The sequence below is a fragment of the Thamnophis elegans genome, chromosome Z, assembly GCF_009769535.1.
Source record: "Thamnophis elegans isolate rThaEle1 chromosome Z, rThaEle1.pri, whole genome shotgun sequence".
In the NCBI taxonomy this organism is placed as follows: Eukaryota; Metazoa; Chordata; class Lepidosauria; order Squamata; family Colubridae; genus Thamnophis; species Thamnophis elegans.
Genome location: NC_045558.1, coordinates 35,567,460 through 35,696,319, shown reverse-complemented (window position 1 = coordinate 35,696,319; position 128,860 = coordinate 35,567,460). Strand labels below are relative to the sequence as shown.

The following is a 128,860-nucleotide window of genomic DNA, read 5'->3' as shown; positions in this document are numbered from 1 at the left end:
GCTGCTGGAGCGGAGGAGGAGTTGGAATGGTTGAGGCTTGAGTGGCAGGTAACCCTCCAGCAACCGTCATCTGCGCGAGGTAGCGTTCTATTTCGTTGGAGGATGAATCTGCCAACTCCGCAGCGCGAGCCTCGTCTATGGCATAAGCTAATGTGACCTTAGGCTTGCCCAAAAGTCTACGCCTGAGAAAAATATCCTTTAGGCCACAGACGAATTGCTCTGCGAGATTTGCCTCAAGATCTGGGAACTCACACTGCGCTGCAGCAACTCTCAAGGCTTGCAAAAATTGATTTACCGTTTCTGCAGGCTTTTGGACTCGCCTGCGGTAAGCGAAGCATCTGGCTATTTGAGATGGAGTAGGTGCGTAGTATGCCTGCAATCCGTCTGTTAGTTCTTGCCAGGTGAGGTCGTACACCGCTCTAGGGGCGGCAAAGGACCTTGCGGTGGCAAACATTTCTGGGCCACAAGCCGTAAGGAAGAACCCACATTTCCTCGCTTGAGACTGACCTTGACGGTTGTTAGCGATTAAAAAGCATTCAAACCGTTCAAGAAATGCCTCCCAGGTTTCACCTCCAACCCCAAAAGGGGCAAACATTGGCATTCCGGCCATAGCAGTTGGTTGGAGAAGTGGCAGTTGGTTCCTTTTTCTTCTGGTTACAGGTCCCCAGTCCTCGTCGCCAGTATTATATCTTCAGGAATGAGACAGAGGCTCGTGTCCGGTAACTCTGTAACCAATTTATTTTAACACAACTTGTAACAGTAACAGGTAACAACCAGGCAGGGTGCTGGTTTAACAATGCAGCAACAGAAGGATGATCTGTGTAGAGAGAGAGGCAGAGAAGCAGCTCCAGCTGGACTGGAGTGTTCGTCTGCTCTGGTGCTGAACAACTGACAGTTTGAACGAGTCTGCCTTTTATAGTTCCTCAGACTCGCCCGGCAACTGACAGGCGCGTCTGATTGGCTAAGACGCGCCTGGCTGCTGCCGAGCTGTCATTCGTAACAGCGAGGACTAACTTTTACTGTACAACAATCTGTTTGGTGTTCCTTCTCAACTTGTTATTCAAGATTTTGATGTATATTATCAAAGCCTCTACTTTTTTCCTCTGTGTGAGTCTTTACCTTTTATGTGCTTAATTAGTACCATTTGTTTTCATAGTGATTCACAATTGTTTGCATTGCTGACTCAGTGCATTGAGAAGTGAAGGCCAAATCAGTGAAGGAATCATTGTTCCTGATACAGAAATGTTCAGATGTAAGATATATGGCTATTTATTTTAAAAAATTGAAGAATGTAAGGTATTTTTCCTCATTAGGTGAAAGTTTTCCAGACTACTAACTCAAAACAAATGAGAGTTGATGCAAAACCTTCTCCTGGGAAAATATTTTCATAGAATATGAGTATTTTCTGCAAAAGGAATAAAACAGAAATTTCAGACTGGCACAAAGAGAGGTCAACCTAATCCTTTTCTGTTAAAGTATTTTTTTGGTCAAAAGAACCATCTTGGAATTTGTTCATGGAGTACAAATGTCATTCATATATAATTTTTCTATTACACTGCATTGGAGACTGAACTGTCTGCATGGGGTGGATTGAAATAATCAAAATGGCAACTTCAACTGAGAGATGAAGCTCCACCTGTTTTGTATGTGCATTGGCATTGCATGCATCTACAAAAGGTAAATCCTGCAATCATAGCTGCCACCTTGACTTTTCAAATTGGGCAAAAATTATTTGCAGAGGAATATTATTGGCAGAATGCCTAGGGAAAACATGAAATCATCTTTCATTGATGTGCTAATGGATGGAGAGGTAACAATAAGACAAAACATAAAGATAAAATAGAATTACAGAAATAGATTCTACGTTGTTAGCATAGCTTAAATCAGTGGTAGTCAACCTGGTCCCTACCGCCCACTAGTGGGCATTCCAGCTTTCATGGTGGGCAGTAGGGGTTTGCTATAACTCTGCTAAATTTTATAAAGCAAAGTTACTTCCCTACTTTATAAATCACCATTAATATGGAACCAGTGGGCAGTTAGAAAATTTTACTACTAACAGAGATCCAAAAGTGGGCGGTAGGTATAAAAAGGTTGACTACCCCTGGCTTAAATTCTGGTAGGAAAGTTGTCTCATGGATTTAATACAATACAGCTCATTCACTGTTTTATTAATGCTATCTTCATTTGACATTCATAATGAAAGAGGTGGGTTGCTCCAGGTTTGGCCTGGATTGAATGAACTGGTGGTAGCTGCAGCGGAAGGCTCTGCCCAGCTGCTTGGACGTTTCTTCACATATGCAGTAGCATCGTGCACACGCTCAAGCGCGCCCAAACCAGTAGTAAAAAAAATTGGCAACCCACCACTGAAGAAAGTGTTTTGGCATGATATACTTAAGGTGCTATAGTAAATCAGGTTCAAGTATATACATCAATATTCACTAAGAAAATATGGGCCAGCCAGTTCTTCTCAGTCCAATCTACCTCTCAGGACTGTTGTTTTTGGGCGGGAAATGGAGGAAGAAGTCATATACATTGTCAGGATAAAAAAGAAAATTAATCTAACAAATAAATGTAAATAAAACAAAAGTATGACTCATATACGTTTGATATTTATAATCTAGTAGCCCCAAATCAACTTGGTGAACAGTTTTAGACGAATTGATTTAGCATTAATTTTGCATCCAATGCCACATTACATCCTCAGGGACCATACATAAAATGAGCATCTATTGTTAAGACTGAATTCCAAAATTCTGCAGATTGATGAGCAAAAAAATATGTTTGAATCTACATAGCCAAGCCACAGAGTGAATCTAGGAACAATTTCTGTAGTTGGCATTTGTGTGTGATACACTTGACTTGTTGATTTAGTTGTGAGGCCTAACATTACAACATTGAACTTCTATGGGGATGCATTGGATCTTGTGTTCCACTGTAGCATTTTGTGGCACCCAGCATTTGAAGTTTCATTTATCTTGATCAATGCAATAACTAAAGCTATTCACCAGTGTGTACAGATATTTTCAAAGGTCACTTGCCCTGAAGAACCAGACAAAAGCCAAGTTACTTTGCATGGAACAACAAGCATCTGTCAATTAGGAAAAAAAAAACCCACACATAAAATTACTTCTCTGTGGCTGCCAAAAATGGTTGCATAGACCTTCCTGTTCTTATTATTTAGGTTTTTTTTCCTTCAAAGGATTGAGAAGTTAAAGCTAAATTGCTACATTGGCTTTCTTACTGCAATGATAGCATAAAAAAAAGACTCATCCCATGGAGCTTGATGATTTTTATCTTAGCACATTATGTGGTATAAAATACATTGGAGCTGCAAGTTCCAATTCTACTTTGAATATGAATGAAATCAACTTGATTTTCTTCTGCATCTTTATAAAAGAATAGAAAAGAATATTGTCAAAATGATTACATTTCCATTTTTTCTCCTGTAAGTCAGTGAATGGAGAATAATTTTAAGAACGCTTATTGAAAAGCAGAATGAAAAATAATCACTTATTAAGATAATGATTTGAAAAGCATGAATAATGAATTTAACTTGTCTGAACTTGTCAGATGCAGATCAGTTATCAAGTAAACTAGAATTTGCAATTTTAAGAATTTTTCCAGTTGCCTTTTATCAGTTCAGAAAAACAGCTGTGTTAAGCAACACTTTAATCTTCTGAGAAAAATATGTTATCCTGCAGACATCATGGAGATCCTCAGAGACAGATCTCAAAGTAAGTCAAAGTTGTAAGAGACAATGTCCTATTCTCTGAAGTTGCACAATAATAAACATTGCAAAATGGTAACAAAATGAGTGAATGTTAATTATTAAAAAATAATTAGACATAAATTACATCACACCGAAGCCATCGTCTATACCATACCAGGCTGAAAAGCAATTCCCAAAGGAGAATACAATACTGGATCGACTTACTATATCAGCAGATTAGTGTAGAATGTAATGTAGAAAATCTTGTTCCATAAGAAGTCAGACGATAGTTGGATACATTTTCAAAGCTATTCTAAGACTCTTACAATTCTAAAACAGGGACTTTAGTATAACTAATAGTACTCTACTTGTCATAGCAAACCAACAGCCTTCCTTCCCAAATTTGTTGATTGCACTGTGTAGCACTTTGTCCCCCCAAAAAAGAGAAAATATAATTTTAATTACTTTCATGAATAATAATAGATCATGGTTCATCCTGGACTTGCAGGAAGCTATTCAAGAGCAATGGAGCCACTCAGAAAGTCAACCTCCTAGCTTGTACATGAGTGATCAATTAATATATGAATCTAGGAAGACCCCAAGATCAAGTATCATTTCTGAAAGTTGAAGGAGTATCAGAAGTTTTCTGGGCAAACAATTGCATCTTGTTAGATTCCTTTTAAGCTTGCAACATCCCATTGGGATCCTCTTCAGGACAGGCTTTTCACTGTATGTTCTGCTCCTGCCTGGTTAGATGTTTGCAACATTGGCATATAGAAATCAAAACCTTTATTATGGCTTTTAGACCAGATAATATCACCATACATACAATACTTCACCCAAGCAGAGAGTTTCTCTCTTGATAGTTTCAGATAAATTTCTAAATAAAAAGGAGAACGGATCCAATTCCTAAGACATCCACATGTCCTAAAGAGCTCAATCTTTCTTCAACCTTACCTTAATGTGTAAGGAATAGAGTCACTGCAAAACAAAATACCACAGTCAGAGGCAGTGGTGGGTTTCAAAAATTGTTTGAACCTACTCTGTGGGTGTGGCCTCCTTTGTGGGAGTGGCTTGCCACCCATGTGACCGGATGAGAGTGGCTTGCCGCCCATGTGACCGGATATGAAATTATGAATTAGTACTTAGGTCAGTCCAAGTAGCTATTCAGAAAACCAGGGGTGTTCAAACTTGACAGCTTTAAGACTTGTGGACTTCAACTCCCAGAATTCCTCCTCCAGTCACATTGGCTCAGGAACTCTGGCATTGAAACATGCAAATCTTAAAGCTGTCAAGTTACAAGATCCTTGCACCCCTAACCCTTTAGCAGTGGTGGGTTTCAAAAAAATCTTGGAACCTCTTCTGTAGGTGTGGCCTGATTTCCGGGTCCACTGGTGGGACCTCTTCTAACCGGTTCGGTAGATTTGACGAACCCGTTCTACCGAATAGGTGCGAACTGGTAGGAACCCACCCCTGGTCAGAGGTATGAAATGCTATTGAATGATCTAGCAACACAAGGATGGATATATTCTGTCTATCCAAGATAAGTCTGAGATCATCTTCGCTGACCATGAAAAACTATTTAATACCACCAACAATGTTGTACCCTTCAAAAAGACCTCGACTGTGTGTCAGAATGGTCAAACAATTGGCAACTTCAATCTCAACGAACAAATGCTCTGTCTAACACATTGGCAAAAAAATTCAGAACCCAAAATACAAGCTGGGTGGACATGACCTTGTAGACGATCCTCACTCTGTCAAGGACCTTGGAGTACTCATATCTAATGATCTAAGTGCCAGAGCCCACTATAATAAAATTGCCAAAAAGGCATTAAAAGTTGGTAACCTAATATTGCGTAGCTTTTTCTCTGGTAATATTGTACAACACATACAACATTTGCATGATCAGTTCTTGAATGCAGCTCATCTGTCTGGAAGCCACACTGCATATTGGACATTAATACAATTGAGCGAGTCCAGAGATACTTCACGAGAAGAGTCCCCCATTCACAACAGAATACCTTATGCCACCAGACTTGAAATTTTGGACTTAGACAACGCAGAACTACACTGCCTTCGGTCTGACCTAAGCACAGTACGTAAAATTATCTGCTATAATGTCCTACCTGTCAATGACTATTTCAGCTTCAAACACAACAATATGGAAGCATACGATAGATACAAACGTAAGGTAAACCGCTCCAAACAGAACTGCAGAAAATACACCTTCAGCAACAGAGTGGTCAATGCCTGGAATGCACTACCTGACTCTGTGTTTTTTTTTTCCCAAGCCCCAAAACTTTAACCTTAGGCTGTCTACTGTCAACTTCACCCCATTCCTAAGAAGTCTGTAAGGGGCATGCATAAGCGCACCAACATGCCTACTATCCCTGTCCTAATTCTTCTTTTTATTCATATCCATTTCATGTATTCAAAATCATGTTTATACTTATATATGTTAAATGATAGATGTTTGATGAAATAAATAATAATAATAAAATAAATAGACTTTTAAAAAGTGTCTATGGTGATTTTCAGTCTTCTATATTATGGTTTCTTGGGATTTTTTTTCCTTTGAAAATGCTTTGCTTCTCATCCAAGAAACTTCTGCAGTTCTGGCTGAATGGTGAAGAATGCCCACCATTTTTAATATTTTTTTAATTTAATTGGCACTTTTCTATGGCCTACTTTTCTAATAGTTTCTATAATTGTCACACTCAGTTCTAAAGAAACAAATCAGGCCTTTCCCCCTTGTCTTTACAATGGGAGGAAAAACAATATTAGGAGGAAACCAAATAAATCAGGACTTTTGTTAGTGTTTTCTCCCTTTTTCCCCAGGCTTAATGAAAAGCCATTTGGCCACCTGCTTAAGTCCCTGGAATGAATGTAACAATTTCCCTCCTACTAGAAAGCCAGTCCTCCCATAAATCCTGTAGCCTAACTTCCATCCAGTTCCCTTTTTTCCTCAACCTCTCTATTTTATTCTTCCTCCATTCATCTTATCTATGGATGATTCAGTCCTGCCTGTCCTCTATCCCTGCCCCTGCCCCAGATGAAGCTGCTAAATCATAAAGGCTGTGCAATTGGAAATAGAAACTTGCCTCTTTAACAGAGGCATTTCCTCTGCCCTTCTCTATACAGGGTAACCTTGTATGCAATGCTTAAGATTCTATATAGCAATTCTTTAAATGCTGCTTTTGATTTCTTGATTTCTTTTTAATATTGCACTTTTTAAGTTGCACTAGTAAAATCATGAGATTCATTTTTGTAGAAAGGAACTTTTAACTGGCCAGTCCCTATTTTCCCAATCCAAAGCATAATGCCAGTCTGCTATTTAATGTTGTAGTAGCAATGCAGAAAACCAAATGACATGTTTTGATTTCTCAATGTTAAGAAAAGTCTAGAAATTTAGAGTTCATTCTGAGCTAGCTTAGTTCTCCCCAGCTCTTGTTTAATGAATAAGGAGTGGGTGGGGATTTTCACATAGCTTCAAAGCTTTTCTCACTGTGTGAGTCTCAGACTTCAGATTCCCATCTCCTTGTGCCACCCAGTCAAGGTCAGGCTTTGCAGGCCCCTGATCATAACAGGGTTGTGAAGCCATCGTGCCAAGTTTTGATGAAAAATCTTGAGGCTGTTGTATTTTGTTTGGCACTTCTACACAGAACCCAGCACTGGGTATTGTGGAAGCTAGATATATTAAGAGTATCTCTGCGGTCATTATTAAGGGGCTCCTATAACTTGTAAGCTATTATTATCTTGCCTGCTATGTATGCTTTTTATGTTCAGTTTTTACATCTGTTTGGTAATAATAAAATGTAAAATATTTACTACAATGTTCATTATCTCTGGATCCAAAAGAGCCTGTTGCCTAAGCACTGATCACTTCCCTCCTGATGCTTAGCAAAACAAATGTATACAAGGGTAAAAGGAAAATGTATGGGAAAAGGTTTAACAAAGAGGAATAAACTTGTGGACTTTGAATTTGAGGCAGAGATTTATGAAATGCAATTCTGAAGCAATTTGGCTACTAAAGAGAACAATTTTCAAAGTACTTAAACTACTGGTTCATTCAGTCTTCCTTAATAAAGGAACCTCTAAATGCTGAAACCCAGAATTATCAGCTAGTGAGCAAGATATTCTGGAATATTTGAGAAAGACAATGAAAATGTCTAGGGGCACTTCAGCAAATTTATTATGGCAGAAATTTTTATGAACTAAATCCTAAGGCAAGGCCCCCAAATGTTTCTGAACCAGTGTTTATATTGCAAAATGGTTTTCATGGAATAAAACCTAGGTATAAAGGCCTAGGTACCAAAAGAAACTGTGAAGTAGTTTTTCATTTCTCTTTTAATATATCCGTACATTACATGTCAGTCAGTTCCTTCTGTTTCTTTCAGAAAGGTAAAGAACTAGACTGCAGCCATTCACCATTCTTACTTTTCAATAATCCCTCCACAGTCTGTGTAGTATCCAGAGTCTGTCTTGGAAATTAAATTCATGCTCTTCTTCTGTTTTTGGAGTTTGATGGGTGAAATTATCACCAGAGACACTGATAACGGTTGTCATCATTTGGGAATCCTGATGTTCAGTTCACTATTACCCTGAAGTAGGTTTCTACATATCTATTATGTAGTAAACAGTACTCCTGTTCTATAAATTTTCTTAATATTGGAGGTCTTTCCATGGCAAAAACTATCATTAGGTCCTTGGCTAAACACAACCTCTTGCAGAAGCCATATACAAGAATTTCCATTTGTCCTTTTCCCTCCCACAAGGCATTCATACTCAGAATTATTTAGCTGTTGTATATAAGAACATGATTGAGAGACTAGGGAGACCCACATTTTAGCAGGTCAAATGCAGCCTGGCAGGTATAAAGATATGGATTCAGATGCAAATAAGGAAAAGCTGAGTGCAAAGCAAAAGAGGCAAGGACTGAATTGCTGTTGACACTATAGAGCCTGACACACAGACACACACACACCACCCCCAGTGTCTGCTTCTCAATGAGAATAAAGGCAGCTGGAACAGTGATGCATCCTTGCACATTATTCATCTCCATCACCTGTCTCCATTGTCCCAAAGCAAAACACAATCAGTGCTGCTCAGGCACTCCTGCTGGAGGCAATATCAAGGAGTACAGCAATACATTTCAGACCCATTTTGCATTTGTTACAATAAATGAAAGGCCAGCTATTATTTTAATCACAGGGTTGTAAGCATATAAATTCTGCTGCAATGTCACACTGCATGTTCCTAACAGCCTCTCAGCCTCTCACACAATCCCATATTCTTCCTTCTTGTGACAATCCTGATACCTTGAATAACAAATTCAGATCAGCAGGGACATAGTGATTAGAGTATCACTGGAAAGAACCTGAGTTAAATCCCTATTCAAGGTTGAAGTTGATTTAGTCAATCAGCCATTACCTGACTTAATATATCTTGTACTAGAATACTGATTAATTTAAATGTAAATGAAATTAAAGCACCATACACTACTTATTGGCATGGTGTTCAGAGGCCAAGAACAACTTTTGGCTTGCACAATTTTTATTATCTTATACTAAAAGGAAGGAATACAAGTAGTCGACTGTCACCATTCATTTAGTTGCCATTTGAAGCTACAACAGCACTGAAAAAAGTGACTTATGACTGTTTTGCACACTGATTATCATTGCAGCAGCCCCATGGTCATGTGAACAAAATTTATATATTTGGCAATTGTTTCATATTTATGATCAATGCAGTGTCCCAGGGTCATGTGATTACCTTTTGTGATCTTCTAACAAGCAAAGTCAATGAGAAAGCCAGACTCACTTAACAACCCTGTTATTAGCTTAACAACTGCAGTGATTCATTTAACAACTGTGGCAAGAAAGATTGTAAAATGGGACAAAACTTACTTAACAATTGTTCTGCTTAGCAACAATTTTTTTTGGCTCTGTAAATCAAGGACTATCTGTACCAAGGTGGAAGAGGATGTTCCCAACGTTTTTGAAACTGATCAAAATCTATCCTTTGTCTCCTCCTTTACAGTTTTAAGCAACCTGATCCAACTCGTTATGTTTCAAATGGGTGTTCTTTCATTTTCCATCATTTCCCATCAAACAATGTTTTCAGTAGCTGAAATAATAGGAACTAAAATTCAGCATAGTTTTGGGGTTGTATGGGAAGGGCCATGGCATTGTTTGTTGGGATGATTGTTTTCAACCTGACAATTTGTATTAAAGCACAACTTATACAATTCAATAGATAAAAAAAGTTGTAATAGCAATAAACTACCAGTATTGCCTGACCTCTTACAATGGATAAACCAGTGGTAGTCAACCTTTTTCTACCTACTGCCCACTAATGGATCTTTCTTGATGGAAAAATTTCCTTACCGCCCACCAGTTTTTGCGCAAGTGCGGAACATGAGCATATTTCTTTTTTTCAGACATGGGTTCTAAATTTGTTTCACAATTTAACAACTACTTTTACTCTTACGTTTTGATCTGCACTCCACACAGTGCTTTTTTCCCTCCTCTTTTCCCTTTTATTACAAACACCAAAAACAATGCTGTATTAGGTGCCAATTTTTATTAAGTGTCACCATCAAAACAAAATTCCTTTTCCTTCTTCTTTACTTTTCTTATAGTATTTCACTATATCAAGGATCTCTTTTTCCCTTTTTTATTTTCTCCTTCTTCTTCCTTTACTTATTTCTTTCTTTTATTTTATAAGATAACAAAACTTAATTTATGAGCCAGACTAAACACTGCTTACTCTCCTCCTTTATTTTATCCCTTTTCTCTATTTTTCTTCCCTTTTTTGTTAATTTTTTTTATCTTTTCCTTTTTATCTCCTTTTTTAAATCTGCCTTAGGGCAATGTACAAGGGTAAGGCTGAGCTAGTTAGCCCACTTATTATTATTAGCGAACAACAATTCTCTCCTGCCTATAACTTTTCTTTTTCCTATTTTGCAACTGCTCTGCTCCGCTTTATTTTATAAGATAACAAAACTTATCTGCCTGTCCCTGCTATCAGTTTCCACTCCTCCTCTTCCCACGTGTTTGCTTGTATGTGTGCACGCGCACGATGGTTTATTGATGTGTGCGCTCGCGCCTGTCCACTCGCTCAAAAAGAGGTTTTTTAACTGCCCACCTGGAATCCTGAAACGCCCACTAGTGGACGGTAGGAACCAGGTTGATGACTTATGGGATAAACTGTCCACTGCTGCTTAAGAATTGATTTAATAATTAAGGCTTTTTTTGATGAAATGTTGAAAAGATCAAAGCTTCTCTCTAAAAATTTGCTTTATTAAATTGCTGCTTATCAGAAGCTAATTGGTGTCTATGAGAATTGTGGCTCCAAGAGTCAACTCTAGCAGACAAGCCATTTGAAAATGCAATTTCTTTTTCCCAGAGGAGACACAACTAGGAACAAGAAAATGAGACAACTGCAAGGTAATAATTTTGCTTTAAAAAAAAGATTGTCCTAGGTAGAATTAATCACCAACCAGATAAATGATAGTGTGGTCACATGTATAGTAGAGCAAGCAAACATGATTTTCAAGAAAGAGTAAGGAGCTGCATATAAAGAATATTCATGTGTCTACATTCAGAAGAGCTATCTTGAATATCCAATTTGTTGACTGCTTATCCTCATACAGGCAGAATTACATTTCAGATTATGATCCTAATTTACAGGTTAGAGAGGAATCACACTTAATTCCTCATATAAACTGGCTATAAGAAATTGGACATATTAATATTCTGGGGTGAAAAGCAATTCTAAACCAAGCAAGTTCAGAAACTAACAAAGAACAATTAACCAATGAAATGGTTTGTCTTCAGAAGTTGTAGCAGAGGTGGGTTGCTCCCGCTTCGATTGGGCGAACCAGTAGTAGCGGTGGCGGGAAGCTCTGCCCACCCATCCAGACGCTTCTGCATGTGAGCACAAATGCATGCACGACGAACTAGTAGTAAAAAAATTAGAAACCCACCACTGAGTGTTCCATCACCGGACGTTTTTAAAAAGAGTATAAATAGCCGCTTATATGAAATAATATAAAGTCTTTTGCTGGACTAGAGCAGTGATGGCAAACTGTTTAGAGACAGAATACTCAAAATGCAACCCCAAAACCACTTATTTATCGCAAAGTGCCAACACGGCAATTTGACCTAAATAATGAGGTTTTACTACCTAAAATAATGATAAACAATTCAAAGTTCAGCTAATTCTTCTGAGAAAAACATGATAAATGCACTTTTATGCCCCTTCATTTTTTTCTGCTTTTGAAATGTTATGTTTGGCAACAAAAGAAAAACATTTGTAATATCATTTCTCTCTTTCCCTCCCTCTCTCTCTTTCTCCTCTCTCTCTATTTCCCTCCCTTTCTTTCTCACTTAATCTCTCTGTCTATTTCTTTCTCCCCACTCTTTCTTTCTCACTCTCTCTGTCTGCCTCTCTCTCTGTTTCTCTCTATGAGTTTCTCTCTCTCTCTCTCTCTCTTTCTCCCTCTATCTTTCTCTCCCCTCTTTCCCTTTCTCTCTCTCTCTTTCCCTAATTCTCTCTCTCTCTGTGTCTCTTTCCCCCCTTTTTCTCTCTGTCTTTCTTTCCCTCCCTCCCTCTCTCTGTATCTCTCTCTCCCCTCTCTCTCTCTCTTTGCCTGTTTCTATTTCTCTCTGTGTGTTTCTATCTCTGTTTCTCCTCCCCACCCCCACTTGAGGTGATTGGAAGGAACCCCAGAATTGGTGCTGGATGGTGGGAATTTTACTTCCAGAGGCTGATGACCCTAGGAGAAGCACACTGAAGACCAGCTAGCCGGAGGGGAGGTGGGACATCCCAATAAAGGCAGGTCTGCAGGAAAAATAAATGCAGGAGTCAAGAATGAACAGGGCCACACTATGACTCTGCATCGTAATGGGCTCCAAGAGGAGGACGGGACCCCCATCTTCCCCATTGTGAAGCACACTAAATTTCACTGGAGACAGGAACTGGAGGCCATGGAGGCAGGAACACCAATTGCACCACCATGAAGGCAGAAGCTGTTTTGCACATTTTTTTTAGTCCTGCAAATGACAGCAAGAAACACAATGGAGAAACATGATGAGGTTGGGGTGATGACAGGTTTGCCCACAGAGAGGGCGAACCACCCTGGCACACATGTCAAAGCTCGCCACCAGGGGACTAAAGGATCTTTAAGGTCCTTTCCAACACAGTTATTCTGCCTTATAACTTGAACTGGGTCCTACTATTATATTCAAGATCTTTTGCTTCCCATAGCAGGGGAGGACAATGTATGAAAGAAAAAAAATATTATTCTTTCTATTCTGGTTACCTTAATTTCCTTTTGCATCATAATTTTTTCTAATATATATATTATAAACCTACAAACATTGTTAAGACAAAACATTATATTTACTATAGATAAAATAATAACAATTCGTGTTCAACTAAGAAATTGAAGGCACATTATGTACAAGTTACTGTACTGTACATGGAGATAAAAAAATTGGAAAGAGTGAAAATGAAATGGTCTGTATATTCCTTGCCAAATCTGAAGAATACCAGGAGAGGTTATTAGTACTTCTTCCAAGAATCTGATGGAAATGTTGAGTGTAATCTACAGATTAGGGGAAAAGAGAGAAATTGTGAAACAAAAGTGGTATGATGTCTAAGGCAAAAGCTCAAAAAACAATTTTAAGTTTTGATCACTTAAATATATTTTTGTATTATTTTTTTCTCTTTTACACCAAAGCTTGATAATAATATATTGATTTAGTTAAGGACCAAATGGCTATAATGGTGGCTGCTTTTTTCTTCCTGAAAAAGTTGATGTTTTATCAAAGGACTATACATTTTAAAAACCAAGAGCAGGTACTAGAACAGGCCCGAGTAAGGGGAAATATTCTAAGTCATCCAGAAACACAGAACACAGGAAGATTGCAGTTTATTTATTTGTGACCCGTTAAACCACAAATCTTTTTTGTTTACCTTGAGAACATATGTCTTAGCTGTTTTTAAGTTGAAAATAAGTTGAAAATAAGATGAAACTTTGCACAACTTTTTGAATTTATTTTTATTTGAATTGAGTTGTTCTTAAGATCATTTTTGTGCTACTGAATGACTTGTAATCAATTGTAAAGCAAAACAATGGAGACTTTGGCTTATGAAATTGATGATATTATGTAATATGCATGTACATGCTTTAATATCACCTGTAATGCATTTCAGAAAACATGACACCTGGAGAAACTATAGCATGTTAATTTCCATCAGAATCTTTCATTTCCATCAAAATGTCAGTTTATATAAACAACAAAATATAGGTCCATCTTGTGTCAGGCCTAAATACCCTCCCCCCACAAATAAATAGCCCACATGGGTTCCCTGATATCCGAACACCAGTCAAGAAAAAGAGCTTCAGAAAAAACTGTTTCACAGCCATATTTCCAGAGCTATGTAAGAGCTTTTCTTCCAAAGATAAAAGATAATATGATGTACCTTATATTCTAAGTCACCTGAACAAGCTTTTGCATCTTGTTGCTACATATGAAACAGCAAAGCATTCTCCTTGCTTCTTAAGGACAGTGAACTAATAGGAAGTTTAGAGACCAGGCTGTAAAATTCTCATAACTTTGCCTTTCATTATTCTCATCTTCCACCAGCAATGCTGGGTTGCATGGTCCATCTTATTCTGCAAAGTTAAAAAAATGGCTTTCTATATGGAGATTTTGGTTTCTGTACTGGGGATTTTGTATGTGTATTCTATAATTTATCACTGAGCTCTAACCTTTCTATATAATAAGTAAAGCTCAATATATGAATCTTTCTTAGCTTTGTTCTAATGTCATTATGCTTACATTTCTAATTCTAGTCAAGTTGCTTACTAATTCTCTTTAGATTAAAGTCTTGGAATTCCTGTAATTGGATAACCATAGGACTATATATACTCATCATGGGAGGAATTTAATAGGAATTATAAATATAGCAATAGTTATGCAAGCTTCACATCTAATGTGGGCAGGTGTTAGCATTTCAGAGATTAACATATGTCAATAAACTCATGTAGCTTTGAATTCCTTGCAAGATCTTTGAGCAGTTATTCATCCCTAGAATTCAGTTTATTTTCTATAAATTGTAATTGCAATTCATATTTCCCAACTATTCCTCTATGCATTGTTTGTCCAAAATAGCAAAACAAAAAAGGACTCATGGGAACTTTTTTTTACTTCAGATATTACTAAGTACAGCAGATGAATAACCTATGAAATATAAGCTTCATGCATTTCCTCAATCTCAACTTTTGTGACCCCCTGTGCATCTTGAAAATCTCTGGAATGACCAAATGACCAAAACAGTTAAACTATTGAAATGTGGAACAGAGTGAAAGTCAAAGAGGTGAAATATATTCTTATGCCCTTTCAGTGGCCTAAAAGTACTGATTACATTTTTTTCCCTTAGCCATCTCTACAAATATAGCCAGTTTTGTTCACGAGAGGCTATAAAGGCAAAATAGGAGATCTTAAGTATCTAGAAGGCTTTAGGCTTTTATTGAATCCAGTCCAATTCTCATCTGGACTCTTATTAAAATCATTGCAGAAAATGAACATATTTAATGTTTTTAAACAATTTTTAACTGTTCAATCCTGTGATATTTGGAATCCTACAATCCTTCAAAGCTAGAAATATTTATTTTTCATGCAATGAAAAATAATCAGCTATCCTGATGAATAACTTTCCCCAAGCTCAGATCCATGGGGAAGCCTAAAATGTTGGTTTCTTTGACTCCAGTAATTCTACACATTCAGAAGAGGAGAAACCAACATTGGAATACAAAAGACCAGAGGACCTGTCTTCAGAAGCAGGGCAAAAGATGCACTCTTATTTCTAATTCTATGGCTACTTCGTACAAATAACATGTACAGTAGCTCAACGGTATCTGGTCTTTTGAAAGACTAGTGAGAGACACAGTGGTGAAATCCACATTTTTACCTACCTGTTCGGTGGGCGTGCTTGGTGGGCATGGTATGGCTTGGTGAACTTGCTTTGGTGGGCATGGCAGGGGAAAGATACTACAAAATCTCCATTCCAACCCCACTTGGAGGCCAGTCAGAGGTGGCATTTTCTGGTTCTCCGAACTACTCAACATTTCTGCTACCAGTTCTCCAGAACCTGCTGGATTTCACCCCTGGAGAGACATATTTAATTGTCAGCATATAAGAAATGACACTTAAAATAGGAGGGTTCTAGTTTAGTACCTTTAAAAAAAGTTCAATGAATTCCTTCTTAAATTCTGGGGTAAAAATCAGCCAAGAACAGAACAGACAAATACAAATGATGTTGGATATGAATAAGGGAAAAAAGTATAAATGTAATTAATAAATAGCTTACTACAGTAGGTCTCTGTATCTGGAAATGTTTACAGTTGAAATAGCAGTATATGTTTTTTAGAACTGAAGGAAATATTAAAATTACAGAACTTCATTAGGCATGGATGTTGCATCAAAAATAATATTTTGTAATGATCTACAGCACAAGCCAAAGCATGACTTCTCAGATGCAAATCTTCCTGGCTGACTCCCAGCATGTGCAAAAGCTTTCTGTCATCCTCACTGTAGCAAGGAGAGGGAGTAAGATTGAACTGAAGATAATGTTTGACAAAATGCAAGCACAATGAATTCCCTGTTTCCCCCTCTCCACTCTCCCCCACAATTGCTACAGATATTTAAATAAACAAAAAATAGAACAATCATAGATCCCCACTTATGGATTTACTGAAACCTATACAATGAATTCAGTATTAATGACTGTGGAGCAATTTCATAATTTGCTAATTTCCATGTAAGAGAAATGGAATCTTGAAATATTAAACAGGCAGAAGAGGAATGATTACTATGTAAGAGTAAGTAAATAGTTCTTTGTGATATTAGTAGAGTATACTTTATTAAAATATTTTCTATAAACAAAATTGAAATTGAAATAGATGAACTAATTATATAAACATGATATATAAACAAATGATCTTTAAAAAATTGATTCCTGAAGTTTTATAGTTTTGTTTACTGTTTTTTCAAGGAGAGAATTTTTGAGGAGAGATATATTAAAGCTGCTATAAAACTGAGATCTTTTAAAAATAAAACTTAAAATACGTTCCTGCAGATCTAATGGAAGATAGGTATATAACCTTTAAGATGGCAAATATACATGCCCTTGAACTGAATGCCTAGCTAATCAACCAAAAGACCTTGCTTCCTGAGGCAGGGAGCTGCATTGTTTAGAAGCAGCCCTTTATCTGGTCCTCAGCTCTCTTGCCTCCACAATGACTGGGTCTTTTATTGTTCAAAGCCAGTTTTGTCTTATACAAGGTTTGAGCTATTTTGGTTGTTTGGAAGAGTTACCATTCAATAGATACAGAAGATTAACTAGAAAATTCCTCAGCCTCACAGCAGCACAGCCTTTGTTTTTTCACTCTTTCAACAGATTGAGCCAATCTCCCCCCCCCTCCCAACACAGCAGGCTCCTAGCCAGGCTGACCACATGCTTCAGCCACCTTTATCTTGGATAAAAAATAATGGGGGGAAAGAAGTCAAGATTGCCTTTTCTCAGATTTCTCTGTTGCAATTTTCTCTTGAGCAAGAAGGTTTAACAAGAACTCCCTTTTATGGAGCAAGGATCACCTAGACATCAGAAGCAAAATAAAAACACTTTCCCAACATCATAGGTCCCTATGACAGTGGACTGGATATTGTGGGAAGAAATGTTCATCTAGGTTCAGTTCCAAGTAGGAAGAAAGACACTGGAAACATGGAGACTGCTTAGAAATATGGTTTTTAATAGTGGACAGGGCCACATGGTTTGAGGTCATGGGGGGAAAGGGAAGAGATGCGGAGAGTGTTTTATGCCCTCTCTGGCCTTTTGAATTTGAGCTTGTATTCTGATTATTTGTCAGACTCCCAAGGGACCCTGCAGGGACAACTCTGTAGGCTGTCCTGAGTCCTAGACTTGGGTGAGCCCTGCTAGTTGATGTAATCTTCCCAGGTGCCATGTGGTGAGATAGGTAGAGGGCTAATCTGATCATGTCCCAAGGGCCAAATCTTAATCCCATCACTCTGGAGCTGATGGGGGGGGGGGGTAGAAAGCTGCAGGGAGCTGCTTTGCCTTTAAAACACATTTTTCCTTTTTCATCTAGGGAAACATAATATTCTTCCTTTTTAATATTTCCTAGAATATTTCATTATTCTAGGAGAGGGGTGGGTGCTAACTTCCTACAGTATTTTCAGCCATTTTAGAGGTATTCCACTAGGTTGCTCAAACACCCCAGTTTTAGGATTTAACTGTAAAGCAAAGCAAACATTTTATTTCCAAAATATTTTAGTAGCCCTAACTGAAGACATTCTCAACCAGTGGTCTTAGGATCTATACTACACTGTAGTCAGTAAAATACAGTACTTAAACTCCCAGAATTATTAGCAATGTCATACTGTCAAGCAATGCCATACTGTCAAGGGAATTCAGGACTCAAATTACAGTGCACACATCTGAAGGCTATCCAAATTGCAAAAAATAGTTTTACTTCTGGAAAAATTCATTTGGAACATTTTCGATATCCTTTTACTCTGGTTCAAGCCTCCAACAAGCCTCCAATAGCCACCTGGCTATTACCCGGGGGAGGGCCTTCTCTGTGGCAGCTCTGGCCCTCTGGAATGAACTCCCCGCAGGGATTCGGACTCTCATCTCTCTCCAGGCCTTCCGAAAAGCCGTCAAAACCTGGCTTTGCCGGCAGGCCTGGGGGTGATGAGTTCCCTCCCCTCTCGACATGTACGGTTGTGCGACTGTTGTCTACTTTTATTATCTGTATTTTGTCTTTTATGTTCCCCTTTTTTTTCCCCTTGAATTGTTCGCTGCCCTGAGTCCTCCCGGAGAAGGGCGGCATACAAATAATAAAATACAAATACAAATACAAATACAAAAATAGTAATTGTCTTGTAAACTGACAATCTTAATATTTTTCCAATGAAATTATTTCATTATTATTTCATGACTAAGGAACAGACTTGTTTGGAAAGCTTTCTCTTTGGGGGAGTGGGGTTTAAAAGCATTTTGGATTAGGCTTTTTAGTTTCAGTAATAATGCCATTTGTTGGGAATCGTTTTCTATGTGCTGATTGACTTCATCTCTATGTGCACAAATGTACATTTTTCTTGCAACTGATATCAGCATAGACAAGACTTGAGTCAGACTGGTCATTTAAAACCTTTACCCCATGGATTTTGTATGACCTTAAAACTGCTCTGGTTAATGCTGCTTCTTGTCCAGATTCTTGCTGAGTCACAGTTCAGTTTTAGTTTCAAGACAGGGATATATTTCAAATCCTGTCACACAGTTCCTAGTCAGAGATGTACTATGAATGATTAGATGGTGCAGACTGAAATTGTGGACAGATGTAGCTCCTTCCAAAGAGACACAATTTCTCCAGCTCAGATAAGTTGTCCTAGTTCTGGTCCTTTGATGCTGGAAGCTGCATACTAGAATCTTTTATCTGTCTTTTGGCAAATAAACTGCTCAAATCAATCTGCAGTTAAATAAACAAAGATCACTAGTGATGGTTCTCAGGCAAAGTTTTGTTGGAAAGGGCTCAAGGTCCAATTATATATTATGACCCTCTGTGCAGGTTTGCCACGTACTGAACTTTAGTGTTTCTTTATTTGCACATCAGCAAAGAAATACTGTGGGAGGTAAACCTTGTACTATTGACATGATCAGCCCACCCACCTACTTCCTAAATAGAAAACCTCTATCAGATCTGAATGGAAAAAAAAATCTCCATTGAATTCAAAATCTGCTATAATGACATCCATTAAATTGAAGTTTTACCACCAGTAGGAATTATTTCTTGAAAAACCAGCAAGAACTTCAACAATAGTGACATTTACAGAAACCCTATGCTTAATTCTAAATGGAATTGTCAGGAGGAAGTATATCTCAGTACCGCATTTGGAATTAATTGTATATGTATGTTTTTGCTTATATTGGTTTAATCTTCTTTCCTCCACTGATGGAAATATATTTTTTACGATTCATTCATTCCATAGGATTTTGAAATTATATGTTCAGTATTGCACTAGGAGCTTTATGAGCAACCTGTAGAGTTTTTATCTAGATGCACTTAATGAAGTAGCCTGTCCCATTTCCAAGCGGACAGCTTTTGCTCCCAGACAGGCCCTCAGATTCATTCCCACACGTACCATGCTATTAATTTCAACATTAGATCATTACTGAGCACGCCATTCAATGAAAATATGTACATTGAGACTCTGAGAGCTTCTAACTCCCCCATCATATTCAGGATGGTGTCAGCATTCCGAATATAATCCAAAACTAAATCAGGATCCAAGGCAGAACTTTCCTCAAACTTCCAATTTATTAAGAGAGACATGTTGGCACATCTATGGAAACCCGAATCTGAAAGCTTCCGGGGTTTCCCACCCAGTTGGAAGTTCATGATCTTGCCCCCACACCCACAAGTCCATCACATGGTTCAATCCTCCACTGCCAAGCTGGCATTTCCACCCATCCACTTCCGGTCAGGTGCAGAGGTGCAGAGACAAAGAATGACCTTGGCCTTCTAGGAAGGAATGTTTTATTTTGACAACAACTTTCTACTCCCTACTATTCCCCCTCCCAATTCCCCACTAATGAAACAGCATAGAAAAATAAGAGAGTGTGGCAGGCCAAAGATCCTAAAAGGAATATGACTGGAGGCCTGACAGGTGGGCTTCAAAAATTTCAGAAACAGATTCTTTGCCCTGTTGCTGGGTGGGCATGGCCATGGTGGGCGTGGCCTACTCAGCCTCCTGTACGATGGCGGGGGAGACATTTTCGCATTTCCCAGACTCTGGAAGCTTTCCTTGAGTTTCTGGGAGGGTGAAAACTGCCCTCCAGAGGCGGAAGTTACAGGAGGCCTGTTTTTTCCCCTCCCTGAGCCTCCGTACAGGCCATGCACTTACCTCGCATCCAAAATCGGCCACATGGAGACTCCTGGGAGGGGCAGGGCATCCAGGGATGGGATTTGGAGGTTCTCTGAACAGGCCATAACATTAGTTACTGGTTGTCCTGAACCCAGGTGAACCTATAGCAGCCTACCCCGATCATATAATCAGGCTTATATTCTGACCCAGCTCTACTTATTATGAACTTCACTCGTCATAAGTTGCAAACTAGCACCCACCAGCAATAAAAATGCCTGAACTTATGCCTTGTTTGTGTGAGAAATTGCTGTTAGATTTCACAAGACTTTTAGATAGATATGAGTAGAGTTATACAAAATTCCCAATAAGATACTTTTCATTATTTTAAAAAATGATTACTTTTTGTAATTTAGAATAATGAAAAATATAACAGGAACAGGAAATGTTATATTGGATTAAAATGCCAGTATTATTACATTTTCCTTTTAGCTACCCTTTCTAACATTAAGTAGCCATTAATGACATGAAGCCTTACATTACCTAATTGGTTGATGATCAAACTGGAAACATACACAGAACATTGCATTCTAGGAAGCAGAAAGTCTTTTTTTTAAGTGTATTTCAAATGGGAACGTTTCCAAGACAAATGATTAGGTCATCATCACAGGAGGCCTGTTAGCTGTTGTGCAGGAAACCCAACCTAGCTAAGAAAATAAAAAGTTTCCTTTCCAATGAAACCATGGAATGATTGTTAAATAGTATAACATAACAATAAAAGAATCTTGTCTCAATTCCTGCTTTTTCAGGTTGGGAAAAAAAGGGCAGGCACTCATTTGAATGGCTTGTCAATTATGTCCAGAAAAGGACCTACTTGACGCTATTTGCTTGAGCTTCACAGGACTGTGTCTTAAGCTGAGCTGCAGCAGCAAAAAAAGCAGAGAGGATGAGAAAGAACATAATCTCAGTGGTGCACTAATGTGGAGTTTTCAAATTTTGAATCAGGGGAAAATAGAATCATTGTTGCCCCAAGAGTGATGAACTGGCAACTAGTGGCCTTCACAGCTTTAATGATCAACCATTTAAAGATAGCAGTTAGTGGACTTCCCTGGCTCGGTTCCTTCTTCTCCTACATCATTTACTTATAAGAGAGTGAGGAGAAGGACAAACCAGCCCCAATTAATGTGTTATATGCTTGATGTCAAACCTCTTTAACAACAAAAAGATGAATGAGTCTCCCTGAAGTGAGACGAGGAGAATTTATTAGAATAAAAGGTTAGAGTGACAATAAAAGCATTCTGGTGGGTATTTTTATTTCCAGACATCAAATCAGTAGTTAGATCTTTCCAAACACTTGCAGCCACATTTCCCCCCCTTGCACTCTATTAGAAACAAAGGAGAGGATGCTCTCGTCTTTTGAAGAAACCTCAATCCTGCACCCACTCATTTAATTAATTAATTTTTAGATGCTCATTTCAACAAGTGACATGGGTAGCATACATAAAATTGTTTTGAAATGACTGCTGACTTTCTTATCACAATGAGAACCAATCACCATAATCAACATGAGTGCCAGAATGAATACCTTTCAAGAAACCCAAGTGACAAGTTGCCACCCCAGTGCTTCTCTGCATTGCGCAGTTACTCTGCTCTTCCTGAACACTGTTCTACCATTCTTCAAGAAGAGTGTGAATTAATCCAGTGCCAAAAAAATAGCCGATAAATTGATGAAATACAGAAAGGTGCTGATGAGGTGGGATGGAGTTCCCTGGTACATCAGACAATCTCCCCAACCCCCATTTCTTTTCATGTACCTCTAGCCCATCAACCACTTCCCCAGGCTACTTTGGAGGGCAGGTTTGGTGCTCTTCCAGAAGACTGGTAAACACACATTCAGCTGCAGCACATTGATAGCTCACACCAGGGGTGGGTTTCAACCGGTTCACGGCGGTCCCCGTGATCCGGTTGGTCGCCAAACCCGGAAGTAAGTAACTTCCGGGAACGGCGAAGGACCCCCCCGCGCGTGCCCGCACCCGCTCCTTACCCAGTTTTGCCGAATTCTGCGCTTCCACGCATGCGCAGGACGCATACAGCGCCTGCGCGATCCTCCAGGAGCAGCTGGAGCATCGCGCAGATGCTAGTACACATGCACGCGGTGCGCGCGTGCACGCACGCGCCACGCGCATGCGTGAGGACGCCGCCGGCCTCGTTCCAACCGAACCGGTTGGAACGGGGCAAGAAACCCACCCCTGGCTCACACTTAAGTAATTGTCACTAGGACCCCTAGGTCCCTCGTACTGCTTACTTACTGCTGTACTACTATACTACTTCCAGTTACTTCTGTTTAGCCATATACTTGTACTTTTGGTTTCTCTTGCCTAAGTGCCTAAAGTGTAAACCTTACTTTTCTCACCACCGATTTGCATTTTGTTGAATGTGCACAGTGTTTCAGTCGGTCAAAATCCTTCTGGAGCTTGGGCCTATCTTCTAAAGGCTTCTTAGGGCTATTCTCCCTAACTTAGTGTTGTCTGCAAATTTGATGAATTTCCTTTTCAACCCTCATCTAAATTGTTTATGAAGATGTTGGAGAACCTTGGAATTACCCAGTGCATATTTCCCTCCATGTAGATATACTTCTATTGAGATCTATATGTTGAATGTGGTTGGTAAAGCAGTTATGAAACCATGGGTAATGATGCTGTCTATCCTGCATTTTTGTGTCTTACCAAAAAGTAGGCTGTAGTCTACTTTGTCAAAGATCTTACATAATCCCAAATATACTATGTCCAGAGCAATTTGATGATGCATTAATTTAGTCATTTTGTCCAATAATTGAATAACATTTGTCTGGCATGATCTGTTTTTGAAAAAAAAACCATGGTGGTTCCTAGTAATAGCTTCACTTATTTCTAAGGGTATGGAGATCTATTGCTTGATTAACTTTTCCAGAGTCTTCCCAGGTATTGATGTCAGGCTGATTGATCTTAGTTTCCTTTTATTTTTTTTCCTTTTGGGGGAGCCACATCAGTTCTTTTCCACACCTCTTGTATTTCTTCAGTGTGCCAAGATCTGTGAAATATATGGCTTAATATTCCAGCTTCTCTTCTATGGTGTTTTGCTTACAAGGCAAAATATGAGTTTGAGGCCATACTTGTACAAAGCTTGATGTAAAGAGCCAAAGTACAGTACACATAAGTAGATACAAACTGTTCTATTTATCTTCCATCAGGGTGCGGTTTGCTGAGCTGTAAAAGAGCTGCTCAAAGAGACTTCACTTCCACCAGGAAAACCTTTGCACGCAACTTGCTATATCAAATGTGATGGGGAAGGAAATGTGGTTTTAAACACCATCAAGCTGGAAAACTAGGTAATTGATTAAACACTTGAAAAATGTCCATTTTAAATATATGAATAGGAAACAAAGAATTGCCAAAAAAAGAGATTATTTCAGACTATTGATATCCTCTGACTGATTTTGTCAGTAGTCCATCATTCACATAAAATAGCAATGGCTATTTGAAAGAAAAAAGGCTGATAGCAGAGTTAGAATATGCCAGTGATCAATGTCCCAGCTTAGAATTCAGTTTGCTATTCCACATATCATTTTTATTACCAATGCTTTATATATACTCTAAAAATTTACAAATCAACCTGGAAATTTATGCTGATTAGCATTTCATTCTTACACACACATACAAGTCAGTCAGTCTCTCTCTCTCTCTCTCTCTCTCTCTCTCTCTCTCTCTCTCTCTCTCTCTCTCTCTCCCTCCCTCCCTCCCTCCCCCATCTATCTATTTATCTATCTATAATCCCTAGCCAGTGTCAGAATAAGAGTGAAAATTTAATTTAAACACTAGTAAGAATGGGCTGAGGGCTAATTGAAGGCAACATAGTGACTACATAGGAGAAAAAAGGTTGCCATAATATATTTGTGCTGTAATTGGGTATAAGTGGAAAAGTCTTATGACAGATGTAGTTATATCATTTGCTGCTTCCCAAGTGCTTCTGCAGGACACAGAATACTGGTTTAGGTTGGCATTTGTTCTGATTTATCAGAGTTCTTCTTATACAACGCATTTTTCCCTCCCATAATAGGTTTGGATAATCTCCTCTCCACTACCATTCTCCAGCTTAGACTATGCTCAGCTTCTCCTCTTTATCTAGAAGTATCCCTGTGTCCTACATTTTAATGCTAATTCAGGGTAAATTCAATAATGGAAATGATGTATTGCTTCTTTGGGTTGTATTGAGTTCCTATGCTGAGACACCATCCTATTTACCTGATGATATTCAAATGCCACCTGTTCCTGGTTCCAACATAGAATATTGTAACATATTGTACAATTCACTTTAATAATTAAAAACAATTTAACCCAGTTCTAAGTCCCAATAAAAAGATGTTTGCAAGAGCTGAAAAAGTTCCAAGATAATAATAGAGGAAGTTAAATTTAAGGAAACACAACAAGCAACACAAAGAGAGAGCAATCTTGTTGTGTTTTTACATAGACTTCAAATGAGCCTGTGCTTTAAAAAGTAACATCCCTTCTAACCTAATGAATTCTAGGCTTATATTCTTAGGTGGTCATAAAATATGTACATAATGCATGTATATGTATGGTAATATATAATATGCAAAATTGGACTTAAGTTTGTGAACCATTTGAATTTTCAGTATTGCGTAAATATGACCTAAAGAGGAATCAGTTCTCCACATAAATGCTAACATTAGTTAAACAGAATTGAATTTAAAAAATACCATCTTATTTATTGAGGAAAAGGATCCATTTCATTGGATATTTTAGAAGGAAAGCATACATTATTTTAATCTATTGATCTATTTAATTTTCAAAAAAAGGGACAACCCAGAATGTCTCTATCCTATCCTATTCATTCATTTTCTTCTTTTTATTTTTTATTGGTTTTAAAATAATTACAGAAAAAAGGAATAAAACACATACATAATTATGATGCATACATTGTCAAAGAAAAAATGCATAATTTTTTAAAAGTTGAAAGTAAAAAACAGAAAAAAAGAAAAATAATAAAAAGTAAATATTTATTCTATAAATATTTATTTAATACAAATATTATGTCTGTTTTCTCCTTTCATCTTTCCATTGTGTAAGTTTCATTCAAGACTATATATTGTCCCTGAATAGGCTATAGACTGAAACCAATCAAAAAGCAAAATAAAGAAATAAAGAACAAATCAAAAATGTCCCACCTGTACAACTTTCCTCAAAATCACATGGAATTTGCTATATCCATTGAAATCAATTGATCTCACCTTAACTCTAGATTAAATTGGAATATGATATAAGGGGAAAGTAGATTGCATACAAATGGAACAGTTTTATGTTATATACTGCAATAAAATTCTTTCAGATGTATTTGTTGTATTAATTACTGTTATTATTCATTCTAAACACTTCCATCTCATCTTATGCCAATCTGGAATCACAGGAGATGTTGGCTCACAACAGTATTTTCCAAACTCATGAGTGCTATAATTCAAACTGGCTGAAATTCTCTTCCAAAAGTATTCACACACAAAATCTTCATTATTGTAATGGCATTGGATTGCAGTATTATTTCAGGGGGAAAATGGATCTGGATTTATGTGGGGTTTTTGATGCTCTCTGAGCATCGTAGTTTGCTTTGAGAAGTTTCATTACTCAACCTTGGAACATCTTTAGTACCAATAAGTGTGGGGTTTTCTCCTTGTTTATGTATTAAGCCATAATGTGATTTGGTTGCCTTTGACTTCAGATGTTATGTGTGGCTTTTTTTAAACAAAACATTGTTTTAAAAACTTATGAATTAGCAGATGGTATGTAGCCAATTAAGTTATAGCATTAAAATGATGAATCAATAGCACTTCAAAAACTATTTATTTAAAATATTTGTATTTTTATCCAACTCAACTAAAGTGACTTTGAGTGATTAACAAGCACTTTAATAGAACCAAATAAAAAGAATAAATAAAAGCAGACTAGAGAAATAAACAGAATAAACAAACTTATAATGCAGAAACCAATTAAGAATAACAAAATGATGGTCTGAACAGAAAATATACCATCATGTATTTGGGGCTCCAGCATATCCTGACCAAACATTTTAGGAGAAAAGCTAATTCCTGATTAAAAAAAGGCCAGAAGGGTCAGTGTCAATCATAGGTCAGGACAAAGGTCAATCCATAAAGTAGAGGTCACTTCCTTGAAGTTGCTTTTCCTGGGACCCACAAAGTGGCATTCTTTCATTGAAAAGATCTGGAGTGTACCTTTCTTAAGAGTATTTGGATCAGTCATATAGCCTAGAAAGAAGTAGCAATAAATCTGGTAGGTAAATGATTGGAGAAATAACATAAGCATTCATGTTTATAATTGCTTTTAAGAGATTACAACTACCATGATTTTAATTCAAACAATTAAATGGATAGATAAAGGAGCTTTAAAAGGGTGTATTTGTTGATCAGTTCCAATGATCTTACCTGATCAATAATCTGAAGAAATTTGCTTAATATCGTAAAGTAGGACATGATCTTAAGTGTGATTTGTTTGATCACAATACTGAGTCTCACTCAATAATGTCTGTTTTAACAGACAAAAAACCCAGAACCTAAACCTGTCACCTATACTGCTATCCAGGATTGTTCAAAGAGAAAATATTACTGGTTGGTTGTTTTGTTTTGTTTTTCAGATAAAGAATACAATGGAGATGGTCACAATTATGAAAAAAAGTTAATCAAAATCTCTCTTCCAGAAAATATCTGTTAAACAAAGGTTCAATCGCTGAATGCTTACTAGTGGTAAATGCAACTGAGTAAAACTAAATCTTCTTATAGCAAGCACAGTTAGGATTGTGAAATTAACAATTAAATATTATAGCTAAATATTTTATAAGAGATAATCATCTCAATGTGTAGTATCATTCCTACATTTTTAAGCAGTGAAAAAAATAATTTTGCAGGGGGAAAAAAACCTTTAAAAGATACAATTCACATGTAAAGATATGCTATAACATTACTTCAAAAGCAAGTTTGATGGAAAACAAACAAGATAGAAAGAACTGTGGGGAGGGAGAGTTGCATTGTTTTAGAGAGTGGACCTTGCTCTCTTCATCTCCTGAACTCAAACTGTTCTTTCAACACAACAATAAGTTTTCCAGGTTCTTTTGTTCTATAAAGATAGCTCAAAGCAGATGCATTGTCTGCACCCTGAGGTTTCTTGGAAGGAAAATCCCTGACTCACTTAAACTATCATGTGGAGGAGAGGAAAAGTGTGAACTCCCATTCCCCATTTAATGTGAATTGAGGCACTTCAAAGCTTCCCAGAAACTTCTTTCGCAGCATTGCTCTAAATGAATTCCTGTCTCACCTCCTGTGTTTATCTAGGGTGATGCTCTGGGATTCTGGTCTTTCAAAACCACTCTGAAAACCCCCACCATTTTTGCTTTATATGCAGTTCTTCATTGCCCAATCCTTTCTTCTTTGAAGCAGCTCTAGGCTATTAGAGCAATTTGAATACAGTTTCTTCTCTACTCTTGGTAAAGCAAGTGATTAGACGCTTCATTTATCCCTGTTTCAAGCTGTCATTAGAATGGCCTTTGAGAAACATAAATGACTTTCCAAAGCGTGAAAAAGATTACTGCTTTGTTTTGATTCAGTACAAAATATTGGTTAAGGCTAACATGACTCTTAGAAACAATAATTTGACCTGCTTCCATACTCTGCATCTTATAGACTAGATTCATGCAATATTGTAACATTTCCTCCTACTTTCTCAAGTATGGTTTACTGAATAAACCACAATTTGCTAAGTTCACATAACATAGGCAAATCTAAGCAAACCACTTTATGTCTTAGTATGATATGAAATTGGACACATTGTTTCTAGTTCTAGTTGTTCAGCACAGGAACAGTAATAAACCAAAACTACAAAAACTGTACAAAATAGTAAATCTGCTACTGATTTTTTTTTACTTTTGTTTTCCCGCCTCCCTAACTTGTAAATTATAGATGTCATCATGATGTAAATACTGCCCTTTGCACTTTCATTACAGCTTTGCAAGCAAATAACTCTGTACTATGACATTAGCACAAAAGTTTTGTCCCATGTCCTTTTTTGCACTTCCTGAACATGCTCAAAGTGAAAGTATTTTAAAGCAATATGTAGATGAAGATTAAAGGTAAAGGTTTCCATAGCACATATATGCTAGTCATTCCCAACTTTAGGAGACGGTGCTCATCTCCATTTCAAAGCCAAAGAGCCAGCACTGTCCAATGACGTTTCCATGAACACTGTTACCTTCTCACCAAAGGTGGTTCCTATTTTTTTACTTGCATTTTACATGCTTTTGAACTGCTAGATTGGCAGAAGCTGGAACAAGTAACAGGAGCTCACTCGGTTATGCGGCGCTAGGGATTTGAACCACTTAACTGCTGGCCTTTCGATCAACAAGCTCAGCATTTTAGCCACTGAGCCACCACAACCCTAAATGAAGATTAAGGAGACTTTAAATCTATGGAATGGATTTGGCTAGGGAAATTGTTTGAGTAACTACTAACCACTTTATATTTTTTGATCAACTTTGCTGTAATTTTGATGGTCAAATAATGGGAGATGCTCATGTAAGAAAATTCACTGGTATGAATCCAGTGAATAAACAGTAAACTATATGTAGCAAATGGCACAATTGCCTTGTTGGGTTCAGAAGCTAACTTATGAAGAGGAATTTCTGGAAAGTTACACACATGCAAAAATCCTGAATAAGCCAGTGAGAAACAATTTATATGACCAGGGAGTCACCATGAATCAAAATTGGTTTGAGGGAGACTTTATTTCTAACTTACTTCCTTAAGATATTGTAGGCTAAAGCTCCAATAGAAATGCAAAATTACAGTCCGTAAAATCACAGTAAAGTTTTTACTATATAATTGGAATCTGAAGCCAGAAACCCATTGCATCAGTAGTAGAAGTTGCATAATTATCATTGCAGCAATTCTGTGTAGCAATTCATTGTAGTGCTATGAGTTTTAATAGAACTCTGAAATTAAGATAATGCCAGAATATAAGCTCCTGATGTAAGTAATATTTCTGGAGCTATCCAATTTTTCTCACTTAATGGAAATCACTGGAAAGAAATTAATTTCTAGTGAGACTGAATGGAACAATTCAAAATATGTTATAGGGATGTTGTAAAAATTATTGAGCACTGTATATAAATCATATTAATTTAAATATTAAATATATGCTTATAGTTAATATTATTATTGCAACAACAACAACAATCAGTGCTACCACTGACAATCATTTTGAAGAAGATGAACTGTGGATACGAACTTGCAAAGAAAAGACTGAAAATTTCGCACTTGGTGTACATGGATGATTTGAAGCTGTTTGGTAAAACAAAAGCTGAAGTAAATTTATTAATTGAAAGCACAAAAGAATTTAGCCAAGACATTGGTATGCAGTTTGGAATTGACAAATGTGCAACAATGGCAACCAAAACAGGCAAGGTCCTAGAAGATGATGGAATAGAACTTGAGAATGAAGAAATGATAAAGGCAATAAAACCAGAAGAAGGCTACAAGTACTTGGGGATTTTAGAGGCCTCTGACTTAATTCATAATAAAGTCAAGCAATTAACTTCAGCCAAGTACATTCAACAAATTCGCAAGATATTAAAATCCAAATTGAAGGGAGGAAATATCATAAAAGCCATAAATACCTGGGCTATACCTGTGATTCGATACTCTGCAGGAATAATTGACTGGACCCAGATGGAGTTGCTCAATTTGGACAGAAAAAAAAGGAAGCTTATGACAATGAATCATGCTATGCACCCTAAAAGTGATGTTGACCGATTATATCTACCAAGAGCAGAGGGTGGTCGAAGACTCCTACAAGTAAAACAGACTGTGGAAGAAGAAAAACACAGCTTGAATGATTACATCCAGAAAAGTGAAGAACCAATGATTAAGGAAGTAAATAAAGGAGGCCTTTTAAAGACAACTAAGTCAAAAGCTGAATATAAGAAGAAGTAATTGAGAAGCGAGCTGAAAATTGGAAAAACAAAGCTATGCATAGCCAATATTTGAAAAGTATTGAAAGCAAAGCTGACCAAAAGCTAACTTGGAACTGGTTAAGATCAGGAGCACTGAAAAAAGAAACAGAAGACTTTATTTTGGCAGCTCAAGAACAAGCCTTAGCCACAAACTACATGAAGGCAAAAATTCAATATGTTACCACCAACAGCAAATGTCACCTCCATAATGAGAAAGATGCGACAGTCGACTACTTGATCAGTGGGTGCAGCAAAATTTCACAAACTGACTATCTACAATGCCATGACTGCATTGCTAAGATTATTCACTGGAAATTGTGCCAAAAGTTTGGATTTGAGTTCAGCAAAAACCACTTGGACCATCAGGTTGAGAAGGTTTTTGAGAATGAGAAAGTCAAGATCTTGTGGGACTTCAGAATCCAGACTGACAGGCACTTGGCCCACAACACACCTGACGTAACAATAGTTGAAAAGAGAAAAGTATGGTTCATTGACATTGCAATACCTGGAGATGCACGAATTGAAGATAAAGAGCAAGAAAAAAATCACAAAGTACCGGGACTTGCAAATTGAAGTTGAGCAACTGTGGAAAAAGAAATCATGTGTTGTCCCAATTGTAATTGGAGCACTTGGAGTAATACCCAAAGGGCTACCTCGCTATTTGGAAATTTTAAATTTATCAGACTTGAACATTCTGATTCTACAAAAAACCACCCTACTTGGAACAGCTTATATCCTCCTACGTTACCTTAATAGTTCCTAGGTTCTGGGTTAGTACTTGAGTTGTTGAGCTACCAACCAAAGGCTGTGAACCTCGCCAAAGATTAATCAAATAACAACAACAACAACAACAACAACAACAACAACAAGTATTTTCTTCCCTTTTTAAAGCAGCCACAGTGCTTTTTAGCATCTGTGGTGCAGAGAGATGGTGCTTTTGATAAAGATGTCTTTAATCATTTACATTTTATATTTCTCAGCTCCTTGTTCTAAATGGTGTAATTTCTACACAAGTTAGTATTCTATTTGATGTTTGTGTATAGACAACCATTGTCGTTTTCACTGGGTTAAATAATGTTCCCAGTACTGTATAAGTTATCACACACCAAAACAATGCTTCCCCCCCAAAAAAAAATAATGCCTTACCCAGCATATTAATGTTAAAAATAAATGTTAGTACTATGTCAAAATCTGACATCCAAAGTCTCAGCAGTCCCAAGTCTGAGAATCTTAATGTTTCAGGGAGCAATGCTAACTGGGCATTCTCTCTATTAACAGAATAAAACAGAGTTGAAAGGCACCTTGGAAGTCTTCTAGTCCAACCCCCTGTTATCATTCCAGACAAGTGGCTGCCTAGTCTATTCTTAAAAATCTCCAGTGGTTTTTAATATCCAGTTAATGTGGATATCCACAATTTCTTACGGCAAGCCATTTTAATGGTTAATTATTTTCACTGCTAGGAAATAACTTCTTAGTTCTGGGTTCCCTGATTATCTTCTTTTGCCTTCTGGTACTTTGGAAAATAGACCTCCAGTTCTTTGAGGCAGCCCCTCACATATTGGATGGGCTGTCATATCACTTTTAGTACTTCTTTTTACTATACTAGACATATCCATTTCCTGTAACCATTCTTCATATGTTTAGCCTCTGACCCCTCCCCACTTCATCTTTATTGTTCTTTTCTGGATTCTTTCCAGAGTCTCAACATTTTTTTTTATAATATGGTGACCAAAACTGGATGCAGTATTAAAAGTGTGGTCTTAATTTATTAATCTATGCCAAAATTTTAAAAAAAGTTTGTGCACACATAGATAGTTAAACTATTTAAAGGTTGGGTACTTAAGTTCAATGGTATTCAGCCCCCCTTCTTCCCTCCCTCCCTTTCTCTCTCTCTCTCTCTCTCTCTCTCTCTCACACACACACACACACACACACACACACACACAGACACTTAAAGATATCACATTAACTTTCCTAATGCAAGAACTTGCAACAGTTAGGGTGATTGTTGCTCCTGTTTGTTGCTACTGCTTACCCTTTCTCAATCTGATACCTGAATACAATCTGTATTCTCAGAATTTCCAATGAGTTGACTGAACTCCTTAGATTGGGAAAGGCTAATTTGGCAGGCTAATGTAGGATCAATTGTAATATATGCAACAGCAAATTTCCATTGCTGAAGCAAACAAGTCCATCCATTGTGATTGAGCAGAGTTCAGTTGAGGATTTGGGCTTTAAAATTAAAATATTAAACACATTACTTGCTGCTTTAAAATATGGGGCAGCATTCACTTCCATAATCCTATACTTCCATAAAATTGGTGATTAAGATATTTAACCATGAACAGAGCCCCAGATGCATATCACTGAGTGATTTGGAGACAATTCTTTTATCTCACACACACTGATCCTGATTCAAAGGTTTTGTTGTGAGGATCAAATAAGGAGCAATGTTTCCCATCCTTTATGCTATATTGAACTTGGGAAAAAAAAGGCTATAAATAGAATACATGGATACAAAATAAAATAAATGAGAATCTTTAACTGATTGTAGCTAAACTAATGGGTATCCAAGGTGGTAGGGAATTGAGAAACTTGAATGTACCAGTTTTTCAGAATTTCATTCATTGGTTCCTTGAAATGTAACATAATGATATAAATTGTTTCAATATCCAGAGATGTCTTTTGGCTTGCTTGGTGTTTTTGTTGCTTCACAGCCTGGAGCCAATTCTGTTCTAAAACTGTGTTAAACTCTTTTCACACAAATATTTCTTTCCCATTCCAGAGATTGATTTTGAAACAGGTATTTCTTCTTTTTAAAGCCCAGTCACTCTCTCAGCCCAAGTCATCTCAGACAGTTGTTTATTGTGGGGAAAATAGGAGGAGAAAGTTGAATATATTTATTATCTCCAGTTGTTTGTCAAAATAATAAATGCAGAAATAAATAAATAACCCCAAACAAATATAAAAATATAAATAAATGGATCCATTCTAATAAATCATGGATCAATTCATGTACAAGGACTATACTGTGCCAGCCCTAAAATAACTCTCGGTTATTTTAACACCACTTTCCTTTAATATATAGGATTTTCAGATATGTAGATATCAAATACTGCAATACTTATCAATATTCTTGCTGGTAGAAAATTCTGACAGTTGATGTGCACATATCCGGAAGTTGTCCAAGTTAAGGAAAGTTGTAATAAAGCTTTCAATAAATTAGTGAAGAAGAATGCCTTTATTCAATCTTGTTCACACTTTAAGAATTGGTATAGAAATCTTTCTCTTTTGTCTTTCTTTGATAAATTTGAGCACAATAAAAGCAAACTTCTTTGCTAATTTGATCAAAATAAAAGGAAGGGCCTTAAGGTGGTACTTTGGATAGTAATGGTGCCAGGTACCATTACTATCAGCTTTTAAAGTAGTGTTAAAATCTATTTTAGTTGCTCAGAATTTCTCTTAATCAAACCATATTGTTCCACTCCAGTTGGAACTGGGGAAACATGAAAAATAACAAGGACTTCTCAAATATTAGCTATTGCAAACCAAGGAGAGAGAGCTTGTTTCACATTGAAAACTGAATGTTTAAAGAATATTAATGAAAAGGCAGTTTGGGCCACAGTTACACATTTCATATCATCAATTTTCCACTTGCATATTTTTAAAGCAGGTTTCTACAAACTAGTGCTCTTCAGAGCTTTTGAAATACAGTTCCAATCATGCTGACCTTGAATTAAATCTCCCTAATGTGGAAACTTGCAGGCTATAGAAAAAACACATACATATATTCAGAACAATGTGAGATCCATAGGACTTTAGAATTATGGAATGAAGGACTCTCTACAAACTAATAAGAACGTTCCTAATGGTCATTCAATAATGAACTAGTCTTCTGACAGTGGCCTTAATGGTGGAAAAATATATAAATTGTTCATAAACAAGCAAATAGTTGCTGCTTTGTGAGAATATTAAACACCCATTAAAAAGTATAAACGTAAAAGTGATTTTAAAATAGCAATGACTTTCTAAATCACTCCTATAGTAGCCAGATTATATATGCTGACTCAGATAAAGTGACTATCTACATCATATTAATCTTGTACTTCATTGCAGGTACTGTTCTAAGAGCCAATTCTTTATAGCTATCTAAAAGTCTACAAGAGTGTGGGAAACTGCTGGATCCCAGAGGGCCTGGGCTTCTATGGAAAAGATAGACTATCTAGGTCTTACTAGATGGAACATTTCATGGAAGGGATTGGACTATGTTCATTGTATCTGACTTTGTGGGATAGTCAGATACCCTCAAGGAGACAGAGTTTTGCACTAGAATTGAATTCATTTATTTACAATGGAACCTTGGAACTTGACTGCTTTGAAACTTGTCAAATTTGGCACTCAAAACATTTTGATGTGAAAATTTTATCCCTCTACTAATCTGTTTGGTGCTCAATATGCAACTAGACCTGGTTGGGATCAATGGTCTAATGACTCACTACCCTTTCTGGCCAAAACAAAAGGTTATTTATTAGTTATTGTTTGATAGTCATCGTTTTTACTACTCATTGTGCCTCCTGTAATCAATTAATGATGAGTACTGAGCTACTACTATATTAATTTTAAACCATTATTCTGCTTGAAAGAATCTAGAATATGGAACAAAATGGGCATACTTGAAATGTGGGGTTATAATTAATCTCTAAAAGTTAAAGCAGCAATTTCAATCCTCAATTAGCTATGTGGATGTTAAGATGGATGAAAAGAGCTGAGAGTCCATTACCCATTAGAAGACCAGCATTACCATTTCATGGACTTGCAATGAGTTATTTGGCCTAGATTCTTGGTTACTTGTTACCAGAGGCTAATCAGGAAAAATAATGTATTTCTCTTACAAAGTACAATGGAGTTATTTATAATGTAAGGAGAATTTATTCATTTGCAGAGTTTATGTGGGGTACCTGAAAACAAGAATATCGAAATTCAAACAGAAATATAAAATTAAATGCTGAAAGTAAACAGTTTTGCTATTTCAGCCTTGCATTAAATCCACTAAGGGCCATGAAGTTGAAGTACTTTAGCTGATTGGTCTAGAGTTATTGCATAATTTTGATGGCTCAATGGCACAGCATTATCTATTTAGCTCTTTAGAAAAACACAATGATGGCACAGTAGTGCTCAGACTAATCAGGGACTAAAAGGGAGAGCATGCTCACATCAGCTTGAAACAATGCTAAGTATGAAACAATATCCGTATTAGTGGACATCTGACTTAATCGCCAGAATAAGATAGTGAAGCATAACAAAATTTTCATAACTTGCACATAGATTGATTTAATTGAATATGGGCCTTCAAGTTTGTCTTGATTTCTAGCAACCACATAGATACATTTTCTCCATAACAATTTTTAACCTGGTCCCTCAAATCTTTCAAACAGTTCACCCATGGCCACTATATCCATCCATCTTAATGATGTTCATCCTTTTCTATTTCTTTCCATCTTTCCCAGCATTATAGCCTTCTCTAAATTACACATGAATAATATCATAAAATATATTAATTGGAACAACTAAAGGTGAGTTAGGCTGAGCTTCTGTTAGGGACAGCCTTCTCCTCCTTCTCTCCCCCTGATTTCTCCCCATGGCAAGCAAGGCAGCTGTCAAAGAGAATGAAGCGCGGGTGTTTCTTCCAACGGCCGAGGAAGGGAGAGGAGAGGAGGCCTCTGCTGTTGGAAGAAGCACCCGTACTTTCTTCCCTTACACCCACCTCCCTTCCTCGCTGGCTGAAGCCTGGGACCCGCCTGCACTGCTTAGCTGGGCAGCTGGGCGAGAAAGAGGCGAGGAGGTGAGCAGTCGTGAATGGTAAGGGAAGCAACTACCAGATCAGCATCTCTGCCTCCTTCCTCTGAGAGCCAGAAATTTTCACCAACTGGAAGAGATTTGTGTGTGTAAGTGGGGGAAGAGAGAAAGAAAGAGAAAGGAAGGAAGGAAGGGAGATAAAAAAGAGAGAGACAAAGATAGGAAGAGGGAAAGAAAGAGAAAGAGAGAAAGAGGGAGAGACACAAGAAAGAAAAGAAAGAAAGAAAGAAAGAAAGAAGGAAAGAAAGGAAGGAAGGAAGGAAGGAAGGAAGGAAGGAAGGAAGGAAGGAAGAGAAAGAGAACCTATGACCATAATTGAGCCTAAAATTTTGGTTACTAAGCAAGAGCGTTGTTAAGTGAGTTTCACCACATTTTACAAGTTGGCCATGCCCACCCAGTCACATACTTTTTTTTAAAATCCATCCCTTGTGGCCACCCCCATAATTTAATGCTCCCCCATACCCTGCCCCTTGCTGCACCACGAATGCATGCACGGCTTTCTTGGAGCCTGGGCAGGGTGAAAACAGCCTCCCCACACGAGGCCCTCCAGAGGCTGGAAACAACCTGTTTTCTGACTTCTGGTGGTTCTGGTAGGTCCATTTTAGCCCTCCCCAGGCTCCAGAGGCTTTCCAGGAGCCTAGGGAGCTTGAAAAACAACCAAACACGCAAACTAGAAGTTCAGGAATGAACTTCTAGGTTACCCATAGGGCCATTTTTCACTCTCTGGAGGGTGTTCCAGAATTTTGGTTTGCTCAGGGGGGGGGTTCACCCTCCGGAGTCTTCAAGGAAGCATCCAGAGGGTGAAAAATGGCAGAAAGTCAGACCAAAAATCAGCTGGCCAGTGTGCGCATACACACTGGAGCTGACAGGGCAACTCCTCACGTGCCCCCAGAAATGGCTCCGCGTGTCACCTGTGGCATGCATGCCATAGGTTCGCCATCACGGGCTTAGTATATAATTGAAGAGTAAATAATTAAATCTTCTAATTCTTCTAATTTTAAATATAAATCAGATAATTTGTTTTCATTCTGGATCTATTCCTTATTTTGGAAAGGATGGAACCTAATACATCACTCCAAGGCTAGGTGTGGTTCTCAGTCTGAAAAAAGTTGCACAGCCTTGTTTACAGCAAGAAGAAAAGAACATGATCCACCTACACCTGAACAATCTTGAGTTTGCTACTGTTTGAAGTCCTTGTAATTTAAAGGATCAGAGAGAAATCTTTTCAGTTTTAGGGCTAATTGTAGTTATTATTAGATCTTCCTTATTATAGCCACAATTTGGAATGCTAGCCAGAAACATGTTTCCAGGCTGTAGCTCAAGCAAACCATTATGATGAACCAAATTGCCAACACAGATATAATGGTAACCATAGCTAACTCTTCGGTAGAAATAAAATGTCCTCAGTGGTTAAGAGTTTAAGTATATTCTTGTTACCCATCAAAATTTAATATTGTGTTATGTGGTACAAAAACAAAGACTTTGGGGCAGGGGTTTCATCTCATAATTCTTCTTATTTGTTATTCAGTTTGAAGATGGATATAAAACACTATGCATTCCTGATCTTCTTTATTTCTCCATTTCTTCTTCTCAAATCCTCATTTAAAAATTGCAGTGTGCCCTTTGTTATAACACATCAGTGGTGGGTTTCAAAGTTTTTTAGAACCTCTTCTGTAGGTGTGGCCTGCTTTGTGGGAATGGCCTACTGGCCATGTGACTGGGTGGGAGTGGCTTGTGACCATGTGACTGGGTGGGCGTGGCCAACTTGTAAAATGTGGTGGAACTTGCTTAACAACGCTCTTGCTTAGCAACCAAAATGTTGGCTCAGAAACTCTGGCATTTGAAGCACGCAAGCCTTAAAGCTGTCAAGTTACAAGACTCTTGCACTCCTACCCTTTAGAAAAAAAAACCCAGGGATGTTTAAACTTGACAGCTTTAAGACTTGTGGACTTCAACTCCCAGAATTCCTCCTCTCGCTCTTCAACTTGATGATGTGCGGACGGGTGGGGGGAGGCAACTGGAACTGGTTCTGTAGATTTGTGGAACCTCTTCTATAGAAGAGGTTAGAACTAGCAGGAATCCACTCCTGTAACACATATATCCTTTTATATCAAAATAACTTTTCTCCTTACTAATGAATATAAAATGAATGAAAGCCAAATATGTAGCTAACATTAATACATAATATTAGTATATAGTTTTAATCACACAGTGACTGATCAGACATAGGTCTCAATTAATTGTCTTGTATGCAAGTTAACTAAACAGTTAACTAAACTAAACTCTTTTTGCCAAATGCTGAATCTCCACAACAACTTCATCAAATTGCACTGAAGCATATAGTTTAATTCTGAGTATGAGGCTCTATATTTGGAATATAACAAAGAAAAGTCAAATATTATCCATTGAGTCTCACCTGACATTATACAACTTAGGGTACTAACTTTCAAAGATGGCATGAATTTTAATTCTTTTTGAGGATGGGGGGAGGGAATCCTTAATCCCAACAAATTGGCCACAGTGTTTGTCTGGTTTCTTAACCACAACAGCAATCAGTATATTGTACTTCTGTTATTATTGTACTGTTTGACTTAATTCATGCTGTGGAAAAATATTTAATATAGGCACCCTTATTCTGGCCACATTAAAGTTGAACACAATTACGGTATTACACCAAATAAATCAGAAACATTTCATGGAAAGTGTTCTTGTTCACAACATTTTAGAGTTTAGACTATAATAAAATAGTTATCTTTCTGCTGGTTTTTTTAGCTGCCATAGAACTTTTTTTGAAAATTGACTATGCAGACTGCATTAAAATAGTTCCCTTTAAGCTGTTGCAGAATTCTTTGTTCTTTTTGATGAAACAAAATACGTTAGGTACAAGTATGCAATGGTGCCAATCTGTCTTCTGTGGGTAATGCAAAAGAGAAGAAATGGTTTGATTGTGTACTCTCCTGTTTCTTACCTGAGGATACACTCCTTACAGATGAAAGAGGAAAAGAAAAAGCACAGTCAAATGCCTACAAAATCACTGCTGAATTAATTTGTGTGAATTCATTCTTGCCAGTGCAGAGTGCCCAGGATCCAAAACAGTGCACATAAGTAAGCCATGTATATAATGTCAGAACATGGCTCATCTCACTGAGGCCAGCTTTAAGACAGGCATAGACATATATGGTTACAGGCTAGAAGTTAGCAACAAAATACTTGCAAATGCACGTTTGTTTGTTTGGTTGCTAGCTTACTAACACATCTTACACACCTTCAGTTTTTGCTGTGGGGAAAAGAAAGTCTTCTTTTCTCTCTTTCTCACATGTCAAAATCTGACAGAATGTCAGATTGTTTCAGTGGTCTAGACTGATCATATGAAAGTGATTTTGACAGCAGACCAATATCAAACATTTTGTGAAATCATTTAAATAATTTATTCCCAAAGCAAAATGTGCTCAGAGAAGTTTAAAAAAAAAACAAGATGGCAGCCATCCAACAAGGACAACCATTTTCCTTCTCCTCCATAATTCTACTGATTAGAGAGAGTACCATCACTCTCAATCCTTCTCTATGTGCTTGATCCTACTGTCAAGTAAATGACACCAAACAATAGGTATATTGTATTTTACTTCGCTTTGCCAAATCATTCCTCAAAGAAAAATCTACTGCATTCTGTAAACTGTAAAATGTAAACTGCATTCTTCTTACAGTAGAGAGTAATTTGTGGTTTACAATCATGCTAAATTATTGGTTTAATTTGTGTCTTCCCTCAGTAAAGTAGAATCAAGAATTCTGATTCCAAGTCACAGTTCCCTCAAACTATTCATTCTCAGGTATGAGTCATTGAGGGCAATCCTGATTTGCTAAGTAACTTACCTTTAAATGTTTCAATTGTGTGCTAAATTGGTATGTCTGTTTCCAGCAAGTCTGAATGTTTTGTTTTGTACTTTTCTATTGCATGGACAGCCAAGCCCAGGAAAGAATGCTTTGTAGATATAAATATTCCCCTATTTTGGAGAACTGAAACAGCTTGATCATAAACTTCTATAAAATTAACACAATTTAAATATGAAATGATTCATAATGATTATGTAGGACCTTTGGAATTTCCCTTGAAACAGAAAATATTCTATACAATACCACAGTAACAACAGATGTCACGGCATGGAATTTTATTAGACAAAACAAACACATGGAGTGTTCAGTGTAAACTGTCCTATTTAACAATGTGATTGGGACCAGAATTTCCATCATTAAATGATGTGGTAAAAGGGTATGTTATGTGATCACATCGCTTAGTAAGCGTTTTCCTGGAAGTCCCAATTTTTATCATTAAGAGAGGGAAGTGGGTCACTTAGTGAGAACCTCACAAAACGATGATTTGCAACTTCTGCTGACTTCCCCAAAGTTAATTCGGAAGCCAATAGCAAATTATAAGTCCAAGCAGGCTAATGGATGGGTGAATATTAGGAAGTGGGCAGAATATGTGTAGGCCTGCTGTTGCACCCTATGTATGGGCTAAAACTCCAGGCTACTTCTGCTGCCTACCGGCTGCCAGCAGTTTTGCAGTTTAATTCTCAGCCTTCCATCATTCCGACGTCAGGATGAGAACCCAGATTTGTGGCTAGCTGACAAACCATACTCAACGAGTAATCCTTAATGGTACTACATTCACATGGAGAGAATCAAGCAGTGGGGTATCACAAGAATCCATCTTAGACCCAGTACTCTTCAATTTATCTTTATAAATGACTTAGATGAGGGAATAAAAGGGAAACTCATCAAATGTTGCAGATGATATTAAACTGGCAGGAATAGCCAACACACCAGAAGACAAACTAAGGATCCAAAAATATATTGACAAACTTGAACAATGGACCTTATCCAACAAACATGAATTTCAATGTGGAGAAAAGCAAAGCTTTACATTTAGGCAGGAAAAATCAAAGGTACAAGTACAAATTAGGCAAGACCTGGCTCAAAAATAGCAACTGTGAAAAGGACCTTGGAGTGCTAGTGGATGCTCATTTGAATATGAGCCAGCAAAGTGCAACAGCACCCAAAAAAGCAACTGTATTTTTCGGAGTATAAGACGTACCAAGGTTTTGAAGAGACAATTTTTAAAAAAATTATGTAGGTAGATAGAGGGATAGAGAGAAAGAGAAAGAGGTAGGTAGGCAGAGAAAGAGAGTAGGTAGGTAGGTAGGTAGGTAGGTAGGTAGGTAGGTAGGTAGGTAGGTAGGTAGGTAGATAAACGGATAGAGAGAGAGAAAGAGAGAGAGAGAGAGAGAGAGAGAGAGAGAAATACAATAGGTAGGTAGGGAGAGAGTGTGTGTGTGTAGGTAGGTAGAGGGATAGAGAGAGAGAAATAGATAGAGATAGAGAGAAATACAGTAGATAAGTAGAGACAGAGAGAGAGTAGGTAGGTTGGTAGGTTGAGAGAGAGAGAGAGAGAAATATAGTAGGTAGGTAGGGAGAGAGAGAATAGATAGGTAAGTAGATGTTTCCAGGTGTATTTATCCATGTGCTGGAGAAGGAAATTGCTGACAATTTGCAACACCTGACTTTGTTTTTGCTAGCACAGCACTTGATCAATATAATTCTCATCAATCAGTTAAAGAGCTTTCCGAAAGAAAAGAAAAATTTTGCATGCTGCAAACCTCCCCAAAAAGGACTGTTTTTCACGAAAACGGGCCCACTTTTTCAAAAAAAGGCATGAATAGCCTGGGGGGAGGGGCTTGCAGAGTGCTTCTGGAAGGGGTGGGAGGGCTAAAAATGAGCAAAAACGGGCCTGTTTTCTGTCAAAAAAAATTGCATGCATAGCCTTAAGGAGGCTTATAGAGTGCTGCTGGGGACTGAGGGGGCAAAATGGCCTGTTTTTTGCTCATTTCTGCCCACCCCAGCCATCAGGAGCTCTCTGAAAGCCTCCATAAGGGTATGCACGGCCATTTTGGTGATGGGGTTGGGGCTTCAGGAGGCAAAAAATGCTGTATTTGATGTATAAGATGCACTCAGATTTTCAGCCTCTTTTTTGAGGCAAAAAGGTGCATCTTATACTTCGAAAAATGTGGGTAATTCAATCCTGGGTTATACTAACAGAGGCACATAATCAAGATCATATGAAGTATTACTGCCACTTTACAAAATTCTAGTAAGACCACACCTGGAATACTGCAACCAATTTTGGTCACCATACTACAAAAAAAATGTTGAGAATTTGGAAAATGTTCAGAGCAGAGCAACTAAGATGACCAAAGGCCTGGAGACTAAACCATATGAAGAACGCCTGCAGGCTTTGAGTCTGGCTAGTCTAGAGAAAATAATAACTAAGGAGTGACATGATAGCAGTATTCCAATATTTGAGGAGCTGCCACAAAGAAGAGAGGTCAAATTATTCTCCAAAGCACCAGAGGACAAGACAAAAAACAATGGTTGGAAACTAAACAAGGACAGAAGCAACCTGGAATTAAGGAGAAATTTCCTAACTGTGGGGATAACCACAGAGACAATGAGGTTAACTTATTCTCCAAAGAACCTGAATGCAAGAGAAGAAGTAATGGATGGAAGCTTGCCAAAAAGAGACCCAACCTACAATTAAGAAGAAATTTCAGTTGCCACAATAAGGATGTTTATTGATTGAAGGAACTTGAAACACATCATCTTTGATCTCACCAGAAGGGCACAAATCATGGAAGATCAATACTTCAGGTAGCCTGGCCCTCTGCTACAGGGGTCGGTTTCTGCTGGCATTACTGGTGGTTTAGTACAATTGTATTGTACATGCCATTTAGAACCAGTTCCACTGGTGAAACTGGCCCTGGCACCTCGCTCGCTCACCCCGCCCATCTGGAGGCCACTTGTCCGCTCGCTCACCCCTGCCCATCCACAAGCCACTTGAGCGCTTGCTCGCTTTGCCCGTCCACACTATGCTAGCTCCACCCACCGCTCACTGATTGGCTGGCTCGCCAATTGCCCCACCCACCTCTAAGAGCCCTATCTAAACCCACTTACCTTTTTTCCTGTTTGGCTCTCTATTGCTGCCTGCCGACTCCGAGGAGATAAGTAATCTTCAACTAAGCATGGGATGGGTGGGGGCGGCAGGACAGCTGGAGTGGCCTGCTGTAGCCCTGCACTATAAGTGATTCCAGTGACTTTTTGCAGCCTTGCAAAGATCCGGGCTCGCTTATAGAGCAGGGCCGCAGGGCTACCAGCAAACATGGGCATGGAGGTGGGGATGGCAATGGGAGCTTATGCGACGTGGCTGGCATCTTTGGCAACTTCCCTGGACTTGCCTAAGATGCCTGGTCACCAGCAAGCATGGGCATGGGGGTGGGGATGATGGTGGGAGATTACACAATGCGGCTAGTGTCTTTGGCAAGTTCATGGACCTCGCAAGGCCTTTGCAAGGTCCCCGGACTTGCCTAAGATGCCTAGCTGCCATCAAGCATGCGCGCAGGTATGGGGATGCCAACAAGAGCTTACACAGTGCGGCTGGTCTCCTAGGACCTCCTAGGCACCTGCCGCACTGCGCAAACTACTGTCCGTCTCTCCCTGCTCAGAAAAACAAGTCCGGAAAGATCCTTTGCTGGTGGGCAGGCGTCCTAGAACCTGCTCGCCAGCAAAGGACTTACCCGGACTTGCTTTTCTGATCATGGAGAGACAAACGGTAGTTTGTGCTGCAATGGAAGAGTTCATTTCTGTGTCTCTTCTTTGTGCAGGCCATTCATTGGAGCAAGTATGATGTAGAAGACTGGCAAGGACAGTTATCCTTTCTCTGTAAGTGTTTTGTGTGCTGGTTTCATCTTAATGCAGTGCATGCAATGGAAGAGTTCATTTCTGTGTCTCTTCTTTGTGCAGGCCATTCATTGGAGTCCGTGATACTGAAGACTGGCAAGGACAGTCATCTTCCTTCTGTAAATAACTCTTTTATTGTTTTGTGTACTTATTTTAATCTTATTTAAATAGTAAGTGCACAAAATAATAAATTTCCTTTTTTTATATCTTCTTTTTGTAGATCATCCATTGGGGCAAAGAATTCAGTGTTTTAGTTTTGTTTTTTTTTAAATTAGTTTTATTAAACATTTATAGGCCGCCCTTTTCCCTGAGGGGACTCAGGGCGGCTTACAATAATAGGGGAGGGGAGTGCAGGACAAAACACAAAAAGAAAATGTGAGTAAAAATAATTAGCGGTAAAAACACAACATTCATTCAACATTCGGGAGGGGCGAGAGTAAAGTCTTATCCCCAGGCCTGACGGGATGGCCAGATCTTGAGGGCTGTGCGGAAGGCCTGGACGGTGGTGAGGGTGCGGATCTCCACGGGGAGATTGTTCCATAGCGTCGGAGCTGCAACTGAGAAGGCTCTCCTCCGCGTAGTCGCCAGTCGGCACTGACTGGCGGATGGAATTCGGAGGAGGCCTACTCTATGCGATCTGATGGGACGGAGGGAGGTAATTGGCAGAAGGCGGTCTCTCAAATAGCCAGATCCACTACCATGGAGCGCTTTGTGAATGGTAAGTAGGACCTTGAAGTGCACCCGGAGATCAACAGGTAGCCAGCGCAGCTCACGGAGGATCGGTGTTATGTGGGCGAACCGTGGTGCGCCCACAATCACTCGCGCGGCTGCGTTCTGGACTAGCTGAAGTCGCCGGATGCTCTTCAAGGGCAGCCCTATGTAGAGCACATTGCAGTATTCCAGCCTAGAGATCACAAGGGCTCGAGTGACTGTTGTGAGGGCCTCCCGGTTCAGGTAGGGCCGCAACTGGCGCACCAGGCGAACCTGGGCAAATGCCCCCCTGGTCACAGCTGACAAGTGATGGTCGAAACTCAGCTGTGGGTCCAGGAGGACTCCCAAGTTGCGGACCCTGTCTGAGGGGTATAAATTTTGACCCCCCAGCCTGAGTGATGGAACGTCGGCCAAATTGTTGGGAGGAAAACACAACAGCCACTCGGTCTTGTCCGGCTGGAGTGCCAGTTTGTTAGCTCTCATCCAGTCTTTAACAGCCTCAAGACCCCGGTTCATCACGTCCACTGCTTCATTGAGTTGGCACGGGGCAGACAGATACAACTGTGTATCGTCCGCGTATTGGTGGTATTTTATCCCGTGCCTCCGAATGATCTCGCCCAGCGGTTTCATGTATATGTTAAATAGTAGGGGGGATAAGACCGAACCCTGCGGCACCCCATAAGTTAGGGGCCTCGGGGACGATCTCTGTCCCCCTACCAACACCGACTGCGACCTGTCCGAGAGGTAGGAGGAGAACCACTGCAGAACAGTGCCGCCCACCCCCACCTCCCGCAGTCGTCGCAGAAGGATACCATGGTCGATGGTATCGAAAGCCGCTGAGAGGTCAAGGAGAACCAGGATGGACGCATGGCCTCCATCTCTGGCTCTCCAGAGATCATCGGTCAATGCGACCAAAGTGGTTTCTGTGCTGTAACTGGGCCTGAAGCCGGACTGGAAGGGGTCAAGGTAGTTAGCTTCCTCCAAGGTACGCTGAAGCTGGAAGGCCACCACCTTCTCAACAACCTTCCCCACGAAGGGGAGGTTGGAGACTGGACGGTAGTTATTAAGAGCGGCTGGATCCAAGGATGGTTTCTTCAGGAGGGGTCTCACCACCGCCGCCTTGAGCGCGGCGGGGAAGTGCCCCTCCCGAAGAGAGGCAGTAACAACCGCCTGGATCCAGCCTCGTGTCACCTCGCTGCTGTTGGCAACCAGCCAGGAGGGACACGGGTCCAGTATACAGGTGGAGGCACTCACAGCTCGCATAGCCTTGTCCACATCCCCGGAGGCAACATCCTGAAACTCAACCCAGAGATGGTCTGCCAAGTCATTCCCTTGTGTCTCGGCTGGATCTGCGGGAGTGGAGTCCAGGTCCGACCGAAACCGAGCAACTTTGTCCGCCAAGGACTGAACATACTCCTCAGCCCTACCCTGTAAGGGGTCCCCCGTCTCCCTCCTATTTAGGAGGGAGTGGGTTATCCTAAACAGGGCGGCTGGGCGGGACTCGGCGGACACTACCAAGGTGGCAATGTGTGTTCTTTTAGCTGTTCTTAATGCCCGGATGTATTCTTTGGTGCATGCTGTCAAAAGTGCCCGATTCGGTTCGGACCTATCGGATCTCCACTGGTGCTCTAGGCATCTCCTCCGGCGCTTTATCTCCCGGAGCTCCTTGGTGAACCAAGGAGGCCTCCGGGAGCCGCTGACCCGGAGGGGCCGTAGTGGCGCAATCCGGTCCAGGGACTCTGACGCTGCCGAGTGCCAGGCAGCAGCAAGAGTCTCCGCTGAACTGTGGGCGAGAGTATCAGGAATAACCCCAAGCTCCGTCTGGAACCTTACAGGGTCCATAAGTCGCCTGGGGCGGAACCACCTGGTCGGTTCCTCCTCCCTACGGTGGGGGTTTGGCCTCCGGAAGTCTAGCCTCAGTAGGCAGTGGTCTGACCACGACAGGGGTATGATCTCATTACCCCTCAGACCAAGATCATAACTCCACTGATCAGTGATATTGTCTTGGTCACTCCCACCCAGTCACATGACTGCCAAGCCACTCCCACTCAGTCACATGACTGCCAAGCCACTTCTACTCAATTACATGGCCTGCAAGCCACTCCCACAAAGCAGGCCACACCTACAGAAGAGGTTCCAAATTTTTTTGAAACCTACTACTGAATTGTACAGTACAATTGTATTTTATTACACACGTTTTAGATATAGGTATAAAAGACTTATTTATAGTTGCTTATAAATAGGTCTTTATAGGCAACTATAAATAGGTCTGTGCATGTGCAGAGCATTTAAAAAAGTCAACCGGGGAACTGGTTCGGGGGTGTGGCAAATATGCCATCCCTACCAGTTCAGAGATCCAGTCGCCATTTCCACTACCAGTTCAACTGAACTGGTGTGAACCGGTAGGAACCCACCTCTGCCGTGCTATGAAGGATATATATGTGATAGAAAGCAACTTGAATTGTATCGAGAAGATCATCAATAGCCAGTTCTGTCATATGAGCATTCTGAGACATACTCAACACTGCCTCTTTTGCTGCATTCTAGAGCAGTTGTAGCATCTGAGTGATCTTCAAGGAAAACCTCATGTAGAGCATATTGCAATAATCCAATCATGGAATGACAACAGCATAAGTAATTGTATAACATATCTTACAGTCCAGGATTGGGTACAACCAGCATGTAAACTTGTGCAATGATCCTTTTCTTATTCTTTGACACCAACACAACCCTCTAATTATGTATCAAACTTGATATAGTATATGTGACTCCTCACTACTAAAGAAGGAGACTATTGCTGGTATGCCTTCTTGGCATAGAAACAGAAAGCACTGTTTTTAAAGAGCAGTTTGTGGATTTATGTGAATAGAATGTCAGGGAGGTTCATGAAACTACTAAAAGCTATCCTAGTACTTTAAATAAGCTTTACCTATGCCAATTCTATTACCTAGACTACTATTAAAAACTGTTTAGTGACAGAGTTTGCATTTCTTGCCGAACTGTAATGTTGTTTATACAAACTGACCATTGTGATTTACTCAATAAAACATGACTTAATCACATATTATTATGTCACAGATAGGGAGGAACAGTAAGAGCAGAATTATGACTTGCTTCACCTTAAGCTGTGATGTAACTCTGTAATGTTCAGCTCTGGAGATGAGCTTTGAACACTACATGTGTAACACTTAAATAAACATATTTGGTTGTTGTTTTTATTAACAAAATATTTTAAATTTGGAATGAGCATCCACTACTGTAAAAAATATTTGTAGCACCTTAATGACTAACAATTTTTACTCTCTCATTAACTTTTCTAGATTATAATCCAGTTTATAAAAAATATAAACTCCTGAAAAAGCTTATACATTCCCCCCCCCCCCCATGTATCTGATGAAGGAGCTTCTATTTCTCAAAGACTCAATCCTTTTAAGATACCACAAGATTCTTTGCAGCAATGATCAAAGCTATTTTGTAGAATTTGCAACTCTGTCTAACCTTTTCAGTTATGAAGTATTTATGAAAATAGTAAGAATAAGAATACTGTGATAAGCACCTTGCTAATGTCTGAATTCATATTAGGCCATGAACTGGCATAGTGAACCCAGCAATTACTTGCACAATTACTTAAGGTACACCTGAGTTGCCAGGCCATGGTCAATGTCTAGTCTTAGCTGTACTATTGAAGTCAGGAAAGTTGATATTTGCATAGTGGGGTCCCAATGAATGAATATACAATAAATTGAATTCTGTTATTTCATTCATAACCTAGCTCATGGTTACATGATTATATTACAGAATGTAGAAACTCACATTATCAAGAACATTTCTGGACAAGAAAGGCTTAGTACAAGTGACCAATCTCTATAAATTGCTTCCACAGTTTGGAAATGAATAAGATGCTACTGTGCAACTAATGAAACAAGTGATCTTTTCACAAGGAGTCTTTGGTTTCCATGAAAATAACTTTTTAAAAACAAAAATTTACTTTTAACAAGCTTCAGGTATAAGTTAAATATCTCCTGTATCTGAAAGCTCTGTGAAATAATGCAAGTGACAGAAAGGTTTTTAGTTTCAAAGGGAAATTTTTGTTCTACAATTTTCTACCCAATGATAAACTGATAATTTCCTCAGTTGCCCTGTTACTCTTTGAGAAAAATTTAAATTTGTAGTAATAATCTTGATGTGCATAATTTCTCTTCACTAAACATTACAGCTGCAGTGATAAAGGCACTGTGTCCTTATCAATATTAATTTCAGATATTTAGTTGTAATCATGGCCTAGTGCTATTCCAAAATTGTAGGCCAACACATCAAGAAGGAAGTTTTAAGGTTAAATGAGAATATGGGTCATGTGTCATAAAGCAGATTACAAAATTAGTCAAGTTGTACACCTTCCTTTAAATGAAAAGACAGTATGCAATTGGTTTTCAACTGAATTGCTACTGTATATTTACTGTCCATAGCCCACTATCCTTGAAGACAGCTTGGCTATTTCAGCTCTTCCAAAGTGTCATCTGTTACCTTTATTAAATAATCTCAATGCGGCCATATTGCATGGTTGCTGCAGGAAATGCATTGGCTACCAGTTTTTTTCTAAGTGCAATTCACTCATTCATTTATATTTCATATTTCTAAACTTCCCATTTCCCTCAAAAAGGAACTCTGTAGAGTATATGCTAATTGTTACTTATAAAACCATAATGGCTGGCTATTTAAGAATGACACTTTTCCCAGACAATTTCTGCTATGCAATATGGGCAATAAAAATGACTGCCTAAAGTTCCTTCTTATCCCCAAACATGATAGGAAGAAGTTCAGCAGCAGTCACTGTTGGGAGGGGCTCCCTTTCCAGCCTAAACACCCCCCCCCCCAAAAAAACCTGATGGTAGCAAAAGAGGGATACTCAGTGACCCCACAGAGGGTTACATTCTTACGACCTTCTAAAAACTTAGATTTTCAGAAGGCTTTAGGAGTTGATTATATATGTATATGATCAGCCCCAGAATCGTTGAATTTACTATACTGTATGCATTATTATATATCACATTTTTTCCATTTTGAACACATACCCAAATTCACTTAGGTTAAAGCAATAAAGAAACAAAAATAAATGACCAAACACAAATTAAATCTTTTTAAATTCAGTTAAGTCTTCTTAATTTAATCTAGACCTGCTCCAAGGTCCAGATTTTTGTCATAGCGTGATTTGCACTTTTTTTTCTTGCACTGATTCCAGCTTCTCTCTACTACATTGAAGTATGTGTTGCCTTTGGTATTATTACAGAGATGCATGCATCTATTCTATATGTTTCCAATTAAAAAATTATGCTGACTTAAATCATTTATGCAAGTGCATGTAAGGCAATGGTAATGTATTTGATAAAGTGAACTTGAGTCCAATAAAGCCATTTCCACAATATGAATCCATGACTTTAAGAGGCCATGTTCCTTTATTGTTACTTCAGTTGGTGCTTAGTGTGGCAATGATCTGAAAAGAAAACACATCTGGTCATACTAGTTGTATAATAACTGTGTCCATGATTTCAAAACAGCCTAGAGGAGTTTTTCAAAATGCATTGGCTTCACAATCTTAACTTCTTGAAACTTTCTCTGTTATGCAGTTATTAAATAAGGCCTCAAAGTCAAAACAGAAGGAAAGGTAAACTAGCCAATGCGATCTTGTGAATTTTAGACCCAGGATGGAAGTAGCTGTATCAGCTTATCTCGTCTGATCCAGTTTGCATTAAGTAAGTAAGTAAGTAAGTAAGTAAGTAAGTAAGTAAGTAAGTAAGTAAATAATAGTTGATAACATTTCAAAAATTACATCTTGTCCTTAGACATGCCATTCTAAATTGGTATAGCATATTTTTTACAGCTGTTGTACAGCATTCAGTTGAAAGCATTTAGATAACAGTACAGCAAAAAGATCAGCAGCTGAAACCAGAAGGTTTTTTTAATTAGGGATAATGTCTGCTAAATAAAAAAAAGAAATCCAGTATTTAATACTACATATAATTATGGCGGCAAGGATTGCCTTTGCCCAGAAATGGAAAAACAAATTAATTCCCAGCGAAGATGAAATAATAAGAAAGTTTATGGATTGTGCTGAAATGGACAAACTAACTAAAGAAATCCAAGGAAAAGAAGAATCAGAATTCTACCAGATATGGGATAAAGGTGGATGTAGGAAAGAAACAAGAATCAATGAAAGAATATAACAAAACTCAAAAAATAATAGTTATGAGTAAAATAAGATCGTTAAGAATGGTGAAATCCAAATCAAATACATAGAAGGGGAAATAAAATAAGGTGAGTGGTATCGATTGATAATTGCTATTAGAAAGAACAGGAAGCTCCTGTTTGTATTGTATTGTGTAAATGTGGTGTACGCCTAGGTTTTGTGTGCGTGTATTTTACAAGTTTGTTAATAAAAAAAAATATTTTAAAAAAAGATCAGCAACTCTAGCAGGAAGATGTTATTGCAGAAAGATTGGGAGATGAAAGGATTAATTTGAATCAGTTGCTCCAGGAATGGGTTCTTGTACCGGTTGGTACTGGTTCGCTTTGTGCGCAATGCGCACGCATGCACGCCATGCTTTGCTCGCGCATGCAGTTGACTGTAAATTGTTTTCTGTTGTGCAGAAACATGCTGGCAACAGCAGAAGACAATGGGAAACCAGTTCAGAGGTGTAGCTAGCCTTGGTCGCTGCCGGTTGGTTCTGCGATCCTGGCCACATCACCACTACCGGTTCGTCTGAATGGGTCGAACTAAGAGCAACACACCTCTGAGTTGTTGATTAGTTTATTAACACTTGTGGAAGAATCTGAATATTTTTGCAATTGCTACACTTATTTATCCAGATAGGCAAGTACTGCACTCTAATTCTCATATCCTAAAATACTGTCCAAGATAGTTTCAAAAACCTTTGGATAACTTTCAAGATTCATGGCCTAATACTTTTTATTTAAAAAGTAAATTTTGAATTGTATACATTACAGCAAAAAAAGTTTTTTAGTTTATGTACATCTTAGTAGTGATGTCAAATTAAATCATCATATTTTGACAGAATTCCAAAAATAAGATGCTTGAAGCCAGGCATCAGATAAATAATTTTATTGCTTTTAAAGTTATTCTGAGCCAAAAGAGAAAATATAACGACAATCATAGGGTCAGCCAAATCCCATAGCACTGGCTCCATTTAAAGCTTCTTTGTGAATCTTGAGTTGCAGCTATTTAAATAACAAGAAAACAAATAAAATCTGTATGATTCCTTTGCAGGAATAGCAGTGTATTATGGAAGGGAGTGACTGATTTCTTTTTAGTAATAGATTTTGTTTTAAGCAAGTTAATGAATGTTAGTACTTAAAAAGTCAGTGCACAAAATTCAGCATCCCTGTCTTAAACATGGAACACATACCTTTTCCATCTTTGCCCCAAAGACTTGCTGAAGAGCATTGAGAACAAGTCTCATCCATCCATCAAGTTTTGCTTGCCACAATTCCAGTTACATGGGGAATAAAGGGTTTCTGTAGATTCCCTTCCCTATTTTGTCTATCAGAAGCGGACTGCATAAATATGGACAGCCATTACATGGCTCCAGAGAAACAAAAACTCTTGGTAGCCATTTAGTGATAGATTTTTGCAGACTAGTCTGATAAATGTATTACCTATAATGGTGCCCATTAAATATGTTAAATTGTCCATCACCTTAGTCAGGGTGAGTTACGGTAGGCACTACTGCCAGTTCACTCGTGCGCGTGCTGCGCACGTGCTTCATGCATGTTTTGCATGCATGTGCAGTGTAATAAAAATTATTCCGCACATGCGCAGAATTGAACAAGATGGCAGCACCTACAGCGCTGCCCGGAGAACCAGTTCAGGGGTGTGGCAGGCCGCCAAATCACTACCGGTTCATCTGAACCATTCTGAACCGGTAGGAACCCCCACTGACCTTAGTAAAAGAAAAGATGGCACATTGAGCAATCTAAACTGGTAACACATATGTCTAGTAGGCTGCTTTCAAGCTCAATAAAATGCAACTCATAGCTAAAAAGTCAAGTGAAACCTTCAATTTATTTCACATTGTGCTTGATCCATATCAAATAATGAAAGTTAGAGGAAAAGACCATCACTTGCTTTGTTTAAGATTAATTGAAAATGTATATTTGAAGTCATAGAAGTTAAATGTCTTGTCCTGCATTCATATACTAAAAAAGTAATTCCTTTATAGGCAAGAATGATTAACACAAATTATAGGTTGAAGGTATCAATTACAAGTCTCCAATATTTCATATAGTTTAGCCCCTTGGTTGAGGTTACATAGTATAGAGCACACTATGCTAAGTGATAATAGCACAGAATAATGATCTACATGCTTGATAGTATGTAGTCAAAAGCGAACCCACTTTTAACAGAATTTTCAATATAGTGAGAAAGAAGCAGAATGAAAGCAAAAGGTTAGGCTTGCCAACTTTTTGTTGCTTGTATTCCAAGACGTTTAGGAACAGCTCAGTCCACAATAAAAACTAATATTTTCCCCTTTGTTTTATTGTACTATATGAAGAGAAGCCACATCCCACTTTTACACCTACTTATCAAATGTTGCTTAGTCAGATACTTCTTTCCATTCTAAAAGTACTTCAGAATTGAGCAAGTCATGAAGGCTGTTGCCACTGATAAAAGCATGGAGAGGTATTAGATAAAAAAATTCAGGGCCCATCCTTTTTAAAGGAGGGTGGAATGGGATGGGATGGCCTATCATGTTAATACACATTTTTCAGAATGTTAAGTTTCCTGCCTTTGCAGGAATGAATTATTAATGAACAAGATACGGTACTACTACATTATAGAAAAGTAGTAAGTTGGGGATGTGACTCAAATTAATAAACAATGAAGTAACAGTACTTGTTGATACATTCATCTAAAGCCTATTCAATTTTCAAAAGCAAGGCCAACTTGCATTTCCAAGATAATAGAGATATATTACTTTTATAGGTAACTTGGGCAATGACCCCTACTCTAAAATGGGAACACAAAAACTCTATAGTACAAGTGTTTTCTGATTTCTATCCCCTGATCCTGTTTACACATACCCCAGAGTGAACACAGCCTTGCTATATTCCGCAGTGAGAAAAAATGTCCTGAAGCTGGCCAGCAGAGCTTTGAGAACTGGATAACAATGCTCATCTGATCTCAGCAACAGTGGGGTATATTTAGAAATCCTTATATCTAAAATGCCTTTTCACAGCCTCTCAAATAACCTGCCATGCAGGATTTTTCTTGACAGTCCTGAATAGGGAAACACAATCCTGCAAAAAAAAAAATCCCCTTTGTAAACTGGTGAAATAATTTCAGCCAATGTTTACTCATGTAGATTCTGAATGTGTATAATTGCTACTTTCTAATAATTTTATAACAGTTTTAAAGAAAAATGTTTTTGTTTGAAGTATTTATATGCTGCCAAGCATAGCCAGCCTTTGGTATGGGTCTTCGGATCATTGCTTCTAAAGGATCAGCAGCTTGTTGTGCAAGTCTCAAAAAAATCTTCCAGCAGTTTCTTTCTTCCAAAAATGAAAACTTCAACATTCCTAAGGTTGAACAAAACTTAGCATGGATATAAAGAATTGTCCCACATTTAAGAGAAGGTATTCAATTTCTCCCCATTTTTATACATTATTCAAACTATGGCATTTATTTGCAAAATCTGCAAGAATGTGCACCACTTTTCAAAAGAAAAATAGTAATAAATAAATAGTAGCTAATCACTCTCTTCCATCAACACTTGTGTAGATTATATGTCTGGCTGAACTCCTTGGCACTACTTTATCAGATGAGAATGAGAAAATATAATTGTTTAAATGCTTAATGGCCTAGAACTAATCGTCACTGTCATCCCCACCCCCACCCCGCCACAATTTGTAAAACATTACCAGCGCAAAACATAGCTAGAATCTGTGATGTAATTTTGTATTTTATTTCCTAGTTAAAATAGGAAACAGGTGATTTTTAATTCACTCAACTCTAGAATATTTAAAATAGCTACAGATGTATAAAAACAGAATTTTATAAAATGCTGTAAATGATATGCTGATCTTTTAAGAAACACAATTTGACTTCCAAAACTGTAGCTTAGGTAGACCCATTAAATATATCCAACTTATTCAAATAATATCTACCCTGTGCAACGATTCATATTGATCAAGAGTCTTAGAATATTTGTAAGGAAGTATTTTTTCTACAACTTTCCACAGATTTTGCTTTGTCTCAATACCTAGTAAAAGCCCAACATACATCTAAAGAGTATATTTTGTTCTTTAGAGATACATATCTCATCAACAAGAGTGAACAAGGTTTATTCAATACTAGGGGTTGTGGTAGAATAAAAAAGAATGAAAAATGCCAAACCCACCTCTTTCCTTCGGGATAGGAAACAAACCTTTTTTTCCCTTTTATTTTATATGGGTGAGGGAAAGGAAACTGCAAAATAACCTCCCCTAAAATTCCAATCTGTAGTTTTAGGTGGGCACTTTTACCAAGCTTCAAAAACAGCACAAATCTGGCTCTATCTTGATCAGTTCCATTGACAATTCAGGCTGTAAACAGCAAAAATGTCATTGCTTTAACAAGTTACCAAGCTTTGTATCTCAATTTTTGCAGCACAGAAAGTACTAGGACTTTTAAAGGCTTTTATGACATAAATATAGGAGTTTAATTAATGGATGCTCTCAGAACAGAATGACTGTTCATAAACATCATAATACTTCCAGGTATTACCAGAAATACATTGTCAAGTTGTGTGCATGGGTCATTTTTAGAGACACAAGAACTAGCCCCTTACATTTTGTATTCAATTGAAAGAGTGACCACAGACTTCAAGGGAAGAAATGAAAAACATTTGTATACTAAGATAAGATTACAGAGAAATGTGCCACACCTTTGGAATAGCTAAATTATTCTACAACTTAGTGAGAATATTTATTGTGTACTAAAACTTGTCAGACACTAGAATCACAAAACGGAGACAGCAAATTGTATCAACAATTATATTTGTTATAGATAAAACATAATGCAAATTGCCATTAAAATTCTAATGATACCAGTGATTTTTAAAACATTGTCACATTTTACAAATGTCACATGAATAGAATTCAGTTTCATGCAGTCTTAATAAAAAGCAAAATCAACATAATAAAACGTGTTCAACTTCTGTTTCAATGAATTACTTGGAATTGAATTTATTGAGGTTTAAGAAGTAATCTACATTTCTATAAATATAGACATTAAGTGACTTTTAATGTCACTAGTGCAGATACATATAACCACCATACAAAAGCTCCATTAGAAGCTACTTCAATTCTTTCGAAAAGGATCAGGATTTCTTTTCTTTAAAAAAAAAAAAGCTTACACTTTCAGTATTAGAAAACACTAAAGTGCATTTTTGGTTACCTTCTAACCAGTTTCTGGCTATAAAATTTGATTTTGCAGAAGTTTTTATTTCTTAACAGTCAGAACAATAGTTAACCCTCCCTATATCTGATCAATAAAATTATACTTTGTTGGTTGTGCTGAAGGAAGGACAAATCTATGTTCAAGTTCATTTAGTATTGGAATTATAATTTCTCACAGCACCAGTAGAGTAATACAGGCTTCACTTTAGCCCTTTGACCTGTTACCCATACCAACTGATTTTTTTGGAAAAAAAATTGTACCAATAAGAAATGTTTCAATATTACATGCCAAACACTGTTTGCATGACTGTAAACAAGAAAAGCTTAAAGCATAATTAGAGCAGACGTATCATCTTTAAACTCTTGTTTTCCACAGTGTCAAAGTTTTCAAGTGTATAAAGATTCAGTACATTCCTAGTACTACAAAAAAAATTTTTTTTACAAAAACCTGGCAGTACATTTTAACAATATTGGGCACAAAGTATATGTAGCTTTGCTGATGTTAGTTTGACTTATACTGAACCACGATCAAATTTTATTGCCATCAATTTAATCTAAAGGTAATATTGCACTATAAGAATCCTGAAACTCCTTATGGTAATTTGTCTAATTGTTTGGATTTTTTGTTTAAAACATGTCTTCTTGGAACAAATAAGTATGGTCCAAATCTGATTAGCACTGCTTTAAAGATGTACAGCTATTTCTAAATAACTCCTACACACCAAGACATGCTATATTATCAGGAAACTCATCCATATTCTTACATAGTCCATATTGTTTTCTCTACCAAGCTACAAATAATGTGACTACCACAATAGTGGTAGTTTAAATCATTTGCTTTCCAAATAGTATTTTAAGAGAAATCAGTTAAAAGCATATCCCATTCAACCAATCTTTCACATTCACAGCCTCTTAAATACTGGTTGTCTAGATCTAGACATGTTAATAGATATTGTTTTAAAGCTGTATATTCATCTAAACACCCTACTGACACAAGCAGTAAGTGAAAAACTAATGCCTTGAATGCAATTTTCTTGCAAAGGCACTCTCAGACATGACTATACCATCAAGCAAACCACTCTTCATTGTTTTATTTGGTTATTTAGATATCCAGATTACATTTACCCACCCATCAGTTTCCTGAACTCTTTGTACTATGAGAGCTATTTTTTTAAAGTAGTAGTGCCCAAATACATATAGAGAAATGATAAAATCATCTGCCCGCAAAACTTCCCACCAGGCTGCATATTTAATCAATCTGTACAAGATCCAAATGAGCAAGTCTGGTGCTGCTGACTTTTTTTTTGTCAAATACCAAGAAGGAATTCACCCCCACAGTCACAGCAGCTCATCTTTTCTTCTTCTGTTGCCTCAGCATTTTCCTTCGTTTAATTATCATGTCATGCAGTTTCTCCAGTCCTTCTTTAAGACCATCTCCTATTATAGCACAAGTGGGCTGCAGATGCCAGGGAGTGGAAGAGGTCAGCTCGCTGGTTGCCAACATCTTTTCCACCTCCGAAAGCGACAGTGAATGTCTCAAGTCCTGCTTGTTGGCCACAATGAGCACAGGCACTCCCTGGTTCTCGGAAATCCGTGTGATTTTGTGAAGTTCCGTTTTTGCTTCTTCCATTCTTTCCACATCCACGGAATCCACCACGAAAATGATGCCGTCCGTGCAGCGGGTGTAGGACTTCCAAAGCGGCCGCAGCTTCTCCTGGCCTCCGACGTCCCAGAAGTGAAAAGTGACGGTCTTGTGGTTTCCCAGCGTCACCTTGATTTTCTCCGTATTGAAACCTTTAGTGGGCACAGTGTTGACGAATTCGTTGAACTGCAATCGATAGAGAACGGTGGTCTTGCCGGCACAGTCCAGCCCCAAGATCACGATGTGAAAGCACTGGAAGGAAGGAAGGCTCGACAGGATCGGCGTCTGCTCCGACAACCCATTCCCCATCGCAGGGGAGGGGCCCGCGGCGAGCAGAGGGCACCAGTCGCCCACTGCTGTCGCCGCCGCAAGGCTTTTTCGCCTGTCCCAGGCTCCCAGTGACGATCCTGCTTCCCTGGCAAGCGGACGAACGCAGGGGGTCAGACCAGACAACGACTGCAGGGCAGAAAAAGCAAGCTACGAAAGCAGAAAATCCCGATCCGCTGCTCAGCGAAAAGTCTCGCCGCCTCTTCCCCGGAGGCTCCGAGAAGGCACCTTCCAACGCTGCAGCAAAACCCGCCTATGCTTCTGGTCGGGCCGCGCCTCTTTACCGTTTCACCCAACCCCTCATGCTTCCCACCCCCCTCGTTTAGCTCCACTCACCATTGGATCAAGGCGGCCTTGCCGAGGAAGCAATTGGGCAGCAAAGTAGGAAAACCACTCTGCAGGCTCTGCTCTCCCTTTTCAGTTACTGGCTCCAACAGCCGCCCATCAACCCGATTGCCCAATCTGTTTGAACCTCATTGGTCAAGCTGAAGCGCGTGAAGGCAGGAGGAAGTTGCAACGTTACCTCGCCGGAGCTGGCCTGTTCTCTACCCCCGCCTTCTCCCGCCGCTTTTTCCTTCATTCATAGCTGTTGAGAACGGAATGTGCTGCAGTGCCTGTCCCTCTTACGCTTTCAACAGAAAGGGAGTTGCCTCCCGTCCTGTTTTCGAGAGGAAGGGAAAGATCGCTGAAACTAAAGCTGCCTCTTCGGTCTGGCTTCAGATTCCGTCCTCCTTTTCTTGCAGCAAATACACTGCCAGGGCTAAAGAACAACTGTGTCTCTTGGGCGATTTGACATGGCTACTCCTGCCACCATTGACGTTGATTTCTGGGAGCCTTGCTCGTAATCCTCTTTTTCTTCCTAAACGCGGAAAGGGGGGGAAGTGGGTATCTTCAAGGTTCATGAGGTGAAATAATGGCCAGAGGTGCTCCGCCCAACCAGCTTTTCACACATTTTACAAACCCAGCTGCGTTAGGCGCAATAACTGAAGAGTTCATCTGTTGGCCTCCCCGTGCACTCGTTTCCTAGCAACCGTTTTCAAATAATGCTGTCAAGTAACCGGCAAAGAGCCGAAGCAAACGCTTTAGAACTATTAGACTTCCCTCTCCCCCACCCCCACCCCCTCCGGCTTCTGGCTATTCGTCTTTCCCGAATAGCCCCGCCGCCGCCTCCTCGGAGTTCTCCCCGCTACGCATCACCTTCCTCAGCGCTTCTCGGCCAGGTCACGTGAATGGCAGACCGGGCGCCTTGGGCATTGGTCAGTACATTCTTCTGTATTGATCGTATTGAGCCATCCACGCAGCCTTGGTTACCTGATGATTTTCCGGAAATATTATTTTTTTCCTGTTCCTAAAAGAAACTCGCCGTAACAAAAAAGCAAACCTACACGATGAAGAGTTTTTCCCTTTTCCCTAGCCATGAAAACCTATGCCCCCTTAATTCCTATGTAAATAAATGTACAGGGGGTTCTAATTAGAAAATTGGTAATGTTAATTCAGAATTCCACTCATATGTATTCATGTTGATAAACTGCATACCCACAAGAAGTTTCTAAGCCAGAGATTCTTCTCTCTGCTACTTAATTATAATTAACTTTGATAGCCATTCCAATCTTATTCCAGTATTGTTCCAGGTATTAGTACTAAGGTAAAGGTTCCCCTCGAACATAAGTGTTAGTCTTTCCCGCCTCTAGGGGGCAGTGTTCATCTCCATTTCAAAGCCGAAGAGCTAGCACTGTCCAAAAATGTCTCCATGGTCATGGCAAGCCATAGGCACACAGAACACTGCTACCTTCCCACTAAAGGTGGTTTCTATATTTCCAGTTGTATTTTTACATGCTTTCGAACTGCTAGGTTGACAGAAGCTGGGACAAGTAACGGGAGCTCACTAGGGATTTGAACCACCAACCTGTTGACCTTTCTGATCAATAAACTCAAAATCCCTTATTAGTACTATAGCCTGGCTTTATTCCTCAAGTCCAGGTTGTCAAATCAAAAGATTTAATTTTAACATTTAATTTTGTATGATATGTATTCATAATGTAGATGCTGTTATACCTGCTGTTCCTCACAGTAAGCTCTCTGCCTCAGCACTTGTAATATGGAACTATAAATCAAAACTAATCCAGGTTATGTAGTGTGGAATCTCAAATCTTGACTACTTACACCCCGGGTCTAGTTTATAAAATCACAAGATCTCTCAAACCAGTCCTGAGTAATTGCTAAAAACTAGGCTATTGATTGTGACATGAAAGCAACATATTTTAACAAAATAGGGTATGAATGAAATCACAAGTATTTATCTAAGGCATTGTGTGTGGTGGGAATAAAAGTTTTGCAAAATAGATTGGTATAGTATTTGCAAAGCTCATAAATCTGCCTGAACTAATCTTTTTCAAGATAAGTCGATGTTAGGTTATATTGTTGAAAGAAATGTCCTTCTGGGTTCAGCTCCAAGTGGGGAAAAAGACACTGGAGATATGGAGGCTGCTTGGAAATATAGTTTATTGTTGGACAGGGCCACATGACTTGAGCCCTGAACAGAAAAGATGATCACATGCTTCAATGTTGGTGAAGAAGTGAAGGGCGGAAGGAGGGGCTTGCTAGGCTTTTTATACCCTGTTTAGTCCCACCTCTGTTTCCTGCTCCTGTGCAAGAAATGTATTCTGATTGGTTGTCAGACTCCCATGGGGCCATGCAGGGGCTACTTTCTAGGCTGTGTTTTGAATCCAGATATGGATGAGCTCTCAGATGCCATGTGCTCAGCTGAGTAAATTTCCAACATTATCATGCCTTTGCTCCCATCACCCCTGAGGCTGCAGTGGAGAAGTCTTTATTATGTAAAGTGGACTAGCCTGGCCTTCTCGATGGCCTATTGACAAAGTGGGCAGGAAGCTACAGGCAACTATTCTGTCTTTTAAAACATGTTTCTTTTCATATCCAGATAAATATTCTGCCTTTTCCATATTTCCTAAGATATTTCATTTTTCTGGAAGAGGGCTGGATGATAACTTCCCACAATATAAAATAATCTATACCTGAATTAAACCAGAATTAAACCATTTTTAGTCACAAATCTCTGCTTACTAAACTGGTTTTTGCTATATGAGTTTTTTGGGGAATGAAAATATTTAGGTTATGAAATAGATATGTTTCTGAGTAAGAGTAAGTTTTTATTTGTTAGCCTCTAACTTAAACCAATATTTGTCATGAAACTTATTATATCTGTGTGACATAAATCAGCTTTTGTGGAACAGAATCATAAGCATTTGAAAGTTTTCACAACTTTCATGTATAAAGTCAAAATAGTCTTATTAGCTACACTAAGGTTGTGTGTGGTATTAAATCAGTCTTTCCAGGCTTGACTAATATTTTTGGCATGAAATTGTATTTGGTTTAAATGATTGTAGTATAAAATCACATTTCTCCAAGCTAAACTAAATTTCTAAAAGTATTAAACCAAATATCCCCATCATTTATCCATTTTTAAATGATTTTTCTATTTGGAAAAAAGCATCCTTAAATTCAAATCTTGGACCATGCAATTGCAGTACCTTTGTATATTATTTCTGATGCTTCCTTTTTTTCATATAACGTAGCAATTGGGGCAGTATGTATTTTTTTAAAGAATCGGACTGGCAATCTAGACATTTTGGAATATTTTTCCTCATGGATAGAATTCCAAATCTTACGATACTTGGAACACTGTATGATCCTCCAGTGATTTATATGATTAGAAATAACTGGGACCTGAAGGATTATATCTAAGAGTTCTGAAGGAGCTGGTAGATGTTATCTCAGAATCATTTCACCATAGCTTTTAAAAAATCCTGGAGCACCAGAGAATTACCAGAGGATTGAAAAAGAGCTGATGAGGTTCCCATCTTAAAAAAGGGGTGGGGGTGGGGGACAGACCCAGGAAACTACAGACCAATGAGCCTAACATCAATTCTTGAGAATAAACTGGAAAAAAATAATCAAAAAACATCTGTGAAATTCTATAAACAAATAAAGCTATAACTAGTAGCAGGTTTGTTAAAAACAGATTACACCAAATCAATCTTATTTCATTCCTCGACAGAGTGACTAAATTAGTAGATAGTTAAATGCTGTAGACACAGTATACTTAGATTTCAGCAAGGCATTTGACAAAATAGACAACAACCTACTTCTTGGTAAACTAGAAAAATGGGTAGACAGCATCACCACCAGTTGGATTTGTAACTGGCTGACAAATGGTACTCAACGAGTAGACTTTAATGGTACTATATTTACATGGAGTGAAGTAAGCAGTGGAGTACTACAAGGTTCTGTCTTAGGCCCAGTATGCTCTTCAATATCTTCATAAATGACTTAGATGAGGGAATAGAAGGGGAACTCATCAAATTTGCAGATGACACTAAGCTGGCAAGAATAGCCAACACTGCAGATGACAAGTTCAGTATCCAAAAAGATATTGAACAATATGCCCTATCCAACAACATGAAATTTAATTTGGATAAATGCAAGGTTTTACGCCTAGGCAGAAAAAACCAAGGGAATAAGTATAGATTAGGCAAAACTTGGCACAAAAACAGTAACTGTGAGAAGGACCTTGAAGTCCTAGTGGATAATCACTTATGGTTTATGGTTTATTAAATTTGTATGCCGCCCTATTCCCCAGGGTGACTCAGGGCAGCTAACAAACTTATAGGGGAGGGGGTAATACAAAAAACAAACAAGACAAAACAATTACAAAAAACAGATTAAAACTCCTCAACAGCCACAACAATTTGAGTGGGGCTGGGAACTCATCAGCCCCAGGCCTGCCGGAACAGCCAGGTCTTAACGGCTTTGCGGAAAGCCTGAAGGTGGTGAGGGTCCGAATCTCCACAGGGAGATTGTTCCAGAGGGCCAGAGCAGCCACAGAGAAGGGGGTCAACAGTCGACACTGGTTAGCTGATGGAATCCGGAGGAGGCCTAATCTGTGGGATCTAATTGGTCGCAGGGAGGTAATTGGCAGGACGCGGTCTCTCAAGTACCCAGGTCCGATACCATGTAGGGCTTTAAAAGTAACGACTAGGGCAATTACAGGCTAGGTGGAAAATAGATCAAAAAATTGGTTTTATCCAAGTTGAGGATAATCTGTTTAAACAAATAAGAGATCAAAGCTTAATGCATATAAAGAGGATATATAATGTATTAATACAGATGGATTCGGAAACAGAATTAGTTAAAGATTGTATGATAAAATGGGCTCAAAATATTGAGGAACCAATAATGTTGGATACATGGGAAAGAATCTGGGTAAGAAATGTGAAATTTACACAAGCTCAAAATCTGAGAGAAAATTTTTACAAGATGTTCTATAGATGGCATTTAGATCCTAAAAAGTTGGCTTCTATGTATCCGAATGTACAGCCTAAATGTTGGAGGTGTGGTTCTCTCGATGCTACATATTATCATATATGGTGGACCTGCCAAAAGGTTAAGGCATTTTGGATAAAATATGGTGGGTCATGCAAAATGTTTTTAAAAGAAGGATAAAGTTTATTCCTCAGTTATTTTTACTAGGTATATGTACTGACTTTACAGTGGTAGAGACCAATTTGATTCTGCACCTGATAACTGCAGCAAGACTGTTGGTGGCGCAATATTGGAAGAAGGAAGACTTGCCTACAATCCAAGAATGGACATTGAAAGTAACAAACTTAGCCGAGATGGCTAAAATATTGGCATATCTCAAAGATCATTCAAATGAGATATATAAACGAGACTGGAAAAAATGGATTGACTATATACAAAATAAATACGGGACTAAGAAATTCCAGTTAGCCTATGCTTAAGATCAGAAATGATTTAAACTGTCAAAAGTCAGTTCAGTAAGAAGAAGCTAAGGTCAATCTAGAATGTCATTAATTTCTTTATTTCTTTTTTCTCAATAGATTTTAAACTGTGTTAGTTAAAAATCCATACCGTGTACGGGTTCTGGGAAGTCGGGGGGGGGAAGGAGGAGGGGGGTGGGGGGGTGGAGGGAGGGAGGGGCACATACAACAAAAAAAATATGTACTTCAATGTCTTAATGATTGACAAATGATGACATATTTGTGTGTTTTTTTTAAAGAAAAATAAAAAAGTTCTGTTTAAAAAAAAAAGTAACGACTAGCACTTTGAAACGTATCCGGAGTCTAATAGGCAGCCAGTGCAGCTCGCAGAGGATAGGTGTAATGTGGGTGTACCGAGGTGCACCCACAATCGCTCACGCGGCCGCATTCTGGACAAGCTGAAGTCTCTGAATGCTCTTCAAGGGCTGCCCCATGTAGAGCGCATTACAATAGTCCAGTCTTGAGGTCACAAGGGCGTGAGTGACTGTTCTGAGTGCCTCCCAGTTCAGGTAGGGACGCAACTGGTGCACCAGGCGGACCTGGGCAAATGTCCCCCTGGTCACAACTGACAAATGGTGTTCTAAGGTCAGCTGTGGGTCCAGGAGGACTCCCAAATTGCGAACCCTGTTTGATGGGCGTATAATTTCACCCCTCAGCCTGAGAGATGGAATACAAGGCCAATTATTGGGAGGGAAAAACACAAGCCACTCGGTCTTGTCGGGATTGAGTGCAAGCTGGTTCACACCCATCCAGACCCTAACAGCCTCCAGGCACTGACACATCACGTCAACCGCTTCACTGAGTTGGCACGGGGCGGACAGATACAGCTGTGTATCGTCTGCATATTGGTGGTATTTTATCCCGTGCTGCCGAATGATCTCACCCAGTGGCTTTATGTAGATGTTAAACAGGAGGGGGGACAGGACCGAACCCTGTGGCACCCCATACTTTAGGGGCCTAGGGGTCGACCTCTGCCCTCCAACCAACACTGACTGCGACTTGTCCGAGAGGTAGGAGGAGAACCATCGAAGAACGGTGCCTCCCACTCCCACCACCACCGTAGAAGGATACCATGGTCGATGGTATCGAAGGCCGCTGAGAGATCAAGGAGCACTAGGATGGAGGCATGATCCCCGTTCCTGGCTCTCCACAGATCATTGATCAGTGCGACCAAAGCAGTTTCCATACTGTAGCCAGGCCTGAATCCCGACTGAAAGGAGTCTAGATAATCGGTTTCATCCAAGGACCGCCAGAGGTGAGAGGCCATCACTTTCTCAACAACCTTCCCAACAAAGGGGAGGTTGGAGACTGGACGGTAGTTACTTAGAATGGCCGGATCCAAAGACAGCTTCTTCAAGAGGGGTCTCACCACCTTTAGGAGGGGCGGGAAGGACCCCTTCCAAAGAGAGGCGGTAACTATCATCTGGATCCAGCTCCGTGTCACCTCCCTGCTGCTCGCGACCAGCAAGGAGGGACACGGGTCCACTACACAAGTGGAGGTACTCACTGCTCCCATGGCCTTGTCCACTTCCTCAGGTGTGACAAGTTGAAAATCAATCCATAAATTCCGCTCAAGACCCTCCCCCGGTACCTCAGCTGGCTCTGAGCAATTTGAGTCCAGGTCTGTCCGAAGCCGAGCAACTTTATTTGCGAGAAATTGGACAAATTCCTCAGCTCTACCTTGTAGAGGGTTACCGCATCCCTCCCTTTCAAGGCAGCTGGGCGGGACTCAGTGGACGCAATCAGAGCGGCAAAATATGCGTTTTTTGAGGTCCGAATTGCCAGGAGATAGGCTCTGATGCAGGTTTTCAACAGTGCTCGGTCTGACTCGGACTTACTGGACCTCCAGTGGCGCTCTAGGCGTCTCTTTTGGCGTTTCATCTCCCGGAGTTCCTCAGTGAACCAAGGAGCCCTCCTGGATCCACTGCCTCGGAGAGGCCGTAAAGGCGCAATCCGATTTAGGGCCTCCGCTGCCGCTGAGTTCCAAGCAGCGACCAAGGCCTCCACCGGACTGTGGACGAGAGTATCAGGTATAACACCAAGCGCCGTCTGAAAGCCCGGAGGGTTCATAAGGCGCCTGGGGTGGAACCACCTAAACATGAGCCAAGAGTTTGTGACAGCAGCTAAAAAAGCTAATACAATCCTTGGTCGTACAGTACAAATAGAGGCATAGAATCAAAATCACATGAAGCATTAGTACTGCTTTATAAATCCTTAATAAGATTTTATCTAGAGTACTGCATCCAGTTTTAATCATCACATTACAAAAATGTCGAGACTTTGGAAAAAGTGCAAAGAGCAGCAATAAAAAATGATTAAGGGCCTGGAGACAAAAGCACATGAAGAACTGTTACAATAATTGGTTATGGCCAGTCTAAGGAAAGGGGACTAGGGGTGACATGATAGCAGTATTCCATGATTTGAGGGGCTACCGCAAAGAAGAGAACAACTTATTTTCCGAAGCACCAAAAGGACCAATACAAGAAACTATGGATGGAAACTAATCAAGGAGAGAAGCAACTAACAGTGCGGACAATTAACCAGTGGAACAACTTGCCTTCAGAAGATGTAGGTACTTCATCACTGGATGTTTTTAAGTGGAGACTGGACAGCCACATACCTAAAATGGTATAGGGTTTCCTGCTTAAGCCAGGGGTTGGACTAGAATACCTCCAAGGTCTTTGTTTAGTTCGTTTAGTGACTGTTCAAATTTACAACAGTTGAAAAAAGTGACATGACCTTTTTTCACAATTATTTTTCCAGACTCCCATGATGATGTGATCAAGCTTCAGGCACTTGGCAACTGGTTCTTATTTATGACTGTTACTGTATCCCAAGGTCATCTGACCCCTTTCTGTGACCTCCTGGAAAGTAAAGTCAATGGAGAAGCCAGATTCACTTAACAACTGGGTTACTAACTTATCAACTGCAGTGATTCACTTAATAACTGAGGCAAGAATGGTTGTAAAACGGGGCAAAATTCATTTAACAAATATTGCACTTAACAGTGAGAAATTTTGGGTTCAGTTGTGGTCATTAAGTCAAGGACTACCTATACTTATTTTCCTGATATAGTGCGAAACACAGTGGTAGACTAAAGTGTAAAGCTTAACAAATGTCTTAAAGTGTTTTTGTTAATATGCCTCTCAGACTTATAATGATAATGGAATGGGTAGAAATTTATACACTGTATTCTGATATAGTTTGGGGAAAACAGATAAAATTAAATGATTACTTCTATCAATAAATATATATATATATATATATTAGATTTTTACAACCCCTGGTAAGCCCCAATTATGGGAGTAAGCTAACTGCTTCCATCATCTGTCAATCGGCTCGTCACAAGAGTCCATCACGAAAGAAACCCAATATTTTTACTGTTGCCTTTGTCACCCTGGCTTCGCTGATAACGGATAAGAGCCTGTGGCCTAAAGGCTAAGAAGTCTGCCTAGTATGTAGTATAGCCCAGGTTCAAATCCCAGTAAGGGTATGGCTAGCTGATGAGAGCTAAATAGCTTGAAATAGATCTATACTAGTCTCCCTTTATTTATTTATCAGCACAAATAAACACACACACACACACACACATATATAACAAATTCTTTAAAAGATGATCAAGATAATAAACAACTTGAATATGTAAGTAAATCAAACATAATTATATAAAAGGAAGACAACAGTTTAACAATAGTTTTGATTAAGAGGCTTTATTAATTTGAAGTATAAAATTCATATTTAAAATAATCTCATGTTTAATTTATCATAAGCTTCTCATCAATAAGAAACTGAACAATTCTCACTTTTGATAACATTTATTTATCTTGATCCTTCGTGTCCTCATCAAACGTAATACTATAGTTGGTCATGTCAAGAAAGAGAGAATTATAGGTCAAAGCAGGCTTCCATAATGTTTTCTTAATCAGAAACTGAACATATAGTAAATAGATCTAGACATACCAATCCAATTAATAATGCATAATAGTTTTGTTTCTCGTAAGTACTATAAGTTCTGGAATGTAAATCAGAACATATTAAACTGGAAACAAAAAAATTAATACTATTATTTAGATATATTCTTATAATCAGTAAATACAGGATTACCAGATCAGTGCTGCAAAAATCTCAATAAATAATAGTAACTAAGGAGTTTTTCTGTATTTCTTTCCTGCCATCTAATGGTCATCACATTGTAATTTTGTAGTTTTGTGTGAAAGATCATAACAGAACCATGATAGATCAAAAAGTTTTTCTAAAATGTTCAGATGTCAATGAAATATAAATAACTTGTTGTTGGCAACTCTTTATTCTGAACAACAGTATATAGATTTCTTCCTACAGAGCTTTATAAGATGCAAAAGTTAGAGGAATATTTAAATAACTTGGAATATAAACACCAACTATTTTCACTTCCTTTCTTAAGCACTGACAGACAAGCTCACGTATTGCATAGTTGCCTCTTTCAATAACTGGGAGTTTCCTTGGGCTGTACAATTCTCTGGGTCTTTAAATGTCAGGTTTCAAGAGTTAAGTTGTGATTACTGTACATGTCTTAGCATAAAAATAGATGAAAAATAGAGGTTTTATGATTGAAGTATAAGCAAAACTAAAATGATGCACCAACATAATGAGTCAGAAGAAAAGTTTGGACAACCAGACCAATCTTTCTTAAATACTTAATTAGAAAGCTACACATTACTGAGCTAGTAATCAATCACACTGTGGTTAATAATAGACAAGCACATAATAAGCCAAGCTAAAGGCAGAAAAGAAGGCTAAGCTATGGAAATTCTATAATGTCTTTTCAGAGTGGAGTTCTGGTGTTCAGTCAGTGAAATTGACAATGATAGCCCTAAATGTTGCCCAGAGATTTTGGATTTCTTTCTTTCTGAACAATGTATTTATGAAAGGACATTTTCTAATTATGCTGGGAGCACATATTTATGCTTATAGAATGTGACATGTGTTTTATTCCCTAAATATACACCAAAGATTAAGGCATGAATCTCAATAATAGTTGTTTTTAATCTCTTTTGCAATCAAAACTATTGGAGAATGTTCAGCTATGATATGTTTTCCATGGTTCAGTGCTCTGCAGCTATTAGTTCTTCCATTTGTTGTAATCCCAACCCAAAAACCAGCCTGTGAATGTTGGAGGTTCAAAACCTTGTTTTACAATAACAACTGGAGTCCCTTTATCTCTTCCAGAAGGATCAGTCTCAATGTAGTTTTTGGCTGAAATACATGAAATATATGGGAAATAATATGACAATATATCACTGCAAAATAGTGTTCTATTTTTAGCTAATTTCCAAATCGCTTTATTTAATTTCTACATGATTCTTCCCCTTAAGAGAATCCTAGAGCCGAAGTGGAGTATGGGAAATCTGGTATAGAGCTATTCCAATAAAATCATTCATGTTTAAAAATAAGATTTTTTTTTTAAAAAAAGTTCATTAGATAAATAATCAGCAACATTAAAACAGAATGCTGAAGGAGTAATTGTTTTCCTTTACACATAAATCTTGAATTGTTTACAATAAATAGGACATTCTGAGGATTAGCCAAACATCTGAAAAGAGAGTCCCATAACTGGATACCATCACTGAGATGGTCCTGCAAACAGAGACAAACATACCAGAAGAACCACAAAGAACAACTCCCAGCTGATCTTAGAGCACAAGCTGGGTGGTATTAAATGAAATGATTTTTAATATATCTAAACCAAACTGCTGTTATTAGGTATTTTATGTTTTAAGAAAATTATCTATGATAAGCTGGTCCTTTTTATAATTTAAAAATTATCCAATTTTATGAATGTTAAATCACTGAAAGTTCTGACACAATAGTTTAAATTTTAACTTTAATTTTATATTTTCTATGCAAATAACACAATTTTAGTAATGTATTTTAATACTGAATAGAATGATGTGTAATTTAAAGAAGTGATGTGTGTGTGTGTGTATGTATATGTATGTATGTATATGTGTGTGTGTATATATATATGTATATGTATATGTATACGTATATGTATGCACATACGTACGTACGTACGTACGTATGTACGCATTGATATATGACTCACTGAAATAAATTGGGTTCATACTTCATATTGAATGATGATGGATGGATTCATATATGATACTGAGGCACAAACCATGAATTTAAAATTACAGTACTTTGATTTTATTTGCACAATACATTAAACCAAAACTAAGCAAAGTGCACAATACAATCTACTCTTTCTCCTATATTGCATTAACCATTCTTAACAAAAAAATATCCATGACTGGGTTGATGATAAGTTACTGTACCACCAAGGTGCTGCAGTGGCTGCAACAATTATTCATTCAACACCACTGTAACTTCAGTCACTGAATGAATAATTGTTAAATGAGAACTACATCTATGGTTAAGTGAAAACTATCTCTATTGTGTACCAGCATGTTCTATAAACATAGTTTAAAGGTCTCAATAGTTAAAAGAAATAGATTTGAACAAATGTCAAGATACTCAAAGCAACAGCCAAAGAAAAAACTTAAAATAATTCATTATAACTACAAAATGTAAGATGCTTTGCTACCATATTTTTGCAGTATATATTAGATAGGCATTTTAAAAAATAGAAATATGGATTTGCAAAATGGTCTAAATTTATCTAATGAACAACTGAAAGAAATATGTAAAAGAAGTGTGATAAAGGATGATTCTGGCTGTACATACAATTAATCGATAATATAAAGAGAACTTGCAGTTAAAGCCACCACACTTCAATGGTTTTAAAACACAAGCAACCCATCCTTACCTAAACTTTATCTTTCAATACCTGTTTTCTTATTATTGAAAAGCGGTTTCTATTAAACCTGTGCCGACCATATATTTTGAAGGCATCATCATCTCAGTATAGAATCAGTCTCTTGCAGAAGAAACCGGATTAACTGTGGGTTTTCAGGCTTGTATACAGATGCATATCAACACTGTGTTTAAAACACTGCAACCATTTGCAAAATACCCAGGATATCATATTTGGAATGCAAAACCTGAGCAACCTTTAGATGGCAGCAAGCAGGTAGAAAAAGTTATAGTGCTTTGCTACCATATTTTTGTAGTACATATTAGATAGGCATTTTAAAAAATAGAAATATGGATTTGCAAAATGGTCTAAATTTATCTAATGAACAACTGAAAAAAATATGTAAAAGAAGTATGATAAAGGATGATTCTGGCTGTACAAACAAATGTGCACCTGCTATTGTCACAAAAAATAATTGGTTTATCTTACTCATAATAACATACTGTCCTCTAGGAATAAGGGATGTACTTGAAAAATGATGTCTTATTGAAAACCTTTCTCCTATTTAATACTCTTCTGAATTATTTGCTTTAAATTGTTACGTTGACAGAGAAGTATAGATGCATATCTGAAGGGAAACACTGAATTAAAATATGAGCATACTGCAAATCAATCAACTATTTAGTTTCTTTTCTTACCAGATTTAACTGATTCAGCACGTTCGGTTTCATTAGCATCGTTGCCAATCCAGACAAATACCTTGGAATAATAAGGGAGGGAAAACCCATATATCAGCTTTTGAACTTTAGTTTGGGAATCATTCTACAGATGAAGTTAGGAAATTTGTGTCCAGTTTAAACCATTATTTTTTCTCATTTACTAAAACACTACTTAACTTACTACCAATTGGGACTGGAATTGCGATTGCTAAGTGAGATGGTCTTCAACTGAGTCATGACTGACTTTACATAATCATTAAGTGAATCATCATAGTTGCTAAGTAAATCACAGTCATTAAACAAATTTGATTTTCCCATTTACTTTGCTCATCAGAAGCCCATATAAAGTTTTCAAACGATCACATGACTCTGGGATGTGGCAACCATCATAAATATTTGCCAGTTGTAAAGCATCCAATTTTTGATCATGTGCCCATGGGGAAACTGATGGTTATAAGTGTGACAGCCAGTTATGTCATTTTTTTTCAGTGATGACATAATTTTGAATGTTCGCTAAATAAGTAATTATAAGTTAAGGATTACTAACATCAAATGCATTTCCATGTTTTATTTTAGTACCAAATTGTATATGTATCTTCTTGCATGAAGCATTGTCTGAGTGTTTATTTTACTATGCAAACATACTCTTCCTCCTTACATTTGAAAACCAGGTATTGTTTCATAGCTCATAGTATAGACATATTCATTCAAGTCTTTCACTTTCCAGGCAATACTTCTCAAGTTTTTCACTTTTCAGGCAATACTTCTCCATTCTAAAAGAGTTCCCTAATTTACTTGATTAATACCCTACCATTTAATAGGATTCTACTGGATAGCTTCCAAAAAGTTAAAAATTATAATAAAACATGAGCATACAAACCTACAATACATAAAGCCATAATAAAACAATTAATATTAAAACAAATTAATATTAAAACACTGAAGATTAAATTCTTGCATAACTCATTTAAAGATGCCAGCCAGCATCTTAAATAAGGATTAGCCATTGACTAAACATAATGGAATTTGTAATATCAAAAAAATTCCCCTCTCCCCAATTTTATTTTAGTATCTAGTACAAGTTTGTTTTTTAAAAAAATCTTCCATCTTGCATTTTTTCCTCAATCTCATTGTCCATTGACATTGACATTTACATATACATACATACATACATACATACATACATACATACATACATGGGAAGCAGTATACTCCCTCCCATATTTGGGCATACCAGGTGCTTTGACATAACACTTACCATATTTTTTGGAGTATAAGATGCACCAAGATTTTGAAGAGACAATTTTTTTAAAAAAAGTTTTTGTATTCAGAAAACCTCCCAAAAACGGCCCGTTTCCACCCTCAAAAAGACATGAATAGTCTTTAGGGGGCTTGCAGAGTGCTCCTGGGGATGCCCCCCAAATGAGCAAAACGGCCATTTTTTTTTTTTTTGCAAAAACTGGCCCGTTTTTCATAAAAGAAAATTGCATGCATAGCCTTTAGGAGGCTTATAGAGTACTCCTGGGGGCTGGGAGGGCAAATTTGAGGAAAAAACCATCACGTTGTTCACTCATTTCTGCCTTCCCCAGCCTCCAGGAACTCTCTGAAAGCCTTCTACAGGCTCTGCACGGCCATTTTGCAAAGGGGGCAGGGTTTCAAGAGGCAAAAAATGCTGTATTCAGTGTATTAGATGCACCCAGATTTTCAGCCTCTCTTTTGAGGGGAAAGGTGCGTTTTATACTCTGGAAAATATGGTAATCATTTCCTTGGCTCAGCTGATAAGGGAAGAGAGCCTGTGGCTTAGAGGTTAATATATCTGCCTAATATGTAAAAACAGCCCAGGTTCGAATCCCAGTAAGGGTATGGCTAGCTGATGAGAGCTAAATAGCTTGATTATATCTTAATCTCATTTATTTAAATAATTCACTTTTAAGTAGTTGTGGTTAGGAATGAGCTTAGACTCAAATGGGTATAGGCATGTGAATATTACTTTTCACTCTTTTTTTAAAAAACAAACACTGTCATCTAAGAACATAAAATAAGCATTGTAAAAATTGTTTCTAACCTTACCCGTTTTCTTTCCTCCTTTTCTATTTGCTGGATACAGAATTCAAAATTTAATTGCCTATCTTTATTTTAAATGACACATATCTTTGTATCATGTACATATTGTACATTTAGCTCTATACTGTAGCTTCTGTCATACAGAAATCCTCTAGTAAAATAAATTATTTTACCTGATCCCAAGTATCTAACAACATGACATCATCCTCAGCCAAATCTTCCTGAGTGAATTCTCCAGGGACTTCTTCAATCTTTAGGAAATAATATTTTACTGAATCATACATTTCTCTTATTAAAAACACCCATGATAAACTAAAAGATCTCCTTATTAATTAGATAAGTTAACATCACAATCATATATTTTAAGATTGGCAGATGTATAACAAGGAGAAAAAAGGGGAAAGTAGATAAGACTGCAAAAGCTGAAAAAAATAGCAACTATAAGGAGGCGGTTGTAACCAAATGACATTAGCAATTCAGGTCAAGTAAGGGAAGAAAGTTGTCAAAAGCTAAGTATAATACTAAACAAACAATAGTTCATTTACCCTGCATGAAGATAGGAGCTTATAGATAGTTAGTTAAAAGCAGTACACCAAAATGGCTTAGACAACAAGATTTCCGTAGAAATCTTAGCCAATACACCAGCATATATAATTTCAGATGCATATGTGAAGAAACCCAACAATATGGCACACCTTTTCTTGGGCAGTCTAAACAGAGGACAATACATTGAACAAAAATATTCCACTGGCATTATAATTACAGGCTACAATGAACATGTTTACTGCAGAACTACCTTCATAAAAGATCTTAATACAGAATAAATATCAATAAATCTAAAACATTAATTGGGCACCAGTTTACCATACTTAAAAAAAAAGATTAATTAGCAAATGTTCATGACAAAAACTTTTAATACAGAACAGTATGTTTTTGTAAATGAGAGCAGATGTGTGTGGGAATTTGTGTTGTACCTGTTACTTGACTCATGATTATAGTATTCTCATTTGATTAGCTGCAATATAAATCTACCAAATGCAGAAACTGCTAAGATGTCCTCTTGCCCCATTTATATCATTAAGAGAATATGCTCACTAAATGTTTCAAATCTTATCATCCTACTTTAAACAAAGTTCAAAATTAGTGATTTCAAGAGTGTAGAACTGAAATGTAGGCTTGAAATTTCATTAGAAAATCAGAAATATTAACCCTTTATTTTGATAAATTGTGTATGTACAGTAATGCTATGTAAAGGGTAAACATGTTTCACTTGTTTTAAATTTTGTTCTGATCATCCTGGCCAAAGGAAAATATTCTACACTTTAAAATCATCTGCATTTAGCTCGTTAAATTACTTTCCTTTATTTTTATTTTTCTAGATCAGATGACAGAATTCTTAAAGAATGCAATTGTTTTACTATATTTCTAAAGTTCAGTTTTATATAACTCATATTTAGCATGTTGCATACTAAATTCTGAAAGTTTTGAAGCCGTATTACTTTGACCACATTTAAATCAATGAACCGTATAGTAGCATAGGGAATGAAGTTTAAACGTCAACAAGAAGAAAACAATTGAAAATTAATGTATAGTGTCCCAATATTACTCCATCAATCTCAAAGCGGCAACATCGGTGGGAAAGGGATCAAAATAGGCAAAATGACAATACAGCATTGCGAATGAAATCCTGGTTTTTTGAACATGTATGCAACACTGATGTACATAGAAAAGGAACAAGGTTGTTTCCACCATCATTCTGTCTGAGGTACCCTCCTCCCTTCCTCAAGTGTCTGATGCTGTTATAACTAAAGTGACCAGATTTGAAAATTGGTAAAGTGGGACACCATTGATGGGGGGGGGGGTGTAGAGAAATTGAAGGGCTGCCCAACACGTACCCAGCGTTCCCAGGGTCTTCTTCTTGCCTGGCCTCATCTTCACCCTCTGGCCGCCCGAAGCCTTCCAGCCTGAGCACTAGCCTCGCCGCCTGATGGAGGCTGCCCTGCTGTTGGCGCTGCTGCGCCTCTGCTCCACCGCTGAAGATGCCATCACCGCAGTGCAGCCAGTGGTGGGCAGAAAGGCTTCGGGCAGATCCTGGGTGGCGATGCCACCGCCATCCCCTCGCCGGCTCTTCCCGCCTGGACGCCCTCTGCCCAAAGCCTTCCAGCCCGCCCGGGGCAAGTTGGCTACGATGCAGCCGGTGGTGGGAAGGAAGGCTTCGGGTGGCTCCTGGGCAGCGATGCCATCACCATCTGCTCACCGGCTCTTCCCACCCGGACGCCTGAAGCCTTCCAGCCCGCCCAGGGCGAGTCGGCTGCGGTGCAGCCGGTGGTGGGCAGGAAGGCTTCGGGCGGCTCCTCGGTGGCGATGTGACCGCCATATGCTGGCTGGCTCTTCCTGCCCAGACACCCGCTGCCCGAAGCCTTCCAGCCCGCCCGGGGCAAGTCTGCCACGGTGCAGCCAGTGGTGGGCAGGAAGGCTTCGGGTTGCTCCTGGGCGGCGGGTGTCCAGGCGGGAAGAGCCGGCGGGGGTGGCAATGGCATCTTCGTGGCAGAGCAGAGGCGCAGCAGCACCAACAGCAGGGCAGCCTCCATTGGGCAGAGAGGCAAGCTGCATACACGAGGCTGCTCGGCCAGCCCGCCTCGCGACTCCTGTTAGTGCTTGGCAGCACTCCCGCTGTGCAGCCTCCAGCTCCGTAGGCCACCCTCCCAGCACACAGCCACTATCATCCTGCAATTCCTTGGCTGCAGCAGTGGCAGCGGCAGTGGCAGCGGCAGCTGCGAGACCTCCTCCTCCTCAGCCACTGCCATCTTAGCTCCCCCTCCCTCCGAGCCCCCTCCCTCCAGCTTCCCTCAGGCCCCGCCCTGCTCTTCCCTCGTCCTTGCACAGCGGGTCCTGGCAGCACTGCCGATACCCTTTCGTCCACTCACCCATGAAAATTGTGACTTTTTAAAAACGTTGTGGGATGCGGGACAAATTGTGAAAAATTATGACTGTCCTGCCAAAAGCGGGACGTCTGGTCACCTTAGTTATGAAAAGATCTAATATCTGAATCTTTATAAAATATTCCTTTATATTTTATGCTCCTGCAAAAAATATATATATTTACTTAAAACATATTCAAATAATAGTATTATGCCCAAGAAATAAACAATCATAGTAAATTGAAAAAAAAAACCTGTCTTAAACTTACTATAAACCTGCCAGTTTTATTAGAACAACCATATAGACGAGGCGGATGGTCTTCTGATTCAGATTGCAAATGGGGTGATGATTGGTATTGTTTTTTTCCACCAAGCGCAGTCCAAAATTCCTCTAAAAAGTAACCACACAAAAATTACCATGCAAACATTAAAGACTCACTTCCTGATTACCATGTCATGCCGAGATTTGTTTTATTTTATTTTTGCACACTCACGGGGTTCATGACCTTCTTCAATTCTTGAAGTTTGACATTTTAGGATACCAGCTATATACTTAGCACCTTTTTCTTCTTCTTTGCTTGCTCCTTTACCAATCCAGATATACCCAGAGTTAGTTGGCAGTTTCAAAACAAAAACATCATTGGAATTTAATGAAATTGCATCAACAACAACCTGAGATAAAGAAAAGACAGATTCATTTTTTTTCTGTTTGCCCCCATTTCTGAACTTTATATTGTAAGCAAAATTTATTTTTTAAGCATCATATGCTTGAGCTAAGGAAGTAAGTCATTGAAATCAAATATTATGTAATTGAGACACAAATTGTAATTTATAATCTTAAGAATAACTAGAAGTTTCCATTACAAACACATAAACACACATGCACATATTCAGCACACAGGCACTCAAAATAATAATAAAAATAGGAACAGAAAATATATAATAACAAGCAAATCAGAAGTGCAGCCAGTATTTCATGTACTTTAAATATATCAATATTCTAGTGAAGGAATCTTTTTTGGCGTGTGGGAGAGAAGATGGGATTTAATTTGTACTTAATCAGACTTGTTCTTAGTTTATTGGATTGCAATTTGGAGACAAGTTGGTTTATGGTATTGTAGCTCTTAAGCAAAGAATTATATTTTCTCAGTTGTACATTTACCTCAATTGTTTTATTCAGTTTCTTATTTTGATTATCTGAGGTTTATTTTGCTCCAGTTTTGTACCCATTTGCAATTTTTAATGGATGGATTAGTCTATGGATTTTTAAAAACCTTTTTCCCCAAAAAAGAAATTTTATTTCTTTTGCAAAATTATCTTTTCTAATACAATTTTATGCATTATTTCTATTGGCTGAAATATCCCAAAATATATACGGAAATTTGCTCATTGAATGCAAATTAGCTTAAGCTGCAAACCGGCTAGATTTCATTAGAATAATTTATAACAGGAGAAGCATAAATACAAAAAGCATAATGTTCAAGTCTGAGATAGATCTGTAAGAAAATTATTGGACTAACTAGCTTTTATAACTAATTATATTTAGTTATAACGAGAACAAAATTCTGAATGGGACTTTGTTACCTCTACAATCCGGGTGATGGATCCAAAGTTTCTGCGAATTTGGAACAAGCGAGTTGCAGCAGGGGGCATTTGGCCTGTAGCCTTGGAGGTCCCATCCTTATAAATAATGAGTGGCTTATCTTTGAACAAACTCAACAAGTGTGGAGGTTCCTTGCCTTGGCTCACTCTAATCTGCAAAGTATTTTAATATAAAATACAGGATATTTTACAAGTCTTATATGAGAAAGTCTACTGCCCAGTTCTAGCCTCAACAATAGAACTCTATTGTATCTTGGCAGGAATCGTTTATTGAATAATGTAAGCTTTAAAACAAGATATAAAAATGTAAGCTTTATAATAAGATTATAACAAGCATGCAGTACTATAACTTTAAAGCATATAACTTTAAGTCTGTTCTCTCTCCCACCATAGCAACAGTATGACATGCTTGCAGCAATTTAAAAATTCCCTTAAGTAAAATGGAGTGAGTGTATCTCTGTGTGATTCAGGAAGATTTTCATGTAAATTCAGAAAAAAGCAGGGGTGTTTACCACACATAGGAAAACCCTATATCTATTTCAAGGAACTTCTTTAACACCTCCTCAACACTGTCTGTTCTTCAAACATTCCAAAAATAATCTAAATTACATTGTGCTAAATTGCTTTGCCAAAAACCTGAGGCATATTTTGGATCATTAGCAATATATATGAAGAGCAATGTACATTTTCAATCCATATTATTAACAGATGTGGCTAAAAAATTAGCACAATAACAAAGAACTTTGGAAAACTGATTTCTAGGTTTTACTAAAAATATTTTCCTGAAACTATCTTTATCTAGCAGGAGCATTTAATAAAGAATTTTTTCCAACTCTATTACTTTGAACTGTTAATTCTTTCTATGGTCATATATATCCATCCCATCAAGCCAAAAGAAAGTCCAGAATAGTTAGGATCTCCTGTCAGGGGCAGGGGGCTGGACGAGACTTGGGTTGGAGGTCCCTCCAACCCAATTATTTCATATTCTATTCTATTCTATTCTTATCTATCTACCTATTCTTAAAAATATTTGCACTATTCTTCCCCCTCCCCCTTCAGAACTGTTTTTATGCCCCAAAAATGAATAATCTAGTATCTAGAATAGATAAACAAAAAGGCAGGAAGCAGTCTTTCTCAACTACAGGACTCTGTTCCTGGATGGATGTTTTCCAAAATATTACTCCTCTTTCAGGCCATTTGTGTACAGTATTTTTATATATTTGTTTGAATTCTTTAAAGTAACTTGATTGGGTTATAGTGCAGTTTCAAAAGGACAATGTGAAGTTGTCTAATTGTACCTTAAAGTGAATCAGTTGTGAGTGGAAGAAAAGAATGATAGGTAGAGACAACAGGAGAAAAATCTGCATTACAGGTTAGGGAAGGAGTGATTTTTTGTAGACACCATATTTTTATAGGCACTGAAGACTATCAAAGCTTCCCTCAACAATCTACATTGGGTGCCAGTTTCCTGTAAGTGTTGCAAACTTTCAAGCAACATAACCCCTTGGCCATACACAATAAGTATTATGGATTACTAGGAATTTGATAAATATACTAATTCCTAGTTTCTCACCAGTATTCCAAAAGTAAGAGTTGTTCAAGTAGATGGCATATCTCCTCAAAGAGCTTGCCCTGAACTTGGTGGTAGGAGAGGAGATGACGGAATTGAAAAGTGAGCACATATGAGGTTGAATGTTTCCCTACTTGCTACAAATGTCATTTCATCTTGCATAGTAACCTTAGTCTCTATCAATCTTAAGATTTGAGATTTCTACAATTTTATTCACACTTCTAGTGTGAAGTTTGCTTCTATTTTGTTGGTCCTTATATGGTTTAGAATTACTATAGACTCATCCTCCCAACTTGCATTTTGCAAGACAAAAACATTCTTATCCATCATAGTTTTGGTCCAAACTGACTGGTAGACACATTTATAATTACTTGATAATTATAATTATTAATATTGTGTTTTTCTGGTTTTTAATTGTTATTATCTGGCCTTGTTTTAACTGGTTACATTGTTGTACGTAATCAAGAGTCTGACCATGGAGACACTTAATAAATAGTCAGGAGGGTAGCTATGATCTTATGGACATTCCTAGAAAAAGAGCATAATACTATTTAGAATTTAACATTTGGAGAGCTTTATATTTGTTGTAAAAATAGGCAGCAGTGCCATCTGGTGGCTGATAACCTAACTGCAGTCTAGATTATCTAGTAAGGATTTTGAAAAATCTGTTTCTTTTCAAAATCTAATTAGAACATAAAATATAGCACTGGAGGTCTTCTAGTCCAATCCGCTGCTTGAGCAAGAGACTCTGTACCATTTCAGACAAGTGTCTGTCCAGTCAATTCTTAAAAGCCCTCACAAATGGGGCATCCATAACTTCCACTGGTTAATTGTTCTTACTGTTAGGAAATTTCTCTTTGGTTCTATGTTGCTTCTTTCCTTGATTAGTTTCTATTCATTGCTTTTTGTCTTGCCTTCTGGTGCTTTGGAAAATAGATTGACTCCCTCATTTTTCTGGTAGGTCCTCAAATATTGGAATACTGCTATTATGTCTCCCCTAGTTCTTCTTTTCACTAGACCAGCTATGCCCAATTCCTATAAATGTTCTTCATAGGTTTAGCCTCCAGACCCATAATTATATCTGTAAGTGTAACAAAAAGTAAGGAGATGTTTTTGTTCTCTGTAAAGAACAAGCAGCATTAAAAATAGCTAAAATACCCATAAAGACCAAAAATGAATTAATGTTCTTTACTAAAACTGAGAAGAAAAATATGAATATATTTGGTATGCAATTTAAAAGTGGTTTAAATTACATACCAAACACTGTTGCTTTATTTGTTATTTCTCTCATGTTTCCTCAAGTTTGCACCATCAAGATTTTTATATTTCCCAATAGAGTTCTAACCTGGACAGCGTGTCCGTCAAGTGCTCGATCAAGTTGGACAGTTAAGAATGCTGAATGAGTAAGCTCATCTAGAGTTGCATGAGCTCCTTGCCTGTGGATGGAAGAAGTACAATTAAATCTTATTTTATATCAATCTCCCCAAGATTACACAAAGCATAACTTTTTTTTTTGAGTCAAGAAGCATAAAGTAGTGAGGTTAGAACACATTTGGGAAAAAAATGAAACCATAGAAATACAAAACTTATATATGTAATCTTATTCCAAAAGCTACTTAAAATGATGGACAATTTAGAAGATTAGGATCAAGGCAGACACTAATACGTTTAAAGTAACAAGGAATTCTGTTCTATAGTAATAGAAGGGACACAAAGGAATCCTACGTTTGTCATAAAATGGGCATTAGTTTCTTACCTGGTATGCCCCTTCTCTGGGCAGGTGGAGACAGCAGCTATGCATGGGTTAACTCTGTCAGTATCCAATAGTACTGAGTCTACCAAACATGATGTCATAGCCTCTGAGGTGTGTCCTCCCACTTTTTAGACTCAGTCGATTTTGGACTGGCTGTGCTAACTGCTCTCTCTTCCAGACTTTTTGGAACTCATTGCATTACAAATGTATTATACTTCACAGTTTGAGTGATACAGGACCAAAAGTCAAAGGACTGAGGTTATATATCTTTTATCTAAAACAAAGTTGGTCTTTATGGTAAATGGAGCTATTTTGATAGTAAAACTAAAGAATTTTCTCTCACTCTGGTTTTCAGCTGCTTGCCTTTCTTGCATAAACCAAGCTGGAATTTAAGCCAATTTAAGAAATACCTTTTCAAATTTCAACCTTTTCTTCCACTTTGGCCACCGTGATAGCCAGATCTTTTATCTAGGCCATGAGTAATACAGCCACAATTGTTACATTTCCTGGTTCTTTTCCACTTTCACCCATATAAGAAAAGCAAAGGTCAATTCCTTTCCCTTTTGTGAGCATGGTGGGGTAAAAACAGTTTTGCATTATTCCTCTCAAAGAATAGAAACTGGAGTGAACTCTTGTCAATTTACCTCAGTTAAAACAAAAGCAAAGGAATAGACAGCAGTCCCCCAAAACAAAAGGTCAATCTTTCCTGGTAGGCAAGTGTGGGAGAACCTCTACCTTTACCTTACCTAGTCCAATACAAAATGGCTGCCTAAAACAAAAGTAGAGACTGGGTAGTGCGTCATATGAATAAATCAGAATGAAGATATTTATTTTAAAATATGGAATAAGGAGTCAGGAACCACTTTTGAGGCAGCTCAGAAAACTCAGGTGAAAGTCCCTTTCTGAACAAGCTGAAAACTGGCAGAGGGTGATGCCATCCATTCTAGCTACTCCAAAATAATAGGTCCATCCTTGTCCTAAGACAAGCTGAAGCACAGAACTATGCTTAGTATGAGTCTCTATGCCTGAAGTTTCAGACAGACTATTCAAATCATATTAACACAATAATAGCACATTAACTAAACATACCATGTGTAGATAATCTTGCCCTTAGGGTAGGTGTACAATACGATGTAGCAGTCACCACCATAAAACTGCCCATAGCTACCAGGTTCTATAGGGATTCTGCCATTACTCTCAACTCGCCAAATCTAAGAAAAATAAGGTATGAAAGGCAAACTACTGTACATAGCTTTTGCAGATCCTCAAACAGAATTTTTGATACACTATCATTTCCAGATGGATAATCTGTCTGAAATCTTTTATAGCATAAATAAATCCTGGGGCATATTAAGGAATAAGTTTACTTTTTTTCCTATTTAGAAACATTCAAGACACACTTATAATTTAATATTAAGTGTGAAAATAATAACTTTTACTTAATTCAGATTTGGTACCTCAGACATCTGTGACTCAGAGAAAAGGAAAACATTAGTATCCTGCAACCCTTAAATGGTCTTTTATTTGTGGTTTAAACAGAGATCTCTGTCTTTAGGAACACTATTGAAGAAATCATACATGTTGTGTTTTGTTAAAAAAATCACACAGTATAATAATTCTCATCTTCCTGTGCAATATAAATTAGAAGGGAAGAAATTATAACAGATTTTTTTAAAAAATCTGCAAGGGATTCTGCAACTGAGGAAACAAACAACGAAACTTCAAAGTTTTGTTTTAATCCACAGAATATAAGCATATCTCACTTCCCTTAATTAATTATAGATACAGGAAGCAATCATCACTGGGAATAATGCATGCAGGAATTAGGGGTGGGGGTGTTTTTTTTGTCTCTTCCTTACTTGTAGTTCAAATAAAAATCACTCTCTCCCTGATATTTTTCCCTAAGGAGGGCGGGTTTTCCCTTTAATACCAAGAAAGGCCTTTCTGAAGCCTGGGTAGGGATGCAGAAGTGAAAGAACAATCAATTACCCTTCCCCTGACCTGAGGACCAGATGTAAAGTTTGCTGCAGCTGTTAATAGTTAAAGTATTGTGCAAAGATATGTCCATGTATCTCGCAGTAAAGTTTTATATTTATGAGCCAAAATACCTCAATTACAAGTGCACTGTGATAATAAAAATATTACAAAAATACTATCATAAAGCAAAACAATTAAATATTGGAAGTGGGCAGCAATATAAGGTCAATATGCATAAATACCTCCACTTTCCCAGAGCCATCATCTATCATGTTGTGCTGGGCTGCCATCTGGGGGGATTCATGTAACTTGCTAGCATCAAATTCAACTGATGCAATTTTTGCCACTCTCTCCATGACATGCACTTTTCCAAAGCCATTGCTTTGATCTTTGTCTTTCCAGTCTTTAAAGAACTGTTTGAAGATGGGTGTCTCACCTCCTTCTGGAAGAATCTGAATCTATAGGTCAAATCACAGAATATATATATAAATATATATAATTGAAATACATATAATTACCAGTACTATATTTGTCCTATATCAGTGATGGTTAACCCCTTTCGGCACCAAGTGCCGAAACTGGACCATGCGTGCCCTGGAGCACCAGTTCTTGGAAAAGAGCAGCTGGCTGGTGCACATATGCGCAGAATCCAGCTGCACTTCTGGGTTCCATTGCACGCATGCGGCCCAGACATCTGGTCTTCACATGAAGCGCACCAGAGCCCAGAAGAGAGTGTGCCATAACCTGGAAGAGCAGCTGCCAACAGTGTGCATACCCACAGAAAAGGCTCTGCATGTCACCTCTGGCACACATGCCATAGGTTCGCCATCACCATCCTATATTGTAGGAAAAATGTATCAAACAGTACTTGATCCAATCTCTAACTATGCCCCAGATCGTAGTGAATATTTAAAGATTGGATCATATTCCATAATATTCTGGAATACAAACAAGACTGCCTACTTATAATTATTACTTCAAATTTACTCATCATGTGTCCCAACCAATATTGTTGACTTTCTTCTTAAAGATTTAAATCCCATCAAGGGGACTATGAACTGTCCAAACACAACTGACACTACTGTAGATTTCTTTCAAATATTTGCAATCTTTATTTCCAAACACTAATATTTTGTAATAGTTTCTCATTCCTTCTTTTCAGCCTTAGTCTCATGGAATAGAGACTAAGTTATTTTCAATGACAAGAATTCGGTTTGATATATTTCAGATAATCAATTTGAAAGTAACAACGTATACATTTTTGCTCTGTCATTTTCAATTATGTTACAGTGAATTCATCTCACAAGTAATTCATTGATAGTGAAACCATAGTTTTTATGTAAATGCTGATGTAATATTTTGCAAGCTCAGTCATGCCTTTTTTTGGAAAATCAATCTGTATGATTTCACTAAATCCAATTTTATTTGTTTCATTCTTATCTCAGCATCTACTGTCTAAACTAGCATTTCCTATTTGGGCTTAATGGCATTAATCCAAAGGACCTGTTCCTGGGCAATACAAATATATATATTTTTTTTTTTAATGTGCCATTCCTAATTCATTACTATGGTCTGGTAGTGTCTAATTTTCCATTAGTATTTTTCAATTGACAAAAAATGTCCATTAGTGCTTTAATTTTCAATTTTTCTAATCTCATTTTAATTGTTGCTTTTTAATAGTCATGTCTAAATACCATTTCTGCAAATAGTTCTTCTTTCTGAAACATTCCCCCTGTAATGGGGGAATTTTTCCACCCAGTCCATCAAAAAATGATCTTGCATGAAACCAGCCCCTGGTGCCAAAAAGGTTGGGGATCATTGTCTAAAATAATCATTAAATCATTTTTTCCTCTAAAGCTTGCATGCAATTTATCAATTTCAGGCAAACTTCATTTTTTGATATATTTTTTTTACTACTTCTGAACCATTTTTCTCTTTAAACGTTTACGCAATTTTCTCTAATCCATCTTCAGTAATGTAACTCTCAGTAATGTCCTTTTGTTATTTTAAATAGGACGATCTCATAGTTCTGTCCCGAAAAGTAACATTAATTTGTTTTTAAATATTTATGGTTATGTTAACAATGTTTTACATTCATTTATATTTATTTTAATTTTGCTTAGGTTTACAAACATTAGTCCACTCTGATGGTACAGGTAGTCTTTGATTTGCTCATGCATTTGCTAATCGAATTAGAGACTCGTTAAGTGCACATGAGGTATTTCAGGATACGTAAGGCCATGGGGGGCCTATAAAGAAACATCTGCCTAAGACCACCCAAGGCCACCCCAACCCACTGAAATACCTCAAGGGCCCTACAATTGCTTCCCTCCAAACTGCCATGCCAGGTCACTTACCTTGTGAAGATCTAGCAAGCAGTCTCCTCTCTAGCCTGTCAGATGTGTGTGCCCCTTTACAGTTTGGTTCGGACCTCCATAAGCCTCATCTGGCAGATTGCTGGCCAAAAGAGAGCTTCTGAGGGTTGACTCTTCCCCTCTGAAGAGCCTCCACGGACCTCCTCTAGCCTGTTGCAGGCTGAAATGGAGTTTCTGAGAGCTGGATCCACCCCTTGGAAGCTCCATTTTGGCCTGCAGTGGGTTAGGCAAGACCTCTGGAGGCCCAAACGGAGTGTTGGAGGGTCAGATTTACTCCTCAGAAGTTCCATTTCAGTCAGCAACATTCAGGACAAATGTTGTAGAGCCACTGCAGTTGTTCGTAAAGCTGAAAAACAGCCATGGTGCTACAACAGAGGTGGGTTTCTGCTGGTTTGGTCCAGATCATGTGAACTGGTAGTGGTAGCGGCAGAAAGCATCATGCACATGAAGAAACCAATAGTAAAGAAAATGTAAATCCACCACTGTGCTGCAAGAGTCATAGTTTTGGGACTTGTTCGCAAACGCTAAGGAGCGCTTATAGCATAACTTTGGACATTTGCTAAGGGAACGCTTGTAACCTGAGAATTATCTGTACTTGGAATCAATATTCTTTTAGAATTTATTTTGATTAGCTCTAAATTTTAAATTTTGTTTGAATTGGCTTTTATGACCATTATATTACGGTATGGGGTTTTTTTTCCTGATAAATAACATCGTCTCTGTTTTAGTTCTTCTTGATAATAAACTGTAGTTTTGGTTCTGATAATGCCATGCTTTTTTAAGCCATTCATTCATTTTATTTTGGTTGCTGATGTGCAAAACAGATCTTTAAAAGCCAAAATCATCTTTTATTTACCAAAAAACACTGAAATTTTTAGAAACAGTTTCAACTGTTTATTTTTCTGTTTTCATAGTTTTAGATGTTGCAAATTATTCAGATTTTCATTTACATCTTTCAGTTTCAATTCTAAGAGAATTTTCCACAGGTTTTTTTAAATTGTTTTTATTCCTTGCTTTCACATCTCAATCTTTGATAACAATGCAAGCAGTACAATACATTAACTGATTTGTTTCACAAGTATTAATGCTGAAATGGTTTTCAGGTTAATATACTGAAATATCTCAAATAAGAGATATTTTTGTTTGCTCTTTGTTTGCTTTAAGAAGTTAGTCTCATTCTTGCTATCAATTCTTACTAGTTTTAAACCACTTTTCCAGCCAATTCTTTTTGCCTTTCAGTTAATTTTGGTTGCTGGAGACTGCAAATTGCTGCCTTTTCTTTCTTAAGTAGTTCATTTTCTTGCAAATCTTGAGTCTCTTTTTCTATTTCTTGGTGACAGACAGGAAAGCTTTATCATGCATTTGCAACTACTCAGATTTTTCCAAACCCTGTCCTCCCTCAGTCTATTGTTATTCTTTTCCAGGTAAGTGATCCTTACTTCTTTCTTTCTGCTTGAAATCTCTGTTGCATTTAAGTATATGGAATAATCAACATGAATGTTTATGCTCATGCAAAATAAATAGTAGGTGGATCTTTTTTGAGGTATTCATCTAGGTGCTGCTAACAAATGTTAATAATGCCTGCTTGACAAATTGCCTTTGTTTAGAAATGCCAGTATCATATTGTATGATTTTTCTATTTTATAAGACTTTGCTGCTTTTTAGATCACATATATGTAATAGATTTTGTTACAGTTTTTGATCTGATTTTATGGTGCTTTTTGTTTACTTTAGGAATTTATGTGGGTGTTTTTTAATTTTGACAATCTTAATTTTTATAATAAATTGAAAAATTTAAGCCTGGACATGAAATAGTAAATAATTTTTCCATCTGAACATTTTAATATACAGTAAATATCTTTTCTACCTCAGTTGTACCCATAGTAATTGGATCATGATAGCCTTACACCTGTAGTTAATATGACTTTAGAAATCTTATGTAAACAGCAGGTGTTTCTTAAATAAGCATACCTGTGTGTTGAGAGGATAATTCATTTGTTGAACAAATTCCTCAGCTGATTTCATGGCAGCTCTCCTCTCATCTGGATTAGCATTTTTACCTTATTAATATAAAGTGACAGTTCATATTATAACCATTAAGTAATTCAATGAAAAGAACATGTCAGAAACTTCAGAACTGTTACTGACAGTTTTTATTTATTTATTACTGAATCTAAGCTCAATGTGATTTTTTTGGGGGGGAGGGGCAGCATAACTTCAACTGTCATAACAGAAAAGATTCCAGCAAAAAAGGTGACAATTTATATTATTCACTGATTTAGATAACAAAGCTTTCGATAAGTGGTAGTTATGAATTATAATCAAAAACTTAATTTAATCTGGCCAGGTTTACAGAGTTCTTTATTGAGTACAGGAAAGAGATCTATCATAGTAGATTTTTATAGCAGCTTTTTCATACTTGGCAATCTTAAAATGAGTAGATTTTTAACTCCCAAATCCCACCACCATCATGTTTAACAGTATTCCCAGCATGATGAATGTTTTACAGTATCAATACATAAGACACAAAGAACAGCAAAAACAACACACATACACACAAACATCTAAGAGAATCTATGCTAAATACATATTTAATGACTTCACAACACTTCCATTTACATGTCCAAAACAGTTTTACTTTTATCGAAGAGCCAGTTATAGATAATGATATACCAGGAAAGCAAACAAAGACCTTTCATCTCTTCAGATACAAAGACTTCAGAATTTGTTTCAATCAACGTATGTCCACATGCAAAAACAAAGGTTTCCTTGGAGGACTATGATAGTGGAAACCCCAAAAGCAAATTCTTTCTGGCGGATAAAAATCTTAGGAAATTTCTCCTTTTCCTTTTGGTCATTTTTTTTAAAAAAAAGATTTTTACCCTGTAGTTACAGTAATAAAGCAGGAAGCCAGAGTGATATGTTGAATCCAGATATTCAGAGGCCTTCAAACTTCACTGACAAACTTTTCTAAGAGTATAACAGTCTGTCTAGGAAAATTGTCTCATGTCAAATTTTCTCTTCTGAGGCCAGCGTCTTTCATTTTAAACTTCTATTAGCATTTAAAAAGAAAGTAAAGAGACTTCCATTTACCTTTCCATACAAATATCTGTCTAGCCGCACCATAATCCAATATAAAACATTCTTCAGACAAAAGCATTGCTCTTGAGAAGGGATTTTCTTCTGCAACAAGTGTAATCTTCATAGAGCCACTGGCATCGGACACCTGAATATGCAGGACATTCACATTAAGATCAAATCACATTTCAAGTAATTTCACATGGTTACTACTTCTAAAGTTCATGTATGTGTCTAAGGATATACAGGGGGTGCCATTTCATTCAACTGCCAGTTTTGTGCTCCTGATGCAACAAAAGACAAAATACTAGAATCTGGTTTCTATTGTTTTATTAGTTTTACTGGCTTTGCTTCAGGGTATTGTAATAGCAATAGCAGTTAGATTTATATACCGCTTCACAGTGGTTTCCAGCCTCTCTAAGCAGTTTACAGAATCAGCACATTGCCCCCCAAAATCTGGGTCATTTTACCAACCTCGAAAGAGTGGTAGACTGAATCAACCTTGAGCTGGTGGGACTTGAACTGCCAAACTACTGGCAAATAGCAGTCAGCAGAAATAGCCTACAGTACTGCACTCTAACCATTGTGCCACTGTGGCCCCTAAGGTAATGACCTTAGATCAGTGTTTCTCAACCTTGGCAACTTGAAGTCCTGTGGACTTCAAGTTGTCAAGGTTGAGAAACACTGCCTTAGATTAAAACTATAAAAATTAAGTAAATTGTAATTATTTAAATTAAGTAATCTTAAATAATGTAAATTGAAACTTTAAAAATGAATTATTACAGAGGGAGCTCTGCAAAGAAAAGAGGCTGAAGGTTTACAAATAGCATTCTTTATTGAATTATCTCCTAATAACCCCAATTTCTTTTCCTGGAGCAGAAGGAAAGGAAAACAATTGCTGCCTTCATCTCATTAGACATAACAAATTGGTGCTATAAAAAAATGAAAATGCAAGAAGCCAAAAATTAAAGCCTTTCCTACATACACTTTAATTTCCTAGTCATGCTAAAAACAGGAAGCATTAAAACCAGCAGGGACCGCAAATTAGAAGCTTTTCTGTTACTCTGTAAAGATCCTTTATCTGAATACAGTCTATTTAGTAGCAAATATATCACATGCTTTGGAAAGACTAACCAGCTGAACAGGATCAAATATAGCACTATATTAAATATATGTAAATCCTTTCCAGTTACTCAAGGTGGTGCTTTTACAGTGACAAACATCTTTCTATAAATATGTGCCAGCTTTCCTTTACCTTAGGCATAAAAAGGTGGTGAATCAGTGTTTCATTCCATTCTATTTCCCAAAGAACCAGGTGTGCTCTCATGCTTCATCTCCCATTGTTTCCAGAAGAGGGAGCTGAACTATTATACTTTATAATTTAGGTAATTTCTTTTCTCATTTAAATGCATTAGAATTCAAAAATCAAGATAACTATTTTATAGCATTAAAATCAAGTCACTGAAGTTCTTTAGAGAAACTGTCACTCTGAAATTGTATGAGCAATGTAAATCAGTAAGGTGGCAGGCCGAACCAAAAGGTAGGCCTCAAGCCTGAACCAAACTAAGGCTCCATGATATTAAGCTTGGACTTCTCAAAATACACACTGCTTAGCTTGCTCTTAGGATATAGAGTGGTTAGACATGAGTTATAGTATCAGCAGGTGGCTGATGTCTGCATCCAAAATATGCTGAGGCAAGGAATCTATTTTAGCCCATCCGCCTGCGTATTGGTTAATTTGTGTATTAGACATATATTGTTAGTTCCACAAAAGACCAGATGTGCTGTCCGTTGGCTGACCCATGTATTATGACATTCTATAGACTCTATATCTCTGTAACCCAAGGACAACTCCTGAGAGGTTTCCAAAACTAACAGACGGTTGATGGCAAGATGGGGAGGACGCATCATCACCACTATATAAGGAAGTCCCTAAATCTCACTTGGGGTTCAGGTCAATTACCCTTTGCTTTGAACCTGCGCAAATAAACTTTTCCTTCTCTAAAGTGCTGCTTGTGTCCCGTTATTTTCTACAACAAGAAATTCTATTGTTTAAGTCACAGGCCAGAAAAACAGGATTAGTAGCTTATAATTTCAATTTAAGGTATTGTTTGTGAAGTGGTTCTTATTGTTAATCACTGAGATTAACAATAGCTGATACTTTTTTCTTGATCATCTTTTCTTAAGGGAAGCACTGGACTGTCAATTTCTCTTCTCTCACACAATAACTATTTATAATTTCTTCTGCATACATTTATAATTACTTAGGCATATAATTACAGGCAAATATTAGCATGACGTTTTTCCTGGAATGGAGAACTCTAAAATGTCAAAAGTCCTTTGTTGTTATTCAGTTGATAGTGAAAATCTTGAAACTGGGTAAAAAATCAACATACATAATAGTCCATTCACTTTTCTCCTTGTTTCCAAGGTTTCAGTTGAATGATCTCAAGGGGAGCCACATTTGCATTTACTTAAATGTAAATATACACCCTCCATAAAATGTTTGCTTTAATAGGGTGTCAGATAATACAGAAAATAAATATAGTACTCTTAAGGGGAAAGCTATTAGAACATGGGTTCAAAGTGTCAGGTTGAGGGCAACAGCCATGAACACAACATGGTCTCTTACAATGTCATAATCCAAATACCAGCATTAGATTTTGAATCCTGATACAAATTTAAATATGTAAATTACAATATGTGATTATATTAATCCTCATGATTATATTAAATGAGTAATCCTTATTTAATAGCTACAACTGAGCCCATTAATAAGTCATGCAGTCATTTGACAGATTACCATGTGACCTGACTCAATTTTTACAACCATTTTTATTATAGTCATAAAGCAAGTCAAAAAAAGGTCAAAAATTGGGATCACTTGACTAGGACGCAGCAGTCAGTCATGTATGCAACTTAGTTACTCAGCACCTGAAATGCTATCACATGATTATGGAGTTTGTGTGTGGTAGTTCCATCTAAGAACTGTGCAAATCTAATCTCTCCACAATTTTATGAATGAGGTGTGTATGGTGTGATTGTTGATGTGACTTTTTAAATTCCTATTATCATTGTAACTGTTTTTTAATTGATTCACGTCGGGACTGTATGGGTGAGTGGCTGTATATGTTTGAGTGGACTGGGAATACAGCGAGGTGCCTCCTCCACTGAGTGCTATTGCAGAAGTGGTAGGGGGCCCTGGTCTACCTCCAGTCCTAGAATGATAGACATAAATGGCCTGCCGGGGAGACTGGAGGCTGCGGGAGGGGAAATGGGATCTACGGGTGCGGGGGTGGGCAGGAGCATTATGGTCATGATGGGGAGGGGCAGGTATGGCGGGGACTTTAGGGCTAGCCATTATCGGGGAAGGAGGGTTCGCTACGTCACAGCGATCCCTCCTTCCGGCCCTACTAGTTCCACTCCAGGACCAGATGGCGAGAGTTGTCAGGGCCCTGGTCTCGGGCTGTTGTTGCTAAATGCCAGGTCTGTGGTTCACAAAGCTCCCCTCGTCTGGGACCTAATATTAGATGAGGGGACAGACCTGGCATGTATTACTGAAACCTGGCTGGGCCCGGAGGGAGGAGTCCCCCTCACTAAATGTGCCCAGAAGGGTTTCAGGTGCTTCATCAGCCGCGACCCCAGTGAAGGGGTGGGGGAGTGGCTATCATCATCCGAGGGTCATTAGTTTCTCGTAGGATCCCTGCTCTGGAGCTTGTTGGGTGTGAGTCCTTGTTGGTGAAGTTGGACCTTGAGGGTCAAGTGGGCTTGTTGCTAATGTACCTTCCTCCCAACAGCATTGCAACAGCCCTCCCCTCACTCCTCGAGTCAGTAGCCAAGCTGGTGGTAGAGTTCCCCAGGCTTATGGTGCTGGGGGATTTCAACCTGCCTTCACTTGGTGGACACTCTGATGGGGCGCAGAAGTTCATGGCTTCCATGACAGCCATGGACTTGACCCAAGTAATCCAGGGTCCGACTCACTCAGCGGGGCACACACTTGACCTCGTATTCCTGTCGGAGCAGTGGAGACGTGATCTAGATTTGAGGGGCATTAAGATCTTGCCCTTGTCATGGTCTGACCCTACTGAGGCTTGACTTTCGGAGACCAATCCCCCACTGTAGGGAGGAGGAACCGATTAGGTGGTTCTGCCCCAGGCGCCTGCTAGTATGGGATTTCAGACGGCACTTGGAGAAATACCTGACATTCTTGTCCACAATCCAGTGGAGTCCTTAGTCGCTGCTTGGAATACAGCGGCGGCGGAGGCCCTAAACTGGATTGTGCCTTTACGGCCTCTCCGAGGTAGTGGATCCAGGAGAGCTCCTTGGTTCACCAAGGAACTCCGGGAGATGAAGCAGCAAAAGAGACACCTAGAGCACCGCTGGAGGGCCAATAACTCCAAGTCAGACTGAGCACTGATGAGAGCCTTTATCAGGACCTATCTCGTGGCAATACGGGTGGCGAAATGTGCGCATTTTGCCGCTCTTATTGCATCCACAGAATCGTGCCCAGCCGCCTTGTTTAGAATAGCCCACTCCCTCTTGAAAGGGAGGGATGCGGACGACCCTTTACAGAGTAGAGCTGAGGAATTTGTTCAGTTTCTAACAGATAAAATCGCTCGGATTCGGACAGATCTGGACTCCAATTGCACAATACCAGCCGAGGTACCAGGGGAAGGTCTTGAGCGAATTTTATGGAACTAGTTTCAACTTGTCGCTCCTGAGGAAGTGGACAAGGCCATGGGAGTGGTGAGTGCCTCCACTTGTATACTGGACCCGTGTCCCTTCTGGCTGACCCAGATGATAGTTAACACCTTTCTCCGGGAGGGGTCCTTCCTGCACCTCCTAAAGGATGCGGTGGTGAGACCCCTCCTGAAGAAACCATCTCTGGGCTTAGTAATTTTGAGCAACTATCATCGAGTCTCCAACCTGCCCTTTGTTGGGAAGGTTGTTGAGAAAGTGGTGGCCTCTCAACTCCAACGGTCCTTGGATGAAACCGATTATCTGGATTCCTTTCAGTCTGTTTTCAGGCCTGGTTACAGCATGGAAACTGCTTTGGTCGCGCTGATCAATGATCTCTGGCGAGCCAGGGATAGGGGTCATTCCTCTATCCTAGTGCTTCTTGACCTGTCAGCGGCCTTCGATACCATCAACCATGGTATCCTTCTGCAACGGTTGCGGAAGGTGGGAGTGAGAGGCACCGTTCTTCGGTGGTTCTCCTCCTACCTCTCGGACAGGTCGCAGTCAGTGTTGGTCGGAGGGCAGAGATCGACCCCTAGGCCCCTCAATTATGGGGTGCCACAGGGTTCGGTCCTGTCCCCCCTCCTATTTAACATCTACATGAAGCCGCTGGGTGAGATTACGCCGGCACGGGATTAAATATCATCAATATGCGGACGATACACAATTGTATCTGTCCACCCCATGCCAACTCAGTGAAGTGGCAGAAGTGATGTGCCAGTGCCTGGAGGCTTTCAGGGTCTGGATGGGAACGAACAAGCTTGCGCTCAATCCCGACAAGACCGAGAGGCTATTGATCCTCCCTCCCAAGGATGATCCAGCTATTCCATCTCTCAGCCTGGGGGGTGAAATTATACACCCCTCAGAGAGGGCTCGCAATTTGGGAGTCCTCCTGGATCTGCAGCTGACTCTAAAATATCATCTGTCAGCTGTGACCAGGGGGGCCTTTGCCCAGGTTCGCCTGGTGCACCAATTGCGACCCTATCTGGACCGGGAGGCCCTTCAGATAGTCCCTCACACCCTTGTCACCTCAAGACTGGATTACTGTAACGCGCTCTACATGGGGCTGCCCTTGAAGAGTGTTCGAAGACTTCAGCTAGTCCAGAATGCAGCCATGCGAGTGATTGTGGGTGCACCTAGGTACACTCACTTTACCCCTATCCTCCGCGAGCTGCACTGGCTTCCCCTTGGTCTCCGGACACACTTCAAGGTGCTAGTCATTATTTTTAAAGCCCTACATGGTATCGGACCTGGTTACCTGAGAGACCACCTCCAGCCAGTCACCTCCCAAAGACCTATTAGATCCCACAGACTAGGCCTCCTCCGGATTCCATCTGCCGGCCAATGTCGGCTGGCGACCTCCCGGGGGAGGGCCTTCTCTGTAGCTGCTCCAGCCCTATGGAACGATCTCCCCGTTGAGATCCGGACCCTTACTACCCTTTCGGCCTTCCGCAAAGCAACTAAGACCTGGCTGTTCCGGCAGGCCTGGGGCTGCTGAATTATCCAGCCCCATCCTATGTTATGACTGTTGCTGAATTTTTAATTGTTGTTTTTATTTTTGTACCCCCCTTCCCTTCTTATTGTTAGCCACCCTGAGTCTTCCGGGAATAGGGCGGCATACAAGCTAAATAAAACTCTAAACTCTAGTTGTAATGTCTGAGATGGATCATAATTATCTTTTGGAGAGTCTGTCATAACATTGAATTGTCATTAAGCAACCAGTTGTTAAGCAAGGATTACCTTGAAGCATGTATTACCAATTTCTGTACTTGCCACACCAGTACAGTGCCTGGTGATATACATCGTATATCATCGTGATATACATCGTGATATATATCGTGATATACATCGTATCATAAAGATATACATAGCATATCTTTAATGTGGTAAATCTGTCTGAGATTTAAATGGCTCAAAGCATTTGAATAACTAATTTAGACTGCCAGGAGGCGTATAAAAGTAAGTATATCACAGTAGCTGTATCAAACCATTAAAAGACCATGCTTTCATTGCTTCATATAAAAAGAACTGCATAACAAAGAGGATTCTTACCATGTAGAGTTTAGCATTTCTCCTGTTAGTAATATCAGCTGCCTCATCATCATTGTCATTGCCTTCTTGAAGTTTTTGCTTGGGTCCTAAAACCTGAACATAAAGAAGTTGGGTTGAAAGAGAGATAGAATGGCAAAGTAATATAAATAAAATAACTATTTTTACTTAAGAATAAACATTCTTGACCATTTTTAGGGGTGATTTTGGTTGTTTCAAAGTGGCACCAACATAAGCCCAACTAAATTTTACAACTTCAATCAGATGCCTCATGCCTTTGGAAAGATGGATCATAAGGGGTTGATCTGAAACAGACACACACTAGGAAGGTAGTGAGTATTAAACTTGTTCATTCACATATTTATCCAACGGAAATATTTCACTTTCTCTCAGCCAGTGGTGGGTTCCTACCAGTTCAGACCGGTTCAGCCAAACCGGTAGTGGTTTGGCAGCCTGAATCACGGGAACCGGCAGCGACCCAGGCCTGCCATGCCCAAAATCAGTTCTCCAGGCCATCTTGTTTTTGAGTTCTGCACATGCGCAGAACAATTTTAATTGCACTGCGTATGTGCACATAAAGCACACACATGTGCAAACCAGCCCTCAGCAACGTGATCCTGACCCAAATCTATTCTCTGCTTATAATCATAGCAGAACTATAAACAGTTGCTTTATAATCATAGTAAAAGTTATTTAAAAATGTGATCATTTCATTGGATACCTCCTATCTTTAACAGCATATGACAATGATGGTGAACTTTTCTGCCATTGCATGCCAAAAGCCGGAGGAGTGCAGGGGGTGTTGTGTGCATGCATGTCCATACCCATAATTCTATGTGCCCTGTCCCATACCTGCATGTGACACCCCCCCCCCCATGCATGCATGTGTGATCCCGTCCTCTCTCTGCTTTTGGCACGTGATGGCATGGTGGACCCGTTTTTCACCTTCCCCAGGTTCCAGAACCTTTCTAGGAGCCTGGGGAGGGCGAAAATGGCTTCAGAGAGCCTCCAGAGGGTGAAAAACAGTCCAATATGCCAACCAGAAATCCATTCCCGGACTTTCGGTTTGCATGTTGGGAGGTTTTTCGCTTTCAGGAGACTTTCCTGAAGCCTCCAGAGGGCAAAAAAAAGGCCAAAAATCATGGCCAAAATCAGATGGCCAACGTGTGCGTGCGCATCGGAGCTAACATGGCAATGCATTATGTGCCCTCAGAAATGGCTTCACATGTCACCTGTGGCATGCGTGCCATAGGTTCACCATCAGAGGCATATGGCATTTCTTGGTATTCTGCTAGCTTCTGGTATTGTTTTTAGTTTATGCCTATTGTTTTCAGCTAGTTTTTGATATGTTATGTGATTTCTTCAGATTTTCTGATCCTTTTTTTACTTTTGTCCCAATAATGACTATAAACTAAGCCTTGAAGAATTTGCTAGTGCCACACTATCTTTCCAATTTGATTCCAGAAAGGTGCTGTGCTTTGCAGCATATGGATACACAGACAAGCCGATTTTCATGCTATTAAAGCAGCTTCATATTTTTGCAAGACTGAGCAATACAATCCTCAGCTACCACATGCAAACACTGGGAAAACACAAGTGCCCAAACAATAGCAGAAAGGCAAGAACTTAGCAGTGGCTCCAAACCCATTGGTTAATAAGTCAGTTGACCACAAGATAGGATTAATGCCAAGAGAAAAATAGTTCTTCCTCTTGTGGCCCATGCCAATTTCACGTGTTTCTTTGTAACTCCATTGAGTTCCAATTTCCATGGAAGTTCACACAGAAATATTTCATAATGTTCTCTTGAATTTATTCTTTCATAAAGTGTATTTTTCTAAACATATACCTCTTTCAAGAAAATCTAAAATATGTATTTCATAGTTATGTTTTCTATCAAAATTCAAACAAGTGGAAAAACCAATCTACCCATTAGTTTGGTCACATTGTCAAAATTTAAAATACAATTGGTCTGGTCACATTGTCAAAATTTAAAATACAATATCAAAAAACAAACTAAATACTTAAAGAAAATTTATGGAAATTATGGTATGTGTACATCAATGAACAGAATGAACTCATAGAATTTCTTGAAAGGTTTAGAAAAAAATGCTACTAAGAGAGATTACATAAGTCATTTTATATAAACCATTCTGTCGCTACCTTGCCTCCCCAAAACTAGGAATATTTTGGACCGATTACAAGAAAGATAAAATCTTCTTTAAGTTTAGCTTGAGTTCTGGTGACTCCATGAACATGTCCACATGGTTTTCCTGGAAGAAGTAGGTTGTCATTGCCTTCTTCATATTCCGAAAGGTTTTTTTAACTTTTCAAACTAGCTCAGAAGCTCTAATATTTCCTAGAAGTCTCCCATACAAGTACTAATTAAGCCTGCTTAATTTCCAAACCCATTTTATACACCTGTTAAGGAATGACAGAATGCATTGATACCAAGACATATAATAAAGATGAATATAGCTCAGTACTAAAATGAATCTATTTATAAATATTTATCTAAGGGCCAAATCCTGTGCAAATCTCAAAAACAGATGCACACTTTAACAATCGCCAACTTTATATAATTTGATATTCTGGATGTAAAAAAAGGTTCTTGGACACCAGACACTGTATGTGACTTGTTTTCAAGTCTACTTCATTTTAATGGCAGAAAGAAATATAATTTCAAGATATAACTATATCTGTACAATTAAAATGAGAAAATCACAAAAGCAAATTCTTAAAAATTGAGCTACCTAGGCACCAAATGTGGGAGTGTTGGAAATTCACTGCCCAGTATAAATACACTGAATTCTCTTCATATTTAGTAAAGAAAAACTAACTTCATTTGGCTTAATGAAGTTAATGTCTAACCAGAGTACATTTAAATAAGATAACTGCAATGCAGTATTACCCAGGTCAGGATATATATATTTATGATGTAGAGTTCCATGTTGACAATACAAATATTTGATAAGGGAGAAACAGCAAAGCAATATAGTATAACGATAACAAAAGCACTTTAAACATATCTAAAACAACAAGCTATCTCTATATTTTTCTATCCTAGCAAGATATTATGCAATAATATAAATAAAATTGTATTTGCCAGCTGGCAAGTACAGTGGCATTATCTTATTCTTGGTATATGGCCCTTTCTTACTTTGCTGGAGAGATTAAGAGCAGACCTAACAGTAATTATTTTCAGTGTAGTTGGGAAAATGATCAACTGCCAAATCAAACAATCCCTCCAATTCCACCCCCATATATCATTTTTTCATCAATTACAGTATACTGATGACCAGTGTGTTTTTAGTCTTATTTTAAACTCCTGTTGATATTTATGAAATCCCTGAATTATTTGGGTTGCTTGGATGATCATCTTTGCTTCTACATATCAATCTTTATGTTAAGTTCATGATAAGGGATCTTTCTCATATGTCCTTCATGGGACTTTTTTTCAAAAGGCAACTGGACTTTGTAGCACCTTTGGGACAATCATGACCTGGATGACTGAGAATCTCCATAGGCCCAAATAGGCCTAGGCAATGTTTGTCTCAGACTAACACATGGCACTTCCTTATAGGAAGTGGGCAGAAAAGTGAGATGTGGCTGAGGAAAAACCAGAGCAGACAATGGCCTGGAGAGGAAGTTCTGATGGCATTGGCAGCAGCACTGAGTGAAAAGGGCAAAAAGAGGAAATGTTTACTCAGCCGCTACTTGCCAGTTTTCTCTCTAACAGCATTAAGTGAGAAGTAGGAGAAAGAGCAGGCAAGTAACTTCAGAGACATCTACCAAGTCAATATTGTACATCTGGAATACTGTGGAGTATATCTTGGCTTTTAAGGCTGGAGAAAACAACAGGAATGGACAACTTGGGGTACAATTGATCCAAGGTCTATTTGACTGCGCTTTCAAACTGGCTTCCAAAAAAATGTTCAGGGGTTTTTGTGCTCCTGTAATTAGGCTCGTGAGAAGGAAATTTGATTTCCTTCTCATTTCCTTCTCAGATTTCTAAGCAGTTTTTAACTTTGTTTTAATGCATTTGGCTTTTTGTTTTAACGTTTAAAGAGTTTAAAAGTTTTAAATGTTTTAAAACTGCTTAAAGGCTGATAATTCAAGAATTTTTTTAAAAAAATTCCCAACTGCCCTTTTAACAAGTAGCAGCTTCCAAAATATGTCAACTGGCTTCTTTATTGTAAAGAAGGATTGCAATTATTGTCCCAGGTAAACTTGGGCTAAAGCCACTCCAAGCATGGCTTAATCTGTTGTTCCGGCAAGAATCATTAATTTAGAAATTCATGAACCAAATCTTTCAGAAGTAAATGAATGTCATGCTCCATTTAAAACAGGGGTGGGTTCCTCCCGGTTCGCACCGGTTCTTGCGATCCGGTTCGTCAGTGAACCCGGAAGTAATTAACTTCCGGGTTCCTAGCCCCTGTCGCTGGGTGCCTGCAGGGTTTTTCTTTTTAAAAAACACCTCTCCGGAGAGGAAGCCCTGTCAAAGCGCACCTTTCCTGCCTCGGCGGCTGCAGGGACCGCCCCGTCACTTTCTCTTCCTCCTCCTCCTCCTCCCCTTCTGCCATGAGCAGCAACAACGGCAGCCGAGCTGGGAAAGGGGCGCTTTAGCAGGGCTGTGGAAGCCCTGTCAAAGCGCACCTTTCCTGCCTCGGCGGCTGCAGGGACCACCCCGTCGCTTTCTCTTCCTCCTCCTCCTCCTCCCCTTCTGCCATGAGCAGCAACAATGGCAGCCGAGCTGGGAAAGGGGCGCTTTAGCAGGGCTGTGGAAGCCCTGTCAAAGCGCAGCTTTCCCGCGTCGGCGGCTGCAGGGACCGCCCCGTCGCTTTCTCTTCCTCCTCCTCCTCCTCCCCTTCTGCCATGAGCAGCAACAACGGCAGCCGAGCTGGGAAAGGGGCGCTTTAGCAGGGCTGTGGAAGCCCTGTCAAAGCGCAGCTTTCCCGCGTCGGCGGCTGCAGGGACCGCCCCATCGCTTTCTCTTCCTCCTCCTCCTCCTCCCCTTCTGCCATGAGCAGCAACAACGGCAGCCGAGCTGGGAAAGGGGCGCTTTAGCAGGGCTGTGGAAGCCCTGTCAAAGCGCAGCTTTCCCGCGTCGGCGGCTGCAGGGACCGCCCCGTCGCTTTCTCTTCCTCCTCCTCCTCCTCCCCTTCTGCCATGAGCAGCAACAACGGCAGCCGAGCTGGGAAAGGGGCGCTTTAGCAGGGCTGTGGAAGCCCTGTCAAAGCGCAGCTTTCCCGCGTCGGCGGCTGCAGGGACCGCCCCGTCGCTTTCTCTTCCTCCTCCTCCTCCTCCCCTTCTGCCATGAGCAGCAACAACGGCAGCCGAACTGGGAAAGGGGCGCTTTAGCAGGGCTGTGGAAGCCCTGTCAAAGCGCAGCTTTCCCGCGTCGGCGGCTGCAGGGACCGCCCCGTCGCTTTCTCTTCCTCCTCCTCCTCCTCCCCTTCTGCCATGAGCAGCAACAACGGCAGCCGAGCTGGGAAAGGGGCGCTTTTGCAGGGCTTCCGCCACGCCCCCAAGGACCGCTGACCTCGCGCCTCTGTTTCTTCTTCTTCCCCAGCCTTCCCAGTTAGCTTGCTTGAAGCTCCGAGGAGGCGGGAGGAGGGTCGCAGGAGTGGAAGTGGGGGGAGGTCTTCCCGGCCGGGAAGAGCTGAGAGGCTGCCGGCCCCTTTCGCAGGAAAGTTAACTTTTCTTGGCGAAATCCTGCCCCCCCCCTGCGTGGGTGAGTGGTCGGCTGTCCTCTTCCCGTAAGCCGCCCGGAGTTACCTGTGTGTGAGGTGGGCTGCCCTATGCATTTGCGTGTGTGCGCTGGAAAGAGAGTGAAAAAGAGAGGGAGAAATAATTATATTAATTAGATAGATCAATCTTTCTCCACCTTGGAGACTTGAAAGTGTGTGGACTTCAACTCCCAGAAAGGGAGTTGGGAGAAAGGGAGAAAGGAGGAGAGAATGAAAGGAAGATGGGGGAAAGAAGAAAGAGGTAAGGAGAGGAGGATGGAAAGGAGAGAAAGAGGGGGAGAGAGGGTAGAAAGGGGAAGAGGAAGAGCAGGAGTAAGAGAAAGGGAAGGGAAGAAGGAAGCGGAAGGAGAGGAAGAAGGAGGAAAGTAGAGAAGGGAGGGAGGGTGAAAAGAAAGAGGTAAGGAGAGGAGGATGGAAAGGAGAGAAAGAGGAGGAGAGAGGGTAGGAAGGGGATGAGAAAGAGCAGGAGAAAGGTACAGGAAGAAGGAAGGGAAAGGAGAGCAGGAAGGAAGAAAGTAGAGAAGGGAGGAAGGGAGAAAAGAAAGGGAAAATAAGGTGGTGTTATAACAGGAGGAAGGGATGGTAAACAAAGCAACCCAAACTGTATATTATAACCTATTAAATGAAATAATAAATGTATAAGAATGATAAATGTTAAAACACTTGTAACCAAACGACATGCTATATGTGATGATGGGTTTTTTTCTTTTTGTTTTGTTTTTTTATTGTTGTGGGTATGTGTCGTCTATGTAACAAAAAAAATAAAAAAAAATATTTTTATAAAAAGGTGGAGAAACACTGAGATAGATGATAATGAGGGAGGGAGAGGGGGAGAGAGAGAGAGAGACCATAACTAGATAGACAGATAGGCAGGCAGATAGATGGATGGATAGAGAGAGAGAGATAGGTAGGCAAGCAGATAGATGGATGGAGAAAGAGAGAGGGGAAAGAGGGAGAGGGATACCATAACTAGATAGGCAGTCAGATAGACAGACGGATGGATGGATAGAGAGAGAGAGAGGATGTATATAATTAAGGTGACCAGACGTCCCTAGCAAGGTCGCAGGCTGGCAGTAATGGTGTCCCTCTTTACCAATCTGAAAATCTGGTCACCTTACTTGTTTAGGTAATTCTGAGTTGGTTGATGGTTCTGTGAGTGCCTGTCCTTTATAATTTTCCACATTGCCTTGATGGTTTTTATTCCAGTGACTTTGTCTTTCCTGTTCTTAGGCTTAGGAAAAAAAAACTGGTTTCATTGGCAGTCTTTCTTTTTTGGGGGGGGGGGGGGATTTTTATTTTTTTGGTGTTTTCCTAGCACTGTCATAGTTTGTGGGTGTGGGTGGGTGTGTAATGTCCCACAGTTATCTATGCATTAATAATGATCTAGTAATATTAATAATATCTAGTAATTAGTAATATCTAGTAATAACATCATCTTGGCCACTCCCACCAGGTCACATGGGTGGCAGGCCACTCCCATCCGGTCACATGGGTGGCAAGCCACTCCCATCCGGTCACATGGGCGGCAAGCCACTCCCACAAAGGAGGCCACGCCCACAGAGGTGGTTCGAACAATTTTTGAAACCCACCCCTGATTTAAAATATCCAGGATTGAGTTCCTAGTGCAACTCAGATATTTACTAACAAATATCAACTCTGTTTTGAGGTAATTTAATCTAATCCATCCCCCCAATCTTTTAAAGCCTCCTAAGACCTGTTCAAGATTTTCAGAGAATCTCCAATTTGACCTGGAATGGCAGTGAAAGAATTTTCAACATATCAGGTACAATTCATTCCAAAGTAATCAATATTTTCCAGGAGTTTCATAGAAGTGCTAAATCATGAAGTACTCCTTGAGATAAGTTTTAACTACTTCCTGAATCTAGTCATACTTGCACTGTTCAACTACACAAAGAATTCAGAAATATGGATTTATTCTACAGCAGCCTAATCATCTATCATTAAAAGCATAATAATGTTAACTTTCTGTTTGGATTTAAAAGAAATTGAAATTGGAGGAATATGGTTAGTTCCTGCGAAAAATAAACTGTTTTTAGTTAGCAAGTGCCAATTTTCAACCCCAAATTTAATTTTCCATATTTGGTGGAACTAACAACTTTTACTATTTCACTTTATTCCAATAAATTGTAACAGTTTAATAAAAACTTTCTATGTAAAAGAAGACATGACTATATTGATAACTGCAAGGTAGAGTCCTGAACGTCATTTATAACTATCCAAGCACCTCTGATCATATGCGTAGTTAACATGCTAAGGACACAATAATACAGAATATATAAGTTGATTGAATATACTATAATTTAAGTGTAAAGAGTTGAAAAAATGTAATTTCTTAAGAAAGCTGTTTAATCACTTTATACAAGAATGCTTCAGCTTGCATAAAGAAAGAAATGATGTGTGTAACCATTATTGCAAGAGTTTCCCTTGAAATGCTTGATAAATGTCCATTTATTTGGAAATTTTTATGTGAGAAATCATTGGGGTTGTCCTCTGAGAAGTCTTTCAACTTAATATTTAGCTTAATATTTGGGACACACTGGCATTCTGAAGAAGAGCTGAGTGCAGAGTGAGGCCAGGCAGGATGCAATGGGCGACAGCCGCTGCCACCTTCTGAAAAGCTGGAAAACGGAAGGCCCAGCCCTCAGACCCATTTGGGCTACCTCAATCTGGTGCAGGCAACCTGGACGAGACAGGGTGGCTGACATTGTGGTTGGCTCCTGGGCCAGTGAACATCAAGCTTTAAGACCCTGGCAGAGACCCCCCCCCCAATTTGCTCCCGTATCCTATTCTCTCCATCTAAATCTCAAGGAAGGGAACACTCAACAGTGCTGCAAGTGACCCAGAAGGAGTTGCATAAACTACATTTACAAATTGCTCTGGTGAGTGGTCATCCTGCCCTGGGAAGCACCTGTCCAAGCATTGGCGCAGGGACCTCAAATCCCATCAGTTCAACAAATTGGGCTCTAGGTCGATAAGCAAAGCTAGGGTTTCAAAGCTTGAAGCTGGCTGGCCTGGGAGCCTACCCCCTCAAGATTGCCTGTGCCAGGTTGGTGGCTCTCCAGGCAGTTCACTTGATGGGAGAGTAGTCAGGGACAGGACCTTCTCCTTCCCAGTCTTTCAGGAGGCAGCAGCTGCTGTTACCTGTTGTTCCTGCCTCACCCCGCTCTGCACCCATATCCACTCTGCACCATATCCTCCTTGTAACAGTAGAGCATCCAAGGGAAGCTGGATGCAGAGCAGGATCAGGTGGGACACAACAACGCAGTGGGAGCAGAAGCTGCGGAGTGGAGCCCAGCACCCAGATATGTGGCTATTTGTCCCACACAGGTTATTGGCTGGGGACAAGTGTCCTTCTGTGAATCACCTGGAATGACGGGGTGGCAAAAAAATGACAGGTGACCAATGGTGGGGGGAAAGCACCAATGGAGGGCCGGCTGAGGATAAACATCCACAATGGGTTAGCTGTATTAGATAGGGCATGGTGAAGTGAATGCAGCCATGGGCCCATGGTTAATTGTTCTAAGTTTATGATTACTAAAATAGAGATTTCTGATCAGAATAGCCAATCATTTGTGTTTAACTCCAAGTGGAAGATTTTTAAAGATTTACCTTACACCTATTACACTATTTGCTTGTTGATTCATCTGGTTATAACCCTTTTCTAGTTAACTATCCATTTACACTCAGAACAATAACATATGTAATGGGGAAAAAAATTATGGGAGATCCTATTCATATATCTCTACAAAGCATTTGTAATTAATCCCTAAATCAATAATTTTAAAGGCAATGATACACAAGATTTTCACCAACCAAATCTAAGGCTCCTATATGACATTTAAAAATTATTTGTTTGCATTTGAATTGCTTTTCTTTTTAGTTTAAGCAATGAGAGCCAATCCTGGTCCTGTCAAACAATTTTTTAAAGTTTGTTTTTTTCAGAAAAGCATGAGCAGAATGTCATGACAGATGTGAGAAAGAAATAAAGAAAAGCATGTTTGCTATAGATTATTTCAATTGTCCTCATGTTGAAAGCACTCAAGTTAACTAAATAATTCTCACAGTGGGAAATCAGAATGCCCACTGTGCCAGTCACTATGTAATCATAAAGGTGGACAGACTGGCCAGCTGTATTATTAAAAGAATGATATTCTCAGTTTGTTAGTTATAGTTCTATGGATTTTAACCAATTAAGTATATTGAAAGTCAAATTAATTGTTTAATAAATTAAATAAATAAAAGCTTCCTTTCAAAAAAATTGCTTTGCTGTATCAGAAGAAAAAACACTTTTAATATCTTGGATTTTATGAAAAAATATATTCTACTTTATGTATAGTCACTGAAGGAACATTTAAAAACTCTGCCATGTAAAAATCGTGAATAGAAAACATAGGTAAATCCATGGAATAATTGTGACATGCTCGGAATAATGAAGCCATGATAAACTACTTTAAATATTTTTCAAATTAAAGTTTAGAAATTTAGCTATTTGTAAAAGAGATCTGCTTTCCATTTGGAACTGCAAAAAAGAATTGCGGGTTAATTAATAACATGATTTAATTGCTACTTGTAAAGCAGAAAAAAGTAAAAGAATTCTATGTATACAAACAAAAAAAGAACAGGATAGCTCTGCTTACATCAAAATAAAATAAATAAAATCAGTTTTATGTATAAATGATACAGAAATTTTATGGGTATTTCTATGCAAACATTTCTCAAATGTGAGGGGACAGGGGACTGCTTTATGGCATACCTCCTTCCCTTGCTCAGCTGCCAGGATGTCTCCAGAACAAGCAAGGTATTAGGAGGGACCTCCCCTCCAGAGAACTTTTGCCGGGAGAGAGGATGCGGGCTGGTTTGAATACAGGCAGTTTAGTGGCCAGTGCCTCCTTCACTCATTTGGGCAGGCAGAGAAAGAAAGGAGGCATGCGATAGCTGAGGGTGAAGGTGCTCCCCTCTGCCCTTGGTGCCAGGGATGCTTTATCGCGCATCTCCTAGCTTTCTCCACCTGCCCCAATGAGCAAAGGAGGTGCCGGCCCCAAACAGCCCACGTTCAAACCAACCCGCTTCCTCTCTCCTAGCATGGGTTCTCTGGAGGTGGAGGCAAGGTCCCACCCAAAATCGGCTTCTTTTCTTCTTGCAGCATCAATCCGTAGGAGAAGGGCATGGACCATTTGGCAGTAATAAGGAAATGGGGGCTTTTTTGCCAGCCTCCCAGCTGACAAAACAGAAATTTTCAAGTCAGCGGGTGAACACAATCCTGGGTAGTCAGTTCTGGCTCTCCCTTCGCCAAGCATGTCCTGTTGCTGCTGATGCTACTTTTGGTGAAGCCGATGGCAAGAAGTGGCTGCCAGCAATGTTCTCAGCAATGGCAAGAGCCTGCCGCCACGGCAAATAGCTGAGCTATTGCTCAGCTGCTGTTCTGGGGTGCCATCAGGACAAGTGAGGTCTTGGGAGGGACCTTCCCTCCTTCTCTAGGTAGTAAAAAAGTTTGAACCTCTCCACTGGCACATGTGCTTGCCCACTGCTCACATGAACTATCTTCTCTCCCCCTCCCATTGGTCCGCAAAGCCAGAAAGTTGGGAACCACTGGTTCCCAATAAATCTAATACAAGCTGATACAATAAAACAATGCTCACCCTCCACCCTCAGTCTTTAACGGCTATTGCACACTTCATGAAGCATATGATCAACTACTTTGATAAATGGTCCAATGGTCTTCAGGATAAAATAAAGTCTGCAGTTGCTAATTATTGGTAATACTGTAACTATAGTACTTTCAGCCACTATTTCACTATTCTCAAAAAGTTTGCATAGCAGCATGGCACATTTGTGATATTTGTTAAATTTTACATACTTCTAAAAGATGGGATTAGAGCTATAGTCAAATCAGAGAACTTCAAATTCATTACTCAAAGAGCAGAAATGAAAATGCAGATTACTTTATCCCATCTGGTGCTTTTTTACATGACTATTCCTTCTCTCTCTCTTTCTCTTTTTTTTCTCTCTCTCTCTCTCTCTGCAGGTTTGACATGTGCCTCTTAAATCTCAAGTCACCCTGCATGGATCATTTATCATCTTATCTGCAAGTTGAAAAGGGAATGTACTGTTTAACTTTTATTATTCTGTGAAAGATATAAGGAAGTTATTTTATACTTGAAATAATGCCAGCAGGAAAGGGGGAAGAAAATGGCAGTAAATTTAGTTAAAAGATAAGTGTTTATTTCCAAGATTTAATGAGATACATCTATCCCATAGTTTTCAACATGCAGTTATCTAGGCAAATTAGAATCCTGAGTAAGAGGAACAAAAACTCATAACTTTCTTGTTGGCTTCTCTGTAGAGAAATCTGTGCTTTAGAGATTATAATCATCATGTGTTGTATTCGTTCAAGGACTTTATAAAAATAAATTGAATACATTACCTTGGACTCAGTTCTGCCATTTTAATATAATAAATAGCCACAAGTTCTGTGAGAGAGTAAAGGTTTAAAAAAAGTCTGCTTGATCATAGGCAATTTTCCATCATAAAAGTTTTGCATCTTGATCAGGAATTCTGGGATTTCTTTTTTTTTAACAACACATTCCACAGCCTAAAAAAGTTTGAAAGTACAGGAAACGTGTGTGCGTGTGTGTGTGTGTGTGTGTGTGTGTGTATGCATATATTACGTTATATTATTCCAAATTATATTATATGGAAAGTACAGCTGCCTATAAACAAAGCAAATCATCCTCCAAGCAAGTTTTTGTTTTTCTGTTCAATTTGTGAATTTACTGACACCAAATCCCCTGTCATTTTCATAACTATTTCTCAAAAAACCAAAGCTCGCACAACTTGAGTTGTTTTTGTCTCCTTTGAAACAAACTGGACAGAGACAGCTATACTTTTATCACTATGCATGGATCCAAATTTTGCCTTCTCTTCGGCCACTGTTGGTGTGATACTGAAGTATGGGGGTTCAAGTAACAGTTCTGAATGTTTCTTTCCCAGGTTTCAAACTGTTCCTTAAGAGCAATATAGCATTGTTGTACTAAGATTTCCACAGCTGATTCTTTCAACAGAATTATACACTATCATCATATAAAGTTGTCTCTTATACACTATGACAAATAAACCTTGTCTCTGCTTGCCCCAAAGTCATATCCATATGGTTTCTTATTAAATATGATTGCTTCTCCTAGGCAACTCAAGAATGTAGCCTGTTCAGGTCTCTACATTTCCTTGAAGAAGGAGAATGAAATAAAATCTGTTTATTGTATAAATATACAAACATTTACTATGCAAATTTTGAATAAAAACATTTCTTTCCTGATCCTATTTTATACTGAGTTGTCCAATTACTGATATATTCTTTGGTGTCTCATAGGATAATTTCATTTCAATTTGCTCATTCATTCACTCATTCAAACTACATCAGGTCACTTTTTAATACCCATTCCTTTCTGGTGTTTGTTTCACTTTCTTCAGCCTGCAGCTCACTACTGATCTATGTAAACCAGGAATGTCTATCCCATTGTGGGCTGTATCAGGATTTTGTTTACCCATGGGGCTGGGTGGGACGGTCATCGTGGCCAACTGGTTGGGGATGGCTGGGTTGGGAGGCCCGGGCAGCACAGGCTTGTCTCTCACCATTTCCAGGACAACCCTGTGAGACAATTCTGAGTCTATCATGGGCCACATCCTGCCTAGGGGCTGCATTTTTGATACTTCTGACATAAATCAAGGATGAGGGGATGAGAGTTTTAATCAAAGTTCTTTTCTAGCCTTGACAAGATGCTTATACCATCTCACACATAAAAAATCATTCATGAGATTTGGAACTATGGCCTGAGACAGGCTAGATAAATTATCCAACTAACAGGCATTTTGTAAAGCAAATGAATATGATACCTTTAGGAGTTCACGGGGTTCACTTCCTTCATCCACAACAATCAACTGTGCTCTCCCATTCCGTTCATTGTCTCTAATGCCCACAGCAACCTGAGTAGCTTTCAAGCGCTCATATTTATTGCAGGTAGAGCCACACCACTGGTAAATATGCTACAACAAAACAAACACAATTTCAGTTAACAGAATTTACTTAGGAAAGCATGAATGTGAAGTAGGAAAAATGTAGGATGCTTGAGGACTTTCCTTCATTTGATGTACAATCAGTGAGGAGGTACTGAGAGACAGCCACCATCCAGTAAGCTCTGGGATCAACAGGGACTTGAACATGAGCCCCCAATCCAAGCAAATACCCTTAACATGTATTTTACTGTCGAAATTATTTTCAGAATTCCAGGTGCTTGTCTTTCTTTGCAAAATGCAGAAGTTAAATATTTCCTCTCTTTTTGTTTTGTCTTAGAATATAGAAGCATAGTTGAGAAAACTGTGAAACCCCCTTTGTACTTCACAGGAATTTATATGTTGTTCTTTAATATTAATATGGATTACATTTATGAAAGTTTTTTTTCTTCTGAAAAGTTCTAGGCCAGTCTTTTCAAGCTTAGTGCCTCCAGATTTGCTTTCCATATTTTATGGCTATAAATTCTGGAATTGTAGTTCCAGAATAGAGATGATACAATCCAGTAGGTTAACCTTAATATTCTGGAGCTTCTATATTTCCACAAGGAAAGTTCTATTTTCATAATATGAAGCAGAGTTGCACATGTTTTTCTCTATGCATATACATTCCAGATACATAAATCACAAGTTCCGAACAAAATTTATTCTCAAAGGATTCTTTCTGCCAATTATTAACATCTAGCTAATGAAAAAAATGAGATGAAAAACACTGAAAATTAGTATAAGCTATCTCATATTAGAAATTGATTCTGTTCTTGCTGACAAACACATTTTAAGCAGTGTTACTTTGAGATACCCATCTTGACTGAGTGGTGAACTCAGAAGACTTAAAACAAGGATTTTAAAAGCGAACTCAGAACTCGTACTCCTCCAATAAAAGTCATATAAAGAAAATGAGATGCATTTTCATTCTCCATGATTCAGCCACCCAAGTACAAAAATTGCCAGCTCTGGGGCTATGGCTGATCCATTGGTCCAAACACAGCCTAGAAAAGTTTCCTCTTACTTCCAAAAATAGAGCAAAAGGAAAATGTGATAATCTGTTAATACTGGGTGTTATTTAGCAATAAATAGTACTAACAGTTAAGCAAATATCATGTTCTTATTTACGAACACTAGGGTACATTTGCTCAGAAAAAGTTACAGAACTAATTTTGTTTTTGATATCAATGGAGCATTTGAATTTCCATCAATTTCTATTGCACATAATACATTCCAAAACAGGAACAAAAATTAAAATCATACTGTACTATGAATTTACAAATACATTCAATGGTATAAAAGCATATAACAGAAAATTAACGTCAAAATTTTGTTTAGAAAATATTCAATATTTGTTCTAGATAAATATTACATGAATGATTGCTTGGCATGTAATTCTATTCAATTAACATTTAATTTTAGCTAAAGTTAAATTGATTTAAATACAGGTAATATCATCACCATTTATGTAGCAATTTCTGTCTGTGCTTGATTAAAAATTGTAATTCGGCAGCAACCTGTGTCAGGTGTATGTCTGTGTCATGCACACACACATACACACATGTGCTTGAGGTTCACTGCATAATATTAGGTAGATTTTTCTAAATAGAACAGATAGATTTAGAAAGAACTCTCTGCTTATAGTGAACACATTACAAATACAAATACAAAGTGTTTAATTTTTCTTTTCATTTTAGCAGTGTCTTTTTTGTAAAAGAAAACAGTACATAATGATAAAAGGAGTGAGAAGGACAATATCGGTTCTTTCAATTTTCCTATGGTAAAAGTAAAGAGAGTTAAAGCAAAAGAAGGTAAGACAAGGTCCTGAAGTATATTTTTAGAACATCAGAAGTAAAACAATCATTGCTACACTTATATGAAAAGAACTAGTTTCAAGGTTTCCATTAATAGCTTCTGCTTTTCCCCACACAGAACTCTGGAGAAACATCCTGTTCAGACTGGGATTTTCCACTGTTAACAAATTGAGACATTATTTCCATGACAGCCTGGATCAAAAACTTTTAATATAGGGTCCATGTAGCTCCTTGAAAGTTGGTGTATGTGTTGTTTGCCAGTTAGTATAAAAATAAAAAGGATAAGGAAGGCAAAAAAGATATTCTTCTTTTCTACAGCAACTAGAAAAGGGAAGAAAGCAAGATCCTAATAGCAAAATTCTTTCCTTGTCATAACACTGACCAGCAGTGCCTGGCAATTGGTCTTGGCCCATTTAATTTCCACACTTATTACTACAGGCTGTTTCTAATGAATAAGAAACTTCTGTCTTCCCAAATCTCTATGAATGAAAACTGTATTACCATATTCTTGCCACTAGGAAAACTTTGTGTCTATAAAAGCCATGTTTTATATTTCCATGTTTCTCTTTGTCTACCTGCCAGAGAAATGACCACAATCTTCTAAATGACATGAATCATAAAACCATAAAGCTGGAATGATTTTAGGCATCACCTCATCCAGCCTCTTGCAGAGAATAGGATGCATTACATCATTGTTGACAAATGACCATCTGGCTTCTATTTGAAGAACCCTGAAGAAGAAGAACTTATAACTTCACGTGGTTCTTTATCTGAAAACTCATAGCTTATCTCCTTTCAATAATCTACCACTGATTAAACATACTGTATGCATTCATTTAACATTTCCTCAAAAGTTTGGTTTCCACTCCATAGTTTCTTGGTAGCCATCATTGAAATGTGCTCCAATTTGTCAGAGTAATGTATGAATGTGGGGCATAGAAAAGTGGGCTCTAATCTAAGGTGACCAGATTTTCAGATTGGTAAAGAGGGCACCATTGACCGGGGAGGGGGGGGGGGCTTGATTAAAAATTTTATATTTTGTCAAAAGGTCACACAAGGTGATTATATGACCCCAGGACACTGAAACCATCATAAATACGAATCTGTTGCTAAACATCAAAATTTTGATCATGTGATCATGAGGATGCTGCAATGGTCACTAAGTGTGAAAATGGTCATCAGTCACTTTTTTCAATGCCATTGTAACATGATTTCCTGCAAATTTTCTTTTTGTAACCTGTACAAGCTATAACTATAAATTAATAGTAGTAAACCTCCTCTGATGCTTAATATTGAATCTTAAAACATATAAATTTCAGAAAACCTTTTCTCAACCTGGTGCTTTCAGATTTTCAGTAAGGGGGAATTATTAAAGTTATTAACCAACACATTTGGCAAAGCATTCAGATCAGAGTACAGCTAGACAAGATATTTGCAGGACTCTCTCCTGTTTGTTTTGAAAACATGAGATCTGTGACAACTTACCGTTCCAAGATCTATGATGAAGCAGTCTCCTTTGTTGAAATTCTGCCAGCTAAGGGGGACTTCTGTAGCTCTAACTACTCTCCGGCCCTTGATATGTAGGAGTCTCTGAGCACTTAGGTCATTTGTAATTACATGCTTAAAACCAGAAGCAATGCCACCTGCCTGGAACAACAAGCACATCAAAGAACCTAGGCTTTAGAAGCATATATTAGAGATCATAACAAAACACATTTCCAGAAAACTTGGATACTATGCATGCACTATATGCTTGAAGCTTCCAGTACATACAGGCAAACCATAAAACTTATTTGCTTTAGTTTTCCCACATTCAGGTGTAATCAGCAGTAACAACTCCATCTAAGTGACTTCAGCAGAAATGAGAGATAAACGAGAATCACTTCGTATCAAAGACAGATATCTCTTTTGGTACTTTTGGCAGAAAGAAGCTATAACAAACAGGGCTATACAATGCAAACAGAGAGGGAATGTTAGAAGCAGCTTCCCATTTTTTTCTAGTTTGGGGGGCTTTTAAAATATTATCTTAACATTTTAAAAACATTTAAGGCTTGATTAATTCCACTATTATTCATTTGACATCACTGAAATTCTGCAGTCCAGTTGCTTAGGTTTCCGAACTCTCTGAAAAATTAATTAGAGAACAATACAGCAATTTTAATGACTTTTCTTGTTTCTTGCTTTTTCTTTTTTCTATTTTTACTCTTATGTTACTATAATTTTTAAATCTGAAAAAAAATATCAGTAACACTTATAGGAAAAAAAAAGTCCTATTATTTTCTTCATTTACAATCATCCTTGATAGCCAGGAAACTATAGTTCATGAAACAACTTCCTAGTACACTGAAGAAGGTACACTAATATAAGAGTTCATCAACTGAATTATCTCACTGAGTTCATAATATAATTCTTTAGCTAAAGAGGCTTGGTAGTAATTATGCATATTATTTAAAATGGATAGGAGGGTTGCGACCTCCTTTGATTTCACATTTAATATTACACTGATACTTTAATGTAAATAATTCTTGAAAAAGACTCTTATTGTCATGCTATACCTTATATTTAATGCCTCCTTTGAAGTATCCAACGAATTGTGTGGACTCATAGCCTTGGATTTCTCGGTGCTGCACAGGTTTCCCTCCAAGATAATCATCCAGCTGAACAGTAAAGATGGCTGCTGCAGTGCTTTCGTCCTGAGTACATTCTTTACCTATGAGGAAGTATAGTATGGTTCTACTTAAAGAAATAGTTGATGACAATTTTTTTGCCTTCTCCTCAGTTACAGATGTATTCTCAATTATCTAAAAGTAATCTTTGACTTACAACTGAAATTGAGCTGGAATTACAGTCGTAAATCATTACAATTGTAAATTGAGGAATCATTTATCAGACCCAGATTTTCAGCATTTTTTTATGATGGTCATTAAGCAAATCCATTTTATCCAGTGGGTCTTCCAATGGTAGGATATCAGCAAAAAAAGAGTCAAAAAATGTGCCCATACGATCACAGAATACTGCAAATGCCCATAAAAGTTGGTTCCAAGCAGCCAAAATATAATCACATAACCATGGGAGCCTGGGTCATTGTAAGGCTGAAATCAGGTTGTAAGTAACTTTTGGAGAGTCCATTGAAAATTTGAACAGTTACTAAGCAACTGTTCGTAAGTATAGGGAGGTCTACCTATAATCCCAATGCTTTGTATTTCCTTCTATTTATTTCTTAAATAATTAAATCTGTGTACTTTCATTATTGTTTAGTTATGTAGTTTCCGCCCTTTGGCTTTGCAAATTACTTCTGTTGGGGTTGCTCATCTCCAAAAATTGTTTTAGTTTTGTGTATCCAAACTAAGCTGAAGGTTTGTCTTCACAGCAAATATATCACTAATACCATCTTTCAGGTTAGGATCAGAAAATTTCACTTTTTTAAAAACTAAGCTCATTTTTTTAATGGGAACTACCAAAAAGCACTTAGCAAAACTGAAGAATCAGGACATCAGGAAGAATCAGGACATCAGGAAATGAATTTCTTTTCTTTCAAGCTTGGTCTTGTTTCAATGACTTCCACTGCCTTTTTCAATGACTTCCACTGTCCTTTTTGACACCATCCAAGCTAAGTGGGATGTTTCAGGAAAGTGTAATCTTTTAATGGCTATCTTTTAATAACTTATAAAATGATAACACTCCTTCAGAAAAATTTATATTATTCATTATAGCAAAATACTGTAACTAGTTCCATTTCTCCTAAATACATAGCAACAGCACTTAGACTTATATACAGCTTCACGGTGCTTTTTACAGCCCTAAGTGGTTTACAGAATCAGCATATTGCCCCCAACAATCTGGGTCCTCATTTTATCGACCTCAAAGGATGGAAGGCTAAGTCAACCTTGAGCCTGGTGAGAATTGAATGGCCAAATTGCAGGCAGCCAGCAGGAGGCAGAAGTAGTCTGCAGTACTGCACTCTAACCACTGAGCCACCACAGCTCTTGTAGAAATCAAGAGTCTCCTTTTCTCAATGAACCATATGGAAAATTGGTTATTTGATGTGTTAACAGAGTGATGAATAAATATGAGAGACTACCTCACTTTACAAATTAGATATAACTCATACCATCATACCACATGATAAGGGCACTATCTGAATTGGCAAATTAATGTTTGCAATAAGAAATCAGTTTTAGTGAAATTGTCAGTCATATGTTCACTTTGGTTAGGCACAACATTGTTAATACATAATTATTTTTGTTTTATTTTGTGAGGCTGCTATACAAACTTATTCAACAAACAGCTAAAAAGAAGTGAATTCTGGAACAGATACATTGCTTTAAAATTATAGCTTGATTTCATTTCCAAACTAACAATAAATAATCTATCATTTGATATAATGGTAACAGAGTTGCATATCTCCCCCATTATGGAATAATAATTTGTTGATAAATCATTTATCAGTAGCAAATTTCTGCTCGTCTTCCAAACTAGGATTACAAATTTTCATTTAGCTTTATCTCTGTACTATCTCTGTAACTGAAATGTCCAAATTCTGTTTTCTCAGAGACTATTTTCCTTTGAAAATGAAGTTGAATTCTATCCACTGAATTGAACACCATTTTTTATGAAACTTGTACTCCCACGTGAATGCAAGATTATCCAGACAAATTTAATTTAAAGCATGTCTAGATGTTTCACCTCTACCTCAGAAGCATTAACAAAATAGTTCCATATATTTAAGCACAGATCATTTTCCATCAGATGCAGAAAACACTGATATTGAATGTTGGGGGAAAAGTTGAATTTTTTTTAAATAAATCAAGAACAAAGAAACATACATTTATATTGCATAACACTGTAACTATAGCTAATATTTAAAAGAAGCATGTTAAGCAGATGAAGACTTTTTTCTTTCACATGTGAACATATGAAAAAGTACACAAAATTGAGCCAGAAAAAAAGCTGTGTCATAAACTGCTTAAATATCTCAGCTACAAATTACAGAGGATACTTACATACCATTGTACTGTATTTAAAATAGCAAAACCTCATAGTAAAAATGTGGAATTCCTCAGTTTGCCAGTATTCTCAGCTCCTTTCTAGTTTATTTTCATGTTCTGATTTGGATAAGGGAATCCTGAGAAATGGGCTGACATTTTTTCCCCTCTGTCCTTACATCATTTCTTCACCCAGAAATAATTATTTTTACTAAGCATAATCCAAATTACACAGATGAACCAACACTCTTATCTGATGAATTGGAAAGTGTGTGTGTGTGTGTGTGTGTGTGTGTGTGCGCGCGCGCGCACGCATGTACGTATAATAGAAGCGAAGGTTTTTATTGATTGACTGGACAAAGGTGAGATGCAGTTGATAAACAAGAAATATATATATATATATGGAAAGCACTGTGAAGCAATATATAAGTGTAAATGCTATTGCTATACATAATTGCCCAGCACTACAGAAATCCAGTTTCAGAAAAAGAAAGTGACATCTATTACACCAGATAGCTCCTGGTGGTATCATAAAAATATAATGGCTTTATTTTGACAAGACATTCTTTTCTGCATTTCTTACAGTATAAGAGATGAAATTGACTTCACCCTCCTAGAATTTGTCTTTCAAAATACCCTGAACTATTTATTTCACACATTTGACATAAATGCATCACAAATGTCGAATATGTTACTGAAATAATTTGACAATGACAATAAATTAAACAGCATAAATTAAAAAGGTGAAATTAAAAAGCACTGAACCATTCATTCAACATTCAATAAGTCTTTTAAAAGTGCATAAAATATGTTCAATACCTTGAAACCTTCATTTTCTAGAATTTGATTCAACTAACTGGAGCAAATTGCCATTGCAGTTTACCTCTTGTCCTTAATATCATTATGGAAATCATATTATTTGCACCAGTTATGACAAATTAAATAATTTGCATCAGTATGCAAATCACATAAACTGCTGCAAATGATGAAATTTTCATCAATTGAATAATGAAGTTATAATGTAAATCAAGTAAATTGTGATGTACTCTGCAATTTACAAATACTTTCTCATGCCAACTTGTCCACTTAATCTGGAGATGCTCTATCTTGCTAACTGGTCTCCCTTAAGTAGAAACCTCACCATTTCCAGGTCACAGTATGATTGCTGGTGCTATTACAGAGAAGATCCTACAAATAACTTACCTGATAATCTTGATTAATGCAGCAGGACTGCTGAGAACAGAATAGATGACCTATCAGATATCCTGCTCCCAAATTGACTGTGGATTTACATGGAAAAAGCAAAATGTGGAATCTGATCATTAGCTAATTGGCAGCAAATGCAGCTGCTTTAGCAGAAATGAAATCTTGTCAATGCCAGGTACCTCATCCAGAAATCTGGCTGCATTATGGGAATATCACTATACATTTGTAGACATTATTTCATATATCAATAGAACCACCATTATTGAACATGTGCCTTATACAGAGTACAAAATACTTGTATTTTTATCCCAGGCGTATACAATCTAGTCCAAACTTTCTCATCTTGGCATGTTGCAACAGAACTCCCAGAACTCACAGCCAACAATTTTGTTATGAATTATAAAAGCCACAGTTGAAACACATCTGGAGAATTCTAAACTGGGAAAGGCTGAACTAGAGTACAAGACTCCCTTCTTTTTGTAACATTTTAATGCAACTTTTGTTCTCCAGAATCAACTTTGCTATGCATGCCTATGCCACTAAACCAAACTGTAGCAACAGCCTTTGCTATACATACTGCAAGGAAAAGCTGAGTGAAGTTGGGTAGCATTTGGATAGCAAACTTTAAATGTGTTGCAGCCATACAACATCTGGCGAGCAACAAGGAGAAATAATTTGTGAGCTAAGTATTTTCTACAGAAAGACTTATTCATGCATTCCTAAATTGGCTGCTAGGTTCACTTTGAGCTCTTTGTGCTCTGTTCAGCTAAAAGCTGAGATATTTCATTTTTTCCCTCTAAATCCACTGGGAACAATAGCTGCTTTTCCAGCAAATATGGTCCTCCTAACTGAGAGCAACTTCAATTATCAAAGGTAGTCAGTTTTCTTCAAGCATGTTCCTGTTACTGCAGCACTTTTCAGATGTCTTGGACTATTATTAACCCCTCTTAAGTAGTGGGTACTTTTAGTTCTGTTGGATACTATTAAACTCAGTTCCTCTTCCAATATATGTTGGACTATTATGCTTAACTTCTCCTTCCAGCCCTATATCTCTGCAATGAGAGCTACCCTGCTCATCCCTAGACTACACCAGAGTTGATCGAATGTGTTAGCAATTGTAGTTTGATCCCTCTGGAAGCTCTAGTTTCAAAAAAGCTTATTTAAGTTTTAATATGGTTTTAGATATGCTTTGTTTTTCGCTCCATTAATTGCCCCATCCCAACAGTTGACCCAGCGCCCTACCTAGCCAATAGTGCAGATTGTAGAAGGTGGCGTTGCTCTTCTTGACGGTGTGCAACACCAGGTAGGCGTCGCCGACGTAGAAATCGCCGTGCAAAGGTTCGGGCACCGGCACCAGGTCCATCTTCTCTATACGCCAGATTTGCAGCCCGATCTTCTGGCCTGCCCGGGCAAACTCTTTGTGATAAAGCTCCGGAGGTGCCATCTCGTTGCGTCTTCTGCTTCAAGCTGTCAAACCAAGTAGACCAACCAAAGTCCTCACTTCAGTCGGGTGCACGTCTCAGCTGCTGAGTTTCATCTGCGAAACGCAAAGCAACTCTCTCCGCTTTATAAACTTTAGTCTGCCCTCCAGCGCCCCGGGAGGGGGAGCGGTCCCGATAGGCGTGTCTTATTTACACTTTCTTACCAGCTCTCCAGCTCAGAAGAAGATCGACGCCTCGCTAAGCTCGGAAGCGCACCTGGGCTGGCTTGGCAGGAGAGCCGCCTCTTGCCTCGACGCTCCACTGGGAACAGGGAAGTCCACTGACCGCGCCTCCGAATGGTTGAAAGACGACTTGTCTCGGGGAACAGCGAGTTCGTTCAGGAAGAGCCAGCAGGAAACCTCGGGGCGGCCAAAGGGCTGCGAAACTTGCTTTTCTTCCAGCAACCTGGTTTTCTCTTTATAAGTTCATTTATAGCGCAAAAATCCAGTCAACGCCTTTTTCAAACAAATCGATTAAAAATAAAGCCAGTTACCCCCTTTTTTATGTTTACCCCTTTCAGGGAGGACATTCTTTGAACGAATGAACGTACGGCAGGATTGCTGTCAGAATCTCCGGTCATCCTGACATACGTTTCATTCGAACTTCTGAATGTGAGAGATGTAATGTGTTGGGTGGAAAAAGATTTGCAAGACAACTCTGCAAATGTTCTGCAAATGTCCATAGCTAAGTCGTACATGGGATGGTATGGAGGGCGGGGGGGGGGGGGGCTACATTGGTCATATGAATCCAGCCCTTACAATAAGCAACCTGCAATTAGTGACTTATATAGTTTAGTTTAGTTTAGTTTATTTGGATTTATAGGACGCCCTTTTCCCTGAGGGGACTCAGGGCGGCTTACAATCATTAGGGAGGGGGTGCAATTCAAAACAAACAATATGTGAACAAAATAAATAACGTAATAAAAACACAACTTGCATTCAACATTCAACACTCGGGTGGGGCAAATTAGAGACTTATCCCCAGGCCTGTTGGGATAGCCAGGTCTTAAGGGCTACGCGGAAGGCCTGGACGGTGGTGAGGGTGCGTATCTCAATGGGGAGATCGTTCCACAGGGTCGGAGCTGCAACAGAAAAGGCTCTCCTCCATGTAGTCGCCAGTCGGCATTGACTGGTGGATGGGATTCTGAGGAGGCCCAGTCTGTGCGATCTTATCGATCTTATAGCAAGGCTGATGATTATTTAAGAATATGGTTTCATAAACACTATGTGAATGCAGCTTCACATATACCATTCTCTCCTGAATAAATTCATTGAGCTGGTAGAATGCAGAACCAGCTTAGGGAACTATGCGAACTAAAATTGGAACAAAAATATTCGTGATTTAATAGAGAGGTTGCAATGAAATAGAATTAGGAGCCAAATGCTCACTTTATGAAGCAGACAGACAGTGCAGAAGAAATATTGGGAAGAAAGCAGGAGTGGAAATTAATTCCAGCCAGGTTTTGCTGCATTGTATAGATAACATAACTCTAGGTAAGTGTTTCTCAACTTTGGCAAGTTCAAAATGAGTTGACTTCAACTTCCAGAATTTCTTCATCTTAGCAATTTAAAGCAAGAGATTTACCAGAAACTCACAATGCATCTGGTGTCACCTGTGCTTACTATTGTTATTTCAACACAGTGAAGGCTGGGTAATTTGAGATGATTTTATGAGTCATTACAGTCTGGTGGAGAAAAAACATTGGGTACAGTGGTCACTGTAAGAAGACTATCTCTAGATTCATAATATGGATTGTTTGATTTTGGTTGAATATGATATGTGAAGTTTGGTATTTGGCTGTAATTTAGAAATTAGCATGAACTACGTACCCACCCAATTGTATCTTATTAAAAACAACAACAATCATCATGATTAAGCACTTCTGTCTTAGTACAATATGCATATTATAAACATAAGAAGAAGGGCAAAAATCTAATAAGCAGTTATATGCAATTGGAACAACTATGGAAATATTAGACCAGAGAAAGACTCAATAGATTCAGAAAATTAACATATTGATTTTGGCATACATGCATGGAAAAAAGTTCATTATGATAGAAATAACTATAACATTGCTTCTCTTTAGGCTATTACAGGACTTGTCTTTAAGATGTCATGGGAAGTGCTTTATTTTTAAGAATTTATTTTCTGCCTAAATAGATAAATTAGACTTTATGTTTATATTTCTGAAACAGATACAGTAAAAATCTTTTTTCTGGTCAAACAAATTTATTTTTGCATACAAGTAATGCTTTTATAAAAACAAATAACAACTGTGCAATTTTCAGATAGAGACTTAAGCTCTCTGAGCATCTTATTTACCCCAATAAATCTTTGTTATCTAGATAAATGTCCAAAATGTACTGAAAATATAAGATCAGATGACTACTGACTACTAAGAATCAGATGGAATTCTTCAATTGATAAAGTCCCTCCCACCCCATGTTCAATTGTGTCTAATTCTCAGAGACTACCTGCCAAGCCCCTCCTGTTTTCTTGGCAATGTTTTTGAAAAGTGATTTGCCATTGCATCCTTCCTAGGACTGTGAGAAAATGATTGGTCCAAAGTCACCCAACTTTGTTTTAGTTGTGGCTTTGTGCCTAAGTCAGGACCAGAACTCATAATGTACTATTTTTTAGCCTGATGTTTTAACCACTATCTTTTGTTTGACAAAATCAAGTGTCAAATCAAATCTTTATAAAAAGCATCTGCAGATTAAATTTACATAGGCAAAAATGGCAGCAAATAATGTTAGTATGGAGTTCATTTACAACCTAACAATTTTTCACATCCTAACACCTCCCCTATAGAATAATCTTCCCATCCCCACCCTTTTCCCAAAGATTTGATGGCCTCAACTCCTTGTTAGGCTAATATTGGAGGCCATCTTTTTAGATATTAGGACCAGGGTGTTAATAAACTTGCTAAGGGGGGATAGAGTACATATTGGTGTGCTATGACTGTGCTTTGCTCTTAGTTGATTTGTTATGATCATTGCTGGAATACTGTGATTTTGGCCTACCACACTTTCTCTTATTTCATTATGCTGTTTCATTAGTATAGTTGATGGGAAGGGGGAATAGACAGGAGTAGGATTGTGGAATGTATTGTTATCATTCTTTTCTAGAAGACCAAGATCATATTTTGTCTCTGCACTTTTATACCTGACCGGAAGCAGCTGGGTGTGGATGCCAGCATGGAAGAAAAAGATTGGACCATGTGATGGATTGTGGGTGTGGGGACAAGATCGTGAACTTTTAACTGGGTGGAATTCTGATGTCATTTCCAAAATTGGGATTCCATAACACAGATGTGCTAAGATGTTTGCTTTATTAAATTGGAACTTTAAGGATCATTTTGCCTTGGATTTAATTCTACATGATACTTGGAAGGCTGACATTATCCCAATTCTCTCTTCAAAATAAATCACCAGCACCCCCTCCCTCTTGGGGAGGCTGGGGAGGGTTGCTGTTTTCCTAATGCTGAGCCACCTGGTCAGCGTAAAATATCCTCAAACAATTATGAGCAAGCCTTTTGAGATAAGAAGCTGAGATGAGACGCTTCTCTAAAAATCTTCACAGACGAAGGATTTTCTCTTTTAAAATTTATTGCCGCTGGCAAGAAGCCCAGCCTTTGGGGGATAGAGAAGGGGAATGAAGAAGCTTATTCTCAATGTGATTAAAAGATGGCCAGATGATCTGATGAATGGAGATCCCAGCTATCCTCATGCAATCATATTTGATGGACTTCCCGGACCATTCCGGACAACTAGCAATAGAAATAGCAGTTAGATTTATATACCGCTTCATAGGGCTTTCAGCCCCCTCTAAGTGGTTTACAGAGTCAGCATATCGCCCCCAACAATCTGGGTCCTCATTTTACCCACCTCGGAAGGATGGAAGGCTGAGTCAACCTTGAGCCAGTGAGATTTGAACAGCCGAACTGCAGCTAACAGTCAGCTGAAGTAGCCTGCAGTGCTGCACTCTAACCACTGTGCCACATTAGCTCTATAAACTAAACGTGAGTGCATACTACCCCTTCTTCCCCCCAGCCAAGGCTTGGAAAAAACCCTGGAGTGGAGATTTTGACTCCTTCCAAATGGGGTTAATTGAAATGAACCAATGCCCTGCAACTGAGTTGAAGATAGAATCCCTATCAAGATGGGATTTTCAACCCAGCCAGCAAGACGGGATTTGGCCAGCATCTTTCACTTGCCAGCCACAAGAAATTGGGCTGCAGCTAGTGGATGAAGCACCAGTAAATTGGGCTTTCTTCCCAGAGTATGGATGATTAAGATTCTAGTGGGCACTTCCTGGGCCATCAACATGGGAAAGTCCTCCAAGCCAGCAGAGGGGCCCTTGGCACATAAACCCCCCTAACCAGCCATCATTGGGTGAATTGCAACCTGTGAATCAGCACCCTCAGGATGAGTCTTAATCCCAGGTCATGGATGGAAGGGATTCCAATTGGTACCTGCCCTTCCTCAGCAGATGGCACCATGGCAGACAACTGGGCAGAGGCCAACCGAGGGATTGACCTCCCCACTGGTTCCAGTCCCTCCTGCAATGCCACAACAGGTTCTTACCCAATCTTCCTACATAGAAAAGTTCTCAACAATGGAAGAAGGGATTACCACGGGGCAAGCTACAGAATGGATGGTGGAAAAATGTAATGAGGCAGTTCCTAAGTTTAGAGATGTAACTAGGTTCCTTTCCTCATGGGGGGCCAATAAAATGCCACCTTTGCTGTCAACTTGGCCACAAAACGTCAGAGTGTTTGGCTCCAGTCCCATTGCCACAAACGTGCACACCTACCACCGTGGCGGAAAAGAGAAGGCAAAAGATGCCATCACAAAAGAGTCATTTGGGCCAACAACTTCTAGAAGAGGATCCCCAATTTAAGGTGACGAAGAGTCCTACCAAGGGGGAGGCCTCGGAGGAGGAAAAAAGCAAACATAGTCTGGAAGAGGATTCCCAATTTAAGGCGACAAAGAGTCCTACCAAGGGGGAGGCCTTGGAGGAGGAAAATGCTGAAGATGACCCAATGGTGAATGCACCCATCCACCCCTTCACCTTCCAAGTCAACCTCCAAGTGCAGAGACGGGGTTGGAGGGGGGAGTTGAAGCAGTTGTGAGCACCAGTTGTGTTCGATGCTTAATTAGCACATCGATTGTCAAGCAACTAGGCATAAGCACAAGACCTCTAGCCTGTCCCATTCGGGTTGAGCAGGTAGATGGAATGCTAATTGGAGGGACCCAAACCACGCTAGTAAGTGACCTGGTGAAGTTACAAGTGGGCTTGACAAGTGGAAGCCCACAATAAAGTGGGAAGACGGTGGTAGGAAATTGATGGTGGTGGTTGAGCCGCTACCACTGGTGGAGGAAAAGGGCCAGCCAGGGATGATTGAATCCAAGAGCCCAGAACTTGCAGCAGAGACAAAAACCCCAGCTGTCCAACAAGAACCCAAAAACTTGTTGGGAGATGTTTTGTCGAGAAAGCCGCAGCATGATAGTAATGGAATCCAGGATAAGCTGATGACAGCTATGAAATTGGCACTCCCAACAGATCAGTGGCTCAAGAACAACCAGGAAATCCTAACAATGGAAAATGGATTAGCCTGGAAGGGGTCCAAACTGTACGTCCCCATGGGATTGAGGCTGGAAGGTCTACAGCAAAGCCATGAGGCGGAACTAGGAGACCACTTTGGATTCCTAAAAATGCTCCACTTTGCCAGGCGTCAATTTTGGTGGCCAAATATGGAATCAGAGGTGGAAGATTACTTTAAAAGCTGTGCTACTAATGATTGACAAATGATGACATATTTGTGTTTTTTTTTAAAGAAAAATAAAAAAGTTCTGTTCAAAAAAAAAAAAAGCTGTGCTACTTGCACAACGATGAAATCACTGCTGGAGAAGTCTCCTGGACTGCTACAAGAGTGGCCAGCCCTAACAGACCATGGGAAGAGGTCACAATGGACTTTATTGTGTGACTCCCAGACAGCAGTGAAAACAGAGTAATCTGGACAGTTATGGACTTGGTTTCCAAGCAGGCGCACTTCATCGCTTGCTCAGAGTTGCCATCCACAAAGAAATTAGTGAAAATGTTTGTGAAACACATTTATCGCCTGCACGGATTGCCCAAGAGGATCATTTCAGACCGCAGAGTCCAGTTCACAGCAAAGTTCTGGAGAGAGGTCCTGAGATCCATTGGGTCCACACAAGAACTGAGCTCAGAGGTTCATCCCAGCATGAACTGCACAGCAGAGAGAGGCAATGCAGTAGTGGAACAATACATCCTGTGTTTTGTGGACTATCAGCAGGACAACTAGTCAGACTTGCTACCCTTCACCGAAGTGGCGTATAACAATGCGGTCATCTTTTGTCTCTGCACTTTTACACCTGACCAGAAGCAGCTGGGTGTGGATGCCAGTGTGGAAGAAGAAGATTGGACCATGTGATGGATTGTGGGTGTGGGGACAAGATCATAAACTTTTAACTGGGTGGAATTCTGATGTCATTTCCAGAATTGGGATTCCATAACACAGATGTGCTAAGATGTCTGCTTTATTAAATTGGAACTTTAAGGATCATTTTGCCTTGGACTCTGATTTAATTCTACATGATACTTGGAATGCTGACATTTGTTTTTATTGTTGTAGACTGCCTAAAGTAGCATTCAGTGAGTCGGACAACTACATGCAACATTAAATAAATAGAAATAAATAAGCATTACTTTAGCTGGAAATCTTTAAGGTCATTATTAGATCTAATATAGGTTACATTTCTGGTCTAACATTATTTTAAATATTTATTCGTGTATTTATTTATTTTATTATATTTATGTACCACCCATTTCTTCTGGCTGTGTGATAAATTTCATTAATTCTGTTCAAAGGAAGTGTTTCCTCTCCCTCCTTCCCTCTCTCTCCCTCCCTCCCTCTCCCTCTCTCTCTGTTTCTTTCTCTCTCTCTCTCTCTCTGTTTCTCTCTATGTGTTTCTCTCTGTCCCTCCCCACATTTCTTGCAGTTTAAGGAAACAGCATTATTATTTTTCAACAGAAAAAAGGGGTAAAGACAGGAAATCATAGAGCGGAACTACAACCCACAGCCCTTTAGATAGTGTGAGATCTTATGTGAAGTTAAAATTTCTAAAACAGTTCCCACAGAAATAATATGGTCAGATATGGTTTGTAGACAGTTATGCTTTTGTGCTAGTTCTACGGTGTCTCAGAATGCAGCTCTGAAAGAAATACCTGGCCCACGTATGTAAAAAGGAGGCTGAATATAATCTAAACACTTTTTACAAGAAAAAAAACTGATTGGAAATTGAAAATCAAATTAGATTTAGACTTAGAATAATTTTATTGGCACTTTAAATGTACACTAATTGGCTCACATTAAAATGAAGTTGCATTGCATACAGGTCTCAAAGAGCCACCATCTCTAATATGACATACTGCATAAACATGACTAAATAAATAAATAATGAAAAATATGCATATACCCACATACCCGCATATATTATATGACACAGAGAAACAACACAATCTAGTTCAGATGTATAAATGGCGAAAAAATGAATCTTGTGAGTTTACCAGATGGATGGCATAGGGTACAAAGCTGTCACAGAATCAAATAGTCCTAGCGAGAAATACTTCAAAACCTACTCCCAGAGGGGAGCAAAGTAACACTGCAAAGTGGATGTGTGGGGTCTCTAACAATGCTTTGAGCACTAAGTACATAACTATAAGTGCTATCCTGAATAACAGGAAACAAACTTCCAATCAACTCCTAGCTGTCCTTACCTCTTTCTGTATGGACTTTCTATCTGAGACACTGCTACCACCAAACCAGTGATGCAGTTTGTTAAAACACTCTCAATCGTGCCTCTTATGCTCAGGACAGAAGGAGGAAGATATGCTCTCCTTAGACAAATTAGACAAATATTGTATTTTATCAATCTTCTTGCTCTCTTAGTTCTGCATGTATATTGCAGGAATAAATGAAAATATTTTCTCTGTTATAATCATTATCAGAGTGTCTTGTCTTGGAACAGCACATCTTCTGAAGATCTGGATGTCTCTGATTATTTTGGCTTTTTGTAAGGCACCAAAGATCTAACTGATCCCCAATGTTTGAGGCCGGAAGGTTAAATGAGCTAATCTCTGGTTTGGCTGATCTCTGGTTTCACTCCTTAGATTAGAACTGAAATGTTTTTAGATTCAGATTTTCATGTTTATCCGGTTGGTTTGGGTTACTGTAGTATTTATGCTATGTTATGTTTCATACTTAATCCTTGTTTGCTGCCTAGAGTTACTGTAACTGACTCTTAAATAAATATCCAGATTATTCAGGAGATACTAATCTTCTGTCAGCCTCTGCTTTGCTGCTGCTTCAGCTGCCATTGAAACGGGGAGGGGGGGGCATGGTATTTGGGAGGGGATTACTAATTGTGCTGGAGGAAGATTCTGGAGTTTCTGCTGCCTGTCTTACCGCGCATGCGGGGGAGGTTCTCGCCAAGGCCAACGGCACCGACATTCCATCTTGGTGATGCCTTTCGAAGTTATCTCGCACCTGACACTTGGAAGAATTATGATTGGACTGTAACTGGGATGCCAAAGGGTGGGGAATGGGTTGTTTTATATATCATTTGCTTTCGCACCTAAATAATAAGTCTTCGCTTTGCTATGCTTCTGATCATTTATAATTAGTAAAAGTACACTTGATTTCTATCAATGGAGTCTCGTGGGTTTTCTTTCCTAATTACCTAATGGAGGAGTGCTGACATCTTCCTTAAACCTTTGTGGTTATTAGAGATTTTTTTAAAAAGTAATTCACCTTTTTAGTACTATTTCTTTTTTCTTTCAACTTACAATTAGTAAATTATTTTGAAATATTGGAAAGATATTAGATAAATATTTTGGATTTACAGGCCATATCTTGCAACTTCATACAGTCTTTTCTATATATCTAAATTTCTTCAGAATGAATGTTTGAAATGCAAATTTCTATCAAGTGAAAAATAAAGCTCTGTATCCATTCTATATATCCACACATTGTACAAGAGAGGGATTATTTGGTCTAATGATTAAGGCACCATTGGACTTTAAAATGGAGACTATGAGTTAAACTTCAACTTTAGTCATGAAAACTATCGAATGAGTTTGGGCTAGTCTTTCTCAGCCCAACCCACCTCACAGGGTTGCTGTTGTGGAGAAAATAGGAGGAGGGGAGGAACATATGTTAGACATTTTCACCACCCTGACATGGTGATGGTGGTTGGATAATTGTAAAAATAATAAAGATGGGATCCAATTAGTGGCAATGCAAATCTCAATCACTATATCCCTATATATATATGGAATGAAGAATTTCAAAGGATTTTTTTTCTTTTTCGACTGTCAGAAATTTGCATTGCCAGTAATTGAGAAATATTTTTAGGTCTTGAGGAGAAACTACATTTTAATTAGGCCATCTATCTCTGATTGCACCACTGACATTCCATACGTTTCCTACTTTCTTACTTAGCATTTGAACAAGTTCTTACTAGAAG

The 128,860-nt window shown here is 38.8% G+C and overlaps 2 protein-coding genes across 2 annotated transcripts; both read right to left on the bottom strand.

Moving 5' to 3' along the window:
• Positions 1 to 56,119: 56,119 nt before the first annotated feature.
• Positions 56,120 to 58,787, bottom strand: ARL4A (ADP ribosylation factor like GTPase 4A). The gene has a single exon (XM_032237590.1). It carries the CDS (start codon positions 58,487 to 58,489, stop codon positions 57,887 to 57,889), a length of 603 nt encoding a protein of 200 aa, XP_032093481.1. The 5' UTR covers positions 58,490 to 58,787; the 3' UTR covers positions 56,120 to 57,886.
• A 9,293-nt stretch (positions 58,788 to 68,080) lies between these two features.
• SCIN (scinderin) lies at positions 68,081 to 119,349 on the bottom strand. Its single transcript, XM_032238147.1, has 16 exons — positions 119,071 to 119,349; positions 114,193 to 114,347; positions 113,123 to 113,284; positions 109,665 to 109,814; positions 96,010 to 96,102; positions 89,236 to 89,368; positions 88,114 to 88,202; positions 84,010 to 84,225; positions 82,880 to 83,001; positions 81,383 to 81,473; positions 78,450 to 78,620; positions 77,360 to 77,537; positions 77,135 to 77,256; positions 74,118 to 74,195; positions 71,860 to 71,920; positions 68,081 to 69,603 (listed from the first exon to the last, which is right to left on the bottom strand). The coding sequence occupies exons 1-16, from the start codon at positions 119,270 to 119,272 to the stop codon at positions 69,470 to 69,472; spliced, it is 2,157 nt and encodes a 718-aa protein (XP_032094038.1). The 5' UTR covers positions 119,273 to 119,349; the 3' UTR covers positions 68,081 to 69,469.
• Between the last annotated feature and the right edge of the window lie 9,511 nt (positions 119,350 to 128,860).

What these genes read in the sequence shown, in the direction of transcription:
- ARL4A (XM_032237590.1), bottom strand. Translation starts at nt 58,489, where the DNA reads ATGGGGAATGGGTTGTCGGAGCAGACGCCGATCCTGTCGAGCCTTCCT.
- SCIN (XM_032238147.1), bottom strand. Translation starts at nt 119,272, where the DNA reads ATGGCACCTCCGGAGCTTTATCACAAAGAGTTTGCCCGGGCAGGCCAG. An exon ending in GGCAAGATTATCTACACATG is followed by an intron (nt 81,474 to 82,879) that starts GTATGTTTAGTT and finishes TTCCATCCACAG; the next exon opens with GCAAGGAGCTCATGCAACTC. An exon ending in TGCTGAATCAGTTAAATCTG is followed by an intron (nt 69,604 to 71,859) that starts GTAAGAAAAGAA and finishes CATGTATTTCAG; the next exon opens with CCAAAAACTACATTGAGACT.